The 121,896-nt window shown below is 46.4% G+C and overlaps 1 protein-coding gene across 3 annotated transcripts; it reads left to right on the top strand.

The window, feature by feature from the left end:
* Nucleotides 1–397: 397 nt before the first annotated feature.
* ZFAND2B (zinc finger AN1-type containing 2B) lies at nucleotides 398–65,629 on the top strand. 3 transcript variants are annotated; one of them, XM_068245966.1, is made up of 11 exons: nucleotides 398–453; nucleotides 5,562–5,624; nucleotides 7,397–7,491; nucleotides 7,809–7,940; nucleotides 8,068–8,228; nucleotides 9,769–9,873; nucleotides 12,963–13,017; nucleotides 15,122–15,201; nucleotides 15,737–15,815; nucleotides 59,985–60,050; nucleotides 64,365–65,629. In XM_068245966.1, exons 2-10 carry the CDS (start codon nucleotides 5,570–5,572, stop codon nucleotides 60,012–60,014), a joined length of 792 nt encoding a protein of 263 aa, XP_068102067.1. In that variant the 5' UTR covers nucleotides 398–453; nucleotides 5,562–5,569; the 3' UTR covers nucleotides 60,015–60,050; nucleotides 64,365–65,629. The 3 variants fall into 3 exon arrangements, with proteins under 3 accessions (XP_068102067.1, XP_068102068.1, XP_068102066.1); XM_068245967.1 differs by lacking the exons at nucleotides 59,985–60,050; nucleotides 64,365–65,629 and adding exons at nucleotides 18,780–18,822; nucleotides 19,017–20,958; XM_068245965.1 differs by lacking the exons at nucleotides 59,985–60,050; nucleotides 64,365–65,629 and adding an exon at nucleotides 19,017–20,958.
* Nucleotides 65,630–121,896: the final 56,267 nt, after the last annotated feature.

The following is a 121,896-nucleotide window of genomic DNA, read 5'->3' as shown; positions in this document are numbered from 1 at the left end:
GGACAAAGGTGGAGGAAAAAGGGACAGAGGGACAGGGCTCCCAAGGAGGGACTGTCCCTCCAAAAGAGGGACAGTTTGGAGCTATGTAATAATAATAATAAAAGTGCCTATAATCTATGTAACAAAGTATAATTAAAATTAATGTTAACCCAATACATAATATTTTTCTCACACCTAGCAGCTCAAAACAAGGGAACTCCAATCCCCCTGTGGCTTCAGCACAACCACATGACACATGACTCAGCTGTGCTGCTATAATAACAAATATTACCCAACACACAGCTTCCTTCCTCTCTGGGTGTACCAATATGGCGGCCGGTCCCGCCCATTCCGCAGCGCCAGCCTCTCTCAGCCAATGGCTGCACCCCCTGCCAGAGCGCACCTCCGGTCTCTAGGGGCAACCGGCCGGAAGTGACGCTAGTTCCGGGAGTGTGAAGCTTCTGGCAGGGTCTGGTGAGTGTGATCGGGTGTAGCCGGGTGTGATTGGGGAGTCACAGGGCGGCTTGGGGTGAGGGGTTTGCGGTGATGTCTGGTGGGGTATGGCACAGGGGGTGGCTGTTATTACTCCTTCCTGTTATATGTCACTGGGCTATATATATATCCATATATATGGTGCTCTGTATATAGAATAGGGCCTTTTAAGGGGACATCAGCTTAGCAGCTGCACTTCATACTGTTCTGCTGCTGCATAAGAGTAGGGAATATACTGCTGGACACAGATCGCCATAATACAGCCACAACATGTCAATAATCACAGTTAAACAACATTCCTTATTAGATGTGATCTTATATTCGATTTTGGTAGTTTTGCTTACTGCTGTGCAATTAATGCAGGAGTGTCAAACTCAAACACAAAGTGGGCTGAAATTGTACACTGGGACCTAGTGGCGGGCCAACCTCAATGTCTACTGGCCACTCCCTGCCCTTATAAAGTTCCCTGGTGTCTAATGACCCCCCTCCAACCCTTATGCAGTTCCCTGGTGTCAAGTGGTCCTCCCTCCCCTATACAGTTCCCTGGTGTCTAGTGGTCCCCCTCCCCTATACAGTTCCCTGGTGTCTAGTGCTTCCCCCCACCTCCCCAAATTGGCTTTCCTGGTGTTCTTGGGCTTCACCTCCAATATAGCTTCCCTGGTGATCTAGAGTGGGCCAAACATTATGCAAAGGGGGGAAACCACTTGAGGGCCAAATTTAGTGGGTCCGAGGGCCAGATTTGGCCCGCGGGCCGGAGTTCGACATGTATGAGTTTATGAAATAAATGGGGGCTGAACCAGAACTTTGTATAAGCCTCATCGGATTTATGAGCGAATGACAGATGAACTGGACTGTAGTGAAAATTACATAATTAATAAAATTGTTTTTTTGGTTTTTTTTTTTTTACAATATTCATTTATAGCTTATTTAGTCAGTGTTTGCCTGTTGTAAAATTTATCACTGGTGGCGACAATTTTAGTTCTGCAAGGTGATCTGTTTGGAATGTTCGATATTGCGAGTTATACCATATGCTCAGAGGGAGATACTGCTTGCTTTGCAGATGGAAAAAGCTGTTATTTCCCACAATGCTATGAGATTCACAAACAGCAAGCTGTCAGGGCCATGGTCATGACAGCACTCTGTGGGAGGGGTTTCACCACAATATCAGCTGCACAGACCCCACTGATGAGCTAATCGAGAAAGGGGGTATGAGCTACTGATTGGGATGAAGTTCAATCCTTGAGGGTCCCATACACTGGTCAATTTCAGCCATCGATGGAATCCATCAGAAATCGATTCTATCAAATCTATAAATCATATTGTGGTCGATTTCAATCAATTTGATCTATTTGACAGGATGGAAGCTCTAGATCGATCTGCTGCTGGCAGCAGATCAATGGCCCATAGAGTTGCATTGGATCTAATGGTCCAATAATGCATTTAGATAGATTTCCTAGTGTGATCAGATAGACTCCTGTTAGATTCGACTTGACAGGCATCTGACAGAAATCTATTTGATGGTCGAATCTGCTGCAAATCTATAAGTGTATGGCCACCTTTGTTGGTTAAAGTTCCTCCTAAAGGTGCCCATACACTCGTCAGATTGGCAGCAGATAGATAAGAAATGCATCTGATGATCTATCTGATGCGTTTTTAGAACATTTTTTTACCAGGATAGAATTCCAATAGATTTCAGTTTGAAATCTATTGAAATTCGATCTGATGGCATTTTTTTTGCCATCAGATTTACATTAAGGCCAATGCAAAATAAGCAATCTCATCAGATCGACCTAGATTTTCCACCCTGCCAGTTCGATGGAAAACCATCGAAATCGATCAAAATCGGCCATCGATCGGTCGATTGGCCAACCGATTTGCAATCGATCGATCGATTTGGATCGATCGCTCGGCCAGAAAATCGGCTGAGTGTATGGGCCCCTTAATCCTACCTAATAAAACCTAAAGCTGGCCATACACTGGCCCGATTTGCCGCCGTTTCGACAGCAGATTCGATCACTGGGATCGAATCTGCTGCCAATCGTTCGCGCTACACGCCGAATTTCGATCCATTTCGTCCGATCCCGTCGATCGCGCTGTGCGGAAAATTACCGTCGATCGCCCGCTGGTAGGGAGCGCGTCGCTAGCGGCATTCGAGTGCCCGACGACCGACGCAATAGAGCGGCAATACATTACCTGCTCCGCCGGCTCGACTGCCCCCGGTCACCGCTGCTCCGTCTCCGCTCTGGTCTCCGGCATGCTTCAGTTCCTCCTGCCCGGCAGGAAGTTTAAACAGTAGAGGGCGCTCTACCGTTTAAACTTCCTGCCGGGCAGGAAGAAGTAAAGCATGCCGGACCTGGAGACCAGAGCGGAGACGGAGCAGCGGTGACCTGGGGCATTCGTGCCGGCGGAGCAGGTAATGTATGCGGGCGCGCGCGGGGGGAGCGGTGGCACCAGCACCACCACCACCACAACAGATTGTGAACGGTTTCAGGCTGAAATCGGTTCCCAATCTGTTTGCAGTAAAGGCAGCCATACGATCCCTCTCTGATCAGAATCGATCAGAGAGGGATCTATCTGTTGGTCGAATCTGATGGCAAATCAACCAGTGTATGGCTACCTTTACTGTCGCTGCGTCCAGCAGCCAGCTGTCCCTGTGTCCCAGGTTTTTTGTTACTGTGCATAACGGACAGCTGGGACCAGGGGGCTGCAGCTAGAGAAGGCGGCCTGGAGCTGGACGGACACGGTGCGGCCCGAGGAGGTGACCCAGGAACACATGGAGACCGCATATCGCGTACGGCTCCCGGCCTGCCTGAGGGGGGGGTCTGCAGGTAACTCTTTACCCGGCATCCCCCGCGCTCACACCGCTGCCCCTCCCCCACCACCCCTTATACTTTACTGCATGTACATTATACATACTGTATACATAACCTGCCTTTACCCAGCATCCCCTGCTCCCCCACCACCCCCTATACTATACTGTCTGTACATTATACATACTGTATACCTGTGCTGCCTTCACCCAGCATCCCCTGCACCTCAACCCCTATACTATATTGCATGTACATTATACATACTGTGTACCTATCCTGCCTTACTCAGCATCCCCTGCTCCCACCCCCTATACTATACTGCCTGTCCATCCTACTTAATAAAACCTAACTGTCGCTGCGTCCAGCAGCTGTCCCGGTGTCCCAGTTTTTTTGTCACTGCGCATGTGCGCAGTAACGGACAGCTGGGACCAGGGGGCTGGGAGGGTGGGCGGGTGCGCGCGATCGGCACGCGGCAGTTGCGTGTGCACGCATGCGCAGTGGCGGCTGCGGCCACCGGAAAAAGACCTAGAGCCCATTTTTAAACGGGCTTAGGTCTACAAGTTACTTAATAATACTGTCCGTTGAGGCCCGTAGATACGTATGACTTAAAGAGACTCTGAAGCGAGTCTAAATTCACTTTTCTAACTTTTAGCCATGTTAAGCACTATAAGCCCTGCTAAACCGCCGGTATCCTGCAGCAAAACAAGGGGTTTATACCCCCCAAATCCCCTTTGCTGTGTCCGGGGAGCGCTTCCTCATAGAGGCAGAGCTTATGGCTGTAGCTCTGCCTCTTGGCGCGTCAGTCAGCGCTGATCGCAGCCTCTCCCCGCCCCTCTCAATCTGCCTTCACAGAGAGGGGCGGGGAGAGGCGACAATTGACGCGCATGGAGGCAGAGCTGCAGCTGAAAGCTCTGCCTCCATGAGCAGCTAAATCCACGACCAGGAAAGTCGTGGATTTTGCAGAGGGGATTTGGGGGGTATAAACCCCTCGGTTTGCTGCGGGATAGCGGCAGGTTTAGCAGGGCTTATAGTGCTTAACATGGCAACAAGTTAAAAAAGTGAATTTAGACTCGCTTCACTTTTACTCATTGCATAATTGTGTTCCTTTCATATAGTTTATAGGGAATTCCTCAAGCCAAATACTTTTTTTTGTTTTGTTTTAATACTCTAATTCCCTATAAACTAAACAAGCCTTGCCCACAGCTTTTCAGAGAGCCTTGGCATTCAGTCCCAGGTAGCAGGGCCTTATGGGAGCTCATTCTGGGCAGGAGGAGGAGGAGGTTACTAGCCATTGATTTCAGAGGCAGAGGGAGGAGGAGAGGGGACTGAATTGTGCACTACACATGTTGCAATATCTCTCGATAGATTGAATCTGACTTATATGTTTTTGGGCCCTAGGCTTGCCTATCTTGCTTGTCAAGCTGAATGCCTAAAGAGAAACTCCGACCAAGAATTGAACTTTATCTCAATCAGTAGCTGATACCCCCTTTCCCACGAGAAATCTATTCCTTTTCACAAACAGACCATCAGGGGGAGCTGTGTGGCTGATATTGTGGTGAAACCCCTCCTACAAAGAAATTCTGAGTACGTACTCTTGGCAGTTTCCTGTCTGTGAACCTTGCTGCATTGTGGGAAATAGCTGTTTACAGCTGTTTCCAACTGCCAAAAAAGTATGCAGCAGCTACATCACCTGCCCACAGTAAAAATGTCACCATGTAATACATGTCAGAATGTAAATCAGGGATTTAAAAGATTTTACAATCGGCAAACACTGACTAAATCATTTATACATAATTATTGTAAAAATGAAGCACTTTTTTTATTACATTATTTTCACTGGAGTTCCTCTTTATCATCTACTTTCCAAGTCTGCTTAGACATGCTATGCATATGCTTCCACTATGTGCTTCCACAATCAAGTCCACGTTGCCCGCAGTGTACTGCGCAGGCGCAGTAGTTTTGCGCCTGCGCAGTACACCGCGAACAACGTGGGCTTGACAGTGGCGCCTCGCGCAGGTGCAGTAGAGACGACCTGAAGGTCGCCCTCTGCACTGGTGGGAACCCTGGACAGAATGGAGAGCGGAGCTGTGGCGTGGGACGTGTTATCTGCAATGGACAGGAGGAATCCCCGGGTAAGTAGAGCGGGGGGGACTTGGTGTGGCTGATGACTCCTTTAACAATGGACAAACGCGGACTAAATAATTTATAAAGTAATACTGTAATCCATCCATGTTATAAAGCAGAATGCAGCAATACTTATCATCTGTTTCTCATTGGAAGGTATCAGCATGGAGTTTCCAGACCTGGGGAAGCATTGTTCAGAAGCAACATGCAAGCAGCTAGGTGAGTATTCTGTAGATGGAAAGCATCTCTTCTGCTCAGACTTGTCTGTTATATGTTCACTACAAGGTGTCAAAAGGAGTCCAGGTGGGTGTGTGGACAAAGGGGACGAATGAATAAAGCCTACTACAGTTATATTCTGGCGTATAAAACGACCCCCCCAACTTTTCCAGTTAAAATGTAGTTTGGGATATACTCGCCGTGTAAGACTACCCCCCTCAACCAACACACACCAAATAAAAATGAAAAACAAATATCCTAAACTGGTGCTATGTATGAACAGATACTGGTGCTGTACTGTATGTGGTACCCAGTATATAACAGTATATAGGTGATTGGTTGGATTGGTTAACTCTCCCTCTCCCGAAGTGGATTGGTCTGCTCTCCCTGTCCACCTGTTTATCAGAGCGGTATGGAAGAATAGAGCACACTGTGCCCATAAAACACGCCTCTTTCACCCATCTGGCCCCGCCCTTGTATCCTATTTAGCTACCCCTCTGCCTCTCAGATCTCGCACATGTGCGCCGCTTCACTACAGTCCTCAGCAGGGAGATCTGAGAGTCAGTAACAGGATAGGGCGTATCTCCCGGCATCAATGACACCCGGCGTATAAGACGACCCCTGACTTTTTAGAGGATTTTCAAGGGTTAAAAAGTAGTCTTATACGCCAGAATATACAGTAAATATAAAATGGTTGGTATCTGAAGCACTGATTGTGTGGACCAGTGTTTTTCAAGGTGTTTTTACACTTTGTGAAGTGCAGTGCGTTTTGGAGCAATCGCAATGCAGCTGAAAAGTCGCATTGCGTATTAAAAACCGCTGTGCAACTCAAGAGAAAAAAATGACATGGCACTTCCGGGATTACCGCGGAAATCGCACGGTAACGCGCTGCAGCTTGTGCGTTACCCGGAGCACTTCCCTCCTTCCTTTGACTGTAATGGCCAATGCGACCAGCTGTGGCAGGGGAGAGTACTGCACCGCAACGCGGTAATTGTAAAAGGACCCCAGTATTCTCCCCAGGCTCTTTTAGCCGGGTGCTCCACCCGGCTAGTTTTGGTGAGCACCCGGCTGTCATCAGCTCACCACCTCCTATTCTGTATGCATCTCTCATTCTCTCATCTCGCCCCACCCGGCTACTTTTTCATGCCACCCGGCTACTTTTTCATGCCACCCGGCTACTATTTCATGCCACCCGGCTGGAAAAAAATTCTGGGGAGAACACTGGACCCTCAAGCGTATCCGCATGACCCCTAACAGTTCATGTTTGATTAAGTGTCTATTCTTTTTATTTCATGCCTCCTTGGGTTCTCTTTAAAGTAAACCTGTAAGAGAAAAAAGAGCCCCTTGGGGGGTACCTACCTCGGGAGGAGAAAGTCTCTGCATCCTAAAGAGGCTTCCCGCGTCCTCCTAAGCCTCAGCGATCCAGCGCTGGGACCCTCTGAAGATCTACTTGTCTGTGCTTGTTGACATATGCACACCTGCGCAGTACAGTGGACCCAATCAGGCTCGGCTATTTCCGTCCGAGTGGAGAGCCGCTGCGCAGGTGTAAATATTGTGGTCGGCTTCTACTCCGGGATGCCAGCGCTGGATCGGGCTGGTGGAGGCAGACAGGGAAGCCTCATTAGGATCCAGAGGCTCCCCCCCCCCCCCCCCCCGGGCACTTCTTTTGCCTTACATGTTTACTTTAATAACTCCTCTGACTTCCAACTTGTTTTTTATTTATATATTTATTTGTTTGCTTGCTGTGCTGTTTTACTTATTCTTCTCCTTTGCAGATTTCCTACCTCTAAAGTGTGACGCCTGTGAGCAGATCTTCTGCAAGGACCACATTACATACGTGCTGCACAACTGCAGCTCAGCCTATAAGAAGGTAATTTGTCAAGGAGGCCACTGCTTTGACCTGCGGAGATGCTTGAATGGTTTTGGCTGTGGGATCAGGTACATTACAAGGCTGCGTTGGAGTTGTCATGGATAGTCAGCAAAATGTTTTTGATTAAAGCGAACCTGAAGTGAGAGGTATATGGAGGCTGCCATATTTATTTCCTTTTAAACAATGCCAGTAGCTTGGCAGTCCTCCTGATTCTGTCTCTAATACTTTCAGCCATAGACCCTGAACAAGCATACAGTCTGCCCCTTATGATATGGAGACCTTTGCAGCTGCTAATGACAGTAATTTGTACCTTTCAGGATGTCCAGGTCCCGGTCTGTCCCCTCTGTAATATCCCCATCCCGGTGACACGAGGACAGGCGCCAGATGTCGTAGTAGGAGAACACATCGATCGGGACTGCAAGTCTGATCCTGCCCAGCAGAAACGTAAGGTAAGGAGGACACAAGGCCATGGCGGTGCCAAGTGTGATTGCTCAACCAGCCTGTCCTTTTGTTCTCAGTTGATGCCACTGTGTCTGCTATTGTTCAACAGTAACAATGTTTGTGTTTACCGCTTAGATATTCACCAATAAGTGTGGGCGGGTGGGCTGCAAGCAGAAAGAGTTGATGAAGGTCACGTGCGGAGATTGCCTTAGAGACTTCTGCATCAAACACCGACACCCACTGGACCATGACTGTCAAGGCAGTCAAGGCAAGAGCAGCGCCATCTCCAGGGCAGGGTGAGCTCCTACCGCCATCATTGTTCATCATTGTGTGGTCTCTCTATACTGTGTACCCCGGCCTCTTTACCACAGTCATGTAATGTGTGAAATGTATCACCGGTGGAGACTCCTTTAGTCCTGTCAGGTGCAGCTTTGTGGAATGTTTGACCAGTGAGAATTCCAAGCTATTACAAAGTATACATGGTCTCCCACAATGTTCGGCCGGGGGGGGGGGGGGGGGGGGGGGGAGCTGGATTTGGTGGGTTCAGTGGAAGCAGGATGGTGAGGGGTTACAGCGTAATTGCAGTGAAAATAACATAATGAATACAATTGCTTATTTTTTACAATATTAATTTATAGATTATCTAGTCAGTGTTTGCCCATTGTAAAATCTTTCCTCTCATTGATTTACACTCTGAAATGTATCACTGGTGGTGACATCTTTAGTTCTGCCAGGTGATCTGTACGGAATGTTCATTACTGAGAGTTCTTGGCAGTTGGAAAAAGCTGTTATTTCCCACAATGTAACAAGGTTCACAGACAGCAAACTGTCAGGACCAAGGTCATGACATCACACTGTGGGAGGGGTTTCACCACAATATCAGCCACACAGCAATCCCCCCCCATTGATCTATTCCAGAAAAGGTAAAGCTTTCTCGTGGGAAAGGGTATCGGCTACTGATTGGAATGAAGGTCAATACTTGGTTAAGGTTCCTCTTTAATTCAGTATTGCTAAACAGACTAGGCTAAGTATCAGTATAGGTATAGGAAGTGTTTTTGATGCCAAAACCAGGAGAATTAGCATAAAAGTGGGTATCCTGAATAATTTACCTCATTCTACTACATGTCACTACAGGGCCTCTTTAATCTTCCATTTAGCTTTCATTTAAAAGCAGTGCCTTGGCTCTGTCTCCATTTATGTTCCCTGAGTAATGGTCTCTTGATGTATTAGTATAAGCTTCTAGAGCATACACTTCTGCTGTATAAATAATAGAGGCCGTTAGTAATGAGGATTGTTGGGATGCTGTCATTGTTGAGATGTAGGTCTGCAGGCTTTGCTGACTGCTGGGAACTGAGTAGAGTTGGGCGAACAGTTCGGCTGTGTTAGCCGAACTGTTCGGCTGCCCAACCTGTCATTTTGATGTGGCTCTTACTACTTCCGGGTCGCAATGACCCGGAGTAGTACGTCTGCGCTGGCCCGGCGGATCGCGTCCTAGATCGCGCTCCCGTTGCCGGGCACTCTCTGCGCATGTGTGTGACGTCATGAGTGACGTCACACACATGCGCAGAGAGTGCCCGGCAACGGGAGCGCGATCTGGGACGCGATCCGCCGGGCCAGCGCAGACGTACTACTCCGGGTCATTGCGACCCGGAAGTAGTAAGAGCCACATCAAAATGACAGGTTGGGCAGCCGAACAGTTCGGCTAACACAGCCGAACTGTTCGCCCAACTCTAGAACTGAGTAGGAGATGCTTTTTCAGCACACTTAGTGCAGTCTAATGCCTGTGTACACAATAATGGACGAGTGAAGATAATGTTCTCTTTCTGTGTTTTACAGGCAGGCAGCGTTGCTCAGATCTCAGGCCTCCTCCTCCTCCTCCAAGGCCTCTGCTGCTTCCAGCCGACCAGCCCCCAAACCTGCAGCACGTCCACAGCATAACAGGTACCCTGCCCCTCCAGTGCAGCCAGTTGTCTGTTCTCCCTCTCTTAACCTTAAAGGGGAGGTCCAAGCTGATTTAAAAAAAAAAAAAAAAAGACTTACTTGGGGCTTCCTCTAGCCCCTGGCAGCAGTCCTGTGCCATTGCCGCAGCTCCCCTCCCAGCCGGTGGCCTGGGGTCCCCTCCGGTGTAGATGCCGACCTCGCTACTGCGCCTGCACGAGCGCCGCTGTCAGTCACGCTGGTGTCGTCTAGAGTGTACTCCGCAGGCACAGTAGTTATGCACCTGCACAGAAAACTCCAGATGACGTCAGCGTGACCTAGAGCGGCTCTCGCACAGGCGCAGTAGCGAGGTATGCATCTACACCGGAGGGGACCCCGGGCGCCGCCTGAGAGCGGAGCTGTGGTGAGGTCACAAGAGGGCTGTCAGGGGCTGGAGGAAGCCCCAAGTAAGTAAATTTCTTTTGTTTTTAGCCAGCTCGGATCTGTCCTTTAAAGGGGAACCTTAGCGAAAAGGGAAAAAAAAGAAATCAATACGTTGCAAAGTGAGATGTTAAAACGTAGAAGAGAGATCCAGAAATGATTGATATGTGTCATGTAATTTGTTCATATTGTTTCCACAATCAGCCTGCACGTCATCATCTTTATTACTGGCAGACAAGAAAATAACCACACCCCCTAACAATGCAATAGGTTAAACAGTTGTTGTTTTTTATAGATATACATATGCACAGAGGGAGATATCGGTTGCTTGGCAGTTGGAAACAGCTGTTATTTCCCACAATGCAACAAGGGTCACAGACAAACTGTCAGGACTTAGGTCTTGACATCACACTATGGGAGGGGTTTCACCACAGCCATACAGAGCCCCCTGATGATCTGTTTGAGAAAAGTTAAAGGTTTCTCATGGGAAAGGGGAGTATCAGCTACTTATTGGGATGAAGTTCGATCATTGGTTACAAGTGCTCAGGCAGGATTTTTTTTATATACCAAATCTGTGGCACGTTAGTACAACATTAGTGTTGCCTGTGCAGAGACCCTATTATGGTTTTGTTTGCTGGGGGGTCTGAAGAGGTATAGTACACCCCTGGTTGAGTTTAACATGACAAGCCATAACCATGCCTGATTACTGCTAGACCTGTTGAGTCAAGAGATTACACCTGATGATGCTGGAAGGGCGAAACTGGTCAGGGTTGGCGAGTGGGCTGTTACCAATCTACAAAGAGCACTGTATGTATGCCTGCGTTTTAAGCAGGGCTGTGGAGTCGGTCCAAAAATCCACCGACTCCGACTCCTCAGTTTAGGATTCCTCCGACTCCACGACTCCGACTCCTCTAATTTGCATATTACAATTTTGTTGATTAAAAGTATGTAACATGAAATTCGTCTCATAACTGCCAACGCTTAGGAATTTTACAAGACAACTGAAGTGAGAAGGATATGTAGACTACTATATTTATTCCCTTTAGACTAAAACTAGTCCTTAGTAATAGTACTTGTAAAAGGTACAAACCGGAACAAAGAACATCTATCAGGCCCTAGGCAATGTAAGTGTGGGTACATGTAAGAATGATGTGCAGGTACTCTGCAGGGGAATGAGGAGATTGTAAACAGACAACACCTCTGTGTTCAATGTGCACAGCATTCTCAGTGGATTCCCTGCAGCTCTGTGAGGAGTGCATATGTAGAGTATAGTACTACTGTGTAACAAAGTAAACCTGAGACAGATGAAATTAAAGTTTTATACATACCTGGGGCTTCCTCCAGCCGCCTTCAGGATAATCAGTCCCTCGTTGTCCTCCTCCACCACCTGGATCTTCTGCTATGAGTCCAGGTACTTGAGCCAGTCTGGCGTAGTGCGCATGAACACACTCCACCGCTAGGAGCATACTACACCTGTGCAGCACTATTGCGCAGGTGCAGAATGTTCCTGGCTGTGGGAGTGGCATGCGGCCGGACTGCGCTGACTGGCTGAATTACCAGGACTCGTAGCAGAAGATCCGGGTGGTGGAGGACAGTGAGGGACTGATTAGCCTGAAGGGGGCTGGAGGAAGCCCCAGGTATGTATAAAACTTTACTTTTCATCCGTCTCAGGTACCCTTTAATTTGTAGTCACCAAACCAAATTTTAATAACATATCAAATTATTTGATTTCATCAGCAAAGGGAGTGCATACATTTGCATAAATCAGCATCAGTGCAGAATTATTTCCATCTCATTGACCATCTCTATTAGTGACACAGCTACATATCAGGCTTTATTCTTACAGCATAGATGTTATTTAGTATATATAAGAGATTCCTGTGTACGCATCATATATACAGTCACAATCAGATATGTATATCTGACCTTAAAAATACGGGGACTGCTTTATTGAAGCAGCACAAGTAACTAATTTTGATTGGTTTATTTCATTTTTGTGGACTAAGCACAGCTATTACTGTATATATACATTATTTTTAATGACTATTATCTGAGAAATAGAACATTTTATCATATTTTCTATTTTAATTACAGTTACAAATTCATTAGGAGTCGGAGTCGGTGCATTTTTTCCCGACTCCGACTCCAGGCACCCAAAATTGCCCGACTCCACGACTCCGACTCCACGACTCGGACTCCGACTCCACAGCCCTGGTTTTAAGGGGATTTTATGCAAAAAGGGTCTTATGTGCAGGGAACCACAGTGTGAGTGGTTTCACCTGTATTTTTCATTGTGGTAAAAAAAAACTTGCATGAGTTTTTCTTTACGATCAGTACCTGATGCCATCAAATTGTATTGTGGTGGTCACCTTTGAGTTTGTGTCTTTTTGCACTGGGTGGTTGGAGGTAGTAAAGAACCAGATTGGGAAACATCAGGCGATGTAACGGTAGTAAAGCACTGACAATTAATCGGAAGTTAACAGTGTTGCCATTTGTGGAGTTTGGAACCTCTACAGCTGTCTACTAATGTGGCAGCCAACTGTGTGGTTCAATGCCCCTGTATTTCTGCAGTAGCTGACAGGTCGGCTGCATGGAATTGCACTGTATTTTAGCAAGGAAGAAATTGTATGAGTGCTCTTTACCTGGTAATTACATTTTCTCCCCTTCTTTAGGACGAGCATCCCCAAAGCACAGCCACCTCCTGCAGCCGCATTGCTAAACGGATTGGTAAGTATATATCATAAGCCAAACCTTATGGTGGTTTTAGACTGACTCCACAGATCACTTAATATGTATTTGAAATACAGTATTTGTATTTTTTCGTAATATAAGACACACTTTTTTTTATCCCCCTAAACTGGGGGGGGGGGGGGATTTATAGTCCAAAGATACGGTAAAAATGGGTGCAGAGTGTGCAGGGAAGCACTTGCCCATACAGTTGTTGCACTCCTCTCCCCATCGTCTGAACCTCTGTACACGCAATCCTCTTCTCCTGCAGCTTCTGATGTACACTGCAGCCGCCTGCCGCCATTATACAGCTCTTGATCCTCCATTCCTTGCGGCCTCCACACTTCCTGATCATTGGTTCCATGGCACATGGGGTCATGTATGACATGGCGCATATGCCAGGAAACCACATCAGGAAGTACGGAAGCCATGAGGAATGGAGGACCCACAGCTGCAGTGTAGATCGGCACCTACAGAAGAGGAACGCATGTACAGCAGCTAGAGCAAGGGGAGAGGCATGTGGGCATTGGATCAGGGGAGCAGTGGCAATGCAGTGTAGCCTAGCTGGTAGGGTAGCAGGTGGTGGGTGCAGCAGTGGTTAGTGTAGTGTAACTGGTGGGGGTTAGTGTAGCTTAGTGACAGCTTAGGGGGTGGAGGGGGTTGTTGGGTGGAAAGGTCCACGAGATGCCCCTGCACTAAAGATGCACCAGGTTTATTATTGTTTCTTTAAACCTAGGCGTGTCTTATAGTCTGAAAAATAAGGTATCTTCTGAATTGATTGCCCAGACATAAAGCACAGAGAACATATTGAACTGTGTGCCCTCAGTTTCCCTCCCTGTCTGCACAGTAGCTCGAAGCTGCTTGTGGAAAGGGAAAGCGTGGCCTTACTTGTGCAGGCGCAGTAAAGCCACACTTGTACACGATTGGGAGCATGGCCATCTAGCCATCTATTGAGAGGAAAGGCTCTGTATCCCATAGAGCCTTCCCATTCCTCTCACGATCCCCTCGTTCCAGCGCTGTCACCTCTTTCTAATCTGCCGCCCCCGGAGGCTTCAGAAGTCTCTGGGAGCCAGGGTGGTTTCGAAGATGAGCGGCTCCAAAGTGCGCTTGCTTGAGTGTGAGAGAGGGCGCTCGCGCAGGCGCAGTGCGGAGCCGCCCGTCTTCAGGAGCACTTGGGCTTCCAAAGACTTCTGAAGCCTTCCGCGGTGGCCGATAGCAACGATATGACAGCGCTGGAACAAGAGGAATGGGAGGGCTCTATAGGACCCAGAGCCTTCCCTCTCCATAGGTATCTGTTTTTTGTTTTTCTTTTTTCACTTAACATTCACCTTAAAGTCAATGGGAACCTTCTGTTAAAAAAAAAAAAAAAAAAAAGCCAGATACTTACCTAAGGAGAGGGAAGGCTCTGAGCCCTACAGAGCAATTCCCACTCCTCTCCCGGTGCCCTTAGTGCAGCACTGTCCTAGGGAGCAGTATTTGTCCAATTTGGTCAGCACAGTATAGAGCCACCAGTCTTCGGAATGACTCTGCTCCCGAAGACCTCCGTGGCGGGGGATTCAAACACTGGAGCCAAAACTGCACCAAGGGCACTGGGAGAGGAGCAGGAAGACTCTATAGGGCCCAGAGACTTCCCTCTCCTTAGGTAAGTATCTGTTTTTTTTTTTTTGGTTTCTTTTTACAGGCGGTTCCCAATGACTTTAAGGTCAAGTTCAGCCATAATATAACGCACACTCTACACACTATAACAGGCACCATATTTTCATAGCTGGAAGAATTATGCATCGTACATTTTATATAGAAAAACACTGTAGAGAGTGGAGAACGGGGCCTGTTGTAACGCAGAGGCGTGAACGTGCCCATATGATTGTATGGGCAGTGCGTTCACAACATGGAGCGATACAGACTGAAAGTACTCGCATGTTACTACACCCCCCCCCCCCCCCCCCACTACACCTTGTTGCTGACTGTTGAAGTGGTTTCCAGAAAGTTTCTTAAAATAATGATAGCAGCTGCAGCCCGAAGATCAGAGTATATTTAATGGCATTCAGTCACAAAATGACTTGTATAGTCACTGTATATCTTAAACTGAACCTCTCTTTTCCAGTCAGAGGAGGAAGCCTTGCAGAGGGCCTTGGAAATGTCCCTAGCGGAGTCACAGCAGCAGAACAGGCCTCAGCAGCACAGGTAGGATGACCGCTTGTCACTGGAGGAGGGATTGGGGTCCATTATCTCAATATCTCATTTTTAAGCGTTAAAGGAAACCTGTAATGAGTTAAAAAAAAAAAGTTACACTTACCTACTTTCTGGAAGCCCCGTGCAGCCGCCCTGTGCCCGTGCGGTCCTGGAACGATCCTCCGTTCCCACGCCGCGGCTCACTTTCTCTTTCACCGACTTGCAAGCCAACGCCCACTGTGCCTGCGCAGCCCTCCTGTCACCGGCCCGGGAGCGTCCTGCGCAGGCGCGGTACGAGGTTCTCTCGTACTAGAAAAAAAAGAGGGAAAAGCCATATATGTGAAACGGTGGCACCCAACTGTAAAACAAGGAGAGGGGGGGGGGGGGGGGGGTCTTTGATGTCATCAATCATCAGTGTTTTCCCATGATTCTTCACTTTCTCTAAGAATTGATCAGAGCCACATTTTCAGCTCTGTCAAGTATTGTTATGCTAAAATTTGACGTCAAATGGATTCTTGCTGCTTCTTACATGTGTTTTACCTCTCAGCACTCAGGAAGAAGAAGACTTGGCTCTGGCCAGAGCTCTGGCAGCTAGTGAGGAGGAGTACAGGCGACAACAGCAAGCGGTGAGTACAGTCAGTGCGCATCACTTCTTGAAATAAAGTTTAGTCACTTTGACTAGCAGTTTGCCATCATAGCACTTTTGGAGGTGCCCGCTATGTGTAAAATGGTTTAAAATAAAAAGTGAGTGGTAGTGTTGGTTTTACCTCTTCTGAAGAACTAGGTCTTTGTTTACTGGAATGGAAGTTTATTCAAGCACTAAAATAGACGTGTTTTGTGAAATGGTAACCACTTGTTCAGGTCGGTCTCACAGCAGTTCCTTGCAGTTACGGCCAAAGAGTCTGAGTGCCTCAGAAAGTGTTTTGTTTGTAAAGCTTAACACCTCTAACTTGGGAGGTTGTAGTTTTTTAGCTCGACCCTAAATAACAAGCTTTGATGGTGTTTGTGAGTATACATTTCTAAGAACTTACTGGATTTTTCAGCACATAAGACAGATTTTTTTTCTCCCCCAAAAATGAGAGGTGATCCGCACTGCCGCTTCTCTTAGATATGTGTGTGTGTGTGTGTGTGGGGGGGGGGGGGGTGTCAGAGTAGGCCAAACTGGGGACACAGGAGGCCAAGTGGTGGACAGAAGGGGTCACACTGGGGACAGAAGGGGCCACATTGAGAACAGAAGGGGCACACACAGGAGGACACAATAATTGAGGGAGAACATCTACAAGATGCTCCTGGAATATGGACGCACCAGGTTTAGTATATATATATTTTTTCCATGGATTTTGCCCTCTAAACCTAGGTGCGTCTTATACGTGGAAAAATATGGTATATTATTTGGCCAGAGATACGTCACCATTTTGGCTTCTGGTGTTTCTTCTTTTAAAGAGGGTCCTCATTCTTGAAATATCAGGAAAACTTCTTCTTCTCTGAGCTGACTAGTAGTAGTTGGTCAGCTTAGGCGGTCACTGCAGTAGACTTTAGAATCCCTGTCTTGGAACAGAAGGGTTTAGATAGATTAGATAGAACTCCGTGTTTTGGGCAGAGGCACCTGTGTCAGTGAAATCAGTAGTGGAATGTGCATTTAGAATCCATGTTTTTCTAACAGCAGAGGGCAGCATGTTCATTTGGAATAATATCCCCAGGGCTATAGATGGGGGCCAGTGAGAAGCAAAGAACTCTATCTTGCTTGCACATTTTATGCAGCTTGGAATTGGGCAAGCCAGAAGCACTTGCCACCATATTTGACTTGTCCATTTCTAAGCTGCGCAGTATTTGCATTAAATTTGCACTGAAGCCATAATCGTTGACGCCTCATTGACCATCTCTGCCTAGGACCTCCTGTCCTTTATTTAAATATTTAAAGGGTACCTGAACTCAGGGAATTTTTTTTTGAGGTGGCCATACCTGGGGCTACTTCAGTGTCCGCATAAACTCCTCTGTCAATTAGTATCGCCGGCCTCACCTCTGTGTTGGAGCTATGGCCCCTGTACAAAGTTCAGACTAAACCCAGTTAGAGCAAGGACACATGCCCTATCCACTGTTCCCCATTCGTTCATGCTCCCAAATGCCTGTGCACAGCAGTAACTGCCAGGCGATTCTGCAACATTCGTACCGGCGCATGCCCAGGACACCTCCGGATATGGCTCCTGCTCACATTCGTGCACAAAGAGTGCATGCAGAATGGACAGAGCATGCTCCCTTCAGTAGGGGGGGGTATAGCTCCAACTCGGGGAGTCTGGTGAAGCTGAGGGGCCATACGGTATATGGGGACACTTGGGAAGTCCCAGGTATGACCTCCTAGTAAATTTTGATTCATTTCAGGTGCGCTTTAAATACTGTTTGTTGTGTACAAGACTTTTTTGTGGTTGATGCTGTGGTTTGCAGGGCTTTATTCTTGCACAGCACACAATGAAAAGTATGTATTCCACATTCAGTTGCTGAAGAAATTCACTTCTCTGTTCTGTGTCTGGTTAGCCAGATAATCTGCCTGTTCTCATCAGCAAATGTGAATAGACTGCGGGAGAACTCTGCCAAGGCAGCTCTCCATATCGTAAACATTGAGGCTTAAAGGTCATCTGAAGTGGCTGACATCTTTATTTCCTTTTAAACAATACTAGTTGCCTAGCTGCCCTGCTTATCTTTTAGCACCAGTAGTGTCTAAATCATATACCTGAAACAAGCATGTGGTTAATCTTGTCAGACTTCAGTCAGGACACCTGATCTGTGAGCTTGTTCATGGTCTAGGGCTAATTGGAGGCAGAGGATCAGCAGGACAGTCGGGTCACTGGTATTTCTTAAAGTGGATCCGAGAAACTTTTACACATTGCATAATTGTGTTCCTTTCATATTGTTTATAGGGCATTCCTCAAGCCAAATACTTTTTTGTTTTGTTTTAATACTCTAATTCCCTGTAAACTAAACAAGCCTTGCCCACAGCTTCTCCAAAATGCCTTGGCACTCAGTCCCATGTAGCAAGGGCTTATGGGAGCTTAGTCTGGGAAGGAGGAGGTTACTAGCCAGAGATTTCAGGGGAGGAGGAGGGGGGGGGAGTGACATTTTCACAGGCTGAGGGCTGGAGATACAGATCCGCTTGCCTTGTGTAATGTGACAAACAGAACATGGCTGCTCTCGTATCACAGGAATAAATAATCATAAACTGTTGAAGCTGTTTGCAGCTAGATTTGCTGTGTAAGCTAACTTTAGATAAGATATATAGACAAGTTACTTGGTAAAGTTAGTTTTTCATCTCAGATCCGCTTTGAAAGGAAATGTATATGGCAGCTTCCATATCCCTCTCACTTAAATAGTCCTTTAACCCTTTCAGTGCCCTTTGCTTTCGATACATTTCTGTAAATTTGCAATGAAGATATTTTTCCCATAACAGTTATCATGCTATGGCTAATAATTTAGAGCAGAGAGGAAGTTCTGATTTTAAGTTCCACTTTAAGTGTACAAGGCTTCCAATAGGCCAGAACTAACCACCTACAACAATCCAGGTATCAAAAGAAATCTTTAAATATTTTTCCCTCCAGTGCTCTGAGCGACATGCGTAGGACTTTACACTCAGTACGGCAGGTAAGTGTTTACAGATCTCATCGCTTTCCTTTATTCATCACTCTTTCACCACTTTTCTCTGTTGGGGTGTCAGCCTACTCGTACCATGTGTGTTACAGGCAGGTTTACCACGATCTGTGTAGTCCACTCCTTCGCCATACGATGAATATGCTGTTACATCCTGCTCTAAATACAGCTCTTCTGTCTGCCTCTAGGGACAGAACCGGGATGCCAAACAGAGCACCTGCAACATGTGCTAGCGCAGCCCAGGACCGACCGCCAATCCCAGCACAGATGCAGCAACTACCGGCACACTACGAAGCTCCGCCTACTGCCATTCCTTACAGTAAAAGTGACATCGGGATGCCGTTTTGCATTCCTGGGTGTCTTTACTTGTTTTCATCTGTCGGCCACTTGAGACACTTTGCCTGGTCTCGGTAGCAGGATGTGAGGAAGTTCTCAAGAGTACCTGTTGCTTGACACTATGGGAGCCATATTGTCTGTTCTGTCTCTCAGATCTGATAATATAGTTACAGGAGAATTTTATGATGCCTTAAATGGAAACTTCACACTTCTTTTTAAAATTGCTGTTGTCTTTGGTTAGTGCTTTACAAGCCATTTCACAATTTAAATGTAACAATCACGAAAATGTGTAAATACATACATATACATTTATCCTTGCACTATCATTTTGTTTTCCTATTTTGCTGTCATTTAAGGTGGGCAGTGAAAATCTGACTGATCTGTTGGGTTTTGGACTAGTCCATCTCCTCGTGGGGTTTTCTCAGTTATTTGTTTATTTACAAAAGCACTTACTGAGCTGTAGTTGCTCAGTCCAGCTGCCAAAATAGAGTGGAAATGAGTAAGGAAGACAGCTGACATCTTTGCATAGATCCTTTTCAAGGAAAGCTTTTGTAAAGAATAAAGGTAATGCTGAGAATCTCCTATGAGGAGATGGACTAGTCCAAAATCTATCAGATTTTCTATCAGTGACAGCAACATAGGAAAAAAGTAATTTATAGTACATTTTACATACGCGTTTATTTTTTTACAATTTTTCGTGATGGTGTTCCTTTAAAGTTATTAAAAAATAGCTTTCAGTGTGCAGCCAGCTACAGGTTTGAATGTTCAAGTTCAAAAGCTCTCGTCTTTGCAGCCACAGTTAACAGTACATGGTTTGGAGTACATAGCAATCCCAAATTCCCACCTGCAGCATGAGTCATTTCTGCACAGAACAGTGTCTAAATACTTACCATCTCATTCTTCCCGGTCCTCTCGTTTTTCCACCCGCTACGTCTTCAGGTCTCCTCTGAAGGCTTTGGAGTCCGTGCACAGTTAGGAGAAACTAGTCTTCAGAAGTACTCAAAAACCCTGAGTCCTTCTGAGCATTCAGAGGCGACCCCAGGGCTTCTTGGACATTACACTTTTTTTTTTCCCCTCAGGGTGGTTACAGGTATCCCTTAAAGAGACTCCGTAACAAAAATTGCATCCTGTTTTTTATCATCCTACAAGTTCCAAAAGCTATTCTAATGTGTTCTGGCTTACTGCAGCACTTTCTACTATCACCATCTCTGTAATAAATCAACTTATCTCTCTCTTGTCAGACTTGTCAGCCTGTGTCTGGAAGGCTGCCAAGTTCTTCAGTGTTGTGGTTCTGTGATGCATCTCCCCCCTCCAGGCCCCTCTCTGCACACTGCCTGTGTATTATTTAGATTAGGGCAGCTTCTCTCTTCTCTCTTATCTTTTACAAGCTGGATAAATCCTCCTCTGAGCTGGCTGGGCTTTCACATACTGAGGAATTACATACAGGCAGAGCTGTCTGCACTCTGCAGAAAGAAACAGCCTGACACTTCAGTGGAAGATAGCTGCAGGGGGAAAGAAACACACAAATGATCTCTTGAGATTCAAAAGGAAGGGTGTATACAGCCTGCTTGTGTATGAATGTATTTTCTGTGTGTGGACATACTGTACATCAACCTACTTCCTGTTTTGGTGGCCATTTTGTTTGTTTATAAACAAACTTTTTAAAACTGTTTTTAACCACTTTTAATGCGGCGAGGAGTGGCTAAATTGTGACAGAGGGTAATAGGAGATGTCCCCTAACGCACTGGTATGTTTACTTTTGTGCGATTTTAACAATACAGATTCTCTTTAAAGTGTAACTGTTGGGCATAAAATCAAAAATCCATTCTTTATTTGTATCTGGTAAACAAGTAATAAGGATGCTAATCAGGCAATCCTGAAGTTAAAATCTATTACTTTTCTTGTTGATAAATGATCATTCCCCAGTTTACCGGACTCTTATTTGGTACGCACAAAGGAAGTTGCAGGGCATGCTAGGTTGTCCTTTTTTGCTTCTCTACTTTCCCCTCAGACTTAACTAATGCAGCCTGATTGGCTGAAGCCTCTTTCCCTCCTGGTTTCCCCTCCCACACCTCTGTTCCTCTCTGATTGGCCAATATTTCTCATGCTGAGACAATGCACTTTCTTTAGTGAAGGGCAGGCAATGCATACACAATCAGGCAGAGGAGAGTAAGGGAGGAAATTACATCAGGATTGGCTTCAAAATAGCCACAGTTAAAATGGTTAAAATGCTAAGAAGCATTTTATCTTTTTTTACTGTAGAAAAATGTATAAAATCAAAACGTGGACAGTGCAATACATACTGTATGTTATGTAAGTAGAGTAAATATTTATCTACTTATAAATGTCTTTTTTTTCTGAGATAGTATGGCTGACAGCTCCTCTTTAAGAACAAGGTAAAGAATGGGAATAATTTAAGCGATTACCTAAAGTGTAAAAGTAACCCCGCAGCTATATTTCACTTTCTCAGGTTTTTCCTTGCTTAGAACCCTTCGTGAAATATCCCTTTTCCAACTCCTGAAAGACTATGTGCCATAGCAAAAGTTTTAAAATAAACTTTTCAAAGTTTATCTTCACCTCCTACTATATTACCATTGATGAGCAGTTTGATTTTGCAGTCATAACCTGTCCGTTTGGTTGTCACTTGCTTTGTTGAAAACCTCTCTGCAGCTTTCAGGCAAACAATATTTTAACAGGAATAAGTTACAAATAATTTTTGTGCCCAATCCAATAGCGCATCATAAAATCCTCCTCATAGGATGTGTTGCGGAAGCTGCATTTTCTCTGATACTGGCTCATTTGCCACATCGATTCACTTATCAGTTTCTAAGCAACAGTTACTCTTTCTTCTTGTCCCTTCTGAACACTTCCAAAGAAGCTGTATATAATATATCAGGTATCACCGGTAACCAAGCCTTTCAGTTCTGCCTGCCATGTAAAAGGATTGCTTATGTTCATTCATTTCCATTCCTTCTGCTTCGTACGAAAACATGAGAGCCTTTTTATAGATGTATCTAGTAAAGAGGACCTCTGGTTTGCCTACTGTGAAAGCTTGTTTCCTTGCAAAACCTGAAACTCCTGTATACAGTACTCCTGTACATAAAGTACAGTTTGTAATACAGTTTGCAGTAAAGTTTGTATTACAGTAGCAGAAGTGTTAGCTTTTCCTTGTGTTTCATGCCTATTTGATCTAAAAGTCTGAAACAAGTGACTCATGCTGCCAGCTCACCTTTTCAGTCACTGAAAGATCTGCGAGAATGCAGCAGAAGTGAATTTTCACTCTGTAGGCTAATATCGATTAATGCTCACAACTTGCTTTGGTGTGCTTGAGTAACTGCTTCAATTGTATTTTCACACGCCTCACAGATCCTCCAGTGACCAGAAGTGTGAGCTGACAGCATGAGTCGCTTGCTTCAGACCTTCAGGTGAGCTAGGCAGGAAACAGAGGAAAGTTGTATATCTTTTGATGCTGGATTACAAACTCTAACAAATGAATACTTTATAAACAAATACTGCTTGCTGCATTATTTTAGTTTTTTTTTTTTGCATCCACATTAAACTCTTGACTGTTGCTTGCTAAGGTTTGTAGTTCATCCGCAGCAGACGAGCCAGTGGTACTGGCTTCTACCACAAGTAATCGACTTGGTGCTACAAAGAAGTTAATAAATTCTGGTTGATTTATAAAATTGTAAGTATAGAATTGCAGGCAATCTAGCTTGAGCTTTACTGTATAATCTGAATGAAAGGAATGAAGCCTGGAATCTGATTGGTTGTTGGGTCACAGCCTCTGGTTCATTTATTCTGGTTCAGCTGTTATGGAGTTTCCTCTGCATGGCTGAGTAAGTCTCCACATAACATATGTCTTCTGCATTGTGTTGCTGGTTGTAAAAACAGCTTTTATCCACCTGTATCCACTAATTTTGTGTCGGTGCAGACAACACTGCTGTTTCATGTGTAATCCTAACCTCACACCCTGGCCTGAAGCCTAAGTTTTTAAGGACAACTGAAGTGAGAAGAATATGGAAGCTGCCATATTTATTTCCTTTTAGGCAATAACAGTTACTTGGCTGTCCTGTTGATCTATTTGGCTGCAGAAGTGTCTGAATAAAGCATGGCTGTGGAGTTGGTACAAAAATCTTCCAACTCCGACACCTCAGTTTATGAAACCACAACTCCAACTCCGACTCCGGGTGCCCAAAATGGCCCCGACTCCTCGATTCCGACTCCTTAGTCTAATACTTAACAGTGCTGTGGATTTTGTACAAAAATCATCCGACTCCGACTCCTCAGTTTATGAAAACGACTCCAACTGTGACTCGGGGTGCCCAAAATTGCCCCGACTCCGACTGCTCAGTTTATGAAAACGACTCCAACTCGGGGTACCCAAAATTGCCCCGACTCCTCGATTCCGACTCCACAGCCCTGGAATAAAAGTGACCATTAACGATCCGTTAACAAATTTTTCTTCCGGTTCAATATTTCAACGCACTTTTTATGATCGAATTGTTTAGAAAACTGCACCATTTATGGCGCAAATCTATGGGATACGATTCTTTGGCCAATTTGAAAATGAAAAATGATCGATCCGAAAGTTGGATTTTATGATCAAATTGGAATGACTTCTAAAATAGTTGCGTTAATGGGAACAACTGATAATTGACTTCCAATAATTGCAATCCAGCGGTTCTGGAGGTGTGTTTAGCTTCTAAGGGTACAATGGTTAATTTGCATATATTCAGCAGTGGTGCTCTGGGAGACATCTCGAGCTCACTCCAACCTGAATTATCGCAAATTCTTTCTGTTTTAGGAAAGCAAATTTTTGTTTTTCTTAACATCTTAGTAAGGGGGCTTTTAGGACCATTGTAGTCCCTTACACACTCCAATGAGTTCTGGGTCACCATGAGCTTGCTGGTTAGTCTGTACCTCTCGGTTTACAAGCCCTACTCCATAGAGCCAAATTAATCCATGCCATGCACTGATGAGGATCAAACAATCCGAAACAGTCTGTATGCATGTTGGATTATTATGGCTCTGTACAATTTAACAAGCTGACACATCATTGCAATCCAGCGGTTCTGGAGGTGTGTTTAGCTTCTAAGGGTACAATGGTTAATTTGCATATATTCAGCAGTGGTGCTCTGGGAGACATCTCGAGCTCACTCCAACCTGAATTATCGCAAATTCTTTCTGTTTTAGGAAAGCAAATTTTTGTTTTTCTTAACATCTTAGTAAGGGGGCTTTTAGGACCATTGTAGTCCCTTACACACTCCAATGAGTTCTGGGTCACCATGAGCTTGCTGGTTAGTCTGTACCTCTCGGTTTACAAGCCCTACTCCATAGAGCCAAATTAATCCATGCCATGCACTGATGAGGATCAAACAATCCGAAACAGTCTGTATGCATGTTGGATTATTATGGCTCTGTACAATTTAACAAGCTGACACATCATTGCAATCCAGCGGTTCTGGAGGTGTGTTTAGCTTCTAAGGGTACAATGGTTAATTTGCATATATTCAGCAGTGGTGCTCTGGGAGACATCTCGAGCTCACTCCAACCTGAATTATCGCAAATTCTTTCTGTTTTAGGAAAGCAAATTTTTGTTTTTCTTAACATCTTAGTAAGGGGGCTTTTAGGACCATTGTAGTCCCTTACACACTCCAATGGGTTCTGGGTCACCATGAGCTTGCTGGTTAGTCTGTACCTCTCGGTTTACAAGCCCTACTCCATAGAGCCAAATTAATCCATGCCATGCACTGATGAGGATCAAACAATCCGAAACAGTCTGTATGCATGTTGGATTATTATGGCTCTGTACAATTTAACAAGCTGACACATCATTGCAATCCAGCGGTTCTGGAGGTGTGTTTAGCTTCTAAGGGTACAATGGTTAATTTGCATATATTCAGCAGTGGTGCTCTGGGAGACATCTCGAGCTCACTCCAACCTGAATTATCGCAAATTCTTTCTGTTTTAGGAAAGCAAATTTTTGTTTTTCTTAACATCTTAGTAAGGGGGCTTTTAGGACCATTGTAGTCCCTTACACACTCCAATGAGTTCTGGGTCACCATGAGCTTGCTGGTTAGTCTGTACCTCTCGGTTTACAAGCCCTACTCCATAGAGCCAAATTAATCCATGCCATGCACTGATGAGGATCAAACAATCCGAAACAGTCTGTATGCATGTTGGATTATTATGGCTCTGTACAATTTAACAAGCTGACACATCATTGCAATCCAGCGGTTCTGGAGGTGTGTTTAGCTTCTAAGGGTACAATGGTTAATTTGCATATATTCAGCAGTGGTGCTCTGGGAGACATCTCGAGCTCACTCCAACCTGAATTATCGCAAATTCTTTCTGTTTTAGGAAAGCAAATTTTTGTTTTTCTTAACATCTTAGTAAGGGGGCTTTTAGGACCATTGTAGTCCCTTACACACTCCAATGAGTTCTGGGTCACCATGAGCTTGCTGGTTAGTCTGTACCTCTCGGTTTACAAGCCCTACTCCATAGAGCCAAATTAATCCATGCCATGCACTGATGAGGATCAAACAATCCGAAACAGTCTGTATGCATGTTGGATTATTATGGCTCTGTACAATTTAACAAGCTGACACATCATTGCAATCCAGCGGTTCTGGAGGTGTGTTTAGCTTCTAAGGGTACAATGGTTAATTTGCATATATTCAGCAGTGGTGCTCTGGGAGACATCTCGAGCTCACTCCAACCTGAATTATCGCAAATTCTTTCTGTTTTAGGAAAGCAAATTTTTGTTTTTCTTAACATCTTAGTAAGGGGGCTTTTAGGACCATTGTAGTCCCTTACACACTCCAATGAGTTCTGGGTCACCATGAGCTTGCTGGTTAGTCTGTACCTCTCGGTTTACAAGCCCTACTCCATAGAGCCAAATTAATCCATGCCATGCACTGATGAGGATCAAACAATCCGAAACAGTCTGTATGCATGTTGGATTATTATGGCTCTGTACAATTTAACAAGCTGACACATCATTGCAATCCAGCGGTTCTGGAGGTGTGTTTAGCTTCTAAGGGTACAATGGTTAATTTGCATATATTCAGCAGTGGTGCTCTGGGAGACATCTCGAGCTCACTCCAACCTGAATTATCGCAAATTCTTTCTGTTTTAGGAAAGCAAATTTTTGTTTTTCTTAACATCTTAGTAAGGGGGCTTTTAGGACCATTGTAGTCCCTTACACACTCCAATGAGTTCTGGGTCACCATGAGCTTGCTGGTTAGTCTGTACCTCTCGGTTTACAAGCCCTACTCCATAGAGCCAAATTAATCCATGCCATGCACTGATGAGGATCAAACAATCCGAAACAGTCTGTATGCATGTTGGATTATTATGGCTCTGTACAATTTAACAAGCTGACACATCATTGCAATCCAGCGGTTCTGGAGGTGTGTTTAGCTTCTAAGGGTACAATGGTTAATTTGCATATATTCAGCAGTGGTGCTCTGGGAGACATCTCGAGCTCACTCCAACCTGAATTATCGCAAATTCTTTCTGTTTTAGGAAAGCAAATTTTTGTTTTTCTTAACATCTTAGTAAGGGGGCTTTTAGGACCATTGTAGTCCCTTACACACTCCAATGAGTTCTGGGTCACCATGAGCTTGCTGGTTAGTCTGTACCTCTCGGTTTACAAGCCCTACTCCATAGAGCCAAATTAATCCATGCCATGCACTGATGAGGATCAAACAATCCGAAACAGTCTGTATGCATGTTGGATTATTATGGCTCTGTACAATTTAACAAGCTGACACATCATTGCAATCCAGCGGTTCTGGAGGTGTGTTTAGCTTCTAAGGGTACAATGGTTAATTTGCATATATTCAGCAGTGGTGCTCTGGGAGACATCTCGAGCTCACTCCAACCTGAATTATCGCAAATTCTTTCTGTTTTAGGAAAGCAAATTTTTGTTTTTCTTGACTTCCAATAAGTAAGATAATTCAAATCTCGTTGAAAGATTGCATCTGATGAAAAAAATTGTACCGTTAATGGGCAGCTTAACAGCAGAAACAATCATTTAGCTAATCTTGATAGATCTAACAGTCATGACACGGGCTATGGCTAAACGTATTAGAGACAGAGGATCAGCAGGACAGCCAGGCAACTGGTATTGCTTAAAAGGAAATAAATATGGCAGCCTCCATACCCCTCTCACTTCAGGTGTCCTTTAAAGGACAACACACAGATATGACCAGAGGCTTCAGTAACAGTGATTGGACACTTTGCACAAGCTATCCCAGGACTGAAAGAACTACTGTCAGTTAAAGTGGACCTGAACTCTTGCACAGAACAAAAGGAAAACAGAGAGAAATGCACCCGGTATGTATTTAGAGAATTTAGCCTGTCTAATTCCCCCTTATATGTGACTAATCACAACTGTAATTTAATCCTTCAGCTGTGTCTGCTGACTGCCACGACAGAAAGGCTACTTTGAAAGCACAGGATGTTTACAATTCATGCTTCCATGAAAGCAGGAATTAGACACTGCAGATTTATTGCAGGATTTGTATCAGCTGTAAAGACATTTTTTCTTTAAAGGTTATTATGCTGTTGCTAACCTTTTAGAGCAGAGAGTTCAGGTCCGCTTTACTTTGTGGCCAGCCAGCCTATTTGTTAATACAGCTTGTATAGCAGTAGTGCTGTTTTATTGGCGTGACTTGTAACAGCCAATCAGAATGAACCTAACTCCAGAGAAGTCGAGTTTATTTTTTGCTCGGAGTTTAGGCACCTTTACACATCATTTCCGTTGTATGAAGCCCATGCTTTACGTGAGACAAGTGCTTGCATCACAAGTTCCTCTAATGCTGCATCGGTTTGCGTTATGCTGAAGAATCTAACTTTATTTATGTAAGTTTTTAATGTGTATGGATTATAAACTGAGATGAGAAATGCTCATAACCCTAACCTTTAATTTGTCTTAATATTTAAGGTGTAATATTAAAGTGTATCTATTATAATCATTTATCCAAGCTGCCGCGTTCTGTTAAGGAATAGCTGCCACATATACCTGCTGGTTATCTGCTTCTCTCAGTGCTTTGGTTATCTGTAAGAAAGTGTGGATGAGAGCATAATTCAGTTTTCTCTGAGGTGAACCCGAAAGTGAGCGTTGGTGGACACGTGCTGCTGTAGAAAGGGTTAACGGACCTTTGTCTCTGCCTCTCGCCACAGTGCGCCACTCCCCCTCTACATCCACCCGATACTTCTTCCTTCTGGTTGTGAAGGAGGAAGTGTTGAAATGATGGAGTGTGGTGCAGACCCAGGTGAGTTACATCATTGGACTTCACCAGCAAAATTGTCCTGCTTTTCCAGTCACCAGGTTACTCTGCACCAATGGAACTTGACGTGCTGGAACCAATCCAGCTTTTCCAGTGTCTGCCCACATTCTGACAGGTAGACTTTATATGTATACAATCTAGATTAAAAAAAATGATGCTGTCTTAATTACAGCATAATAGACTCCGATTAGACCTACCGGTAATGGAGTTTCTGATTGTCATCCGGGACAACCCGAGATCCGGTCCCGCCCAGGATCTGGGGAAACACCAAATCAAGAAGTTTAAAAGCCCCCCGCCCTCCCTCAATCCTCAGTGCGTCTGAAAGTAAGTAGCCTAGAAACACCAAGGTGAAGGAAGAACTAGACACCCCTAGTGCCTAAAGATTCCCTATGCTCCTAAATAGCAGAAAGGTGCCGGATAGGAAAGGGAAGGGTTATAGATGTTTGTCCCGGATGACAATCAGAAACTCCATTACCGGTAGGTCTAATCGGAGTCTTTCTCTAATTGTCATCCGGGACAACCCGAGAGATAGACAAGAAGTCTTTACTAAAGACTCACCTTAGGGAGGGACCACCGCCTGAAGCACCTTTCTGCCAAACGACTGGTCTTGTTGTGATAAAACATCCACTCTGTAATGCTTGATAAAGGTAGATGCATTTGACCATGTTGCCGCTTGACAAATCTGGTGAATGGTGGCTCCTGCCCTCTCCGCCCATGATGTGGATAAAGAGCGGGTTGAGTGAGCTTTAATGTTACTAGGAACGGGACTATCACTACTCTCATATGCTAAGGTAATGGTTTGTCTGATCCATCTGGCGATTGTTTGTCTGGACGCCTGCTGACCTGTATTCTTCCCTGAAAATAGGACCAATAGACTACTGGATTTCCTAAAGTCTCTAGATCTAGAAAGATAAACTAATAAAGATCTCCTAACGTCCAGACAGTGAAAAGATTCCTCTTTAACCCCCGCTGGCCTATCACAAAATGAGGGAAGAATGATCTCCTGAGACCTATGGAATTCCGATGTTACCTTAGGCAAATAAGAAGGGTCTAACCTGAGTCTTACACTATCAGGACAAATAATGAGGAATGGATCCTTGATGGATAATGCCTGAAGATCACCTAAACGTCTTGCCGACGTTATAGCAATCAAAAAAGCCAATTTCAGTGTTAGAAATTTTATATCAATCTTCTCTATGGGTTCAAAAGGATCTACTGTCAGTCTGTTCAGTACTAAAGACAGATCCCATTGAGGAAATGGCTGGAGTTGACCTCTGTAAAGCTTTGAAAAAGTTCTTTACTAACTCCTCCTGCGCCAAATGTCTATCTAACAATATGGATAGGGCCGAGCACTGGACCTTGAGAGTGCTGGGAGCTAACTTCATTTCAAAACCGTCCTGGAGAAACTCCAGTACTGAACTGGTTAAATGCTGATGCCTCGCTTTAGCTTCACACCATGCTAAATAGACCCTCCAGACTTTGCGATAAATGCTTTGAGTTACAGGCTTCCTACATTTCATTAGAGTCTCGATAACTTTTTCTGACAGGCCCTTCTGTCTTAAGATTACCCTCTCAGGATCCAGGCTGCCAGTTTGAACAAATCTGGATTGGGATGGATTAGAGGTCCCTGGATCAATAGATCCGGACGGAGTGGGAGGGGCCATGGAGGTTGTGTTGTCATTTTCAATAATGTCGCATACCAAGGCCTTTTTGGCCATTGGGGTGCTATCAGAATTAGGCTCCCCCCTTCTCTTTGAAGTTTTAGAAGAGCTTGAGGAATTAAGACTGTGGGAGGGAAGGCATACCCCAGAACAAACCCCCAAGGAAGATTCAGCGCATCCAATCCCAGAGACTTGCTGCTTCTGTGAAGGGAGAAAAATCTTTCCACCTTCGCATTCTTTGGGGATGCGAAAAGATCTATCTCTGGTACACCGAATTTCTCCACCAGACTCTGAAAAACTTCTGGATGGAGTTCCCATTCGGCCTGGTTTACTTGCTGGCGGCTTAAAAAGTCCGCCTCCACATTGAGAGACCCCTTTATGTGGATCGCTGATAAGGACAGAACGCGAGGTTCTGCCCAGGTCAGAATCTCTGAACAGAGAGCCATGAGATCGACTGACCTCGTTCCCCCCTGTTTTGCCAGATAAGCCACAGTTGTGACGTTGTCTGAAAATACTAGGACATGATTCCCCTGTATAAGCGACTGGAATGAAAGAAGGGCCTTCTGAACTGCCATCAACTCTCTGAAATTGGATGATTTTCTGCTGACCGCCTGAGGCCAACTCCCCTGAGCATGATTCCCCCTGGCTGTTGCGCCCCAACCCCAAGAACTTGCATCCGTAAAGATCTTTACTGGATCTATCTGTCTCCAGAATCGACCCTCGGTGAGATTGTGATTGTCCAACCACCAGAGTAGGCTGGATTTCACTGAGTCGGGAATAGGAATGAGTAGATCCAGGGAATCCTCTGATTTGTCCCAATTGGAAAGTAACAGGGATTGTAGCACTCTGCCGTGAGACTGAGCCCACGTCACTGCAGGGATCGACGCTGAAAATAGACCGAGGACTCTCATGATGTGGCGAAGAGAAGATCTCTCCTGAACCATCAGAGAATTTACCTCCGATTGGATTTTCAGGACTTTCTCTGGAGGGAGAAAGATCTTTCTTTCGATCGAATCTATTTTGTAGCCCAGAAACGTAATCTGCTGAACCGGCTGGAGCGCCGACTTGTCGAAATTGACAATCCATCCAGCCTGAGTCAGAGTCCTGATAACAATGTCCCGGTGTGAACACACCAGATCTATTGTCTCCGCAAAAACCAAAAGATCGTCTAGATATGGGACTATCGAGATTCCCTGGATCCTTAATTCCTTCATAATCTCTGCCAGGACCTTTGTGAATACTCGAGGGGCTGATGCTATGCCAAATGGGAGTGCCTGAAACTGAAAGTGTTGAACATGGGAGGGAGTTCGAATTGCAAACCTTAGATACTTCTGATGTCTGCAAAAAATCGGAATGTGCAGGTAGGCGTCCTGGAGGTCTATTGAGACGAAGAATTCTTTCCCCTGCAATAGACCCCTCACTGAATAAATACTCTCCATCCTGAATTTCTTGTAAATCAGAAAAGGATTGAGAGATTTTAGATTCAGAATAAATCGAAAATCTCCGCTGGCTTTCTTCACCAGAAAGACATGGGAGTAGTACCCCTGGAATTTCTCTTCCTGTGGAACTGGAATGATAACTCTTTTTTCCCGAAGTTTTCGAATTTCCCTTTCCAGGCCCCCGGCTTTTTCCGGGTCCCTTGGGAATGAATTTACAAATCTCCTCCGCGGGGGTTCGACTGAAAACTGAAGACGGTAGCCTTCTTTTATAATACGAAAAACAAAAGGATTGGGATTTAGCTTCTCCCATTCTAACCGAAAATAAATCAGCCTTCCCCCTACTGGTAAAACGTCATTTATTCTGCTTGGGAGGATTTGTCCTACCAAGGACAAACCCTCCTTTTCCCTTTCCTTTAGGAAAGGACCATTTCCTCTGCACATTCCTATTTCTTACCTGCTCCTCTCCCTGTTTCTTAGGAACAAAAGGTCTTTTAGGCCTGAGATTCCTCTTTTTATTAGGGAATTGTTTCCCTTTCTCTGCCGAACGGGCTAAAATATCCTCCAGACCTGATCCAAATAAAAGATTACCCTCGAAAGGTATAGAACAGAGTCTATTTCTGGATGTCTGGTCCCCCTCCCAGGTTTTCAGCCATATTGCCCGCCGAGCCGAGTTAATTAATGCTGTGGTACGCGCAGAAACTCGAATGAGTTCCGTGACTGCGTCGGCCAAAAAGGCCACCGCCTTAAGCACCACCGGCAAAGAGGCTGCATAATCTTTAAGAGGAACCCCCTTAGAGATTTGCTCAATGAGGTTATCCATCCAAATTTTCAAATTGCGCGAAATGCAAGTGGCTGAAATACCTGGAATGAAGCCAAAGGCTGCTGATTCCCAGGCCTTTTTAAGTAGGGAATCTACCTTCTTGTCCATTACATCCTTGAGGACACCCGAATCCTCAAACGATAAATCGGAATCTTTGGAGTATTTAGATAAGGAGGCATCTAGCTTAGGACATTTCGTCCATTTATCAATCTCTGATTGAGAAAAAGGAAACTTTCTTTTAGATGATTTGGGTATAAATAAAGGTTTTTCTGGGTTCTGCCATTGGGAGATAATAATTTCCTGCAGAGTTCTATGAATGGGGAATACTCTCCCTGTAGCCTGGCCCAGACCTGAGTATACCTGATCCTGAGGTGTAATCTCTGGAACCGCCTCTTTGATCTGTTCCGTGGAGTATACAGCCTTTAATAGTTCGGAAGATTCCTCAGGAGAAAAGAGAAATCTAGGAGCTCTTACTAAATCCTCTTTCCCCGAATCCCCGGAACCGGGTTGCTCCCCCTCCTCTAAAGAGACTGACCCCGAACCATCCTCCCCCTCCTCCTCTTCTTCTTCCTCCTCAGCCCCCAAAATATCCACTACGGATGTGGGCTGTAACCCAACCCCAGAGGGTATAGTAGAAGGGCCTGGCAGGGGATCAGAGGGGGGAGGAACAAAGGATTCCTTAAATTTATCTAAGGTTTCCTGCACATTCTTATTGACTACCTCCATGACTCCCTTCAACAAGTTAGAGGTCTCTGATGCCACAATAGAGTCTGTGCACGCCTGGCAAACATTTCTAGGGGCATCCGGAGGGATCTTAGTGTTACACAACCCACATCTTTTATACTTGGGCGGAACATTAGATTTAGGATCAGTCTTTGCCTGAAATAAAACATACAAAGAAACAGGCATATAACTGAAAAGTCATCCAAGGTGATATAGATATGCATACGAAACACATCACCCTCCACTGGAGGACTTACCACCCCTGACCCGGATGGCTGCGTCTGTGAGGAGGACTTGGCTGCCGGTACTGCCACCTCCGATTGCTGCTGCTGTTGTGGCGGCTGCGGCTGCTGATGCAACATGCTTCCTCTCCTACAGAACGCTCGGGGAGACGCCAGGAACACGCTGTTTTTCCCTTCCTGGTTCCCCGTGATCCTCCCCTCTAGTGGTCACCTGACGTCAGTGCGCGCTCCGCCTCCCTTGCGCCTGACGTCATCGCGGAAGTTGCCGAAGCCCGACGCCGGATACGCCTTGCAGAGCCGGCGTCAGGCGAGGAGAGGAAAGGCACGCCGACCTCCAAACACCACTCGGTCGCTGCCTTCTATGCGCAGAAGGGATTGCAGTTGAGCACCCACCTCCGCAAGCGCTTTCCACTGCCCGTCCCTCTGCTTCCAATAAAACACCCTCTGGTGAGTAATACAAAAATAACAAACTAACGGAGCTTGCTTCCAACAGGTGTTTCCGCTGCGGAAACACAGATGAACTGAGGATTGAGGGAGGGCGGGGGGCTTTTAAACTTCTTGATTTGGTGTTTCCCCAGATCCTGGGCGGGACCGGATCTCGGGTTGTCCCGGATGACAATTAGAGAAAGTTTTTATAGCTCAGAAAGAGCTTGCTGGTAGTTGTCAAGCCTACTGCGAAGGGAACTGTCCTCACTCTGTGGAAGCAGCCATTTTACGGGGGCCCATGTTCTTGCAGACTTTTAGTACACCGGCTTACCTGGGTCGCCCGCAAGCCAGCTGGCTCGCCAAAAAGCAGCGACACAGTTGTGCGACTAGAAGGGACACATTTTGCCAATTTACCACCTTTTATAAAAATGTGGATGTTTGAATTGGACCATCCTGCGTAGTAGCATCGAGGGATCTCATTCTCATATCAATCAGTCACTATTTGATATGGTAGCACCACTTTCCTTAAAGCAGAACTGTAGTGAATGGTATATGGAGGCTGTCATATTTATTTCCTTTTACACAATACCAGTTGCCTGGCAGCCATGCTGATCTATTTGTCTTCAGCGGGGTCTGAATAACACCAGAAACAAGCATGCAGATAATCTTGTCAGATCTGACAATGTCAGAAACACCTGATATGCATGCTTGTTCAGGGTCTATGGCTAAAATTATTAGAGGCAGAGGATCAGCAGGACACAGCCAGGCAACTGGTATTGCTTAAAGTGAACCTCCGGACTAAAAATCAACTCAGCAGCACTGAAAAGGCTTGGTGTTTCTTTAACAGTTTCACAGAATCAGAACTTCGTTTCTCTTATACAAGCCTCATTTTTAGCTGCACAGAAGAAAACTGCCCGGGCAGTTTTCCCCTTATGCTGTGCAAAGCATGATGGGATTTCTGATTTTGTTGTTCTCGTTCTGCTGTTTTGGTGCAATTTTTTTTTTTTACATTTTTAATCTGACATTTGAAGCCTAGTGTGTGCAGCTGGGAGGGGTAATCAGGACAGTTGGAACTGTGTCTCCTGCTCCTTGTCACCTCCTTTCAACCAAAAGGATGGCTGCCCCCATGACAAAGATGGCAGCCCCCATGAATCACAAACATTTGCCTGGTCTTTTAAAACAGGGTGGGTAAGAGATTATATTACCTATCTATTCTAATTAACATAACTAATGTAACTTAATGACAGCATGTTTGTTTAGGCTGACGTTCCCCTTTAAAAGTAAATAAATATGGCAGCCTCCATATCCCTCTCACTACAGTTGTCCTTTAAACAGGTTTATCCCTTGACCTGCACCTAAAGGATTTATTTAGTGGTAATTTTGCCCCTGCATTAATGCTTTCTCCAGGGAAGATGATTTTTAATCAAGTTTCTCCCCCCTCTCCTTAAAGAGTAAAGCCACGTACATAAGTATGACGCTGGGCTGAGGCAGACAGACGCGTCGTTAGCCTGCAGGCTATCAAGTGGTGGTGTTCCTATACGGGTGGGAGAGCGGCATGGCCGTGACCTCACATGCTGGGTGGGGTAAGTGGAGAGAACAATGCTCATGGCCATCAGTCAGCCAAAGCGATCACTGGCCTAGAGGGGTCGGGGCTGCTGTGCACACGTTGGATTCCTTGCAGAGGTGGTGGTTAACAACCTGGTGTCCCACGTTGCCACAGTAGAGATTAGACAAAATTTCAACTAAAGTCTTGTCTAATATTGATAAAGTCTTGATCTAATATGGCCTTGGCTGCTAGCTGTGTACTGCCTGATGCAGCTCAAAGTTGTACAGTTGTCAGTGGCATACCACTCCCCCCTGCTGCGTGCGTCATAGCTGATTTTGGAAACCCTGGCCTGCCTCCTAGCTTCTTTGGTGGAGATGATGTCACTTTTGTTTAAAGCGGATCCGAGATGAAAAACTAACTATAACAAGTAATTTGTCTATATATCTTATCTAAAGTTTAGTTAGTTTACACAGCAAATCTAGCTGCAAACAGCTTTAATAGAACATGATTATTTCTTCCTGTGATACAATGACAGCAGCCATGTTGTTTGTAAACATTACACAGAGGCAGGCTTATCTGCATCTTGAGCAAAAAACCTAATTCCCCCTCCTCCCTTCTCCCCTCTGCCTCTGAAATCTCTGGCTAGTAACACCTCCCCCTCCTCCTGCCCAGACTGAGCTACCATGAGCCCTTGCTACTGTCTGAAAGTGCCTTGGCTCTCTGAAAACCTGTGGGCGTGGCTTGTTTAGTTTATTGGGAATTAGAGTATTAAAACAAAAAAGTATTTGGCTTGAGGAATGCCCTATAAACTATATGAAAGGAACACAATTATGCAATGAGTAAAAGTTCATCTCGGATCCACTTTAAAGCTGTCAGTGTTGATGGGAAGGATACTAGGCCACAGCACAGATGATGAGCATTGAGATTTCAATAATTCTGGGTTGATTAAAAACATACTCTAATTAAATTCAAATTTATGCAGCGATGGCTACATTTGATCGATCCAGTGCATACAATTGCATGCGCAATTACAGATACCCCATGTAGCCTGTTGCCAGGCCCATATTTATATCACAGGAGCCTATAGGCACAGATGTCCTGGCACCGTAGACTTCGCCCTCCATGAACCTATAATCCCCGCCAAAAGTCTCACCACAAGTGTGCTGGCTGTACCAGCTGTCACTTCCTTACTTCCCCTGCCCCTTAGTATTAGGTAGCCAGAGCTATCATTGGTATTAAAGGACCACCAAATGCTGTTGAAAACAAAGAAAACCCTGAGAATCCCCCATGAGTAAATGGACTGACCCAAACCCTGTCGGTTCTGTCAGATAACTGCCTACTTTTTTTCGCAATAGTGGTCCTTTAAGTAGATAGAGTTGCCCCCAAGTATTAGGGAGCTAGAAGGGCTCCTGACTGAAGGGAGATCTGGTGAGTGGAATGCAGAGAGCAGGGTGAGTAACCTCTTATTTACACTCTCATCAGGACTCTGCATAGAGAAGGAGGGAGGCACTGGGGGAGGGGAGTGAGCCGCCTTTCCATCATCAGGCGCCTGTAGGCATGTGCCTACAGTGCCTTATGGTAATCCAGCCCTGCCTGTTGCCCACTGGGTACTGTAAAATGCTATGTACAAGAAGTCTGCAAAAACTGGGTACCTCACTGTTGGAAATTTATCTTGCAGTAGATTTTCTGTTCTCTGCAAGTATTTTTAAGAATATGTGTATTTATATTCAGTCTTTATATATTGAGATACTCACGACTGTACAGTTAACACTAACTAATACCTTTTAGCTCAGTTATTCAATTCTACTGCTTCAAAATCTGAGAGTCTTCTAACTACCATATATCATTATTATGTTCACATCCCAGTCTCGTAGTCATGCTTTATATGTAGATGTTTCTAAGGCCTCCCACATTGCTGGCAAGTTGTCCCGGCCCATAGCTGTACACAGAGGTCACAATATGGATGCGTTTGACTGTATATTGATGCTGAGAGGGAAACTCGAGGTGATTGGTTAATAGGAATATGAAATTATGCCCGATGGTTTGTGGAGGCCTTTAGGGAAGAGCCGAGAAGCAATGGCCTCTGGCTTATATCGTCTTCCTTAAAGGACAACTATAATCTGATAATAATAATCTGAACATTTATATAGCGCTTTTCTCCTGTCGGACTCAAAGCGCTCAAGAGCTGCAGCCACTGGGACGCGCTCAAGAGGCCACCCTGCAGTGTTAGGGAGTCTTGCCTTGAACTCCTTACTGAATAGGTACTTGACCTAGCCAGGATTCGAACCCTGGTCTCCCATGTCAAAGGCAGAGCCCTTAACCAGTACACTATCCAGCCACTACAACTGAAGTGAGAAGAATATGGAGGCTGCCATATTTAAACAATACCAGTTACTTGGCAGCCCTGCTGGTTTATTTGGCTGCAGTAGTGTCTAAATCATCATGCAGCTAATCTCGTCAGATCCGACAATTATGTCAGAAACACCTGATCTGCTGCATGCTTGTTCAGGGTCTATGGCTACAAGTTTTAGAGGCAGAGGATCAGCAGGACAGCCAGGTAACTGGTATTGCTTAAAAGGAAATAAATATGGCAGCCTCCATATCCCTCTCTCTCTTCAGTTGTCCTTTAAGGCTCATACCCACCAGAAGATTTTTGTAGTGACTCTCTAACAACTAACAACCGTTTTGCGCAATATCGCTTAACATCGTTTAACAAAATTTCATAAAACGGTGTTCAACGGCAGCAGATTAGTCGCAACGATCGTTTGTTTTGAACGACTGTCATAACTGATCCCGTGATGGATGGTTATTGCGATCCCCATTGACCCCTGCACTAATTACCACAATCGTTTAAAGTCGCATTCGCTCCCATCATTTGTTCCCGCGTTACGCGATTGTGGAAGATGGAGCAGTAATGATTTTTCTTTGCATCTATCTATTGCCGCGAATCCACCGATCCATCTTCCGAGGTCTTGTGGTTGGTATTCTGGTTTAGGCACCAGGCCACACACAACTCAATTTGATCCATCAACCCCGCACACAACTTGTATTTGTGACAATCTTTTGTACTGATTTACGAATTCGATTTTTCTGCTCAGCTAATTTTTGGGGGGGTTAAACGGATGGAGTGGAAAACATTGCTAACTTCTGGTGAAAAGGAAATCTGGTTGGGCTCCAAGTGGAACATTTAGATAAACATATTCAGATTTTGTAATAAAAATGGTTCTAATTCAATGGAGAAAAGGTAGTAAGAATTATTTTTTTGTATGTTTGACCTCTTATATAGGTCAGAAATCAAGTTGACTTGACTTGGGATTAAACATTTGTGAAGAGTCGGTCGGTAGTTATTCAGGCTTTCCAGGTGTCTCAAAGAAACAAATAACAGCAAAGTTCCTGTTATCCGTAACTCAGGCAACCGGAAGTATAACTGGCATGCCTGAGGTGATAATGGGTACTGTGCTTTGGGAGAGTTTCAGGTGGTTTTGCACTGCATTAAATACTTACCGAGCCTCCAGCGCCGTCTTCTAACCCTCCTGTAGCTCCTAGCGGCTTTCAGACGTCCGTGCGCGGCTCTTGGTGTGTCACATGACCCACCGAGTTAACCTCCCTAGTGGTATTCCTGATCCAGGCTCAGAGTGAAAAACACATGCTAGCAGTAATCCCGAGCCTGGGTTACGGCCAGGCGGGTTATTGCTGAGAGCAAAGCGGCATTCAAAACTCATCTGGTGTGTGACTATTTCTGCATTTTAGCGTTTAAAAGCAGATAACAGTGCACTACTGCTTTTACATCTTAAAATCCAGAACAAATCAAAACGTTGAGGTTAACTTGGGCTCCGTTTACACTTAATCAGTTGCTTACAGTTATAACTGAAAGGACAACTGATTTTCAAAGTAATGCCCATGTTTTCCTGTGGCACCTTTCACACTCAACGCGTTTTAACTGAAATCTTTTTCACATTGCACTGCTATGGAGAAGGAAAAAAAAACGCGTACCAACTGATTAAGTGTAAACGGGTCCTATGTCTCTGAAAGCCTCAACAACCGCCTTAAGCAGCGTACACACGCCGGACTTTAGGCAACGACGGGTTCGTCGTTGCCTCCCGCTGGGTGGGCGTGCCAGCGACAGTCCGGCGTGTGTACGCTCTGTCGTCAGACTGATACGGCTGTTTCTGAGTGATCCGCCGGGCGGATCACTCAGAAACAGCCGTATCAGTCTGACGACAGAGCGTACACACGCCGGACTGTCGCTGGCACGCCCACCCAGCGGGAGGCAACGACGGACCCGTCGTTGCCTAAAGTCCGGCGTGTGTACGGACCTTTAAAAACATTATCCAGCTCCTCAGTGGACAGGTACTCATTGTTTTTCTGGCAGTGTGGGCAGGGGTGTTGTACATACGCCACTTCCTGAGGCTGGATCTATATCCATAAGTGCGCATGTATAGAACTGGCCCCAGAGGGAGTGGTGTACTGATGTGTGGTGGTGTCTGGAAATTGATAACAGAAGAGAGGTGTAGATGGTCACTGGGTGGGCCACCTGCTGAAGTTTGCTGGTTAATACTTCAAACTACTGTAGCTGTGAAGTCTCGCCTCTATGTCAACTTCCAATCCTCAGCTGAAGTCTGCCATTCCAGGCCTCCCCAGTCACTGCTGGCACGTTTTAGATATCTGTACACCTTAGCTAGGCAGAGTTAACTTCCAAAGAAATGATTCCAAGTAGCCCATGTGCAGTAATCCACAATTCCACCCAAGAGGGCCAAAGATGCTGGTTTCATGTGAGGATAGCAAGTGGATGCAGCAGAAGAGATGAGTAAACGTACCATCTTCTGTTAGTCTCTGCCAATGACTTCATAGATGATTGGAGATTGTGATTCAGAGCCAAGGTTTGAGAAAATGGGGTCAAACAACAAGAAGTAAAAAGTCAAGCATTTACCTACCGTAAGTCCTGAACTGATTTGACTTGGCTAGGGTCTGGTCCCAGGTTGTCCAGGCATGGAGAAACAAATGTTTAATGATGGATTCCTGTTTATACTGTGATGATCTGTATTGGGCTGAGGAAGGTTCTCTGAAACAGAGCGAAACCCTCCAACTGTTGTTTTAATTTATAAAAACCAAATAAATTATGAATGTACTTTCATCTGAGGCTCTGTGTCTTTCTTTCTGTGAAATTAAACTGTCCATAAACTGGCAACACTGACAATTTCACATGCTGTTGTGCAAATGGAATAGACAACAGGTGGAAATTATAGGCAATTAGCAAGACACCCCAAATAAAGGAGTGGTTCTGCAGGTGGTGACCACAGACCTCTTCTCAGTTCCTATGTTTCCTGGTTGATGCTTTGGTCACTTGAATGCTGGTGGTGCTTTCACTCTAGTTGTAGCATGAGATGGAGTCTATAACCATGAGACGGAGTCTACAACCCACACGAGTGGCTCAGGTAGTGCAGCTCATCCAGGATTGCACATCAGTGTGAGCTGTGGCAAGAAGGTTTGTTGTGTATGTCATCGTAGTGTCCTGTGCATGGAGGCGCTACCAGGAGACAGGCCAGTACATCAGGCAACATGGAGGAGGCTGTAGGAGAGTAACAACCCAGCAGCAGGCCCGCTACCTCCACCTTTGTGCAAGAAGGAACAGGAGGGACACTGCCAGAGCCCTGCAAAATGACCACCAGTGGGCCACACATGCGCCGAAACAGACTCAATGAGGGTGGTATGAGGGCCCAACGTCCACAGGTGGGGGTTGTACTTACAGCCCAACACCGTTTGGCATTTGCAAGAGAGCACTAAGACTTGCAAATTGATGCCCTAATAGATGTACAGAGGCGCCAACAGGATAAAAGATACTAAAATGTTTAAAACATTCGGGTGGCGGCGGTGGACCAGCCACTCAAAAATGGACTTGATGCTGTCACTTGAGAAACAAACAATTTATTCACATACTCCACGAACAATATCGCAACGCGTTTCACGGGCACAATCAAGCTTCATCAGGCATTCAACAATGGGAGTATTACACACGTACAGGTCCAATACACGCTTGGCACCTCTCAGAGGTGTATTGGACCTGTACGTGTGTAATACTCCCATTGTTGAATGCCTGATGAAGCGGGATTGTGCCCGTGAAACGCGTTGCGATATTGTTCGTGGAGTATGTGAATAAATTGTTTGTTTCTCAAGTGACAGCATCAAGTCCATTTTTGAGTGGCTGGTCCACCGCCGCCACCCGAATGTTTTAAACATTTTAGTATCTTTTATCCTGTTGGCGCCTCTGTACATCTATTAGTCAAGATCTCCACCCTTGGTGGAAGGGTGACAAACCCTCTTTTCCTTCTTCAGAGAGCGACATCTTAATCCTGAGTGGGGACAGGTCTAATCTCCCCACCTGCCTATATAGTGGTTACCTGAGCGGTAACCCATGTTTGTGAGTATAATACTTACTAATCATTATCCCCCCTTGATCCAATACATACTACACTATATTGGGCTCTCGGTTTCTCTCTTTAAATTGATGCCCTGTGCTCTTCACAGATGAACGCAGGTTCACACTGAGCACGTGACAGACGTGAGAGTCTGGAGACGCTGTGGAGAATCTTCTGCTGCCTGCAACATCCTCCAGCCTGACTGGTTTGGCAGTGGGTCAGTAGTGGTGAAGGGTGGCATTTTTTTTGGGGGGGGGGGCGCACAGCCCTCCATATGCTCGCCAGAGGTAGCCTGACTGCCATTAGGTACCAAGTTGATATCCTCAGACCCCTTGTGAAAGCATATGGTGGTTCGGTTGGCCTTGGGTTCCTCCTAATGCAAGACAATGCTAGACCTCATGTGGCTGGAGTGTGTCAGCAGCTCCTGCAAGACGAAGCCATTGATGCAATGGACTGGCCGACCCATTCCCCAGACCTGAATCCAATTGAACACATCTGGGACATCATGCCAAATTGCCCCACAGGGTATCCAGGAGTTGGTGGATGCTTTAGTCCAGGTCTGGGAGGAGATCCGTAGGGAGATCATCCCCCACCTCGTAAGTAGCATGTGCAAGAGCTGTAGAGAGGTCATACAGGCACGTGGAGACCACACACACACACTACTGAACCTCATTTTGTCTTGTTTTAAGGACATAACATCAAAGTTAGATCCGCCTGTAGTGTTTTTTTTCCACTTTAATTGAGTTTGACTCAAAATTCAGACCTCCATGGGTTGATATATTTTGTGTGATTTTGTTGTCAGAACATTCAACTATGTATATAGAAGGAAATATTTTATAAGAATATTTCATTCATTCAGATCTAGAATGTCTTATTTTTGTGTTGCTTTTCTTTTATTTGAGCAGTGTACATTACCGGTTATACAGCACAGACATATTATTTCTTTTCTTTTTTGTAACGTTGAATTTTTATTAAGTTTTTCTCTTATATAAAAAGGCTATAAGACATTGATATAAATCAGTAATGACAGCTGGAGGAGTACAAATTTTAGTCTTACAAGATATGCTTGTAAAATATCCAACACATAAGTGGACACATTTTGTAATAACCAACATTATATTGGATTTGATAAAGCAGAGAAAGATGTAGAGCAATGTTAAATGATAGCCTCTGGAAAAAAGATACAATCTAAATAATAACCTTAAATCATAAACCGTAACCAATAAATAGGGCTATTAAGGAGATTTAGGAATTCACCTTCAACGCACTCTGTCTTTAGCATATAGTAAACATAAACTCTGACTATTTGTGCTAGATTTAAAATATGGTCTATATGAGGAGCCAAACATTCCTTCCAATTGGATACTATTTAAGTGTCTTGTCGCACATAAAAAGTGGGTTACATGCAATCTATGGGCATTAGGGATTTGTTGTAAGTATATATGAAGAAGGGCTAGTTGAGGGAGAGGTTTCATAGCACAGGCATATTATTTCTATACATTACCTGCTATATAGCACAGGCATTTTGTATTTATACCTTACCTGTTGTACAGTATATCACAGGCATATTATTATTGTATATCTCTTTTTATATAGCACATAGATATTATTTATTGTACTAGTAAAAAGGCCCGCTGGGTCACAGCCGGTACCCCCCGCAATGCGTGCACATACGTGTCCCGCTTGCTCGTTCCCCACCACTGTCTGAAGTATATGCACACAGGGAGCTGCTTGCTTGGCAGTTGGAAAAAGCTGTTATTTCCCACAATGCAATGAGAACCTCTGTGAACCACACACAGCAAACGATCAGATCCGGCCCTGTGTCCTAACTGCCCTGGCTGCGCACATGCTCAGTACAAAACAGCCAGGGACACACAGCCATTCAGTTGATGACGCAGGGACACTTGCATTTTATTGTTTAGGATATCACCTGTTATATAGTACAGGAATATTATTAAACACCTGTTATATAATACATGCATACATATATTATACATTACCTGTTATATAGCACAGGCATATTATTATTAAACCTCACCTGTAATACAGCATTGACAAATTGCACAAGGCCTTTGACTACATAGCACCATTCACATCCATATTGATTGCTGTGAGGGGCAAACAATTTAACGTCTACTACTACTCACACCAAAGAGTGTTTTGGGAAGTTCCCCTGCTAAGCATGTAAATGACATGTAAGAGGAAAACTGAGCACATGGAAGAGACACGCAGGCGCGTGATAACATACAAACTCCATGCAGAATGTGTCGTTGGTGAGACTTGAACTCAGATCTGCAGGGGGACAGTATTAAAGGGAACCCGAGGTGAGAGGGATATGGAGGCTGCCATATTTATTTCCTTGTAAACAATGCCAGTCAGGGCCGGGCCGAGGCATAGGCTGGTGAGGCTCCAGCCTCAGGGCGCAGTATAGGAGGGGGCGCAGAATTCATTCAGCTGTCATTCCCAATTATGTATGAAGCAGAAAGAAATAAGAAAAGGAGATACATGGCAGTGACTGCAAGCCAGATAACTAGATATTAAGGTGTTGGGGAGGTTGGGGGCCCTGTGGCGCCTCTTAGTCTAATAGCAATCAGTGTGTGACGGCTGGGGTGGGAGGGATGGAGGGGCGCACTTTGGTGTCTCAGCCTTGGGTGCTGGAGGAACTTGTCCCGTCTCTGATGCCAGTTGTCTGGCAGCCCTGCTGATCCTCTGCCTCCACTGTCTTATGGAATGTAGTCCAACCAGAAGTGTCCTACACTGTCAACATTCCATTCTGCGTCTGTGAATCTACTTTACATGGTTTGCTCTCTCTGTCTAATTCTCATTTAAAGTGGACCTAAACTCTTGCACAGGACAGAAGGAAACCACAGAGAAATGCACCCTGTACGTATTTAGAGTGTTTAGCCTGTCTAATTCCCCCTCATCTGTGACTAATCACAAATGTAATTTGATCTCTTAGCTGTGTCACGGCAGAGCAGCTTATTTGTACACATTGGATATTGGCAATAGTTCTGCTTCCATGAAAGCAGGAAGTAGACACGCTGCAGATTTATTGCAGGATTTGTATCAGCTGAAATAAAGAAATGTTTTTCTGTAAAGGTTATTCTGCTGTTGCTCATCTTTTAGAGCAGAGAGGAAATTCTGAGTTCAGGTCCGCTGTAAGCTACACACAAAAGGCGAGACTAAACTCGGCCAATAGAGGCAGCCTCTGCCGAGAAATGTGTGCGTATATGTCTGGTTGCGACCAGCCTGGTGGATCCAGTCAGCTGAGCACTGGTGAAGGGCACTGCTCATACCACCCCTGCTCTGTCCTATGTTGTGGTGTGTTGCTCCGTCGGTCCTCCTCCCCGCTACATAGCAATGTAACATGTCTGTACAGCCTGGAGGTTAGCGACATGTCTGTACAGCCTGGAGGTTAGCGACATGTCTGTACAGCCTGGAGGTTAGCGACATGTCTGTACAGCCTGGAGGTTAGCGACATGTCTGTACAGCCTGGAGGTTAGCGACATGTCTGTACAGCCTGGAGGTTAGCGACATGTCTGTACAGCCTGGAGGTTAGCGACATGTCTGTACAGCCTGGAGGTTAGCGACATGTCTGTACAGCCTGGGCCCTGAACGGCCTTCCATGGGATCAAGTACCAAAGCCTGGTGAGTGATGGTTTTCATACGTGTGTATTAAAAGAAAAACTGAAGTGAGAGGGATATGGTATGGAGGATGCCATATTTATTTCCATTTAAGCAACACCAGTGGCCTGGCTGTCTTGCTGATCCTCTGCTTTTAGCCATAGACAAGGTCCGATACTTTATCCTGTGGATAAAACTGACACATTTTATTTGCCCAGTTGTCCCGATTATTAAACAGCTTAAATTATGTCCCTATCGCAATGTATGGCGACAATATATTATTTTGAAATATAGGTGTTATTTTTCTGTTTTGGTTTTTTTTTGTTGTTTTTTTTGTCCGGTCCATAATTACAAGTCCCTATGTAGTAACGTAAAAGTAATTTTCCCTCATAAAATATAGATTAAAAAAGCTGAGTCCCTCTAAGGCAACTATTTATGTATTTTTTTTTAACCTGTTTCCGACCGCGTCATGCCGATGGGCGTAGCCGCGGCGGCAGCAACAGGACCACCTAACGCCAATTGGCGTAAAGTCCTGGGGCTGTAATTTGCATGAGATTGCGCGCGCATCTCATGCTCGGAGGGCGGAGCTCCGCCCCCTCTTCAGTCTTCGAGTGGCTATTGCCGCACGGGAGACTGTTAGACGGCGTAATTGCCGTCTATTTACTTGGTGCAGCGCTGCGATCAGCAGCAGCGCTGCACTGGGGACAAGAGATGCGATCGCCTCTCATAGGCAGAAGCCTATGACAGCTGATCGCCGTAATTGGCCGGCTGTGAGGAGGGAGGGAAGGGATTTAAAGCAACAGTGTTTTTTTAAAAAAAAAAAAAGCAGGAACAATAATATTGATTATTAAAAAAATAAACACAGGGGGAGCGATCAGACCCCACCAACAGAGAGCTCTGTTGGTGGGGAGAAAAGGGGGGGGGGATCACTTCTGTGCTGTGTTGTGCGGATCTGAAGCTTAGTCTTAAAGCTGCAGTGGCACATATTACTAAAAATGGCCTGGTCACTAGGGGGGTTTAGCCCTGCCGTCCTCAAGAGGTTAAGCTGATTTTTTTTTTAGGGGGGGGGGGGGGGCAACTTTGGAAATGTAAGCTATTCATTTTATTAGTATTGTGTAGGTATGTATTTGCCTGTATGTGTAATTTTACTTTTTGGCCACAAGATGGCACTAGTGAACACTTTCCCGTTATAGGAAGTGTTCACTGTTTTTGTTTCTACATTTAACAACACTGTGACTGTTACCTGTTTTTATAAATGGACATGGCCGCTGATTGCTGAACACGGAATCCCAACGGAAATGCCGGCGATAGTGGCGCGCACACGTGCGGGGTCGGTGGCAGGAACGTGCAACGTATTTAAATGACATGTTGCCTTTAACAGGCTCAAACATGACGTTTTAATACGCTACATTGTTGGTAAGTGGTTAAAATAAACACATGATGTTCCTGCAAATATTTATTACATACTTACCTTCCCGTCATTTCCTCTCGGGAGCTCACCAGTTTCTTCTAATAATGATTCCTTCCAGTTCTCACTAGATCTAGTCAGACTTGTCTCTCTGGGAAGCTGAAAGCCTTAGGGCCCTTTTTCACTTTAACAGTTGCTGTCAGTTATAACTGAAAGGACAACTGATGCGCAAGGTAATGTCTATGTTTCCCTGTGGCTCAAGCGATACAGGGTCATCGCCATTTTTAAAATGGAGGACAGAGAATTCTATTGATCACAGTGGACAAACAGGATACAGGAGAGGAGAAAGAGATTGATAAGCAGACTATGCGGAGGTATGTATGAAGTGTGTATGTTTATTTTGACTTTTATTTTTCAGTTCAGGTTTGCTTTAACTGAGGTATCCCTGCAACCTCAGATATCTAAGGTTCTCCAGTCAGGGCTGGTTCACACTACCAACACTTTTTAAGCGCAAGTGATTTGAAAAGCTCTTGATAATGCAATGCTATGGGTGATTTTTACAAAATCACTTCGCTCAAGTAAGAACACACACATAGCATTACATTAGCTAGAGCTCTTAAAATCACAAGCGCTTAGTAAAAACTCTTGAAACTCAAAGCAGGAAGGTGCCCCATATGAAGTAAACCAAACTTTATGAAACTAAGATTTGGAAGTAAAATCTCAATATTAGTAGAAAAAGACTTTATTTAGCACTAAGACAACACGTTTCACGGCTGGTCGCCGCTTCGTCAGGTTAATAGAGTGCCAAAACCAGAATTCAGTGGAGCCCAGGGCGCCTATAGAATAAGCTCTTGCAATGTGAACCAGCCCTCACTGTACTTTTCTCAGATAATGAAAGTGAGTTTGTAGTAGAAGATATTTGCTATGGCAACAAAGCTCATAAGCCAAGAAGACAAACCCAGCACAATATATCAAACTAAAAAAGCCAGGTGAGTCGAGAGACGTGAGCAGGAACAGGACAGCCAGGAACAATAATGAGGTGGCTTCTGAAAACACTTGTCACGACCGTTGCTTACTTTTCACTGAGTGAAGTAGAGGACGGAATAGTCAACAAAGCCAAATCCAAAACCCTGAGTATCCTCAGGGACGCTCTGAAGAAGAAGGCCAGCCTGTTGGTGGACGACCCAGACGAGTTTAGAGGGCAGAAATTGAGGTTCACTCCACTAATCAGCACAGATCTGGTGAGAGATCTCATCGCTGAGCTTGAGTATTCAGCTTTTTGGAAAATCACAGAAAAGGAGAAAAGTACAGCTGTGTCTCTCTATTCAAACTTCTGGCTTAGAATCATCTACCTGCACCCTTATTTTTGGGACCTACATGAAGGTCTCTATCCGCAGATCCTCATTCAAGCAGCCTCACACTTTTTGGGGTATGGCAATTTCTTCAAGGAGAATGAGGAAAGAGTGAAGGTGTATCCACAACACAAGTTGTGCCCGGTGCATGTTCACAGAATTGGAGAAGCATTCGCAGTTCACATGAGTCATACGGGTTTTTACATGTTTGGTGCCTATACCTGTTGCGGAGAGATATCCAGGGACAGCGTCTGCAATAGCTCTAGGATGAGCAATGAACTAAGGTAAATACTGTATGTATTGGTGGCGTTACTTTGTTCCCATTCATTGATCTCTGGGCTAACAGGCGGCGGCACGGGAGCGCATGCGATTGCACATGGGAGCGAGCAGCACCGCAGCAGAAGCCTTATGGACGTAGTGGCAACGTCCAAAAGGCTAAAGAGGTTAAGGATCCCTTTAAGAAAAATCAGCATAGCAGAAACGGAGCATTCCTGCGACAGAACAATGTAATTATACCACCCAAATTCCGGGGCAAAATTCCACGATATTCTAGGTAGTAGATTTTGCTTCCCGGGGAGGGAGAGCTTTGAGCTTTAGCTCTGCCTCTGCTAGAGTCAATGTCCACTGATCTCCGCCTCTCCTCGCTTCTCTCAGTGAAAGAAGGCTGAGGGGGTGGGGAGAGGCAGCGATCAGCGGAGATTGACTCTAGCACAGGCAGAGCTACTGCACAAAGCTCTGCCTCTACCAGGAAGCGATCCCCAAATTTTGCCCCAGAGATTTGGGGGATATAATTTAATTGTTCTGATGCAGGAATGCAGCGTTTTAGTTATGCTTATATTGCTTAAAGAGAACCCGAGGTGTGTTTAAAGAATGTTATCTGCATACAGAGGCTGGATCTGCCTATACAGCCCAGCCTCTGTTGCTATCCCAAACCCCACTAAGGTCCCCCTGCACTCTGCAATCCCTCATAAATCACAGCCTCGCTGCGCAGGCTGTGTTTACATCTGTAGTGTCAGTCTCGGCTGCTCCCCCGCCTCCTGCATAGCTCCGGTCCCTGCCCCCGTCCCTTCCCTCCAATCAGCAGGGAGGGAAGGGATGCAGGCGGGGACTGGAGTTCTGCAGGAGGCGGGGAGAGCAGCAGACTGACACTATAGAGATAAACACAGCCAGCTCTGACAAGCTGTTTGTCAGCAGCGTGGCTGTGATTTATGAGGGATTGCAGAGTGCAGGGGGACCTTAGGGGGGTTTGGGATAGCAACAGAGGCTGGGCTGTATAGGCAGATCCAGCCTCTGTATGCAGATAATATTCTTCAAACCCACCTCGGGTTCTCTTTAAGATAAATGGCAAGTAAAAAGAAGTATTTTCTTTGGCTTCCGATTCTCTTTAAAGGGGCACTATGGCCAAATTCTTCTTTTTAAGTCCCTTTAACATAAATATTTCTATGTGCAGCATTGTTAATGGCATGTATGGTGGCTGTTCAAATATTTCTCTTACTCTGGCACTACCCATTTATTGTCAAGGAGGCAGCTGTGCAGCCACCGTACAGCGCACGACGGCGCCTTACCACTCTGTAGTTTCACGCTGCCTGCTGAGGACCCCTTCTTTGAAGCTGGCACAGCAACGGACACCTATTGTTGTCCGTTACTGTGGTAACCAGCACTAGTCTTTTCAAGTGCGCACACAGCGGCGGCAACCAGCAGACACGCGCGCTATTACTGTGTTCTGCTTTATCTCGTCCTGCGCTGTAGCTGTACACATAGAAATCACAAACACTGGTCCACATGACAGCCCAGGGGCCCCAGGTCTCTCTCACTCGCTGGGGCCCCCAAACCACCATGCGACACCTAGAGGGAAGTGTGGGCAAGCCCTGGACCTCTCACCTCCAGGGAACTCACCCCACCACCTCTAAACTGAATGCCAACTGCAACAAGCAATTACTAACTCCCAGCTAGAGCAATGTCCTGCCTCTATCTGGCCAGCAGACGCCAGTCGCCAGTCAGCCAATCAGGTGTACTGTCATACACCCTTTGCCTGTTGTACCAAATCTAGCAGGAATTACATAAATTAGCATTCAGGTGGGAGGCTTCGGTTGGACGTAATCGTGAATTGCATCGTTTACAGGGACCCCCCTTGTAAGAGAAAGACCGAGGTCATCAATCCACCTACTCTCCCTGCGCAACAAGGAGGCTTGGGGGTCCACACCCTCCTGCGAGAACACCTTTTCCAGCACACACCATCTTAGGTCGCCTACTGCATGTCCACATTCGAAAAAATGACGACCCACAGGGGATTCAAATTTATCCTTGGATTTCTCATTATCCTCCTTTTTGTAATTCCTAATGCTACTCCTATGCTCATTTATCCTCCTCCTAGCATCCCTCGTAGTCTGGCCCACGTAGCCCATGCCGCAGGGGCACTTCAGCAAGTAAACAATATTTAACGTTGTACACGAAAAATGTCCTTTAATGTTAATTCTTGTTCCCTTAGTGGTATGCGTGACACAGTCCCCACGCATAATTGAGGAACAGTTCTGGCAATTCCTACATGGGAAAGTGCCCCTGCGGCGAGGGACAAACGCAGCATCAGCGTTCCTCCAATCCTTTAGGTCAGCCCTCACTAGCTGGCCCCTGACACTTTTCCCTTTCCTGAAAACCATTTTAGGGGGGGCACGAAATACCCTAGAGAGCAATGGGTCAGTTTCCACCACTGCCCAGGCGCCCAACAGGCATCGTCTAATGTCTGCTGCATGATTATCATACGTCAATATGAATTGTACCCCCTCCTGGTAATCATCTTTTCTCTCTTTCCTCTTTCTCAGCTCCTTTCTATCCATGCTAGCTACATCAGCTGCTATTCTTTCCACTTCCTTACGCTGGTAACCCCTTTCTACACACTCACCCACCATCCTCCTAGATTGTACCACATATTTCTCATCACTAGATGTGATTCTACGGGCTCTAATCAGTTGACTTTTTGGAAGTCCCCTGATCAGAGATGGTGGGTGACAACTACTAGCCAGTAGTGAGTTGTTCCTATCTGTACTTTTGCGAAACAAATCTGTTTCAAAGTTACTCCCCCTGAGGCGCCCACCGAGACCACACTACACCAGGAGGAACCCTGTAGAACCACCCGGAGCAGTGGGACCAGTGACCAGGAGCCAGACCCAGCAGCAGTAGCCCCGACAGGAGCCGTGAGTAATATGGGGGCTATTGCGAGTGTTAACCCAGGCCTGCAGTCCAGTGACTTACTGATAAACATCAGTGGCTATAAGTTCACTGAGGCGGAGATGGCTATTTTAAACAAAGGGCTGAGCTTTATACCCTCTTTTTGCCGGCCTTTGTTTGACTTAAAGGTGGATATATATAAGTTGATTCGCAAATTGAAATGGAAGGTCTGGCATTTTTTGAGAAAGCCAGCTAATAGCCTTGCAAACATTGCACAAGGGGATACCAGGACGAACACTGATGTTCCGGATAAACTGAGGGTTAAGATGGAAGCACCCCTGAGCTGCCCAGCACTGGATGTTTACCGAACCGTTTTTTTCAGCAAATTAGAGAAAGTGTGGAGGGACAGTAAATATTATAAGATGCATAATGTCTCTCTAGTGGAAAGGCAAGCTTTGCAGGGTTTGAAGAATAACAAAAAGGTGATATTTAAAAAGGCTGACAAGGGGGGAGCTCTGGTGGCTCAATCCAGGACTGATTATTTATCTGAGCTGGAAAGACAGGTGAATGATGTCACAGTTTATAAAAGACTGCAGAGCGATCCCTCCTTGAATATAAAGGAAGAAATTGAGGGACTGTTATCTAAAGCTTATGAGGATGGTTGGATTTCAAGTGAACTTGCGTCCGCTTTGAAAAAAGATTCATACAGAGTTCCTGTTCTGTACACACTCCCTAAGGTCCATAAAAATTTACTACATCCACCTGGCAGGCCTATCTTATCTGCCGTTAATTCACTTTTGGAGCCGCTGGGAGTGTTTAAAGATACGGTACTGCAGCCTGAGGTCTGGTCCAATTCCAGATGTCTCAGGGATACCACACATTTTCTTTCATTTTTGGAACAATTGTCAGCGGACGATGTGACATTCTTGGTCAGTTTAGACGTAGTTAGTCTTTATACTAACATTCCCCATGACGAGGGGGTGGCAGCAGTGAGAAATGTTTTTGAGAGAGATGGTGGTAATACAGACCAAATGTTGTTTGCAATAACCCTTTTGGAGTTCTGTTTGAAATCTAACTATTTCAGATGTGGTCAGGATTTTTTTCTACAGGTACAGGGAGTTCCTATGGGGGCCTAGTATGCGCCAAGTTTGGCGAATGTGTACATGGCAGAGTTTGAGGCCAAATTTATGCTTGAGAATGATCTTTTTAAAACTTACAGCAGGGGCTTCTGCAGGTATATTGATGACCTGTTTTTTTGCTGGACAGGGCCCGAACAGCTGTTGCTTGATTTTTTTCATGGTCTTAACCTCTGCCATGATACACTTAAGTTCACCCTGGAATACGACACTACAAAACTGCATTTCCTCGATGTAGATATTGAGATCAAGGGGAGCTACTTTGAAACAGATTTGTTTTGCAAAAGTACAGATAGGAACAACTCACTACTGGCTAGTAGTTGTCACCCACCATCTCTGATCAGGGGACTTCCAAAAAGTCAACTGATTAGAGCCCGTAGAATCACATCTAGTGATGAGAAATATGTGGCACAATCTAGGAGGATGGTGGGTGACAGTGCAGTTTCTAGGCTAAAATGCACCCAGGGCGAGGATGTAAAAATTGCGCCCCCCCCCCGAGCAAGGTATGGGTGCCCGCAGCATAGGTTAGCCAGGTCTAGTTGCACTTAGTATAGGTCCCCCCAGTATAGGTAGCCAAGAATAGGTACACCCCTAGTATAGGTAGCCAGGCATAGGTGAGCCAGTATAGTTGCCCCCGCTATAGGTTAGCCAGGTAGGGGCCTCCAGTATAGGTAGCCAGTATAGTTGCCCCCAGTATAGGTTAGATAGGCAGGCGCCCCCGGTATAAGTTAGATAGGTAGGTGCCCCAGTACAGGTTAGCTAGGTTGGTGCCTCTAATATAGGTAGCCAGAATAGTTGCCCCCAGCATAGGTTAGATAGGTAGGTGCCCCCAGTATAGGTTATTTAGGTAGGTGCCTGCAATATAGGTAGCGAGTATAGTTGCCACCTGTATAGGCTAGCTAGGTAGGTGCCGCCAATACAGGTTAGATAAGTGCCCCCAGCGTAGGTTAGATCGGTAGCTGCCCCTCAGTGTAGGTTAGATTAGGTAGCTGCCCCCCAGTGTAGGTTAGATAGGTAGCTGCCCCTCAGTGTAGGTTAGATAGGTAGCTGCCCCCCAGTGTAGGATAGATTAGGTAGGTGCCCCCCAGTATAGGTTAGATAGGTATCTGCCCCCCAGCATAGGTAGCTGCCCCCAGTATAGGTTAGATAGGTAGCTGCCCCCCAGTGTAGGTTAGATAGGTAGCTGCCCCCCAGTGTAGGTTAGATTAGGTAGGTGCCCCCCTGTACAGGTTAGATAGGTAGCTGCCCCCCAGCGTAGGTTAGATAGGTAGCTTTCCCCCAGTGTAGGTTAGATTAGGTAGGTGCCCCTCAGTATAGGTTAGATAGGTAGCTGCCCCCCAGTATAGGTTAGATGGGTAGCTGCCCCCCAGTATAGGTTAGATTAGGTAGGTGCCTCCCAGTATAGGTTAGATTAGGTAGCTGCCCCCCAGTATAGGTTAGATTAGGTAGCTGCCCCCCAGTATAGGTTAGATTAGGTAGCTGCCCCCCAGCGTAGGTTAGATTCGGTAGGTGCCCCCCAGTGTAGGTTAGATTAGGTAGGTGCCCCCCAGTATAGGTTAGATAGGTAGCTGCCCCCCAGCGTAGGTTAGATTAGGTAGCTGCCCCCCAGCGTAGGTTAGATAGGTAGTGCCCCCCAGTGTAGATTTGATAGGTAGCTGCCCCCCAGTGTAGGTTAGATTAGGTAGGTGCCCCCCAGTATAGGTTAGATAGGTAGGTGCCCCCTAGCGTAGGTTAGATTAGGTAGCTGCCCCCCAGCGTAGGTTAGATTAGGTAGGTGCCCCCCAGCGTAGGTTAGATTAGGTAGCTGCCCCCCAGCGTAGGTTAGATTAGGTAGCTGCCTCCCAGCGTAGGTTAGATTAGGTAGCTGCCCCCCAGTGTAGGTTAGATAGGTAGCTGCCCCCCAGTGTAGGTTAGATTAGGTAGGTGCCCCCTAGTATAGGTTAGATAGGTAGGTGCCCCCCAGCGTAGGTTAGATTAGGTAGCTGCCCCCCAGTATAGGTTAGATTAGGTAGCTGCCCCCCAGTGTAGGTTAGATTAGGTAGGTGCCCCCCAGGGTAGGTTAGATAGGTAGCTGTCCCCCATAATGGAGGGGGGAGCCGGAGCCGCGGGGAGGGCAGCCCGACCTCTCCCTCCCTCTCCTGGGCCGCCCTCCGTGCTCCCCCCTCAGATGCAGAGCGCAGCAGCAGCCAGGGAGGGAGCGCTGTACACAACATACCTCTCTGCGTTCCAAGCGCTGCTCTCTCGCCGCCGGTCTCTTCCTCTCTGCCGCCTATACATTGATACACACGCTGCTTCCGGAAACAGCGCGTGTATCATCATATAGGCAGAGAGGAAGAGACCGGCGGCGAGAGAGCAGCGCTTGGAACGCAGAGAGGTATGTTGTGTACAGCGCTCCCTCCCTGGCTGCTGCTGCGCTCTGCATCTGAGGGGGGAGCACGGAGGGCGGTCCAGGAGAGGGAGGGAGAGGTCGGGCTGCCCTCCCCGCGGCTCCGGCTCCCCCCTCCATTATGGGGGACAGCTACCTATCTAACCTACCCTGGGGGGCACCTACCTAATCTAACCTACACTGGGGGGCAGCTACCTAATCTAACCTATACTGGGGGGCAGCTACCTAATCTAACCTACGCTGGGGGGCACCTACCTATCTAACCTATACTAGGGGGCACCTACCTAATCTAACCTACACTGGGGGGCAGCTACCTATCTAACCTACACTGGGGGGCAGCTACCTATCTAACCTACACTGTGGGGCAGCTACCTATCTAACCTACACTGGGGGGCACCTACCTAATCTAACCTACACTGGGGGGCAGCTACCTATCTAACCTACACTGGGGGGCACCTACCTAATCTAACCTACGCTGGGGGGCAGCTACCTAATCTAACCTATACTGGGGGGCAGCTACCTAATCTAACCTACGCTGGGGGGCACCTACCTATCTAACCTACACTGGGGGGCAGTTACCTATCTAACCTACACTGGGGGGCACCTACCTAATCTAACCTACGCTGGGAGGCAGCTACCTAATCTAACCTACGCTGGGGGGCAGCTACCTAATCTAACCTACGCTGGGGGGCACCTACCTAATCTAACCTACGCTGGGGAGCAGCTACCTAATCTAACCTACGCTAGGGGGCACCTACCTATCTAACCTATACTGGGGGGCACCTACCTAATCTAACCTACACTGGGGGGCAGCTACCTATCAAATCTACACTGGGGGGCACTACCTATCTAACCTACGCTGGGGGGCAGCTACCTAATCTAACCTACGCTGGGGGGCAGCTACCTATCTAACCTATACTGGGGGGCACCTACCTAATCTAACCTACACTGGGGGGCACCTACCGAATCTAACCTACGCTGGGGGGCAGCTACCTAATCTAACCTATACTGGGGGGCAGCTACCTAATCTAACCTATACTGGGGGGCAGCTACCTAATCTAACCTATACTGGGAGGCACCTACCTAATCTAACCTATACTGGGGGGCAGCTACCCATCTAACCTATACTGGGGGGCAGCTACCTATCTAACCTATACTGAGGGGCACCTACCTAATCTAACCTACACTGGGGGGAAGCTACCTATCTAACCTACGCTGGGGGGCAGCTACCTATCTAACCTGTACAGGGGGGCACCTACCTAATCTAACCTACACTGGGGGGCAGCTACCTATCTAACCTACACTGGGGGGCAGCTACCTATCTAACCTATACTGGGGGCAGCTACCTACGCTGGGGGGCAGATACCTATCTAACCTATACTGGGGGGCACCTACCTAATCTATCCTACACTGGGGGGCAGCTACCTATCTAACCTACACTGAGGGGCAGCTACCTATCTAACCTACACTGGGGGGCAGCTACCTAATCTAACCTACACTGAGGGGCAGCTACCGATCTAACCTACGCTGGGGGCACTTATCTAACCTGTATTGGCGGCACCTACCTAGCTAGCCTATACAGGTGGCAACTATACTCGCTACCTATATTGCAGGCACCTACCTAAATAACCTATACTGGGGGCACCTACCTATCTAACCTATGCTGGGGGCAACTATTCTGGCTACCTATATTAGAGGCACCAACCTAGCTAACCTGTACTGGGGCACCTACCTATCTAACTTATACCGGGGGCGCCTGCCTATCTAACCTATACTGGGGGCAACTATACTGGCTACCTATACTGGAGGCACCTACCTGGCTAACCTATAGCGGGGGCAACTATACTGGCTCACCTATGCCTGGCTACCTATACTAGGGGTGTACCTATTCTTGGCTACCTATACTGGGGGGACCTATACTAAGTGCAACTAGACCTGGCTAACCTATGCTGCGGGCACCCATACCTTGCTCGGGGGGGGGGGCGCAATTTTTACATCCTCGCCCTGGGTGCATTTTAGCCTAGAAACTGCACTGTCACCCACCATCCTCCTAGATTGTGCCACATATTTCTCATCACTAGATGTGATTCTACGGGCTCTAATCAGTTGACTTTTTGGAAGTCCCCTGATCAGAGATGGTGGGTGACAACTACTAGCCAGTAGTGAGTTGTTCCTATCTGTACTTTTGCAAAACAAATCTGTTTCAAAGTAGCTCCCCTTGATCTCAATATCTACATCGAGGAAATGCAGTTTTGTAGTGTCGTATTCCAGGGTGAACTTAAGTGTATCATGGCAGAGGTTGAGACCATGAAAAAAATCAAGCAACAGCTGTTCGGGCCCTGTCCAGCAAAAAAACAGGTCATCAATATACCTGCAGAAGCCCCTGCTGTAAGTTTTAAAAAGATCATTCTCAAGCATAAATTTGGCCTCAAACTCTGCCATGTACACATTCGCCAAACTTGGCGCATACTAGGCCCCCATAGGAACTCCCTGTACCTGTAGAAAAAAATCCTGACCACATCTGAAATAGTTAGATTTCAAACAGAACTCCAAAAGGGTTATTGCAAACAACATTTGGTCTGTATTACCACCATCTCTCTCAAAAACATTTCTCACTGCTGCCACCCCCTCGTCATGGGGAATGTTAGTATAAAGACTAACTACGTCTAAACTGACCAAGAATGTCACATCGTCCGCTGACAATTGTTCCAAAAATGAAAGAAAATGTGTGGTATCCCTGAGACATCTGGAATTGGACCAGACCTCAGGCTGCAGTACCCAGGGCCGGCGCTACCATTAAGGCAAAGTGGGCAGCTGCCCCAGGGCCCCAGAGCTTGTAGGGGCCCCCAGTGGCTACAAGAGGAAAAAAAAAATTTCAAATCGGCCTTATAGTTTTTGAGAAAATCGCTTTTAAAGTTTCAAAGGAAAAAAAAATACACATTTAAAAACCTGCCGACTTTAATGGTTAATAGCAAATCCACCTTAAATGCTAGAAACCCTAAATTTGCAGGATATGTTAAGGAGATCATTAGGAATAAGAGGAAAAAACAATTTTTCAAAAAGACCTTATAGTTTTTGAGAAAATCGATTTTAAAGTTTCGAAGGAAAAAAGTATACTTTTAAATGTGGTAAATGTCACTTTTAGTAGCAAACCTAATGGTAGTGTAATTTTACATGCATCAAACGAAAGCGCAATAAATTTCCTGACGGGGTTTCCAGGGGGTCTATACGCAGCCGCAGCGCTTTGGCCAGGGATCGCTATACAGCCGCAATATAGCTGTATGAAGATCCCTGGCATTTTTTCCTATTTTCCCAATTTTTTTTTTATGTTTAGAGTGTGGGAATTTAAAAAAAAAAATTATGTGGGGTCCCCCCTCCTGAAACTTTTTAACCCCTTGTCCCCCATGCAGGCTGGGATAGCCAGAATGTGGAGCTCCGATCGATTGGGACTTCACACCCTGACTATACCAGCTGCAAAAAAAGGTCCCCTAATGCCGATTTTTGTTCCGGGGTATATGTTAGGGGGGCCCCCCAGGTTTATTTTGCCCTGGGGCCCCATTGTTGCTTAAACCGGCACTGGCAGTACCGTATCTATAAACACTCCCAGCGGCTCCAAAAGTGAATTAACGGCAGATAAGATAGGCCTGCCAGGTGGATGTAGTAAATTTTTATGGACCTTAGGGAGTGTGTACAGAACAGGAACTCTGTATGAATCTTTTTTCAAAGCGGACGCAAGTTCACTTGAAATCCAACCATCCTCATAAGCTTTAGATAACAGTCCCTCAATTTCTTCCTTTATATTCAAGGAGGGATCGCTCTGCAGTCTTTTATAAACTGTGACATCATTCACCTGTCTTTCCAGCTCAGATAAATAATTAGTCCTGGATTGAGCCACCAGAGCTCCCCCCTTGTCAGCCTTTTTAAATATCACCTTTTTGTTATTCTTCAAACCCTGCAAAGCTTGCCTTTCCACTAGAGAGACATTATGCATCTTATAATATTTACTGTCCCTCCACACTTTCTCTAATTTGCTGAAAAAAACGGTTTGGTAAACATCCAGTGCTGGGCAGCTCAGGGGTGCTTCCATCTTAACCCTCAGTTTATCCGGAACATCAGTGTTCGTCCTGGTATCCCCTTGTGCAATGTTTGCAAGGCTATTAGCTGGCTTTCTCAAAAAATGCCAGACCTTCCATTTCAATTTGCGAATCAACTTATATATATCCACCTTTAAGTCAAACAAAGGCCGGCAAAAAGAGGGTACAAAGCTCAGCCCTTTGTTTAAAATAGCCATCTCCGCCTCAGTGAACTTATAGCCACTGATGTTTATCAGTAAGTCACTGGACTGCAGGCCTGGGTTAACACTCGCAATAGCCCCCATATTACTCACGGCTCCTGTCGGGGCTACTGCTGCTGGGTCTGGCTCCTGGTCACTGGTCCCACTGCTCCGGGTGGTTCTACAGGGTTCCTCCTGGTGTAGTGTGGTCTCGGTGGGCGCCTCAGGGGGAGTAACTTTGAAACAGATTTGTTTCGCAAAAGTACAGATAGGAACAACTCACTACTGGCTAGTAGTTGTCACCCACCATCTCTGATCAGGGGACTTCCAAAAAGTCAACTGATTAGAGCCCGTAGAATCACATCTAGTGATGAGAAATATGTGGCACAATCTAGGAGGATGGTGGGTGAGTATGTAGAAAGGGGTTACCAGACTCTCTCCATGACTAATACCGGACCACACGCATACAAAAGAAGAAAACCAGGAGGCAGGAGCCAATAGTGCAAACTATTAATATAACACATTATGATCAAAGTTTAGAGAAAGTTACGCTTTTTGGGTTGCTCTGAAACGCAACCACTTATATAGCCTATGGAACCTTTAATTGAAAGGGAAGCTGCCATAACCTGATCAGCATAACCTGAGCAGCAGTTACAGGCTTGTTTTAAAATTGGTACAATTGTATGCCTTCATTGTTCAGCCTCAGTCTTTACTGTATACCCCCTGAAAAGGTATGTAACTTGCAGAGTGGGAACACAAGACCTGCAGATCTCTTCTGAAAGGTAGCTTAGTAAGCCATGAAGTTAGAAGGTGAAGATGATAGCTGAGAAACTTGTGAAAAAAATACTGGCTGTAAGTTTAGGTCATTTTAGTGTTACTCTGTTAATGTGTTTCTTTTTATCAGAAAATTAAGGAATGGAACAACTTTTTTTGAAGACATCCTTCATTTAATTGAAGATTGTAAGACCTGGTGAGTCAGTCTGTGGATGCTAATGTTTCTGTGTATAATGCTTTTCATTCTAATTAAATAGAGGAAAGCAGCATGTCTTGGACCAGAGCATACAGAAGGAAACAGACACCTGCCAAATTGGATGCTGCTGCTCCATGCTCTGTACACACACTGCTGCTCCATGCTCTGTACACACGCTGCTGCTTCATGCTCTGTACACACACTGCTGCTCCATGCTCTGTACACATGCTGCTGCTCCATGCTCTGTACACACACTGCTGCTCCATGCTCTGTACACACGGTGCTGCTCCATCCAAAGTCAACTGTAGCAGGGAAAGAAAGGGGGCAGTGCTGTGGATGCAAATGTTGCTGTATATAATGCTTTTCAGTTTAATTAAATGGAGGAAAGCAGCAGGTCTTGGACCAGAGCATACAGAAGGAAATAGACACCCGCCAAATTGGATGCTGCTGCTCCATGCTCTGTACACACACTGCTGCTCCATGCTCTGTACACATGCTGCTGCTCCATGCTCTGTACACACGCTGCTGCTCCATGCTCTGTACACACGCTGCTGCTCCATGCTCTGTACACATGCTGCTGCTCCATGCTCTGTACACATGCTGCTGCTCCATGCTCTGTACACACGCTGCTGCTCCATGCTCTGTGCACACGCTGCTGCTCCATGCTCTGTACACACACTGCTGCTCCATGCTCTGCACACACCCTGCTGCTCCATGCTCTGTACACATGCTGCTGCTGCATGTTCTGTGCACACACTGCTGCTCCATGCTCTGTACACACACTGCTGCTCTATGCTCCATGCTCTGTACACACATTGCTGCTCCATGCTCTGTACACGCTGCTGCTCCATGCTCTGTACACACACTGCTGCTCTATGCTCCGTACACACACTGCTGCTCCATGCTCTGTACACACACTGCTGCTCCATGCTCTTGGCACACACTGCTGCTCCATGCTCTTGGCACACACTGCTGCTACATGCTCTGTACACACACTGCTGCTCCATGCTCTGTACACACACTGCTGCTCTATGCTCCGTACACACACTGCTGCTCCATGCTCTGTACACACACTGCTGCTCCATCCAAAGTCAACTGTAGCAGGCAAATAAAGGGGGCAGTGCTGTGAACTTCAGATATTCTGCTGTAACAACTTGTGCCTGTCCCCAGACACTTCACCAGCTCTGGTCTGAGGGGCAGGCCTGGATTTACATCACAAGAATCTATAGGCACAGTTGTCCTGGCACCTTAGACTTCACCCTCCATGAACCTACAAAGCCCTGCCGAACAGCACCCAAAGTGTGCTGCCTGGCTTAGCAGTCACTTCTCCCTTACTCGTCATAGCTATAGGTGTCCCTTATTACTGAGGGTACCTCTGGCTACCTAATGCTAAGTAGCTAATGGTGCCCCCGACTGAAGTAAGATCTTGTCAGTGGATTGCTGAGTGCTGGGTGAGTATCCACTCATTTAATCTCTGCTCAGGACTTTGCACAGGCAAGGAGGGATGGAGGCACCGGGGGAGGGGAGTGAGCCGCTTTGCCAACATCAGGCGCCTGCAGGCATGTGCCTACAGTGCGTTATGGTAAATCCGGCCCTGCTGAGGGGGGATTCTGGGCAGCTGTATCCCCCCCTGCGTTTTGCCTATGAAGTCCTATTAATTGTTAAATGTGTCTTTTAAATGAAACGTGTTAATGAAATACATTTTTTTACTGTTCTTTGGTCTCGGATGACCATTATACCTTCTTTCCCTGAAAATAAGCCCTACACCAAAAATAAGCCCTAGTTGAAGTTAAAGAGGAGGAAGAGGCGGCCAGCAAGCGGGGACACAATGGTGCAGTGTCAATTGGGCACCGGTCCTGTCATCCCAGCGCACAACAAGCTTATCGGCAGGGGTGACAGGGCAGGTGCCTGATCAGTACAGTACAGTACGCTGCACAAGGGAAAGAGGCAGCCAGCAGGGGGACACAGCAGTGCAGTGCTGAATGGGCAGTGGTCCTGTCATCCCAGCGCACAGCAAGGTTATTGGCAGGGATGACAGGGCAGGTGCCTGATCAGTACAGTAGCATACCTTCAAATCCATGAACATCACAGTACAAAGGAACAAGAGATGTTCTGCTGAGAGACACTTCCTGATAGAAATATAAGACATCCCCTGTAAATAAGCCCTAGCATATCTTTTAGAGCAAAAATGAATATAGGACACTGTCTTATTTTCGGGGGAATACAGCAGGTAGCAAATTAATATTATTGCAAACCTTCGTGCCCCTTCAAATTCACAAGGCCATCTTTCCTTCATTTAATTAGACTGTGATCAGGGATGTGGGACTATGCTGCAATCAAAAATATATATATATGTTTTTCCAATGTGGATATATTGATTCACTTTTCCCTGGGCCTTCCTATATGTTGTAATGCTTTTCAGTAAAGATACCATGGGCTCGATTCACAAAGCCGCGCTAATGCATAGCATGGCCGTGCTATGCGTGTAGTGCGCAATGCTACTTGCGCAAAGTTTTTTGTGCGCAAAGTTTTTTTACACGCGCACTAACAAAGCTCTTCGCGTGTTAACGCATTACAAAGCGTGCATTGTGCTACGTTAACATGTGAAGAGCTTTGTTAGCGCGCGTGTGTAAACCTGTGCGTGCATAAAACTTTGCGCACTACACGCATAGCACTGCTGTGCTATGCATCAGCGTGGTTTTGTGAATCGATCCCCATGATTGTATGTCGGGAACAAGCAGTCCCTCAGTTCAGATTTCAACATCACATCTACCTGCCAGACAGTGGCGTAGCAATAGAGGATAAAGAGGTTGTTACTGCATTTGGGGCCCTGTGGCAGAGGGGCCCACCAGGGAACCTCCTTTAAAGAGGAACTGTAGTGAAGTTAAAATAATGAATAAAATTGCTTATTTTTCCCAATATTCATTTATAAATGATTTACTGTATTCAGTGTTTGCCTATTTTAAAGTCTTTCTCTCCCTGATTTACTTTCTAAAATGGATCCCTGGTGGTGACATCCTTAGTTCTGCCAGGTGATCTGTACGGAATGTTCATTAATGAGAGTTCTAAAGGGAGAAGGAGGTATTGCTAGCTTGGCAGTTGGAAAAAGCAGCTACGGTATTTCCCAGAATGCAACAAGGTTCACAGACAGCAAACTGTCAGGACCATGGTCATGACATCACACTGTGGGAGGGGTTTTACCACAATATCAGTCACACAGACCCCCCTGATGATCTATTCTAGAATAGGTAAAAATTTCTCCTTCTCAGCTACTGATTGGGGTGAAGTTGAATCATTGGGTAAAGTTCCTCTTTAAAGGATACCTGAGTTGAAGAAAATTGTAAGAACGGGGGGAGCAGGCATGTATAGGCAGCAGTCCTCATGCCCACTGCTCCCCCCGTTCACCTCTGTCCCACTCTGTTTTGATGCAAAAGCCATTGTAAGCTGCTTCCATGTCGGTGAGGTCCGGCAGTAGTGCACAAGCGCTAGGCTCGACGGCAAATCACGATTCGTAGTGCACATGTGCAGATCGCTCTCAGCTACGGGAGTGCAATCAGGGACATGGGCCTAGCGCTTGCGCTCTACTGCTTGACCTCGCCATCCCAGAAGCAGCTTCCAATGGCTTTTGTGAGAGAATGAAGGGGGGGGGGGGGTGCAGAATTGTGGGGAAACCGTGGGTATGAGGACTGCTGTCTATACATGCCTGTTCTCCCCTTTCTAACAATCTTCTCCAACTCAGGTCTCCTTTAACTGCTTTGTTAGGTTGACATTGGTGCTATGGTGATAATGATCATTTCTATTTGATCTGAACTCAGAACTTCCTCTCTGCTCTAAAAGATACGCAACAGCATAATAACTATTAAAGAAATACATTTCTTTGTTACAGCTGATACAAATCCTGCAATAATTCTGCAGTGTGTCTACTTCCTGCTTTCATGGAAGCAGACATAGTGTTAACATCCTGTGCTTTCAAATGAGCAAATCTGCCGCGGCAGTCAGCTGACACAGGGGAAAGATCATTTTAAAACTTGTGATTAGTCACAGATGAGGGAGAATTAGGCTAAACTCTCTAAATATATAAAGGATGCATTTCTCTATGTTTTCCTTCTGTTCTGTGCGAAAGTTCAGGTCCAATTTAAGTGGCAGGTTCCACTCAACCCACCAGGAGTCTAACAATAATTTCCCAAAATGGAGAAGGGTAAACCAGGGTTTAAAAACATTGATGTCAATTTATACGATTATTGTTTATAAATCTGTTCTCTATACAGCACAGAAGCACTTTGTCCTCCTGAACTTATAACAAGTTTTTTACAGGCTTTTTGACTTCTTGGAAACATTGCTGGGACTTGACAACCATAACTAGTGGCCCAGTCCAGCCATGGAAGAAGACGAAGCACTCTGCGGATCAAAAGAGGGGCATTGGAGGGAGGGGGCGCGCCGGAGATGACGCGTACCCGAGAAGTTTTGGTTCTCTAGTTTGTTGTAATATTTTGATGAAAACAGGGTATTTTATTAGTATTTACCTGATGTATACTGAACACCAGGGGTGGTTCTTCCATGAAGCAACGTGAATCATGTGCGTCAGGGCGGCAACAATTAGAGGGCGGCAAAAGGGGGCTCACCTCACCAAATGTCCTGCTCCTCCCACTCCCTGTCTCCCCCCTCCCCTAGATCTGCAGTGCTTCACTCAGCTGCTCTCAGCATTCCAGCGATGGGATCTCCCTCTGCCTGTTCAACATCATGTATCCATGGCTACAGTGGTGCCTAGTGTGACCTGTTACGTGCTGCCGGGTCACATGAGGCACCGCTGTAGTTAAGAGAGGAAACAGGACTTCATGTTGGACTGGTGATCTCATCCCTAATCTGCTGAGAGTTGGTGATGCAGGGCCAGTGCAGCCAGGGCCGGATTTGTACTTTTTACCGCCCAAGGCCAACTATACTGTCTATTTGTTTTTTATATCTGTGTGCCCCAATCAGAATTCTACTTACTTTTTATCATTGGATGTCACAGACAATAACTATTTTAGTAATATGCGTATAGACTATGTTATGTTTTCCTTAAGAACTTTTATGTTATGCTTGCTATCTCGTTAATGATGGAACCATTGTGTCACCATGAGAGGCTGATGTGTACCTGCATGATAGAGCTTACAGGTCTTGCAGGGACGACACAAGTACAGGACAGAGGGTTCAAAGGGTAAATCTGTCCTTGTAGATAGGGATGGCTGCATAGAACAGCTTTACTGCCCCTCACTGAGCCGCCCCTAAATTTCTGGTGCCCTAGGCCATGGCCTATGTGGCCTTGCCAGAAATCCGGCCCTGAGTGCAGCACATACCCGGCATCCTGGGTATCTGATGCTGCGGGCCAGCAGGGAGGAGATGTTGTCTTGCAGGTAGCAGAGGGAGGTAAGTGTAGTGACAGTGCCTGCATTGCACAGCTCAGTGTGTCTGTCCTCTCTGGTCCAGCTTTGCACAGACTTGTCACGGTGGCGTTCTCGCTTCAGGCGGCAAAAGTCTAGAACCGGCACTGATAAACACTGCATCAAGATATAACTCATACCATAGTGTTCTTAGGGTGGGTCAGGTTTTGAATACTAAACATATGTATGAAAAAGTTTTATATTAAATAAATTATTTCACTAAAATCTTTGTTCTGGTGTCAATAAAGTTTTGTCTTCAAACTCTCCATTGGATCTATACCCTTTCAAAATATAACAATATGTGTGTGCCTTGAATGTCCCAGGAACTGATATCCCAGTCCCTTAAACTCCCCCCTCCTTTCACACTATGGGCTTGATTCACAAAGCCGTGATAACGCTCATCACGGTCGTGCTAGCGCTTTGCGCGCGCTATAATGCGCGTAATGTTTTTTGTGCGAAAATGTACATTTGCGCACCAAAAATTCACGTTTGCGCGCAAAAATGTGCGATTGCGAGAAAAAAAACATTACGCTCTTTATAGGGCGCGCAAAACGCTAGCGCGACCGTGATGAAAGTTATCACGGCTTTGTGAATCAAGCCCAATGTGCCTGATGCACCAAAATATGGTAAAGTTACCATGCGCAGACAGCGTATGCCAATTTTATCAGCACTACCGCCGGAGAAGCACATCGTCTTTGAACCGTTAAAAACTCGCGCATTGCTATGGTATCGTACTTTGGTGCATCATGCCCTATGCCTTCTGCATCACAGCACATCGCATCAAAATGCGGCACAATTATATTTCAATGGTCCTTCTTGGCTGGTGTAGTTTGTGTTGTAGTGCAATGATCCCCGTTAGGATAACGCACTGCATCCAGTGTATGGTTTGGGGTGCGGTGCAAGCATAAGTCTATGTATACCATCGCATCGAAAATAAGCTATGTGACACCGTTGCTATCCTATTTTTGTGGATGCGAAGCGCAATGGATAAAGTATTACTTTTATTATTTATTTCTATAGCGTCAAAATCGTCCATAGCGCTGTACAATGTACAAAACATACAACAATGAGGAGCATGGATATATGAGCAGTTCAACATACTGTACAATCAGGGCAGCTAGTAATACCAGTACAGATATATACAATTGATGTGTAGTTTGAATAACATCACCAATATACTGATGAATGTTCATTTGATAAAATGCACAGAAACAGTAAACACAAAGGAGAGGTCCATGCCCTTGCAAGCTTACAATCTAGAGGGGAGGAGGCCGTGCTGGCTAAGTGCTCAATAATAGCTAATCCTTTTACTCCCTGAAGAAGCAGGTTAATTAACTGCGAAACACGTTGCATTTCTGTTTGGAGTATACAATAAAGTTTTGGTTAACTGAGTCAGACAGATCAAGTCTTCAATTGGGAGTCCACCACTACCTCCCATTTGTAACAGTTTTTAGTGTATTTTATCCTTCTTGGTTCTGTTTTATTCTATCCTTTACTTCACTGTTGTGTCTACTCGATTTTAACAGCTTTATCTGAATGAATCCAGGAATTATGATCAATTCAAGCCAGATATGATTTTCCAAGGTATGTGAGACGTTCTCAAGGGACTTTATCTAGTTATTGTTTTAGTGATGAGCGTTATTATCCAAATTACGGTTAAGCGAAATTTCGTGTAATTCGCGAAATTACGATTATGATCGTAATAGAAAAAATTGTAATTTCGTGAAATTATGCAAAATGTCACAATTATGCAGAATTTCATAAATACGATCCTTTTTCGTAATTACAATAGTTTTCGTAACTGAAATGAATCGGAATTTCGTGTTTAACACGTAAATTTGTCCGTTCTCGAAATTGTGCTCCAGTCAAGAACCTCCTGATACATTTAAAGTGAAAACACGTGCAGGGACCTATTGCATTATCAGATACTAGCTGATGACCCGGCGTTGCCCGGGTATGGATTTGGCTGGTGTCAGCTCTGCCTACTTTTTCTAACCCTATCACACAATTACTCAATGACCAAGTTTGTGAGCTTTGGCATCAATAATTTGTAGGGGTGGGACGACGAATCCGGCGAATCCACGAATCCCTCGAATATTAGGAAATATTCGAGATTCGTGGATTCGAATCCCGACGCCATTTTCCACTATACGAATCCGCCGAATCCCGACGCCGCATCGCCGCGCATCCGCCGCTCGCACTCGTCCTCCTCCGACCTCCTCCGACCCCCCGCGCCTCCTCCGCTCGCCCCCCCTGCCCGCATCCACTCACCTATCCATAGCGGAGCGCAGAGCGGCAGACCTCTCGCCGACTTCCTGGTTCCCCCTAGTGACCGGCTCTTACAATGACGTCATCAGTAAGAGCCGGTCCGGCCACTAGAGGGAACAGGGAAGTAACGAAGAGGTCTGCCGCTCTGCGCTCCACGGGAAAGGTGAGTAGATTATGCAGGGGTGAGCGGAGGAGGCACGGGGGACGGAGGGGGCCGTTGGGGGGTTGGCGGGGGAGGGGGGTTCTATCTACCTACCTACCTACCACTATCCCTACCTACCTACAGGCCGCTATACCTACCTACCTACAGGCCCCTATACCTACCTAAAGGCCCCCTATACGCACCTACCTGCCTACCTAAAGGCCCCTATACCTACCTAAAGGCCCCTATACCTACCTAAAGGCCCCTATACCTACCTACCTAAAGGCCCCTATACCTACCTACCTACCTACCTACAGGCCACTATACCTACCTACAGGCCTCAATACCTACCTACCTACCCACCTACCTACCTACAGGCCCCCTATACATACCTACCTACCTAAAGGCACCTATACCTACCTACCTACCGGACACTATACCTACCTACAGGCAACTATACCTACCTACAGGCCACTATACCTACCTACCTACCGGCCACTATCCTTACCTACCTACAGGCTGCTATACCTACCTACCTACCTACCTACAGGCTGCTATACCTACCTACCTACCTACAGGCCACTATACCTACCTACCTACCTACCGGCCACTATCCTTACCTACCTACAGGCTGCTGTACCTACCTACCTACCTACCTACAGGCCGCTATACCCACCTACCTAAAGGCCCCCTATACCTACCTAAAGGCCCCCTATACGTACCTACCTACCTACCTAAAGGCCCCTATACCTACCTACCTACCTAAAGGCCCCTATACCTACCTACAGGCCACTATACCTACCTACAGGCCTCAATACCTACCTACCTACCTACAGGCCCCCTATACGTACATACCTACCTAAAGGCACCTATACCTGTCTACCTACATACTTACCTATACTTAAGGCCCTATACCCTGCTACCTATACTGAAGGTCCCTTTACCTACCTACCTACCTAAAGGCCCCTATACCTACCTACCTACATACAGTGGAGGAAATAATTATTTGACCCCTCACTGATTTTGTAAGTTTGTCCAATGACAAAGAAATGAAAAGTCTCAGAACAGTATCATTTCAATGGTAGGTTTATTTTAACAGTGGCAGATAGCACATCAAAAGGAAAATTGAAAAAATAACCTTAAATAAAAGATAGCAACTGATTTGCATTTCAATGAGTGAAATAAGTTTTTGAACCCTGTAACAATAAAAGACTTAATACTTAGTGGAAAAACCCTTGTTTGCAAGCACAGAGGTCAAACGTTTCTTGTAATTGATGACCAAGTTTGCACACATTTTAAGATGAATGTTGGTTCACTCCTCTTTGCAGATCATCTCTAAATCCCTAATGTTTCGAGGCTGTCTCTGTGCAACTCTTAGCTTGAGCTCCCTCCATAGGTTTTCTATTGGATTAAGGTCCGGAGACTGACTAGGCCACTCCATGACCTTAATGTGCTTCTTCTTGAGCCACTCCTTTGTTGCCTTTGCTGTATGTTTTGGGTCATTGTCGTGCTGGAACACCCATCCACGACCCATTTTCAGTTTCCTGGCAGAGGGAAGGAGGTTGTCGTTCAGGATTTCACGATACATGGCTCCGTCCATTTTCCCGTTAATGCGATTAAGTTGTCCTGTGCCCTTAGCAGAAAAACACCCCCAAAGCAAAATGTTTCCACCCCCATGCTTGACGTCATAGGCAGCATTTTTCTTCCTCCAAACACAGCGAGTTGAGTTAATGCCAAAGAGCTCTATTTTTGTCTCATCAGACCACAGCACCTTCTGCCAGTCACTCACAGAATCATTCAGGTGTTCATTGGCAAACTTCAGACGGGCCTGCACATGTGCCTTCTTGAGCAGGGGGACCTTGCGAGCCCTGCAGGATTTTAATCCATTGCGGTGTAATGTGTTTCCAATGGTTTTCTTGGTGACTGTGGTCTCTGCTAATTTGAGGTCATTCACTAATTCCTCCCGTGTAGTTCTAGGATGCTTTTTCACCTTTCTCAGAACCATTGACACCCCACGAGGTGAGATCTTGCGTGGAGCCCCAGAGCGAGGTCGATTGATGGTCATTTTGTGCTCCTTCCATTTTCGAACAATCGCACCAACAGTTGTCACCTTCTCTCCCAGCTTCTTGCTAATGGTTTTGTAGCCCATTCCAGCCATGTGCAGGTCTACAATTTTGTCTCTGACATCCTTGGACAGCTCTTTGGTCTTTTCCATGTTGGAGAGTTTGGAGTCTGCTTGATTGATTGATTCTGTGGACAGGTGTCTTTTATACAGGTGACTAGTTAAGACAGGTGTCCTTAATGAGGGTGACTAATTGAGTAGAAGTGTCTAACCACTCTGTGGGAGCCAGAATTCTTAATGGTTGGTAGGGGTTCAAAAACTTATTTCACTCAATGAAATGCAAATCAGTTGCTATCTTTTATTTAAGGTTATTTTTTCAATTTTCCATTTGATGTGCTATCTGCCACTGTTAAAATAAACCTACCATTGAAATGATACTGTTCTGAGACTTTTCATTTCTTTGTCATTGGACAAACTTACAAAATCAGTGAGGGGTCAAATAATTATTTCCTCCACTGTACCTACCTACCTATACTTAAGGCCCTATACTAGACAACGTGAACAACAACATAGGAAATCCCATCATGCTCTGCACAGCATCAGGGAAAAAAAGCCCGGGCTTTTTTCCTTTGATGGGTGGAGCTTAGTTAAAAATGCAGTAAAAAATGATGCTTTGGTAAGAAAAACAAACTGTTAAAGAAACACCAAGCCTTTTCAGTTCTGCTGAGTAGATTTTTAGTCCGGAGGTTCACTTTAAGCTCCACCCCCAAGTGTTTCACACGTTGACACTAAACAGACAATAAAGGGAAAATGGTTTCATTTTAAATGATCCAGCTTGAGTCGCTGGGTGTTCGCCCTTTTGAGTATAGCCACCTTTTCTCGGTGAACAAAGCGAAAGTGAAAGGTGTTGGAATTAGTATTAACAAAAAAAGTGCTTGCAGGGATTTCCCATGGCAAAGTCCAAATTACACACAATGTATAAAACAGTTAAGATAAAGGAAAATTAGGTTTATTTCAGCAGGGACAGGACCAGGAGGAACCATGTTCAATTTTCTGAGGCACTTTTTCACAGTATTATTGTCAGTGTTTGACTCTTTAAGTGGAGAGGAGGAGAGACAAGCCAATGAAGCTAAACAAAGAGCCCTCAATATCCTCCATGATGCTCTGAAGAAGAAGGACAGACTGTTGGTGGAAGATCGAAACACATTTGGTGAGCAGAAGACCTTTACATGGTTTCCGTTAATCAGCACTGCCCTGGTGAGGGATCTAATCAGTGAACTCCAGAAGGTGACATTTAAAAGAAGCACAGATCCAAAAATGGATGAAAGAGCGAATGCTTACGTGTATCCAACTAAACCTGGAACCATCTACTTGTGTTCATTATTTTGGAAGCTGCCTGAATACCTAAAGTTGTCTTCTCGCCCAAAGACCCTCATCCATGAAGTCTCACATTTTTTGGGATATGGACACACTATTGAGGAGAACCACGAGAAAGTGAAAAACTCTCCACAGTATAAGCTGTGTCCTGTTTCCATTCGCAGCATTGAAGAAGCATTTGCGCTTTACATGAATCATAGGGTATCTTACAAAGATGGCTGCTATTCCTGCTGTGGGGAGACATCCAGAGACACCCTCTGCGATGAGTCTATCATGAGCTGGAATTTAAGGTATGTGTCTATAGACTAAACTAGCTCTAATGTGTAAACCAACTTCATCCATACATCTTGCTCCAGCTTTGTTTCTGTATTAACATGGGTCCCTCTCAATCCCCCCATAAGAAGCAAACTCTCCCCCCCTCCACACACACACACACTAACAAGTGTGGCCGACATAACCTCCCCAAATAGCAAGTAACTTTCCTCTCCCCCACTATAAAAGGTGCCCATTAAAGGTAAAAAATTTTTATCAGATGTAATATTTCACTGCATTTTTTAAATTATCAAATTGTACAGAAAACTGTGCAGTCCGGGGCAAAAACCAATGTGAAACAATGATTTGGTCGATTGGAACAGAAAATGTAATCAATCTAAAAGCTAGATTTTACAATCCTATGTGAAGAGATAATTACCTTCCGATTACTGATCCTAAAGCCTGTGCCTAACATTATCCCCCCACCTACGCCTACTACTATCCCCCTCTACCTACTCCTAACGCTAACCTCCTCTCTACCTACCCCTAACACTAATCTTCCCTACCTATGCCTAATTCTCCCTACCTAACAGAACACCCCCAGCCTGCGCCTAACATTATCCCTAGTGCTTTTATTAAGCACTAGGCAACACATTTCGTGGGTCCTTGCCCACTTCCTCAGGCCAAATACAGTGCCAAAGAAAATCTCAGCCTGCGTAAGGGACGCCTCTCTCTCTCCCTTACACAGGCTGAGATTTTCTTTGGCACTATATTTTGCCTGAGGAAGTGGACAAGGACCTACGAAACGTGTTACCCAGCGCTTAATAAAATTTGTCATCATTTGAGGTAAGCCACCTCAACTTTTTTTAGCTGTTTTTAAACAATATTTTATCACCATTTGGGCGCCTCTTTCCCCCTTGTATGTGCTCAGCATGCAGTTACCAGGCAGCAGTTAACAGTTACCAGGCAGCAACTGCTTGTGGAAAAGAGGCCTTAGAACTAGAGATGGCCTGAACGGTTCGACCGCAAACCGATTTGCGCAAACTTCAGTGGTTCGCGTTCACGATCGAACGCAAACTATATGCGATTTCGACCCGCCCCCTATACTACATCATTAGGGTCAACTTTGACCCTCTACATCACAGTCAGCAGACACAGGGTAGCCAATCAGGCTACACTCCCTCCTGGAGCCCCCCCCCCCATCCTTATAAAAGGCAAGCAGCGTTGGCCATTTCCCTCACTCGTGTGGCTGCAGTAATTAGAGAAGGGAGAGCTTGCTGCAGAGACATAGGGAAAGCTTAGTTAGGCTCTGTGTTATTATACCAGTCACTGCACCTGTTCACGGTACCTGTGTGTGTGACAGCTGCACATTTGTAATACCAATCCCTGCATACCTGTTCAGTGCACCTACCTGCGTGACCGCACACAGTGTTATATTATATACCAGTCACTGCACCTGTTCACGTTACCTGTGTGTGTGACAGCTGCACATTTGTAATACCAATCACTGCATACCTGTTCATGTTTACTGCACCTGCGTGACAGAAGCACTCAGTGTTATATACCAGTCACTGCACCTGTTCATGGTACCTGTATGTGTGACAGCTGCACATTGTATTGATACCAGTCATTGCATACCTATTCAGTGCACCTACGTGACCGCACACAGTGTTATATTATATACCAGTCACTGCATACCTGTTCACGGTACCTGTGTGTGTGACAGCTGCACATTTGTAATACTAAACACTGCATACCTGTTCAGGGTACCTATGTGTGTGACAGCTGCACATTTGTAATACCAGTCACTGCATACCTGTTCACTGCACCTGTGTGACTGAACGCTTTTTTATATACCAGTCCGTGCATACCTGTTAACTGCACCTGTATAACCGCACATTGTTGTACCAGCAGTCACTACAACCTGTTCACTGCACCTGTTTAACCGCACATTGTTGTACCAGCAGTCACTGCAACCTTTTCACTGCACCTGTGTAACCGCACATTGCATTAGTCAAGTCAGTGCATACCTTTCACTTCATCCCCCCCCAATATGGACAAAACAAGAGGCAGAGCCAGAGGCAGGACACCTAGCAGGTCTGTTTGAGGTCGCGCTGTCATGATTCCGTGCGGCCCTTGACCAAAGTACAGTGTTCAGAAGAAGGCACGTGCCATCAACCCCCAATATTGTCAGGACGTAGTTGACTATTTAACACAGAACACCTCATCTTCCTCATCTTCCGCACGGAAGCGTGACATATCTTCCTCCTCCTGCTCTGATTCTGGCACCCCACTTAACACTCCGTCGGCAGCCATCACCAAAGTGGCATCATCCCAGGGCTCAGCGGTGTGGACATTTTTTGGTGTGTCTGCCTCAGATGAGAGCAATGCCATCTGTACTCTCTGCCACCGAAAATTGAGCCGGGGAAAGACCAAGACCTTACGAAGGCACATGATTACAAAGCACAAACTGCAATGGGATGACCACCTGAGGAAAAGCAGCACAAAAAAGCAAAACCACACACCGCAGTGTAAGATACCATCATGCAATTATTTATCAAAAAAGGCGATACCCAAACTGGACCGTGATGTTGAAAGGCAAGTGGTGTCATCTCTGGCACACAGCGTTGGGTCAAGGGTCTATCTGACCACAAGGTCTGCAAAGCACGGTCAGGCCTGCCCGAAGACCAAGTCAGTCCCCACACACAGCATCTCTGTCTGCACGCTGTGTGACTGCCTGCCCCAAGTCGCTCCCCACACAGCATCTTTGCCTGCAGGCTGCTTGACTGCCTTCTCCTTCACCACCAACAGGGTCCAGGACTCCAGACTTCAGGATTCCTGAATTTTTAAGGCCGCTGCTAGCAGCGGCCACTATAGTAATTTTTCTGGTGCTTGTACATGCCTACCTAACTTTTCTGGCTGCACCGCGGCTGCAACAACAAAACAAAAGGCATGTACATGTGTCAATTCCCCTTCGTGATCGTTACCTTGCCACGGTGAAGGGGCTTGCGTATCACAATGAAGCAATGACCAGCTAAATTAGTGTGTTGGGGGGCACACCTGACCCAAGAAGAGAAGATACATAATAAGGTCGTTGCTTCATTGTGGACAGACCAAATTCGATCAGCTGGACTCTCAGTCACTGTTGTTCTGTCATTCAGCTACCTCAGCTCGACCATATGGGCTTGAAAACCGCCATCGCCTTGGTGGGCACCAGTCCAGCACGGCCGTCACTACACAAATACCGGTAGCTGTTTGCGGTGCGTTACACAGTGAGTTTGGTCTGTCAGTGTGAAGCAGTACACTAATTACACTCCCTGATTGATGTACACACATGCAAGATGTTTGAAAGCACTTTAGGCCTGCAATTTATCATTCAATGTGATTTCTGCCTTAAAACGCTGCTGTGCGTAAAATCCGGATTTTTCCCCAGGACTTTGGGCATGTATCCCACTCCGCAATTCCCCCCTCCAGGTGTTACACCCCTTGAAACATCTTTTCCATCACTTTTGTGGCCAGCATAAATGTTTCTAGTTTTCAAAGTTCGCCTCCCCATTGAAGTCTATTGCGGTTCGCGAAAGCTTGCGCAAACCGAACTTTTGCGGAAGTTCGCTTTCTAGGTTTACAAACCGAAAATCGCAGGTTCGAGCCATCTCTACTTAGAACAACACCTCAAAAGAGCTTGAGTCTGAAAATACTTGAAATGTTTTGGGATGATTTGATGACCATCTGAGCAGTAGATATAAATGAAATCTATACTTACCTGGGGCTTCCTCCAGCCCACCGTAGGCCGCAAGGTCCCCCAGTGTCCTCCTGGCTCCTTTCCCGGTCCCGGCAGGCGACTTCATTACCGGCAACACCTGGGCCGAGTGTCGGCCTGACTGTAACTGAACGGTGACGCTCCTCGTCATCACGCCGCCCACTACGCATCGTCATGGCGTCCAGCGTGACAGTCCTGCACGTGCGTGGCTTTCTAACTCTGAACCGCGCACCGACCCTCGGCTCGGGAGTTGCCGGTAATGAATTCGCCAGCCAGGATCGGGGGAGGAGCCAGGAGGATGCCGGGGGACCTCGTGGCCTACGGTGGGCTGGAGGAAGCCCCGGGTAAGTACCGATTTCATTTACATCTACTGCTCAGGGTCCCTTTAAAAATAGTGACAATTTTTTTAATGTTTCCTGTATTTGTATCTTACCTGCAGCATGCTAAAATTATGGGCAAGCATTGAAGCAATGCTGCCTTCACGGAAGAGGGACGCTTCTGGACTCTTTTTGGATGCCTTTTCCAACAGTGGAATCGATGTGTCGAAGGACGATGAGCACAAGAGGAGGCGGATGTCTTAGAAAGGATTATAAACACATTGATGAAGATTTTCCTATGACTCTCCCCATCTCTCTTAACATATTATTGCAGCAGCATTGGAAATAACAAGAGAGATCCTGTTTTGCATTAAATGGATTTTGCTGCTCAGACAGTGTTGATGAAACTGAAACAAATACAGGATCTTCTCAAAAAATTAGCATATTGTGATAAAGTTCATTATTTTCTGTAATGTACTGATGAACATCAGACTTTCATATATTTTAGATTCAAATACACACAACTGAAGTAGTTCAAGCCTTTTATTGTTTTAATATTGATGATTTTGGCATACAGCTCATGAAAACCCAAAATTCCTATCTCAAAAAATTAGCATCTCCATAAAGCTTTTCAGCAGATGGAAGCATGAAGTGCTCCAAAATCTCCTGATAGCTAGCTGCATTGACCCTGCCCTTGATAAAACACAGTGGACCAACACCAGCAGCTGACATGGCACCCCAGACCATCACTGACTGTGGGTACTTGACACTGGACTTCAGGCATTTTGGCATTTCCCTCTCCCCAGTCTTCCTCCAGACTCTGGCACCTTGATTTCCGAATGACATGTAAAAGTTGCTTTCATCCGCTGTTTCTGGTTCAAAAGTGGGTTCATGCTTCCATCTGCTGAAAAGCTTTATGGAAATGAAGATTTCAGTTTTCAGCACGACCTGGCACCTGCTCACAGGCGTACGAGAGAGAACGGCACCGGAGACTTGGGCGCAGGACACAGCCAGTATATGGCTGATCATGCTGCCGCACAAGTCCGGGCCGTGTTAATTACTATTCCCCCTCCAGGCCGACATGGATAGTGGGGGAATGAAATAATTCGGCTTCCAGCAATTGCTGGAAGCCAAATTATTGTTTTAAAAGCAACTTCAGATCCGTCTTCTGACGGCGCTGAAGTTACTCCCTGTGCCTGAGATAGCCGTAGTTCCTATTACGGCCTATGGTGGCGCCAGCTGCGCCCGAGTCTCCTGCGCTGCTGCGCCCAAGTCTCCAGCGCTGGATTTACCGTGTTCGGCTCACAGTGCCAAAACCACTGGTAAATGGTTTACTGGCCATGGTATTACTGTGCTCAATTGGCCTGCCAACTCTCCTGACCTCAACCCCATACAGAATCTGTGCGATGTTGTGAAGAGAAAGTTGAGAGACGCAAGACCCAACACTCTGGATGAGCTTAAGGCCGCTATCGAAGCATCCTGGGCCTCCATAACACCTGAGCAGTGCCACAGGCTGATTGCCTCCATGCCACGCCACATTGAAGCAGTCATTTCTGCAAAAGGATTCCCGACCAAGTATTGAGTGCATAACTGAACATAATTATTTGAAGGTTGACCTTTTTTTTGTTTTAAAAACACTTTTCTTTTATTGGTCGGATGAAATATGCTAATTTTTTGAGATCGGAATTTTGGGTTTTCATGAGCTGTATGCCAAAATCATCAATATTAAAACAATAAAAGCCTTGAACTACTTCAGTTGTGTGTAATGAATCTAACATATATGAAAGTCTAATGTTTATCAGTACATTACAGAAAACAATGAACTTTATCACAATATGCTATTTTTTTGAGAAGATCCTGTATATAGCCAATTACGCTTTGGTTTTGTGTTTCCTTTTTCCTCTACCATTTTCTTTAAGAGGCACTGCAGTGGCATACAGTATAGTGGAATGCAGTAAATTATTCAGGATACCCACTTTTACGGTAATTTTCCTAGTTTCAGCATCAGAAATACTTCCTATATTGCTGTATATTGCATGTAACCCCACTCTCCCAGTGATGTTTAGCCTAGGCTGTTTAGCTATGCAAAATTCTCTCTCCGGGACCATTTTGGGAGACCAGGTATATTTTGTACTGGCTTCGGAATTCTCAGTATTTTGTACTGGCTTCGGAATTCTCAGTAAACAGACATTCCCCAGAGATCACCTGACAGGACTAAAGATGTCGCCACCTGTGACAAATTTCAGAATGTAAATCAGGGAGAGGAAAGATGTATTTAGGCAAACACTGACTAATTAAATTAAAACCACGCCACACTTGTGATTAAAACTACACCACACATCTATAGAGCTTTTAGCCAGCAACAGTAGAAAGCTTTTCAGAGGTCTCTGATGACAGCTTGTGTGAAAAAAATGCTTTGTTTATAAGCTTTTGTAATAGTTTGTGTCGGCGTCAGGGCAGGCCCGGTCCACAAGTGAGGCGACTTCCTCAGGCGGCAGAAGTCTGGGGGCGGCTTCAGGCAGAAACAGGAAGTGAAAAGAGTGCCTGGCCAACCTATACTGGGGGCAACTGTACCTGGCTACCAATGCTGGGGCAACTGTACCTGGCAAACCTATACTGGGGGCAACTGTACCTAGCTACCAACATTGGGGGCACCTATACCTGGCTACCTACCTAAACTGAGGGTGTTTTTGGGGGGCTTACCACAGCTATAACGTGTGGTGCAAATTTTCGGGTGCTGTGAGATCCTTCCAATTGGGGGGGGGGGGGGGGGAGCGCTGTCAGGGACGGTTGCATGGCCGCAGACGGTGTCCGTGAACCGCCCGTGAAAAAAAATTGCGATCGCAACCGATTTTCTGCACCGATTGCGATTAAGATAGAATCTGAATTGGCAGTCTGTGGCTATGTGCAGTCAATCTGGGCTCTCTCTTTCTCTCAGCAGAGAAATAGCAGTAAGGGCCCTTTTCCACTAGCAGTCGCTAGCGTTCACGCTGAACGCTAGCGATTGCTGAATCGCAATTACCGGCGATTCCCCGACGTTCGCGGCCGCGTTTTGCTATGCTATGCACTGCATAGCAAAATCGCGGCAAATATCGCTCCGCCGCGCGTTCGCGTTCCCGTCAAAAACGAATCGCGGTAGTGGAAATGACCTACCGCGATTCATATGTTAAAAAGCAAACCGTAGCGATTGTAAAATCGCTAGCGGTTTGCGACTTTGCGATTCAGCCAGCGCAAACGTGCTGGTGGAAAAGGGCCCTAACTTAGGTGCAGGATGTCTTTTGATTTGCTAATAAACAGGAACAAGGCTTGTGTCTAAGAGGCTAGTGTTTACTTTTAATTACCTCAGGACAAAGGGTCTGCACTCTGGCAGGACCTCAGATAGGTGTCAATTGCTCCACCATTTGGTGAGCTTATTCAAAGAATTGCTTCCCACAGACTGGCCGGAGCCAGAGGGCCAGTTTAGAAGTACATGGAGTTTATGATTTCTAGCATGTTTTAGGAATACCGTTCATAGGAGAGATGTGAAAGTTATCTCATTCTGCTGGTCCGGATCTTGTGAATATTTTGCTATTAAATTGGGGCCACTGACATACCCAGAACCCGAGGTATAATTCCACTGCTTCGTAACCGGCATGCAATCGCGCCCAAGTTTGATGTCATATGAACTGTCATATTCTGAGGAACATGAATCTGTGACTGTTATGTGTGTGCGATAAGCATAAGCCGAGATATGGAAAATGTCATATTTGGTGCTCACCAGGCACCCATCCAGGGAGTTAACCGCACCCTGTCCAACCCCTGGGCTGGACCTGAGACTCCACCCAAAGATGGGGATCAGTCAAAAGTGTTTGCGAGGGACTCCTCCCTCAGTCCTCCACTTTGAACATCATCCTGATTACATCCTTGCCAGCTTGAGGACATGCTGGCACCTGGTTTGTTTGGACTTTGCTACTGAACTGAACGGAACTGAAACCAAGAACTTTATGAGTTTTCCCAGAAGGACATATTTCCACGAACTCTAAGTATTTTCTCCCTTTTATTTTCATACTGGCTATTAATGTTTCTATAATTGTTGATTTTAACGATTTTCTGTATATATTAATTATTTATATTGCATTTGTAATAAACAACGCTAAACGTCCTTTATCTATCCAGCTACCCTGCTATTCAGCCGCACAAACTGAACCCTGGTCTCTGAAGAGTCGCTACTATTGTTGCTAGCTAGACAGAATAGAGTGTGTTTAACCGTTTTTATTTGCAGGTCTAGAATCAGCTAGTCAGTGGGCTGCTCTGTCCCATGGTAACAGAGGTGGTGGAAGTTATACCCTGAAATAGTGTGTAATTTGTAATTACCGTATCTCACAGGCTCCCTTCTAGTCGGTCTGCTGCCAATATTCCAGCGGTTTCTGCGCACCAATTGCGACCACAGCTTGCATGGTCTGTGTGCTGAAACCGATTGGAAGGCATTTTGCGGTACGGCCACTAGGGGCCCTGTGACAAGCGCCTCCTCTCAAGTTTGCCTCAGGCAGCAAAATGTCTAGAACTAGAGCTGTACGGTATAGCAGGTTCCACTTCTCTGTCACTATTCACAGAGTAATGATTTACTGTTTGTTTCTGCCCTGCTTACACACACACTGCTTTTTCACAGATCTTATAAGAACAGCTGAGGGATTTTTTAGATACAGAGAAGGATCTGAAGAGAAGGACCTGTACTTTTTCCTTACTTGGATGCTTCCTCCCCCCATTCAGAATGAGCTGTTATTTACACACATTTGAAGCAATATTTCTGCTTTCTATCACTCTGAACAGATTCCAGTCACAGTATTACAGCCAGTGAAGATTGTTTCTGTATGCTGGATGTGCTGGACACAGAAACTGTTCTCTGTAAATGTCATATTTTCTTCACACACAAAAAAAAAAGAAAAGATGAAAAAAATCCATTGTATTGCTATTTGCAGTGATTACTGGAAATATATGTGGCATTTAGAATTTTAGTTAATTTTGATAGTTGTCCTTTAGGCCTCCTTTCCATGGCCAGTTGAGCTGTGTGCCCAGCAAGCAGTTTCCAGGCAGCAGTGAGCAGTTATCTGGCAGTAGTAAGCAGCAGTGGTGCTCAGCAGAGCTCGAATATTCGAGTAGCTCGAATATTCAAGCTCTTTTTCAGCTATTCGAGCTCGAATACCGAGCTCGAATAGCGTCATAGCCCAGATTGATGTCCTTAGAGCCAATCAGAGGGCTCCCAGGCCCTCTGACGGCAGCCAATCACAGAGGGGGACCCTGGCCAGCCCCTACCCTATAAATAGCGGCCGCCATGTTCCGTTTTTCCGTCCTTGTCTGACTTTGTACAGAGAGAGATCTGCTCCTTTGTGCTTTGGCTTAGCAAGAGCTCTATAGTGGTCAATTACCTAGCGTTTTTGCTCACATACACCTCCTATACACACCTATATTGTTGTTAGTTAGATAGACATTGTATTTTAGTTAGTAGCTTGTGTGTTACATAGAGACAGGCAGCTGCTGCAGGCAAGCTTACACAGCTTTAGGCCTCAGGGCCTTGCCTGTGTGGGCAGCTGTCCTCCTGTCCTCTGTTAGTTTATTTCTCATCTTATCTATACCAGTGTTTCTGCTGTCCTTTACTACTGAGTGATTGTATTTTGTAGTTATACTGTAACTGTACTAGGACACTCACTGTCACTGTTTGTTCATAGCTCCTGCGTGTGTGCGTGCACAGTACACACTCTATTTCCTTCTGATTACTACTGCTTATTGTAATTTCTAGTTGTACTTACAGTTACTACTTACTACTAGGGACACTCAGTCACTGTTCATAGGCTAGCTCCTGCGTGTGTGTGTGCGTGCACTGTCTGTACAGTACACACACTCTATTTCCTTCTGATTACTACTGATTATTGTAATTTCTAGTTGTACTTACTGTTACTACTTACTGTACTAGGGACACTCAGTCACTGTTCATAGGCTAGCTCCTGCGTGTGTGTGTGCGTGCGTGCACTGTCTGTACAGTACACACACTCTATTTCCTTCTGATTACTACTGATTATTGTTATTTCTAGTTGTACTTACTGTTACTACTTACTACTAGGGAGGGACACTCAGTCACTGTTCATAGGCTAGCTCCTGCGTGTGTGTGTGCGTGCACTGTCTGTACAGTACACACACTCTATTTCCTTCTGATTACTACTGATTATTGTAATTTCTAGTTGTACTACTTACTGTTACTACTTACTGTACTAGGGACACTCAGTCACTGTTCATAGGCTAGCTCCTGCGTGTGTGTGTGCGTGCACTGTCTGTACAGTACACACACTCTATTTCCTTCTACTTAATCTGATTACTACTGATTATTGTATTTTCTAGTTAGTGTACTAGGGGACACACTCACTGTTCACACTTACTGATTACCGATTATTGTATTTTGTATTAGTACTGTACTAGTAATCACTTAGCGATCTAATCACTTAGTGATTAGTGTCACCTCACCCACCAACCCACTCCATTAAAGTACCCCACTTTTTCACCCGCCCTTTTAAAAAACGTTTTTGTTTACGCCCAAAACATCTAAGATGTCTGGAAGTGGCAGCCAGCGCGGTTTGGGCAAGGGGAAGGGCAGCAAGGGAATCAGGAGGAGAGGGAGCAGCATTGTGGCAAGCCGCGCCACCATGCACAGTTCCGCAGCAGCAGCAGCTGCGTCAGTGGCTAACATTCCGCCTATAGCCACTGGCCGTGGACGCCTTGGGCGCCGCCCAGCAGGAGCAACTCACGCTGCAGAGACACAGCAGCAGCGTGTAGTACCTGCTCCTATTTTCCTCCAGCCGGGTCGGAAACGTCCCATTGAGGAAAAGGATGCAGCCACTGTGGTGCAACTGATGACGGAGGATGAGCAGCCCGCCATCAGCTCTGCATCCGAGGACTCCACCCTCACCACCACCACCCCTGTTCGCAGCAGCTGCCCAGCAGGGCCTGGGGAGGAGGCCAGTTCACCGTCACAAGTTGGCGACCTGTCACTCAGCAGTATTTTTACCCCAGGCACCATCAGGGTATTGTCTGCTGTTGTTGGCGATTTGGAGGAGGAGATGCTGATGGGCACTTTGGGGGATGAGGGATTGGACAGCAAGACTGTGGCGACAGTCAAGCAGCCCATCCATGCATCAGGAGAGGAGTTTGGGGGGTCATCATCCCAGCAGGACATGTTTCAGGAGGGGGAGGATGATGATGATGATGATGACGTGGTGACAGACAAAGACTGGGTGCCGCCACCACCAGCACCTGGGGATGTCATCATCAGCAGCTCTGAGGAGGAGGAGGAGGATGCGCTTGTGGGCCATGCAAGGAGGCGCATCATTGCAAGCATTGGCAGCAGTAGGCAGGTCCCACAGCCTGCTGGTGTCTCAGGCTCAGCAGCAGCAGCAGCAGCATCTGCCAGTACCACCACCAGCCGCACCCAAGCCCCCCCCCCCCCCAACCACCACAGGGAGACAGGCAGCAGCGGCTCCAGGCCGTAGGGGGTTGTTCTTGTCACCAATCTGGCGATTTTTCACAATGCCCACAGTTTTCAGCAAGTACGCCACTTGCAACCACTGTCAGCGGAAGTTGAGCAGAGTTGCAGACCCCTTAAAGTTCAGCACCAGCTCGCTCATCAACCACCTTGCTGCTAAACATTTCCACCAGCATGAGGTGTTCCAGAGGCTGAAGGCATCTGGTGCTGGCAGTGGCACCACACCCATCACTGCACAGGCTTCAGCAGCAGCAGCAGCAACAGCAGCCACCCGCCCTCCTGCTCCTCCAGCAACACCAGCAGGAGTGCGGAAACGCACTGCTCCTCCCACCTCTGCAACTCCTGCCGCCGACACTGAGGCCTGTTCTGGCAGCCAGTCCTCAGTGGCCTCCTCTGCTGTGTCCGCTGATTCCCGTGCTAGCAAAAGGCCACGCCAGAGCCTTTTGAGCGAGTCCTTCCAGGGGGTGGTTAGGGCTCTGCCTCCCAGCAGCCGTCGCGTGCGTCAGCTGAACGGCTTGCTGGCATGGGCCATGTGCTCCCAACTCCTGCCGTACACGCTCGTGCAGGAGGGGAGCGACATGCGTGCGCTGCTTGCTTGTGCAGCCCCAGACTGGCAGCTCCCCAGGAGACACTACTTTGCCCGCAAGGCCATTCCTGCACTGCACCGCTTTGTGATGGCCAATGTGGAGCGAGGGCTGGAGCACGCGGTTGGTGAAAGGGTCCACGTCACCATGGACTCCTGGAGCAGCCGCTTCGGGACAGGCCGCTACCTGTCCTTCACTGTCCACTGGGTCAGCCTGGTGGAAGGGGGTGAGGATGGGAGAGCAGCAGCGGGCACAGCAGCAGCAGCAACACAGTGGGTGGTGCCACCCCGCAGGGTCAGGGGAACTGCAGCAGGTTCCTCCGATCCTCTGCCATCCTCCGGCACACCTGGCCAAACCCCCCGCCTCAGCAGCAGCGTGAAGGCCCGCCACTGCCAAGCGCTGCTGCAGTTGGTCAGCCTTGGGAAGACCAAACTGATGGCAACCCATGTGTTGGCCAAACTCCAGGAGCAGGAGAGGATTTGGCTGACCCCCAGAGGCCTCAGAGTCGGAGAGGTGGTAGCCGACAATGGGGCCAATCTGGTTGCCGCAATAGACAGGGGAAACCTGACCCACATCCCCTGTCTTGCCCACGTGCTGAACCTGGTGGTGCAGAAGTTCTTGCGCACCTACCAGGGGATGGGCGAACTGCTGGAAACGGCAAGGAATGTTGTGCGTCACTTCCGGCGCTCGGCTGCAGCCTGTGCGAGCCTGGAAGACGTGCAAAAGGAGCTGGAGCTGCCACGCCATCGGCTGATCATTGACGTTCCAACTCGCTGGAACTCCACCCTGGCGATGTTGGAGCGTCTGGTTGAACAGAAGCACGTTGTCAACCAGTACCTTGCCCTGGCCACTGTGTCCGCCACTCAGAAAAGGGACAAGACCAGCAACATCCCGTCCATCGTCCCCGATGACAACTGGAGGCACATGCAGCAGGTGTGCTTAGTGCTGGCTCCCTTTCTGCAGGCCACTAACATGGTGAGCAGGGACCATGCTATGGTCTGCGAGTGGGTGCCCCTGGTTTGTCTGCTGAACAGGGCCCTCGATGCTTTGCTGGAACAGGGAGTGGCAGCCTTGGCCCAGCAGGAGCGGCATGCAGCTGCACAGTCCACCTCTGAGGGGGAGGAGGAGGAGGACTTGGTGGAGGTCCCTGACCTTGCTGCTGATGAGGGGGATCAGCACAGCGCAGCTGAGTTGGTGCGGGGGTAGAGAGAGGATGAGGCTGAGGAGGCAGAGGAGGAGGATGAGGACAGCACTGCCGTCGATGTGCCAGCACACGTGGCCCGCCTCTTCCCAATGGCAGCGCACATGCTGACGTGCCTGCGCAAGGACCCCAGGGTGATCCAGATGAAGCAGAGGGAGGACATCTGGATCAGCATGATGTTGGACCCGCGCCTCAAGGGGAAGTTGAGCCAGCTCCTGCCGCCTGCAGGAGGAGAGCCAGCGCAACAAATAAGGAGCTTGCAGCAGGCCCTTGTTGAGTGCTTGGAGGAAGCCTTCCCCCAGCCTTCCACCCCCACTGTCCAGCCAGCACAGAGGCAGCAGCAGGTGCCTGCATCCAGCAGCAAGCGCCCCACAGACCTGCTGTCTCTCAGCAACGAGCTCTACAGGACTGTAGAGGCTCCGGCAGCAGTGACTAGAGAGGAGGTGCATGCAGCAGCATCCTCCTCCGGTCACAGCCAGCGCCTCACCCGCATGGTGGCTGACTACATGGGGTCCTACAGCGGGCTTGACAGCGATGCCCCTGTTGATCCCATGGAGTATTGGGTCAAGCGCCTGGAGATCTGGAGCGAGCTGGCGCAGTACGCCCTGGAAGTGCTGTCCTGTCCCCCTTCCAGCGTGCTGTCCGAGCGCTGCTTCAGTGCAGCTGGTGGCGTGGTCACCGAGAAACGCTCACGTCTGTCTCACAAGTCTGTGGACAGACTGACGTTTCTCAAGATGAACCAGGCGTGGGTGGAAGGCGAGTTCCTGGCCCCTGTTGTCGGCGAGAGGGGGACATGAACTGGCTGCCGGAAGAACCATTGTTAATGTGCCTTACCACCCTTTACCACCTCCTGGCTCCTGCTCACTAAGCCAGCCTGGTTCACTTTGACTATTACGTCGCCTGCAGCCACACATTTTACATCTACAGTGGGCTGCTGTGTACTGCCCTTCTGCTGTCTGTCTGTGTTTCCCACTGCCAGGGTACACAGATTTACCTTCTGCTGCCGCTCTGCCACCAGCTATTACGTCAAACAATAGCTGCCCCTGCTGCCTGTATTTACCTTTAAAAAAAAAAAAAAAAAAAAAGGTTTAATTTTTCTGAGGTGCCCGGGTTGAAAACTGTGTTGTCCCAGTTGTGTATTGGACACGATGTGGGCTGCACGACCGCTGTCTGGGACCTCCTGCTTTGTTTATTTACGCCCTGGTATCACCGCTAGGTACCAGGGCTATTATGTCACGCTGCCTGCCTGCTGCCACACTCACACTACTCCTCCATTCCTCCTGCTGCTGCTGCTGCTGTCTGTCTGTGTTTCCCACTGCCAAGGGTACACAGATTTACCTTCTGCTGCCACTCTGCCACCAGCTATTACGTCAAACAATAGCTGCCCCTGCGGCCTATATTTACCTTTAAAAAAAAAAAAGGTTTAATTTTTCTGAGGTGCCCGGGTTGAAAACTGTGTTGTCCCAGTTGTGTATTGGACACGATGTGGGCTGCACGACCGCTGTCTGGGACCTCCTGTTGTGTTTATTTACGCCCTGGTATCACCGCTAGGTACCAGGGCTATTATGTCACACTGCCTGCCTGCTGCCACACTCACACTACTCCTCCATTCCTCCTGCTGCTGCTGCTGTCTGTCTGTGTTTCCCACTGCCAAGGGTACACAGATTTACCTTCTGCTGCCACTCTGCCACCAGCTATTACGTCAAACAATAGCTACTCACATTACTCCTCCATTCCTTCTGCTGCTGCTGCTGTCTGTCTGTGTTTCCCACTGCCAGGGTACACAGATTTACCTTCTGCTGCCACTCTGCCACCAGCTATTACGTCAAACAATAGCTATATCTGTGTAATTTGCTATAAAAACAAAACAAAAAAAACATTAAAAAAAAAAAGGTTTAATTTTTCTGAGGTGCCCGGGTTGAAAACTGTGTTGTCCCAGTTGTGTATTGGACACGATGTGGGCTGCACGACCGCTGTCTGGGACCTCCTGCTGTGTTTATTTACGCCCTGGTATCACCGCTAGGTACCAGGGCTATTATGTCACGCTGCCTGCCTCATTGACTGCCTGCTGCCACACACTCATCCTCCTCCTCCTGCTGCTGAATTTACCTCCTGCTGTCTGTGTGTTTCCACTGCCAGGGAGCACATACAATGGCGCTTCCACCATGCGCCACCAGCTATTTGTTACGCTAAAAAATAGCTGCATTTCTTTAAAAAAACGATAAAAATATATATACTTTTTATTAATACTTTGTGATATTATTTTTAGAGGTGTCCGGGTTGAAAACTGTGTTGTCCCAGTTGTGTATTGGACATGATGTGGGCTTCACGACCGCTGTCTGGAACCTCATGTAGAGTTGGGCCGAACGGTTCGCCGGCGAACGGGGTTCGCGCGAACTTAGGTGGTTCGCGTGCGGGTACCGCACGCGAACCTTTTGCGGAAGAAGTTCGGTTCGCCCCATAATGCACCTGAGGGTCAACTTTGACCCTCTACATCACAGTCAGCAGGCCCAGTGTAGCCAATTAGGCTACACTAGCCCCTGGAGCCCCACCCCCCCTTATATAAGGCAGGCAGCGGCGGCCATTACGGCCACTCGTGTGCCTGCATTAGTCAGAGTAGGGCGAGCTGCTGCAGACTGTCTCTCAGGGAAAGATTAGTTAGGCTTAACTTCTTCCTGGCTGCATACCTGTTCTGTTCAGTGAGCCCTCAGCCCACTGCATACCTGTACTGTGATCCTGCCACTGCATAGCTGTTCAGTGATCCTGCCACAGCATACCTGTTCTGTTCAGTGAGCCCTCAGCCCACTGCATACCTGTACTGTGATCCTGCCACTGCATAGCTGTTCAGTGATCCTGCCACAGCATACCTGTTCTGTTCAGTGAGCCCTCAGCCCACTGCATACCTGTACTGTGATCCTGCCACTGCATACCTGTTCAGTGATCCTGCCACAGCATACCTGTTCTGTTCAGTGAGCTCTCAGCCCACTGCATACCTGTACTGTGATCCTGCCACTGCATACCTGTTCAGTGATCCTGCCACAGCATACCTGTTCTGTTCAGTGAGCCCTCAGCCCACTGCATACCTGTACTGTGATCCTGCCACTGCATACCTGTTCAGTGATCCTGCCACAGCATACCTGTTCTGTTCAGTGAGCTCTCAGCCCACTGCATACCTGTACTGTGATCCTGCCACTGCATACCTGTTCAGTGATCCTGCCACAGCATACCTGTTCTGTTCAGTGAGCCCTCGGCCCACTGCATACCTGTACTGTGATCCTGCCACTGCATACCTGTTCAGTGATCCTGCCACAGCATACCTGTTCTGTTCAGTGAGCCCTCAGCCCACTGCATACCTGTACTGTGATCCTGCCACTGCATAGCTGTTCAGTGATCCTGCCACAGCATACCTGTTCTGTTCAGTGAGCCCTCAGCCCACTGCATACCTGTACTGTGATCCTGCCACTGCATAGCTGTTCAGTGATCCTGCCACAGCATACCTGTTCTGTTCAGTGAGCCCTCAGCCCACTGCATACCTGTACTGTGATCCTGCCACTGCATACCTGTTCAGTGATCCTGCCACAGCATACCTGTTCTGTTCAGTGAGCCCTCAGCCCACTGCATACCTGTACTGTGATCCTGCCACTGCATACCTGTTCAGTGATCCTGCCACAGCATACCTGTTCTGTTCAGTGAGCCCTCAGCCCACTGCATACCTGTACTGTGATCCTGCCACTGCATACCTGTTCAGTGATCCTGCCACAGCATACCTGTTCTGTTCAGTGAGCCCTCAGCCCACTGCATACCTGTACTGTGATCCTGCCACTGCATAGCTGTTCAGTGATCCTGCCACAGCATACCTGTTCTGTTCAGTGAGCCCTCAGCCCACTGCATACCTGTACTGTGATCCTGCCACTGCATAGCTGTTCAGTGATCCTGCCACAGCATACCTGTTCTGTTCAGTGAGCCCTCAGCCCACTGCATACCTGTACTGTGATCCTGCCACTGCATAGCTGTTCAGTGATCCTGCCACAGCATACCTGTTCTGTTCAGTGAGCCCTCAGCCCACTGCATACCTGTACTGTGATCCTGCCACTGCATAGCTGTTCAGTGATCCTGCCACAGCATACCTGTTCTGTTCAGTGAGCCCCCAGCCCACTGCATACCTGTACTGTGATCCTGCCACTGCATACCTGTTCAGTGATCCTGCCACAGCATACCTGTTCTGTTCAGTGAGCCCTCAGCCCACTGCATACCTGTACTGTGATCCTGCCACTGCATACCTGTTCAGTGATCCTGCCACAGCATACCTGTTCTGTTCAGTGAGCCCTCAGCCCACTGCATACCTGTACTGTGATCCTGCCACTGCATAGCTGTTCAGTGATCCTGCCACAGCATACCTGTTCTGTTCAGTGAGCCCTCAGCCCACTGCATACCTGTACTGTGATCCTGCCACTGCATAGCTGTTCAGTGATCCTGCCACAGCATACCTGTTCTGTTCAGTGAGCCCTCAGCCCACTGCATACCTGTACTGTGATCCTGCCACTGCATAGCTGTTCAGTGATCCTGCCACAGCATACCTGTTCTGTTCAGTGAGCCCTCAGCCCACTGCATACCTGTACTGTGATCCTGCCACTGCATAGCTGTTCAGTGATCCTGCCACAGCATACCTGTTCTGTTCAGTGAGCCCCCAGCCCACTGCATACCTGTACTGTGATCCTGCCACTGCATACCTGTTCAGTGATCCTGCCACAGCATACCTGTTCTGTTCAGTGAGCCCTCAGCCCACTGCATACCTGTACTGTGATCCTGCCACTGCATACCTGTTCAGTGATCCTGCCACAGCATACCTGTTCTGTTCAGTGAGCCCTCAGCCCACTGCATACCTGTACTGTGATCCTGCCACTGCATAGCTGTTCAGTGATCCTGCCACAGCATACCTGTTCTGTTCAGTGAGCCCTCAGCCCACTGCATACCTGTACTGTGATCCTGCCACTGCATACCTGTTCAGTGATCCTGCCACTGTATACCTGTTCTGTGAACCCGCCACTGTATACCTGTTCTGTTCAGTGGACCCGCCACTGTATACCTGTTCTGTGAACCCGCCACTGTATACCTGTTCTGTTCAGTGGACCCGCCACTGTATACCTGTTCTGTGAACCCGCCACTGTATACCTGTTCTGTTCAGTGGACCTGCCACTGTATACCTGTTCTGTTCAGTGGACCTGCCACTGTATACCTGTTTAGTGAACACGCCACTGCATACCTGTTGTGTTCAGTGAACCCGCCACTGTATACCTGTACTGTTCAGTGAACCCACCGCATCAGTGCGCATACCTGTGCAGTTAAGTGAACCCACCTACCTACGTGAGTGCACGCAGTGTGATATACCACTCCGTGCATACCCGATATGGACAAAACAGGTAGAGGAAGAGGAAGAGGTAGTGGCAGAGGCAGAGGAAGGCCACCCGGCAGGTCTGCGCGAGGTCGTGTAAATGTAATTTCGTGTGGACCTGGCCCACAGTACAGTGCTCGGAAGAAGGCACGTCCCATCACCTCCCAAGATTGTCAGGACGTGGTTGAGTATTTAGCGACACAGAACACCTCATCTTGCTCAGCCACCAGCGCTACTACTAGCACCACTTCCGCTGCATTTGACACTTCGCAAGAATTATTTAGTGGTGGTGAAATCACTGATGCACAGCCATTGTTACAGCCAGATGAATTTTCACCAGCTCATATGTCTGCGTTACGCGACAACACTATGGATGTAACGTGTAAGGAGGATGAAGGACCTACACATTTGGATTTTTCTGAGGCAAGCGAAGCTGGGCAGGATGATTACGATGATGACGATGATAGGGATCCTCTGTATGTTCCCAATAGAGGAGATGAAGAGGGGGACAGTTCAGAGGGGGAGTCAGAGAGTAGTAGGAGGATAGAAGTTGCTGAAAGAAGCTGGGGCAGCTCTTCGTCAGAAACAGCTGGTGGCAGAGTCCGGCACCATGTATCGCCAGATTCGCCACCTATGTACAGCCAGCCAACTTGCCCTTCAGCATCAGCTGCTGAGGTCCCCATAGTGCCCACATCCCAGGGTGGCTCAGCGGTGTGGAAATTTTTTAATGTGTGTGCCTCAGATCGGACCAAAGCCATCTGTTCGCTCTGCCAACAAAAATTGAGCCGTGGAAAGGCCAACACTCACGTAGGGACAAGTGCCTTACGAAGGCACCTGCAGAAAAGGCACAAACAGCAATGGGATGGCCACCTGAGCAAAAGCAGCAGCAGCACACAAAAGCAAAGTCACCCTCCTTCTCCTCTTCCTCCTTCAGGTGCATCATCTGCTTATGCCGCTCTCTCCCTTGCACCTTCACAGGCACCCTCCTCCACTCCGCCTCTGCCCTTGAGCGGTTCCTGCTCCTCTGCCCACAGCAGCAGTCAGGTGTCCGTGAAGGAAATGTTTGAGCGGAAGAAGCCACTTTTGGCCAGTCACCCCCTTGCCCGGCGTCTGACAGCTGGCGTGGCGGAACTGTTAGCTCGCCAGCTGTTACCATACCGGCTGGTGGACTCTGAGGCCTTCCGTAAATTTGTGGCCATCGGAACACCGCAGTGGAAGATGCCAGGCCGCACTTATTTTTCCAGAAAGGCCATACCCCAACTGCACCGTGAAGTTGAGAGGCAAGTGGTGTCATCTCTTGCGAAGAGCGTTGGGTCAAGGGTACACCTGACCACGGATGCCTGGTCTGCCAAGCACGGGCAGGGCCGCTACATTACCTACACAGCCCATTGGGTGAACCTGGTGGTGAACGATGGCAAGCAGAAAGCGGCGGACCAAATTGTGACACCTCCACGGCTTGCAGGCAGGCCTCCTGCCACCTCCTCTCCTCCTGCTACATGCTCTTCGCTGTCCTCCTCCTCCTCCTTGGCTGAGTGGCAGTTCTCCTCTCCAGCTACACAGCCCCAGCTCCGCAGGGCCTATGCTGCATGCCAGGTACGACGGTGTCACGCCATCTTAGACATGGCTTGTCTCAAAGCGGAGAGTCACACTGGAGCAGCTCTCCTGGCTGCTCTTAAGAAACAGGTGGATGAGTGGCTGACCCCGCACCACCTGGAGATAGGCAACGTGGTGTGCGACAACGGCAGCAATCTGCTTGCCGCTTTGCATATGGGGAAGCTGACACACATACCCTGCATGGCACATGTCATGAATCTGGTGGTTCAAAGATTTGTGGCAAAGTACCCTGGCTTAGCGGATGTCCTGAAGCAGGCCAGGAAGTTCTGTGGGCATTTGAGGCGCTCTTACACAGCCATGGCACGATTTGCAGAAATTCAGCGTAAAAACAACATGCCGGTGAGACGCCTCATTTGCGATAGCCCCACTCGCTGGAACTCGACCCTCCTCATGTTCTCCCGCCTGCTAGAACAGAAGAAAGCCGTCACCCAGTACCTCTACAACTGGAGTAGAACGAAACAGTCTGGGAAGATGGGGATGTTCTGGCCCGACAACTGGACAATGATGAAAAATGCATGCAGGCTCATGCGGCCGTTTGAGGAGGTGACCAACCTGGTGAGCCGCAGTGAGGGCACCATCAGCGACTTAATTCCCTACGCGTACTTCTTGGAGCGTGCTGTGCGTAGAGTGGCGGATGAAGCTGCGAATGAGCGTGACCAGGAACCGTTACGGCAGGAACAGGCATGGGACCAATTTTCATCAGACCCAGCTGTTTCCTCAACACCTGCGGCAGCACAGAGGGGGGAGGAGGAGGAAGAAGAGAGGTCATGTGCAGAAGATGAGTCAGACTCAGAGGATGATGAGCAAGGTGTTTCTTTGGGGGAGGAGGAGGAGGAGGAGGGGACAGCGGCAGGAGAACAACCGCAGCAGGCGTCGCAGGGGGCTTGTGCTGCGCAACCTTCCCGTGGTATTGTTCGCGGCTGGGGGGAGGAGGTTGACTTACCTGACGTCACTGAGGAAGAGCAAGAGGAGATGGAGGGTACTGGATCCGACTTTGTGCAGATGTCGTCTTTTATGCTGTCCTGCCTGTTGAGGGACCCCCGTATAAAAAACCTCAAGGGGAATGAGCTGTACTGGGTGGCCACACTACTAGACCCTCGGTACAGGCACAAAGTGGCGGACCTGTTACCAACTCACCGGAAGGTGGAAAGGATGCAGCACATGCAGAACCAGCTGTCAACTATGCTTTACAATGCCTTTAAGGGTGATGTGACGGCACAACGCCAGCAAGGTACCACTGCCACTAATCCTCCTCCCGTGTCCACGCAGTCAAAGACAGGACGCTCCAGCGATCTCATGGTGATGTCGGACATGCGGACGTTCTTTAGTCCAACGCCTCGCCGTAGCCCTTCCGGATCCACCCTCCACCAACGCCTGGAACGGCAGGTAGCCGACTACCTGGCCTTAAGTGTGGATGTAGACACTGCTGTGAACAGCGATGAGGAACCCTTGAACTACTGGGTGCGCAGGCTTGACCTGTGGCCAGAGCTGTCCCAATTTGCCATCCAACTTCTCTCCTGCCCTGCCGCAAGCGTCCTCTCAGAAAGGACCTTCAGCGCAGCTGGAGGCATTGTCACAGAGAAGAGAAGTCGCCTAAGTCACAAAAGTGTTAAGTACCTCACCTTTATAAAAATGAATGAGGCATGGATCCCGGAGGGCTGCTGCCCGCCCCAAGACTAAGTCAGTCCCCGCACATACAGCATCTCTGCCTGCACGCCGTGTGACTGGCTGCCTGGCCTGCCCCAAGAAGACTAAGTCGCTCCCAGTCCCTCCACACAGCATGTCTGCCTGCAGGCCGCTTCACTACCTTCTCCGCCACCACCAACAGGGTCCGGGACTCCAGGCGGATTGCTGAATTTTTTAGGCCGCTGCTAGCAGCGGCCGCTGTAATAATTTTTCGGGTGCGTGTACATGACTGCCTAATTTTTCTGGCTGCACTGCGGGCAGCTGCAACAACAAAAGAAAAGGCATGAACATGCGCCCATTCCCCTTCGTGATCATTACCTTGCCGTGGTGAAGGGGCTTGCGTATCACAATGGAGCAATGACCGGCGCCTAGATGAGTGTCTCGGGGGGCACACCCACGATAATAAGGTCGTTGCCTCATTGTGGTCAGACCAAATTTGATCAGCTGGACAGTCACTGTTCTGTCATTCAGCTACATCAGCCAGGTGACTGACCATATGGGCTGTAAAGCCACCAAAACCTGCACTCTCGCCATGGTGCGCACCAGTCCAGCACGGCCGTCACTACACAAACAGCTGTTTGCGGTGCGTTACACGATGAGTTTGGTGCGTCAGTGTGAAGCAGTACCTTAATTACACTACCTGATTGATGTATACACATGCAAGATGTTTGAAAGCACTTTAGGCCTGTCATTTAACATTCAATGTGATTTCTGCCCTTAAAACGCTGCTTTGCGTCAAATCCAGATTTTTCCCGGGGACTTTTGGCATGTATCCCACTCCGCCATCCCCCCCTCCAGGTGTTAGACCCCTTGAAACATCTTTTCCATCACTTTTGTGGCCAGCATAATTAATTTTTATTTTCAAACTTCGCATCCCCATTGAAGTCTATTGCGGTTCGCGAACTTTAACGCGAACCGAACCTTTCGCGAAAGTTCGCGAACCCGGTTCGCGAACCGAAAATCGGAGGTTCGGCCCAACTCTAACCTCATGCTGTGTATTTACGGCCTGGTACCACCGCTAGGTACCACAGCCTATTATGTCTCGCTGCCAGCCTCATTGACAGCCTGCTGCCACACAATCATCCTCATCCTCCTGCTGCTGCTGCTGAATTTACCTCCTGCTGTCTGTGTGTTTCCACTGCCAGGGAGCACATACAATGGCGCTTCCAACAGGCGTGCGCCAACAGCTATTTATTACGCTCAAAAATAGCTGCATTTCTTTAAAAAAATAAAATAAAAGAGAAATAAGTGAAGAAGAAGAAGACGATATAGAAGAAGAAGAAGATATAGAAAAAGAAGAAGAAGAAGGAGAAGAAGAAGAAGCAGAAGAAGAAGAAGATATAGAAAAAGAAGAAGAAGACGAAATAGAAAAATAATAATAAGAAGATATAGAAAAAGATATAGAAGAAGAAGAAGAAGATGAAGAAGAAGAAGATGAAGAAGAAGAAGATGAAGAAGAAGAAGATGAAGAAGAAGAAGATGAAGAAGAAGAAGATGATGAAGAAGAAGATGATGATGAAGAAGAAGATGAAGAAGAAGAAGATGAAGAAGAAGAAGATGATGAAGAAGAAGATGATGAAGAAGAAGATGAAGAAGAAGATGAAGAAGAAGATGAAGAAGAAGATGAAGAAGAAGATGAAGAAGAAGATGAAGAAGATGAAGAAGAAGATGAAGAAGAAGAAGAAGAAGAAGAAGAAGAAGATGAAGAAGAAGAAGAAGAAGAAGAAGAAGAAGAAGATGATGAAGAAGAAGAAGATGAAGAAGAAGAAGAAGAAGATGAAGAAGAAGATGAAGAAGAAGAAGAAGAAGAAGATGATGATGAAGAAGATGAAGAAGATGATGATGAAGAAGAAGAAGAAGATGAAGAAGATGATGAAGAAGATGATGAAGAAGATGATGAAGAAGATGATGAAGAAGATGATGAAGAAGAAGAAGAAGATGAAGATGAAGATGAAGAAGAAGAAGAAGAAGAAGAAGATATAGAAGAAGAAGAAGATATAGAAGAAGAAGATATAGAAGAAGAAGAAGATGAAGAAGAAGAAGAAGATATAGAAGAAGAAGAAGAAGAAGAAGCTATAGAAGAAGAAGAAGAAGATATAGAAGAAGAAGATATAGAAGAAGAAGAAGAAAAAGAAGAAGAAGAAGAAGAAGATATAGAAGATGAAGAAGAAGAAGAAGAAGTATATACACTGTACTGAACAGAATTTTGGACACAACTTCTCTTTCCACCTTTTTTTTTTTTTTTTAAAGGAACATCCCCACATAATCACTTGCTGTTGTTACTTGGAAAAAAAGATGTTTCTTGCATCATTCACCCTCAAAACAAGTGTTGGAAGCTATTTAAGGCCAATTCGAATAGTCAGCTCGAATAATGAGCTCAAATACCGACTCAAATAGTGAGCTCGAGGTCCGAGGTCGAATCGAATAGTAAAAAATATTCGACTTGAATATTCGACCAAATGCGAATAATTTACTATTCGAATTCGACCAAACTCGAATAATAAAAAGGGGTATCCGAGCACCGCTGGTAAGCAGTTACCAGGCAGCAGCAAGCAGTTGTGAGAGTTTAAGAGGCATTTCACTGCTTATCAACTGGCAGTGGAAAAGAGGCCTTAATGGCACCAGAGGCTTTGGTCCCTAATCAGTTAATAATTAAATATTGTAAAGAAAAAGGCACTTTTATTAATTCCGTTGTTTTCACACAAATCCTCTTTAAAACAAAGTAAGGGCCCTCTTACACAGCTGAACTGTGTGCTCAGTGACCAGTTACCAAGCAGAAACGAGCAGTTGCCAGGCAGCAGCAAGCCGTTACCAGGGAGCAGCAAGCAGTTACCAGGCTTCAACAGTCTTTTCACTGCCTATCAACTGCTAGTGGAAAAGGGCCCTGAAAGTCACGGGGGCAGGAAGAGAGAGGAAATAACACCGCCAGCAGCATAAAAGTGGATGTGACACCTCAAACACTGTCCAAAACTAAACCAGCATTTTCCAGCAGTTGGGCTTTAAAATTTCAGCCTAGGCACATCATTTTACATGCATTTGAGGTCTTGTTCACACTGTAGGCTTTTTCACCTTTTTTTTTTACACGCAGGCGATTTTTAAAATCGCCCACCAAACGCTTGTGCAATGAATGTCTGTGAGAAGGTTCATATCAGCGCGGGTCGTCCGCTGTGCGGTCAGCAAAGCGGTGTGTGGGCCAGTTTTGGGGCGATTCCGCCTCAATGGAAAATATAGGAGAAACACAAAAACGCTCACAAAACCGCTTTGTGTAGCGATTGTGTTCGCATTTTTAAGAATAAATACATTGTATTTATTATTTTCCAGGTCAAAGAGCTCACTTCCTGACTTGCGTTAGGGAGTGAATTGAAAAACCGCTCAGGAAAAGCGCGTAGAAATGTGATTTGCACAAAAACGAATCGCCCACCCGAGCGCCGGGAGGAGAAAAAAAAAAACTCCTCCAATAACGGCCAATGCGAATGGCCACGCAAGTGGAACGCAATGTGATCGAGGCCTAATAAAAACATTATTTTAAAGTGAACCAGAGATGGGATGATGAAAAAGATTTTATACATACCTGGGGCTTCCTCCAGCCCCATGTGCACGGATCGCTCTCACGCCGCCATCCTGTCTCTGATTTCCTTTAACCATTTCAGCCGGCCGGACGTGATCCTCACGTCCAGGCGGCTGCTCTGCTACGGTGTCGCACTTCGGCGCGCAATCACGGGCGCGCCCCCGTGCTGTCCCCGGTAGTCCTAGGATCAGTGAACAGGAACATGGTTCCCGATCACCGATCCGTGTCCCCAGCATAAAAACCGAAGCTCTCTTACTAGAGGCTTCAGTCTTTCTGCAAAAAAAAAAAAAGTTTCCCCGTCCTCCTTGTGCTTCCGGTGATCGAGAAGCAAAAGGAGAAAAAAATAAACTTAAGGTGGCCAACTTGTGGCCAAATAGTAAAACTACATCTACATACATTTTACATTAAAATTTACACATATAATAACATTAAAAATTAACTGTTTGTTTCCCACACCAAAATATTAACCAAATAAATTTTTTCATGGGAAAAAAAAATTACAATTAAAAAAAAAACAAAAACATAAATAGTTACCTAAGGGTCTGAACTTTTTAAATATGCATGTGAAGGGGGGTATACTACGAACATTTTTTAAATTATAAGATTGTAAATAGTGATGGACGCAAAACGGAAAAAATGCACCTTTATTTCCAAATAAAATATTGGCGCCATACATTGTGATAGGGACAAAATTTAAATGGTGTCATAACCGAGACAAACGGGCAAATAAAATACATAGGTTTTAATTATGGTAGCGTGGATTATTTTAAAGCTATGATGGATGAAAACTGAGAAATAATGCATTTTTTCCATTTTTTTCTTAATAATCCTGTTAAAATGCATTTATAAAAAAATAATTTTTAGCAAAATGTACCACCCAAAGAAAGCCTAATTAGTGGTGGAAAAAACAAGATATATATCAATAAATTGTGTTAAGTAGTGATAAAGTTATTAGCGAATGAATGGCGAAGTGAAAATTGATCTGATGTATAAGGTGAAAAATCCCTGTGGGCTGAAATGGTTAAATAAATGATACAGAGAAAAGTAAAAAAAACAAAACAAATATAAAGCGCTTAAAAAAAAAACATAAAGCGCTTTAAAAACATGATTGTGTATGAGTGGTAAAAAATGAAATTAGTGGACCTTTCCCTTCTCCCCAGTGACACCTTTCACACTACCAGAGGTTGAAGTACTCCCCCATGGGCGTGTCAGGAAGAGATGAAGCCACACCTCTCTGTAGAGTGACAGGTAAGGGGAGTGGGGGACTGGTGCAGGCAGCTGCAGATCAATGGGGAAGATCATGTAAGTGGAACACATGACATCCCCATTGCTGCTTACATTTGTTTTCCTATTGATCTGAAAACAGACTTTGGCTGAGTAAAGTTACCCAGAAAAAAAACAATGTTCACTGTTTGGGTAATAACAATTAAAGGACCATTAGCGCGAAAAAAGTAGGCGGTTAAAATCTGACAGAACCGACAGGTTTTGGGCCAGTCCATCTCCTCATGGAGATTCTCAGGGTTTATTTTTGTTTTCAAGAGCATTTCCTGAACAGCAGTTTAACTGCCAAAATAGTAAGATACCAGCCAGCCTCCCTACTCACTTGCACACTATTTTGTCAGTTAGACTTTGCAACTGCTGTTCAGGAAATTCTGTTGAAAACAAAACCCTGAAAATCCCCCATGAGGAGATGGACTGGCCCAAGACCTGTCGGTTCTGTCAGATTTTAACTGCCTACTTTTTTCGCGATAGTGGTCCTTTAAGGTAGCCATACATTTATCGATTTTCAATTGAGCAATGATTCAGCGATCATCTTCATGGTGGATTCTCCTTCACTAATCGAGCTGAACGATGTTGTGCCTCCATTCTCTGAAACCAAAAACTGATTCTGCGCCGTTCGAAATCACGTGACCAGTAGCCGATTCCTGCACTTGATGATGCATATTTTCAATCCTGTTCGATTGAGTAAAATTCCATCGATCGCGCAGAATGGAACATAATTAATTCTCCCTTGAGCCGATAAAATGACCAAATCAAATTGTCGATCGTACAGGAAAATCGAGTAATGTGTGGGCACCCTTACTTTTTATTCAGATCTATCAATATGGGTGATCAAAAAAAGGAGGAGGAGTTGCAGAGTACCACTTGGATTTTTGAAGAGGTCCAAATACTAGCAAATTCACCCATGGTGCAATATTGGGGTAACGTCCCAAGTCCTATTTTAGGAAGACAAACTGGTACCTGGCATAGGTTTTTTTTTTTCAATCAAAATTGGGTATGTGTATGTGAGCTATCATAATACATGGAGGTGATAAAATTAGCCAATCATTGGCCAATCAAAATTGGGTGCATGTACTAGGCTTCATAAAGAGATTGCCGAAAAGGGAAAAATTAAGTACAGAAGGAAGTCTTCTGCATAAAGAATATTTTTCCACAATACTGGTTTTGTGCAGCCAACATTTTGTCTTATTCAATTTTAAGATTTCAGCAAGTGGTCCAGTTTCTAGTGTGAAGAGGGGAGGACACTTTTGCCTTGCAAAAGTGGCCAACTTTGCTACGTGCCCCAATGTACAGGAAAAGCAAAGTCATTTCTGACCCATTGAGTGACCCTTGCAATAAAATCTATGTGCCTCCCCCCACCACCCCCACTACACACATACTGTACATCAGTCTTTGTAAACCTTTTCACCCTATCCTGCTGGCAGCCTGCCCTGTGCTCCGCGTTGTGGCTTCCTAGCATAACTTATATGCCCGATCCAGCGCTGACTCTCGTCGCTCTCTCCTGTCACCGCCTTCGCATCCTCTGTCACCATAGTTACCTCTGGACGGGCGGGTGCCTCTCATAATGACAGAGGTGCTGACTGGAAGTAGCCATGGTGGTAGGACATGAAGCCAGCATCAGGAGAGAGCAGCGGGAGTCTGTGCTGGATTGGAGCATGTAAGTTGCGGTCTAGAGGTCGGCTATCCCTGGCTAGCTATACTGGGGGCACCTATACCTGGCAAGCTATACTGAGAGCACAATGCCTGGCAACCTATACTTGAGGCAACTATACCTGACTACCTATACTGGTGGCAACTATGCCTGGATAACTATACTGGGGCACCTATGACTGTCTACCTATACTGTGGACAAAGATACCAGGCTTCCAATACTGGGGGCATGTATATCTGGCTACCTACACTGGGGGCACCTACACCTGGCTACCTATACTGGGGCACCTATAGGTGCCTATCTATACTGGAGGGCACCCACAGCTGGCTGCCTATACTGGGGGCACCTATACCTGGCTATCTATAGTGGGGGCAAGCAAAAGAGGCACAGCGGGAACTGAGGTGACTTGGAGGGGCACAAAAGAGGCACGGGGGAATAGAGGGGGACAAAACAGATCGAAATTCAGGTTAAGAATGGTTATACAGTCCCTATCTCATTCCTTAAAGTGAACCTCCGGACTAAAAATCTACTCAGCAGAACTGAGAAGGCTTGGTGTTTCTTTAACAGTTTCACAGCATCAGAACTTTGTTTTTCTTACCAAAGCATCATTTTTAGCTGCATTTTTATCTAAGCTCCACCCATCAAAGAAAAAAAGATGGGATTTCCTATGTTGTTATTCACGTTGCCTAGCAACTGGGAGAGGTGATCAGGACACAAGACAGTTGGAACTGTGTCTCATGCTCCCTGTCACCTCCTTTCAACCAAAAAGAGGGCTGCCATCATGAAATCAAACACTTGCCTGTTCTTCTAAAACAGTGTGGGTAAGAGATTATATTGCCTATCTATTTTAATTAACATAACTAATGTAACTTAATGACAGTATGTTTGTTTAGGCTGGAGTTCCTCTTTAACCGGGGACTACTTGTATTTCACTAGTCACTTTATTAGGTACGCCTTGCTAGGACTGAGTCTTAACCTTTTTTGCCATCGGAACTGCCTTAATTCTTCATGGCATTCTTCACAAATGAAACAAACAATAGAATGTCATAGCCTCACGGCTATTGTTTGTTTTGTTTGCGAATGATGATGCACCTTGTACAGAACTAAGCACTTATGCACTTGTATACTTACCCCTGATGAAGCCCCTATTTTTATGTGGCGAAACATGTTGGAGGTGGGGTGATATTGCAGAACATGTGACCATTACTCTTTTCTGGGTTACAAGGTCTATTTCAGTGTCAGAATCTGAATAGGAATGTATACAGGCAATTATGCCTAGACATTTTTTTCCAGTTTGTTATGTAAACAATTGTCAAAACAGGCCAATCATTTTCAACAATTGAAATATTAAAAATTAAGTTTTAGTCTTTAGATTGTGTGATTCACACATTCGTATCTACCCAGATTCACTCCACTTTCAGGACGATTGATGACATTTACTGGAAATCAGGATTCTATATTTTAACCACTTGCCGACCGCACGCTTATACCGTGCGTCGGCAAAGTGGCAGCTGCAGGACCAGCGACGCAGTACTGCGTCGCCAGCTGCAGGCTGATTAATCAGGAAGCAGCCGCTCGTGCGAGCGGCTGCTTCCTGTCAAATCACGGCGGGGGGCTCCGTGAATAGCCTGCGGGCCGCCGATGGCGGCTCGCAAGCTAAATGTAAACACAAGCGGAAATAATCCGCTTTGTTTACATTTGTACGGCGCTGCTGCGCAGCAGCGCCGTAAAGCAGATCGGCGATCCCCGGCCAATCAGCGGCCGGGGATCGCCGCCATGTGACAGAAGACAGCCTGTCACTGGCTGCACAGGACGGATAGCGTCCTGTGCAGCCCAGATCTCCCGGGGGAGCAGGTAGGAGAGGGAGGGGGGAGAATGTCGCCGCGGAGGGGGGCTTTGAGGTGCCCCCCCCGCAACATGCCTGCAAGTAGGAGCGATCAGACCCCCCCTGCACATCATCCCCATAGGGGGGAAAAAAGGGGGGCGATCTGATCGCTCTGTGTGGCCACGGATCTGTGCTGGGGGCTGCAGAGCCCACCCAGCACAGATCCAAACAAACAGCGCTGGTCCTTAAGGGGGGGTAAAGGGTGGGTCCTCAAGTGGTTAATTGTATAACTGGGTGTTTTCCAGTAATAAACGGCACCAGTTACAAATCCAAAGTGCACAAGTCTAGACTGATAATGTGCAATATAAAATGTCTTTGGGATCCTGATAGATCATGATAGAACCTAGATTGCTGGGTCATCAGGGCAGGAAACTCCTCCTACTGTTTCTTGTCTTTGCTGCACTTTTAGGAGAAAAGAAAATACATACTGCTAGTGGGTCCTTTTCACGGTATGCATGTCATCTCTAAAGCTGGCCATACACTGGTCAATGTGGCCACCACAGAGATCCCTCTAAGATCGAAGGCTTCTTTAACACTGCAAATCGCAATTCCGATGTCCAATTCCAATTTATGATTCCAATTTGCAATTTTCACTGGATGTTAGCAACATAAGGACAAAAACGCAGCATAGAGAACTTTTTTAATCGTATCAAAATCGGAAATCGGAATCGCTTGTAGAGTAAAAGAGGCCATAGAGGGATCTATCTTACTGAATCCACCACACACACTACACACAGATTCCAGCTTGAAATCTATTGGAAATCTGTGTGCACTGCCTGCTAAGTTCCCAGGTCTCCCAGTCCCCCTCCCAGGCTGTGCAGAGTTTAGGCCCTGTTTACACTTAATCAGTTGCTTTCAGTTATAACTGAAAGAAAACTGATTTTCGAAGTAATGCCCATGTTTTCCTATGGCACAGTTCACACTTAACGCGTTTTAACTGAAATCTTTTTCACAATGCACTGCTATGGAAAAAACGCCCCTTGGTTTCTGATTCCCTAGGCCATGGCCTTTGTGGCCTTGCCTCACATCCGGCCATGGGTGCCTGTGTAATGTAACAAATGCTATAGAGGACAGCAGAGCCGGATTAAGGCTAAATGGGGCCCTAAGCAAAGTAACTGATTTGGGCCCCCCCATCATGTCATAATAGAATCAGAAGATGCAGCTGCACAGCAACATGCCGCGCACACCGGGGCAGCCGAGCTACTGGTTGCTATGGGCAACAGCCCGCTTTCCTCTGTGGGTGCACAATGCAGGGAATAGCAGCGGCAAAATGCAGAGTGAGAGATGAATGGCTGGGACATTTGCACTAAGGGGCTGGGGCACCCCTGTGAAGAGGGCGCCAGACATCACAGCAGCAGCACTTTCCCCCTGCATCACCAGCCTGGCAATAGCAGAAAGCTCTGGACACCGCCAAACCGGAAGCCGTTCCCCAGACAGAATTACATAACCACCCCCACCACCGAACAACCGATTTCCTCCCAAACTAGACAGCCACCATCCCAGTGAATACGATAGTCCAGCAGAGAAGGCAGCCGCAGCGGGGGAGAATAACAGCACCAGATGACTCACATTCCCCTATTGTGATCCAAGCAATAGAGGTCCCGTCATCCTGAGCCCATCTGTCTCCTCTAGAGTGCTGCCGCTCTGTTACTACTACTACTATTTTTACTTCCTACTTCCTGTCTGATCTGAGAATCAGGAAGTTCAGAGCAAGCAGCTGCACTGTAGAAGAGACAGATGGGTTTCAGATGACGGGATCTCTATTGCTTGGATCATGGATAGGTGAGTGAGCGTTTGCCATCTGCTGCTATCATTCTTGCTGCAGCTGTGGTTCACTGTGGGAAGGGAGGGAGGAGTGGGCAGCGGCAGAGCGCACAGTAGCAGGAGGGGGACCTAGGAGGAGAGCCTGGCTCTGAAGACAATCAGCAGCACACGGCATCATTTGACAAGACAAGACAAGACAAATAACATTTATATGGCGCTTTTCTCCTGGCGGACTCAAAGCGCCGGAGCTGCAGCCACTAGGATGCGCTCTATAGGCAGTAGCAGTGTTAGAGAGACTTGCCTAAGGTCTCCTACTGAATAGGTGCTGGCTTACTGAACAGGCAGAGCTGAGATTCGAACCCTGGTCTCCTGTGTCAGAGGCAGAGCCCTTAAAGGGACTCCGAGCAGTGCCTGTGGGTATGCCTTTAAGCATACCCACAACTAATTAATTACATCCTCACACCAACCAGCATGATGTTTGTAATTATATCCCCCCGGGTTCCTTATATTTCATTGCATTGTGCTGAATCGAGCTGCCGACTTTGGAGAAAAGTCGTCCTGTGTAATGCAATGTAACTATGGAAAGATGCATATCATTTTGAAGCTCTCTTTCTCCTCTTTCCAATGATAGATAAACTGCCACCCTTTTAGTTTTCGCTATTTTCGCGATCGAAATTGCTGTGGCCGCGATTTCAATCGCGAAAATAGCGAAAACTAAAAGGCGTAGGGCGGCAGTTTATATATCATTGGAAAGAGGAGAAAGAGAGCTTTAAAATGATATGCATCTTTCCATAGTTACTGCACTGCTCAGAGTCCCTTTAACCATTATACCATCCAGCCACCAGGATGGCGAGGGCTGGTTTATGTGCTGATGGGGCCCCTTTGACTCTGAATGGGGCCCCAAGCGACTGCTTTTGTTGCCTGGTCGGTAATCCGGCCCTGGAGGACAGACACTAGGTATACCTAGTACCTTACATGACCACTAGAGGTCTCTAGTGTTTGACCTCTAGCATTTGTTACCTCACACAGGTGCCTTGAGAGTGAAGAGACAGGAAGGAGCATCCGGTGGGGAGAGAAGACAAGTGGACAGGCGAGTGTAAGCTTTGCTACCTACCTTGCTCATCTCGAAATCGAATCCTGCAAGCGACGCTGTCCTGACCCATCGCCAGTCAAGCAAAATTTTCCATCTGGTGCGGTCAATCAAACCAACCAATTTTGGCCAAAAGTTGGATTTACTGGAAATCATTTGCGGGATTGATTTCTAACAGGTTCATTCAAATGAATGAATTGGCCAATATTGATGCAAAAAAAAGCATAGGAGAATATCATTTATATGGGGCCGCAAACACCCCAGGGATTGAAAACTGGCGTTAGTCTACTTTAGGGGACCCAGCGGGAATCCCCTTATTCTAGCGCCGGACACACAATTCCACAATGAATCGCCCCTCTCTGGCGCCATAACGTAATAAAATACAGCAAGTCCCTTAGCGGCGGCCATCTTCACTCTTCTGCTTTGAGCCGTTCCTGGTTGCTGATTGGATGAGTTATTAGTGAGGAAGAAAAAAAAAGCCAGGTAACAGAACTTGTGGCAGCTCTCCACCTAGTGGTGGAAATAATATAGTATGGGTAGAACATTAAATTATCATTAATTTTAATAATAAAAATATGTATTTTAATTGAAATATCTATATAGCATTGAATTACTATTAATTGTAGCTTAAAAATAATAATCAGGCAGAGAAAGAAAAAAAGGAACACAGTATAGTTATTTGTGTGCTAGGCACTGTACATACCCATGTCTATCTCATCATGTCACATGTCACTTTGGGTATCCTTTAAGGAGTGGGGGTGGGAAGTTAAGGGTTAAGGAGGAGGGAGGTTAAGGGTTAAGGTAAGGAGTTAAAGAGAACATGTACTGAGTAAAAATATTTAAAATAAACACATGAGGTAATTTCAAATGAACATTGCATTACTTCAAATGAACATTGCATTACCTTGCCATCATTTCCTCTCAGAAGCTCACCATTTTCTTCTGACAATAATCCCTTTCAGTTCTGACAATATTTTGTCAGATCTGAAATATATCAGTTGCTGTCAGTAAAATATCAGTTGCTGTCAGTTATAGCTGAGAGGAAAAGTGATGTACCAGGTAATGTCCATGTTTCCCTATGGCTCAAGTGGGCGATGTTACAGTTTAACTGTGTGCTGACCAGAAAGCTGTTATGGGTAATGGCCATTTTCAAAATGGAGGACTGAAAATTCCCTTGATCACAGTGAACAAATAGGACGCGGGAAAGGAGAAAGACACTGAGGAGTAGACTACATGGAAGGTAAGTATGACTTGTGTATGCTTATTTTGACTTTTAATTTTCAGTTCAGGTTTTCTTTAAGGGTTGGAGAGGTTAAGGTCAGGGGTAAAGGAGGTGGGATTGTTAAGGGTTTGGGTTAAAGCTAGGAGTTAAGGGTTGGGGAGGCAGGGAGGTTAAGGTTAGCAGTTAAAGGACTTACGAGGCGAATTACAGAAAAAAAGTTAATTACCTTACTGTAATAGCAGACCTCAGGGCAGACGATCTGCGGCTCCCTTGCACTTTCCAGCTGCTCTGTTCTGTAAATCCATTTATCATTAGAGGCCCCGACCCAGCCCAGGGTCGCCTTATCTCAGGGCGATTAGAATCGCCGCCTTAAAAAATCCTCTGCCTGCGCAATTTGCGCGGCTATGCAAATTGCGCAGGCAGAGTATTTTTTAAGATGGCGATTTTAATCGCCCTGAGATAAGGCGACCCTGGGCTGGGTCGGGGCCTCTAATGATAACTGAATTTACAGAACAGAGCAGCTGGAAAGTGCAAGGGAGCCGCAGATCGTCTGCCCTGAGGTCTGCTATTACAGTAAGGTAATTAACTTTTTTTCTGTGTTTCGCCTCGTAAGTCCTTTAAGGATGGAGTTGAGGAGGTGAGGTTAAGGGTTGGAGAGGGGGAGGTAAGATTAGGGGTGAAGAAGAAGCCTCTCGTACTGACTGTGGAAGTGAGTTCCATAGAGTAGGGGCTGAATGGGAAAAGGCCGGAGCACCAAATGTTTTTAAGTGAATCCTGAGAATAACCAAATAACCCCTAACCTTAACCTCCCCACTTCTTAACCTTCCCAGCGTTCAATTTCCCCAGGATTTTTGTGTAACCAGTGATAAAATTTATTTTTAAAACTTTTTTTTTCCTGTAACTTGCCAAAATGTGTCAAGCAAGGGTCTAGTATACAGTGCAGGAGAGTATTGATGTGTATGCATGTGTATACTGTTCACAGCATGTTTTTTTGAACGGACATTTCTGTCCATACCGCTAGGGAGGTTAAAGGGAACTGAGCCTTACTTTTAACTGCCGGGGCAGCTACAGTGGGTTGCAAAAGTATTCGGCCCCCTTGAAGTTTTCCACATTTTGTCACATTACTGCCACAAACATGAATCAATTTTATTGGAATTCCAGGTGAAAGACCAACACAAAGTGGTACGAAAATCATACATCATTCCAAACATTTTTTTACAAATAAATAACTGCAAAATGGGGTGTGCGTAATTATTCAGCCCCCTTTGATCTGAGTGCAGTCAGTTGCCTATAGACATTGCCTGATGAGTGCTAATGACTAAATAGAGCGCACCTGTGTGTAATCTAATGTCAGTACAAATACAGCTGCTCTGTGACGGCCTCAGAGGTTGTCTAAGAGAATATTGGGAGCAACAACACCGTGAAGTCCAAAGAACACACAAGACAGATCCAAGACAGGTCAGGGATCAAGTTATTGAGAAATTTAACCACTTGCCGACCGCACGCTTATACCGTGCGTCGGCAAAGTGGCAGCTGCAGGACCAGCGACGCACATCTGCGTCGCCGGCTGCAGCCTAATTAATCAGGAAGCAGCCGCTCGCGCGAGCGGCTGCTTCCTGTCAAATCACGGCGGGGGGCTCCGTGAATAGCCTGCGGGCCGCCAATGGCGGCTCGCAGGCTAAATGTAAACACAAGCGGAAATAATCCGCTTTGTTTACATTGTACGGCGCTGCTGCGCAGCAGCGCCGTAAGGCAGATCGGCGATCCCCGGCCAATCAGCGGCCGGGGATCGCCGCCATGTGACAGGGGACGTCCTGTCACTGGCTGCACAGGACGGATAGCGTCCTGTGCAGCCTCGATCGCCGGGGGGGGGGGGGGGGGGGAGCAGGTAGGAGAGGGAGGGGGGAATTTCGCTGCGGAGGGGGGCTTTGAGGTGCCCCCCCCGCAACATGCTGGCAGGCAGGAGAGATCAGACCCCCCCTGCACATCATCCCCATAGGGGGGAAAAAAGGGGGGCAATCTGATCTCTCTGCCTGCAACCTGATCTGTGCTGGGGGCTGCAGAGCCCACCCAGCACAGATCACTCAAAACAGCGCTGGTCCTTAAGGGGGGTAAAGGGTGGGTCAGCAAGTGGTTAAAGCAGGCTTAGGCTACAAAAAGATTTCCAAAGCCTTGAACATCCCACGGAGCACTGTTCAAGCGATCATTCAGAAATGGAAGGAGTATGGCACAACTGTAAACCTACCAAGACAAGGCCATCCACCTAAACTCACAGGCTGAACAAGGAGAGCGCTGATCAGAAATGCAGTCAAGAGGCCCATGGTGACTCTGGACGAGCTGCAGCTCAGGTGGGAGACTCTGTCCATAGGACAACTATTAGTCATGCACTGTACAAAGTTGGCCTTTATGGAAGAGTGACAAGAAGAAAGGCATTGTTAACAGAAAGCATAAGAAGTCCTGTTTGCAGTTTGCCACAAGCCTTGTGGGGGACACAGCAACCATGTGGAAGAAGGCGCTCTGGTCAGATGAGACCAAAATGGAAATTTTTGGCCAAAATGCAAAACGCTATGGCCTCAATTCACTAAGCTTATCTCCTGTCTTTAATAACTCTTCTGAGCTGTTTCTACAGTTATCACTATGGTGATAAATGTAGAAACAGCTCTGAAGAGTTATTAAAGACAGGAGATAAGCTTAGTGAATTGAGGCCTATGTGTGGCGGAAAACTAACACTGCACATCACTCTGAACACACCATCCCCACTGTCAAATATGGTGGTGGCAGCATAATGCTCAGGGGTGCATCTCTTCAGCAGGGACAGGGAAGCTGGTCAGAGTTGATGGGAAGATGGATGGAGCCAAATACAGGGCAAACTTGGAAGAAAACCTCTTGGAGACTGCAAAAGACTTGAGACTGGGGCGGAGGTTCACCTTCCAGCAGGACAATGACCCTAAACATAAAGCCAGGGCAACAATGGCATGGTTTAAAACAAAACATATCTATGTGTTAGAATGGCCCAGTCAAAGTCCAGATCTAAATCCAATCGAGAATCTGTGGCAAGATCTGAAAACTGCTGTTCACAAACGCTGTCCATTAATCTGACTGAGCTGGAGCTGTTTTGCAAAGAAGAATGGGCAAGAATTTCAGTCTCTAGATGTGCAAAGCTGGTAGAGACATATCCTAAAAGACTGGCAGCTGTAATTGCAGCAAAAGGTGGTTCTACAAAGTATTGACTCAGGGGGCCGAATAATTACGCACACCCCACTTTGCAGTTATTTATTTGTAAAAAATGTTTGGAATCATGTATGATTTTCGATCCACTTCTCACATGTACACCACTTTGTATTGGTCTTTCACGTGGAATTCCAATAAAATTGATGCATGTTTGTGGCAGTAATGTGACAAAATGTGGAAAACTTCAAGGGGGCCGAATACTTTTGCAACCCACTGTATATAGCAAATTAAAAATGCATGCTAAAACGTGGTTCATTATATAAAAAAAAAACAACTTTACTTTTACCTCATCTTTTTACATTTAGGGGCTAATTAATGACAGAATCCTTCTACATACTGTTCGGCAGGGATGGACAGAGCAACAGAAGATGTAAGGCAGATAACAAGTCACCTAATTACCCACAAATAAACTCATTAAGTATTAGGGAGGGAGATCAGTCTTCCCCACTGTACTTCAAACAGAAAACATTAGTCACACTTGAAGAAGTTCAAGGGGGTTTAACTTCTCAAAAATGGCAGCCCTTTCAGCTATTTGAAGCCAGGAGCTGCTACGATCCCTTTATCACCTAACCTTAACCCCCCATCCCCAACACTTAACCTCTCTCCTGACCCTTATCTCCTAACCATTACCCCCCCTCACCCCTAACCTTAAAGGATACCCCAACTGAAATGTGACATAATTAGATAGACATGTGTATGTACAGTGCCTAGCACACAGATAACTATGCTGTGTTCCTTTTTTTATTTTTCTGCCTGAAAGAGTTAAATATAAGGTGTGCAAGTGGCTGACTCAGTCCTGACTCAGACAGGAAGTGACTACAGTGTGACCCTCACTGATAAGAAATTCCAACTATAAAACACTTTCCTAGCAGAAAATGGCTTCTGAGAGCAAGAAAGAGGTAAAAAAGGGGGAATTTCTTATCAGTGAGGGTCACACTGTAGTCACTTCCTGTCTGAGTCAGGACTGAGTCAGCCACTTACATACCTGATATTTAACTCTTTCAGGCAGAGAAAGAAAAAAGGAACAGGGCATAGTTATCTGTGTGCTAGGCACTGTACATACACATGTCTATCTCATTATGTCACATTTCAGTTGGGGTATCCTTTAACCTACCCCATAATCCCTAAACCTTTCCCCACACCCCGCCTAATGTCATTGCTAAATAGTGGACGCCGGGCCTGCCCGCTATGCGAACTGCAGCTACTAATAGCAATCCCTACGCCTCGTACTATCCAAGATAATATTCAGTGGCCTAGCAACAGTGAATGCAAAGGTTGCAACTGCACTTGGATTAGTAGACCCGAGGGGCCCTTCTTCCGCTTTGTATTAGCTCATCATTGGTGTTAAAGGGGAACTGAAGTAAGAGGTATACGGAGGCTGCCATATTTATTTCCTTTTAATCAACACCAGCTGCCTCGCAGCCCTGCTGCTCTATTTCTCTGCAGTAGTATCTGAATAACACCAGAAACAAGCATGCAGCTAGTCTTGTCAGATCTGACTTTAAAGTCTGAAACACCTGATCTGCTGCATGCTTGTTCAGGGGCTATGGCTAATAGTATTAGAGGCAGGGGATCAGCAGGGCTGCCAGGCAACTGGTATTGCTTAAAAGGAAATAAACATGGCAGCCTCTGTATACCTCTCTCTTCAGTTCCCCTTTAAGGTAGCCATACATCAGTAGATTATGGGCAGATTCGACAAAGACACAAATTTATCTCTAATCGAATCAGATTAGAGATAAATTTGTCTCTAGTCGTAGCTGCTCATATACTACAGGCCGATTACCATCCGATTTCAGCATGAAATCTTCAGGGAATCAGCCGAGCCCACCGCGTCTGCCCCACCACTGCCCCCCAATTAATAAATGTGTCCCCCCCCCCTCCAGTGTGTGCATTTATACATTACCTGTCCTGTGTCAGCTTCCATGCGGTGACCGTCCATCTTGCCGGGTTCTATAAGCCGGATACACGCTGGTGGCAGCACATAGCGTCTCTTAGAAAGAGAGATCGTGGACGGACACCACACGAGGCTGATACAGGATAGGTAATGTATGAATACAAACATGGGGGGGGGATACATTTATACATGAGGGGGGGCAGCGCCGGGTTTCCGTTATTTCGTCACTCATTCCGAAATCAGCTGCCGTATTGCCAGTGCCACACACCCGATCAACCAACTTCATCCCGACATCTTGCACCAGGCGCAATCGACTACCGGTAACCAACTTTGGCATGAAATTGGTTGCATCGTCAGTGGGTTTGCACTTGGCGGAACCGATTTTCAACCAATTTGACAATAATAATCAAATAGGTTGGTCGATTGGCTGATATATGGGCACCTTTACACTGATCACCTCTTTGTGTGCTTTGAATAGTTGTTATCTTTAGCAAACTGCTCCACCTCCCATGCTTGCACATCTGTGGCCAAGGGCGTTGATAGGATCCTAAGAGATCCGGGGCACTTTTGGGCAATCCAGCCAAAAAATGGGTGGGGCTATGCACCAGAATGTGGGTGTGGACATGGGTGGAGCCAAAATTACATGAACTTAACAGCTAAGCAGACCTGCTCAGCAAAATGTTGGATTGATGCATCACAGCTCCCAGCATGCCCCAATAGAGGCACCACAGCTCCCAGCATGCTCCCATAGAGGCTCTACAGCTCTGACTCTGCCTGGGGAACATCCAGGGCACCCCAGAATAGATCCGTGGCACGTGCCACTGATCTTTGGGGCTAGCAACGCCCCTGTCCTAAGTTTTGTTGCTTTGCATCTGTTTTACACACACACACACACACACACTGTACACACACTGTACACACACACACACACACACACACACACACACACACACACACACACACACACACACACACACACACACACACACTGTAAACACACAGCACACACAGCACACACACACACTGTACACACAAACACACACACACACACACACACACACACACACACACACACACACACACACACTGTACACACACACACTGTACACACACACACACACACACACACACACTGTACACACACACACTGTACACACACACACACACACACACACACACACACACACTGTACACACACACACACACACACACACACACACACTGTACACACACTGTACACACACACACACACACACACACTGTACACACACTGTACACACACACACACACACACACACACACACACACACACACACACTGTACACACACACACTGTACACACACACACTGTACACACACACATACACACACACACACACACACTGTACACACACACACTGTACACACACACACACACACTGTACACACACACACACACACACACACACACACACACACTGTACACACACACACACACAGCACACACACACTGTAAACACACACACACACTCAGGCCTCGTTCACATCTGCTGCGCTGAAAAACGTGTTAAAGCGCATGGTAAAAAACGCATGCGCTTGTGCGCGCTTTAGTCCGCGTTTCTATGCGTTGCGCTGCGCTTTTTTAAAGCACGTTTTGCTTATTGTAGCAGCAGCAGTTGTCAATAAAACTTTGTTTTTGTATGTAAATGTATTTTTTTCTCCAATTAGGGGTAAAAAACGCATGCGCTTCTATGCGCTTGTACGCGCTTCTATGCGCTAAAAAAGCGGACCCATTCACTTGCATTGCTGTGCGCTTTACAGCTCAGCGCACAGAAATGCATGCAACACTACGTTTCTGTAACGCTGCTCAGCGCAGCGCATAGATGTGAACCAGCTACATTTAGTTACATGGAAAAATGAATACCTTGCTGATCGCACAGGGCAGTGCGCTGTGGAAAGCGCACAGAAACGGCCCTGATGTGAACGAGGCCTTACACTGTAAACACACACACACACACACACTAACACACACACACACACACACACACACACACACACACACACACACACACACACACACACACACACACACACACACACACACTGTACACACACATACACACGCACACTGTACACACACACACACACACACACACTGTACACACACACACACACTGTACACACACACATATACAGTGGTTTGCAAAAGTATTGGGGTGTGCGTAATTATTCAGCCCCCTGAGTCAATACTTTGTAGAACCACCTTTTGCTGCAGTTACAGCTGCCAATCTTTTAGGGTATGTCTCTACCAGCTTTGCACATCTAGAGACTGAAATCCTTGCCCATTCTTCTTTGCAAAACAGCTCCAACTCAGTCAGATTACATGGACAGCGTTTGTAAACAGCAGTTTTCAGATCTTGCCACAGATTCTCGATTGGATTTAGATCTGGACTTTGAGTGGGCCATTATAACACATGGATATGTTTTGTTTTAAACCATTCCATTGTTGCCCTGGCTTTATGTTTAGGGTCGTTGTCCTGCTGGAAGGTGAACCTCCACCCCAGTCTCAAGTCTTTTGCAGACTCCAAGAGGTTTTCTTCCAAGATTGCCCTGTATTTGGCTCCATCCATCTTCCCATCAACTCTGACCAGCTTCCCTGTCCCTGCTGAAGAGAAGCACCCCCTGAGCATGATGCTGCCACCTCCATATTTGACAGTGGGATGGTGTGTTCAGAGTGATGTGCAGTGTTAGTTTTCTGCCACATATAGCGTTTTGCATTTTGGCCAAAAAGTTCCATTTTGGTCTCATATGACCAGAGCACCTTCTTCCACATGGTTGCTGTGTCCCCCACATGGCTTGTGGCAAACTGCAAACGGGACTTCGTATGCTTTTCTGTTATTCAATGGCTTTCTTCTTGCCACTCTTCCATAAAGGCCAACTTTGTGCAGTTTACGACTAATAGTTGTCCTATGGACAGATTCCCCCACCTGAGCTGTAGATATCTGCAGCTCATCCAGAGTCACCATGGGCCTCTTGACTGTATGATCAGCGCTCTCCTTGTTCGGCCTGTGAGTTTAGGTGGACGGCCTTGTCTTGGTAGGTTTACAGTTGTGCCATACTCCTTCCATTCCTGAATGATCGCTTGAACAGTGCTCCGTGGGATGTTCAAGGCTTTGGAAATCTTTTTGTAGCCTAAGCCTGCTTTAAATTTCTCAATAACGTTATCCCTGACCTGTCTGGTGTGTTCTTTGGACTTCATGGTGTTGTTGCTCCCAATATTCTCTTAGACAACCTCTGAGGCCGTTTCAGAGCAGCTGTATTTGTACTGACATTAGATTACACACAGGTGCACTCTATTTAGTCATTAGCACTCATCAGGCAATGTCTATAGGCAACTGACTGCACTCAGACCAAAGGGGACTTAATAATTATGCACACCCCACTTTGCAGTTATTTATTTGTAAAAAAAATTTCCACTTCTCACATGTACACCACTTTGTATTGGTCTTTCATGTGGAATTCCAATAAAATTGATGCATGTTTGTGGCAGTAATATGACAAAATGTGGAAAACTTCAAGGGTGCCGAATACTTTTGCAAACCACTGTATATAAAGACACATATATATAAAGCTTGAGGAAGCCCATTTAGTGATGCTGTAGTGGGTCAATTACGATTATGCGAAATTTTTCGCAATTACGCATTGTGTAATTGCGATTACGTAACGTACACAGCATGCTACGTTTATAAATCGTATTTATGCCTGTACTTACGCAATTATGCATAATTCACGTTTAATGTGTTAAAATATTTGCATCAATTCGCTAGTGTACTGCGCATGTGCGGCTATTATTTAATTACTCAATGCGAAAAGTGCATTCGTGTGCGCAAAAAACTTGCATTCATCAACCAGTATGCTGCACATGCGTGGCTAATATTTAAATCGTCAATGCAAAAAATGCGTTCATATGCAAAAAAAATAAAAAATTGCGTTCATTAGCCAGAATACTACACATGGGCAGCTATTATTTAAAAATTCAATGTGAAAAATCTGTTCGTATGCGTAAAAACGGTCGTGTCCAAAATTACGTGTAAATTATGTGAACATGCGCAATTACGGTTAGCGATTATGTTGCCATGCAAATTTTTTTACGCGTAATACGCACATTTCGCATTATGATGTGCAATTGCAAATTATGATGCGTAATTATGCGTAGGCCTAATTTCTGCCCACCACTAGGCCCAATGTAAAACTCACACTGGGGTTCGTTGATCCTCATATACACTAATAATAATAATCTCTAAACTGTGAAGTGAAAGTGAAAGAATAGACAAGTCAATGAGTAACAAACAATATGACAACACAGAAAAAGGGAGTTTCCAAGCTAATATGTGTATGATACAGTGAAAGTAGCAAGCTGCTACACTGAGTTCAGACTTCAGAGCGTTAACAGGACATCAAGAACTATGCTGAATTCTCTGCTGAAGATACTTACAAAGTTTGCCTTTTCTTTATTGGATGGAGAGCAGAGCAGACTGGCCAGCGAAGCCAAACAGAGAACCCTGAACATCCTCCATGATGCTCTGAAGAAGAAAGACATCCTGTTGGTGGAAGATCCAGACAAGTTTAGTCATGTGGATAAACAGGATTCGAAACCGATTATCAGCACAGATCTGGTTAAAGATCTGATCAGTCAGCTTCAAAAAGTAACATTTCAGGGGACATTTCTATCCGGCAGAGTGGATTGTGAACATCAAACATGTGAGGATGAGATTATTTATCTTGGCCCAGAATTTTGGAAAAAACAGGAATTCCTAGATCTCAATTCCCGCCCAAGGACCCTCATCCACCAAGTCTCTCACTTATTGGGGTATAGGCACTCTCCTCAGGAGAATACTGAAAAAGTGAAGGAGACTCCACAGCAAAAGCTGTACCCCATTTCAGCCAATGACATTGACTGGGTTTTTTCATGTACCATGAATCATGGACAAACTTACACCAACGGCTCCTATTCCTGCTGTGGTGAGACATCCCGGGATACCGTGTGTGAGAAATCCACAATGAGCTTCAGATTAAGACGCTTATATAGTGAGAGAGCCTTTCCATTGAATGGAAAGGAGAGCAAATATGCCCATGAAGCCAAGAAAAGGACCCTCAACATCCTACACGATGCTCTGAAAAAGAAGGACATCCTGTTGGTGGAAGACCCAGACAAGTTTAGTCATCTGGATAAGGAAGAAGCCAAGCAAAGGACGCTCAACTTCCTACATGATGCTCTGACAGAGAAGGCCAGGCTGCTGGTGGATGATCCTGATGGCTTTGTTGACCAGAAGGATAACTCCTGTCCATTAATCAGCACAGATCTAGTAAGAGATCTCATTAGTGAACTCCAAAAAGTGAAATTTAAGAGGAACAATGACCCATATGAAGAAGAAAGGTTAATTGCTTATGTGTATCCAAATGATGAGCCCAGAGTCATCTACCTGTGTTCAGGGTTTTGGGAGAGGAATCAATTCCTAAAAAAGATATCCCAGCCAAAGACCCTCATCCATGAAACCTCCCACCTTCTGGGGTATAAACACTCTATGGAAGACAATGCTGAGAAAGTGAAACTGACTCATCAGCATAAGCTGTGCCCAGTTTCTGTTTATAACATTGAAGAAGCATTTGCAATTTACATGAACCATAAAGGGACTTATACAGACGGCTGCTATTCCTGCTGTGGTGAGACATCCAGGGACACCCTCTGTGAAAAATCTGCTATGAGTGATCACTTAAGGTATGTGTGTACTTATTTTCAGAATCACAAATATTCTAATCGCCAAGCACGATGGGGTCATGCCCAGAATTGGGTGTGGCATGTACAATTGCTCAGAGTAGAGATAAGAAAATAGATAATTGTAAATCAAACATAAACAGGAGTACAATTAATAAATAAACAAGAGTACAGAAGGCGACAACAGGGTACAGTTTTGAACACAGTGTTACACTAGACAGTCTATCCAACCGACAGCTCAGCTTTGGGGGGGGGGGGGGGGGGGGAATGATGCGAGTGGGCGCTGGAGGTGGGATCGCCTGAAGCGAGTTCAAAAGGTTGACAGCAGAGGGGGAAAAGGAGTTACTATGCCTCAATATTCTGGTGGAGATGACCTGAAACCTACGGCCTGAAGGAAGACGGCTGAAAGAGCGGTGGCCAGGGCGTGAGGGATCGCTGGCAATCCTCAGTGCTCTGGAGCGTAGTCTGGATTTGTAGAGGAGATCAAGTAAGGGGAGGGGTCTTCCGATGATTCTCTTCGCTTTGATGGGCTCCCGAAGGGTCTGTAGACTTGTTTTTCTACCATCTAATTTATTAGTGAAGTAGTGGTGTTAACGTTCAAGTTATTGAAATTCCGAAACTCGAATTTGCCCCTGAGCAGGTATCTGCACCCAGACATGTGGAGTCACATGAAGCACAACGTAAAGTGCAAAAAAGTGAAGTCCCACTGACTCTGTCCACTTGTCAGGGTGCTGAAGTGTGGCGACAAGCGACATCGGGTTTCCAAATTTTAATCTCTTAAGGACTGATCACTCTGGCCCCCTAAAAGTAAACCGAGCACCATTTTTAGCATCCACGGCATCTCAATAGTACATTTAAAATGCATGCCAACAATATTTCTCATTATTTAAAAAAACCTTCAATTTTACCCTTTATTTTTACATTTAAAGTTTAGCACAGGCTTTAATAGCTTACTTCAGCAGGCCTGCCAATCCCGTCCATCCCGTCCACAGAAATTTCAGGCAGCTAAGGACTTAAGTATTTGTTTTATTGCACTCATTATCAAAAAGTAAACAAAACCTTTTCATCAACAGAGAGTTGGAGTAAATAGGACAACTTCTTCAAAGAGCTTATCTAGATAGAATGTGTGAAGATAACATCTCTGACTTCTGTAAATAAGGAATGGGAGAAGGGGAGGGGGGAACATGGCAGCTCCTAATGCTATTACAACACAGGAGAAATTCCAGGGGAAGAAAGGATGCTCAGTTCCCTTTAAAGTCCTCTAGTCCTTTTTAACCTCTTAGGTTATAAAGAAGTACAATGTTTCTCAAAGTCAGTCTATAAAGCACCAATTATTTTCAAGCCAAGTAAACCTCACCAACCCAAACTTACTGAACACACATAGCTATCCCTTCCTATAATGACTATGAGCGGTGTGTAGCCTCTTATATGAAAGCATTATAATGTTTATGTACAGACTGGGTCTTTTTTTTTTTTACATGGAATATTACCCTGGAAATTCAGAAATGTATCAACAATTAATATGCTTTCATATGTCTTTGCTATGTTTTTCCTATTTCTCTCTGTCCTTTATTCTTTAGTCCTCATAGATCTACAGCTCAGGGTGCCAATACATCTACCGATTTATTGACCTGATCGACCATCCAATTAGATGATTTTATTTAATTGGATGATAATCGGTGCCGCAACAAACATGCCTGATGGAAGAGCCAACCGATTTTGGGCTGAAATTGGTTGAATGTGTCAGTCAGACATGCTGGAAAGAACTTGGTCGAAAGTGCTCAACTGCGTGCATGGCGATAACGGCATTTGATATCGTGACGAAGGCGACAGAGGATAGACCCCCGGCCAGTCTCCCCCTTAGTGAAAAAGGTTCCTGTGCCCATGCAGTGTAAAAAAAAAAATCACCTGTTACGCTGCAGCGACTCCTGGCCTCATTTGCTGTCACCCGCGTGTGGCACCAGGAACATGTGTGTGATGTCACACACTCCCCATGTGGTACAGGCGCCACATGGTGGTACTACTCAGGAGTGACAGCAAAGGAGGTTGGGGGTCACGGTAGTGGGACAGGTGAGATTTTACACAGGAGGGGTATTTACATTTGGGGCATTGCCAGACAGGCAGTGGAAGCGGTATCGCTAGACCGATTCCTGATAGATTTCATGCTGAAATCTATAGAGAATTGGAGAATTGTCCTGCGGTGTATGGGCAGCCAACAGATCTCTCACTGATCAGATTTGATCAGAGAGAAATCTGTCTCCTGGTCAGTCTGCCCATATATCGCTAGATGTATGGGCACCTACAGTCTTCACACTTTTGCTAATGGAGATATAACGCGGGAAGACTTTAATCTACCTCTACCATTTCCTTATCTACAGACAAACGTTCATCATGAAAACATTGGCTCACATCGGTGTAAGAACTCGCAGGCAGAAGAGGGCTGCCTATGAAAGCTTTTTGGAGTTAGCTGCCAACAGACGAAGTACTGATGTGACGGAGCCTAATGACAAGAGGAAGCGAACATCAAAGATAGGATTCCAAACATCTCTATAAGGATGATTCTTATTTGTTAAAGTGTACCTCAGCTGACATGTGACATGATGAGATAAACGTGTATGTACTGTACAAAACATATTAATAATAACCAGGCTGTTTTACTTGTTTTATTTTGCTGCCTGAAAGAGTTAATTTCTAGGCATAAATGTGACAGCTTCTGTCTTGTCGGTACCTTGCCGGGAATGTAGTATACCCAGAGATGCTCAAATCCGAATTCGAGTGAAACCGGGATAGTTGCTATCTGGATTTCACCCAGATACCTGTGTGGGCTGGGCGGGGGTGGGTCAAGCTTACCTGACTGACGTCTTCTTCAGTCCGTCCCTCAGCGCCTCCCACGATGCGTTCCATGCGGCGGTCACGTGAGTACAAACACTTCTTCCTTCCGGGTTGAAGGAGGAAGTGTTTGTAGTCACGTGATGCGTGTGGAACGCATCGTGGGAGGCGCCGAGGGACGGACGAAGAAGACGTCAGACAGGTAAGCTTGACCCCCAGCCCGCACAGGTATCTAGGGGAAATCCGGATAGCAACTATCTGGGTTTCACCCGAATTCGGATTTGAGCATCCCTAAGTATACCTTACTGAAAGGTCATAGCCTCCAACATGAAGTAATAGTAAAACAGCAAAATAACAAGGTATTCATTTCCTACTAAGGTCTGAGTTAACATGACATTCAAGTAGTGTAGTTTGATCTATTCTGGAGTCAGACAATTCAGACAAGAATGATCAATACAGTTCACCAAATTAAAAGCAAATACACAGTACAGTTATTTCATCGTGGACCAGATCCAATTCAATACTTCACCTAATGCTAGGTATACACGACACAATTTTCTGGCAGATTTACCTACCATATCAACTATTTCCAACAGGTCAGATCTGATTTCCCATTGATTTTCCGTTCACTTCTATGGAAACTCTCGATCAGAAATCAAATTGGACCTGCTGGAAATAGTTGATCTGACAGGTAAATCTGCCAGAAAACCTCATAGTGTGTACCTAGCATAAGTTTTCTCCTAGGAGATAATTTTTCATCTTGTATTTACACACACTAAATAGAAGATAAATTATGTCATAGGAGAAAACTTGGGTAAAAAAGTGAATTGCATAAGGGCCCCAGGCAGGAACGTAACTAGGATCCGGCAGGTCCCCCAGCAACACTGAGCCACCGGGCCCCTCTGTGCTAGCTAATCGCCCCCCAACACCCGAGCAAGCAGAGTGTGGAAGCAGATTACATTACCTGTTAGCACAGTGAGTAACAGGTCCTCTTCACTCCTCTCTTCAGCAGCACTGTACAAGTGTAGTTCCTGTCTCTACATGCCATGTGACATGCATCAGGTGCCACAAGAAGTTACACTTCCACTGCCGTGCTCCGCCTTTGCGCCCCACTGCGACAGCTGCTATTGCAGAGGCTATTGTTACGCCCCTGGCCCTTATTCAATTCATCTTTTCTCCTAAGTTTTTTCCTAAATAATGTTTTCATATCTTGGCCTATATGCAATTAACTTTTTCTCCTGAGTTTTCTCTTTGGAGAAAATTTTTCATCTTCTCTTTTCAATAACTTTTCAGCACTTTGCAATTGAAAAAGTATTTAAAAAGTAGGTGAAAAAGTACTATCAAAATTATTCGGAGTATTTTCTTGCTTGTTTATGCAGGTGGCGTACCTAAGGCATTTGACACCCAGTACTGGCCCCCTCCCTGCCGGTGTGCCCGCTGCCCCTCCTTCTTGTGCTGCTTCCTCCTCTGCTCATGGCCTCTGTGGGAGGCCTTTGTGACATCCCCCTCCCTGTCAGTCACTGATGCACCACGCCCCCTGGTGCCCAATGGTAGGAACGCCCCTGTGTTGGTGGCTTAAAAGGCATTTTATTGATAAGGATCTCTATGACTAATTAATTAATTTCTCACCTTCAGGATAACTAGTAACAAGGGGTCAAACATCCTGGAGGCCACATTCACAGCGTCCCCTGTAGCAGCAGGAAAGCAACGCAACAGATCGGGACAGCAGTGCTGCACGTTATGCTTGCATTGGGTCGGGTACAGTGACGCATAAAGCCAATGAAAAGTATGCTTCACTTTTACTGCTAACACGCCAGTTTAGCGGTAACATGATGCATGCGGTGCGTTCCGATACAGCAACCCGTTGTACTGCAACATACCCGCCGTACTGTGAGGGCTCGTTTCCACTTGTGCCACACGCGTCAGCGAGTGGTGCGGCGGCACTTCCGGGTCTGCGGGTACGCAGACGAATCCCATCAGCCGTGTCATGCATGGCTGTGGGATTCGCAGCCTCCCGCACAACTTCGGATGGAAATGCCGGCCGAATCGCTAGCGCAAGCGATTCGGCTGGTGGCGCTATTCATCCCTATG

This window comes from Hyperolius riggenbachi, chromosome 7 (assembly GCF_040937935.1).
Source record: "Hyperolius riggenbachi isolate aHypRig1 chromosome 7, aHypRig1.pri, whole genome shotgun sequence".
NCBI classification, from domain to species: Eukaryota; Metazoa; Chordata; class Amphibia; order Anura; family Hyperoliidae; genus Hyperolius; species Hyperolius riggenbachi.
The sequence above is the reverse complement of the archived record's forward strand: the minus strand, read 5'-3'. Positions and strand labels throughout refer to the sequence as shown.

What these genes read in the sequence shown, in the direction of transcription:
- ZFAND2B (XM_068245965.1), top strand. Translation starts at nt 5,570, where the DNA reads ATGGAGTTTCCAGACCTGGGGAAGCATTGTTCAGAAGCAACATGCAAG. An exon ending in AGCGCCATCTCCAGGGCAGG is followed by an intron (nt 8,229 to 9,768) that starts GTGAGCTCCTAC and finishes TGTGTTTTACAG; the next exon opens with GCAGGCAGCGTTGCTCAGAT. An exon ending in CCGCATTGCTAAACGGATTG is followed by an intron (nt 13,018 to 15,121) that starts GTAAGTATATAT and finishes TCTCTTTTCCAG; the next exon opens with TCAGAGGAGGAAGCCTTGCA.